Source organism: Pinus tabuliformis, chromosome 5_2 (assembly GCF_031772625.1).
Source record: "Pinus tabuliformis cultivar Carrire ecotype Pingquan chromosome 5_2, CPIR1, whole genome shotgun sequence".
In the NCBI taxonomy this organism is placed as follows: Eukaryota; Viridiplantae; Streptophyta; class Pinopsida; order Pinales; family Pinaceae; genus Pinus; species Pinus tabuliformis.
Genome location: NC_142306.1, coordinates 757,471,409 through 757,615,587, shown reverse-complemented (window position 1 = coordinate 757,615,587; position 144,179 = coordinate 757,471,409). Strand labels below are relative to the sequence as shown.

Genomic DNA, 144,179 nt, shown 5'->3' with positions numbered 1-144,179 from the left:
AACAGGAGAACTGCGTGGGTACGCAGAGCGACGAAGGTTCAAGTGCATACGCACAGTAACTGTATGCAGCGCGATAGTATCTCTGGGCGCGTACCTGTAGCAATAGTACGTGGCGTAATAGTGTCTCTGAGTGCATACATGCAGTAACAGTAAGCAGCGCGGTTGAAGAAACAATGCGTGGACATGGAGTGCGGCAGAAAAGTCTCTGCGGGTATACGCAGGGGAGCAGAAGGTGAAGTGCATACGCACGCAGACCAGAGAAAGAAGAACTGCGTATCTGTCTTAAGACATTTTGTTTGTCTGTATTTTTCTATTGATAAGGTGTTCTAGGTTTGGTTCTTTTATTGTTGGTCTGGTTACTACAGTTGACTGGGTGATTTTCTTATACTTGATGATCATTTGATGCTTATGGATCCAGTTTGAAAATTTATGAAAAGTGGTCCTTGTAAGAAAAGAAGTAGGGGGTTGTAGCTCCCTTCTAGGAGAGACTGAAAATGAGAGAGAGAGTTGTAGCTCTCTGCAGGTTGCAGCCTGTGTACTGGTAAAGGACTGCACCAGTACAAAACCATTGTAAAAGGAGTTTCTAATTTGAAAGAAGATAGAGACATATTGCAGCAGGTGGTTATCACCCACATTGGGTTTCCACCTTACATCTTGTGTTCTTTGGTGTGACTATCTGTTTTCTTTGTTCATGTTCATTATTTTATGGTACTGACATGCAAAAATAATTCAAAGAACAAATAAGGAAGATTTGTTAAAAGAATTAGATAATACTGATTCACCCCCCCTCTCAGTATTATTTCCAACAATTGGTATCAGAGCAGGTCCTTCAGAGAAGCTTGATCGCTTGAAGGTAGATCGTTCATCATGAGCAACTACGAGAGAGAAGCATCAATCAGGCCACCGGTTTTTGATGGGACAAACTTCAATTATTGGAAGGTAAGAGTTACTGCCTATCTTCAATCTCTTGGTATAGAAGTTTGGGACATCGTAGAGACAGGCTACACTTTTCCTTCAGCTACTCCTACAGATGCAGCCGAGAAAAAGAAGTATGAAACAAATGCGAAAGCAGTCAGTACCCTATTAGGATGTATATCCCAATCGGAATTCATGAAGGTAATGCACTATAAATCCGCAAAAGAAATATGGGACAAAATTGTCACAAGCTATGAAGGAGATGAAAGGTAAAGCGTGCTAAACTTCAAACTCTCAGGATTCAGTATGAGACTCTCAAGATGTATAATGATGAAAGTGTGGCTAACTATTTTCTTTGGGTAGATAAGATTGTTAATTGTATGAAAAATTTGGGTGAAGAAATAAAAGAGGCTATTGTGGTTGAAAAGGTTCTAAGATCATTGTCCCCCAAGTTTGAATCTAAAGTATCTGCAATAGAAGAAAAGGAAAATCTACGAATTCTTACTATGTCTCAGCTACATGGAATTCTAACTGCTTATGAAATGAGAAAGGGAGGTCCATCAGACAGAAGAGAAGCTGCTTTCAAGGCATCAGGCAAAGGAGATTATTATGAAGCAAGCCACGTCCCAGAAGAAGAGGAAGAAGAATCAAATTTTGTCAGAAATCTTCAAAGGGGTTCTGGAAGGTTCAGAGGTAAGTTACCTTTTAAATGCTTTGCTTGTGGAAGAGTAGGTCATTATGCTGCAAAATGTCCTTATAAGGATAAAGGAAAGGAACCTGCTAGATGGAACAAGAAACAGAGTGCAAATAAGAAAAGCTACTACACTCATGAAGATAGTGATGGTCTATCAAACAGTGATGAAGATGAACGAGGTAATGAATATAAATTGTTAATGGCATTTGAAGATGATGATTATATGGATGCTATAGATGTGGATAACCTTTATGAAGAAATTACTAGACTCAAGAGATGTATAGAAGAAAAGAATATGATCATTGATACTCTACAATTTCAAATTGATGAAAAGGAAAAACATCTTGAAAAATTAGAAGGTGAAATTGTTGGTCTTAGAAAAGAGATTGAGAAAACAAAAGCTATTAATCTTAAGTTTGTCAAAGGATATGAAACTTTGGATGAGATTATCAATGTACAGCGGTCTCCACTAAACAAAACAGGTCTGGGCTATAATGGAGAAACTTCTCAAGCATCCACCTCAAGAAGTTATCTTGATGCAGCAAGAAGAAATGAGCAAAAGCACAATGAAGACCATCAGGTAAAGCAGGGACGAATTGCAAACAGAAACTATCAGGGGCAATCCATCTTAAGGGTGAACAAAAGCTACAACCAGCCACAGGTAAAATCTTCTCAATTTGGTTCAAGAATAGATGACAATAGAAATTACAATCAATTGGTTGGTAGATTCGATAACCGCAGAAGTTTCTTCAATGGACAATGCTTTTCTTGCCATAACTTTGGTCACAAAGCAGCTCAATGTGTTGCATATAAAACGATCATGACTAGGGAAGCTCAAAAACAAAGAAGTATGACCGGGATTACAAAAAGGACCTATAACAACTTTTCGGTTCTTGAAAATGAAGTTGAATGTTCTATTTGCAATAACTTTGGTCATGAAGACTCTGAATGCAGGAGCAGGTTTCAGCAGAAAAAGGAACAAGCCTCAAGCACCAAAACATGGAGAATAAAGGAACCACAAACAGAAAGATGTGGGATAGCATTTTATGCAGAGGGACAGGAAAATCTATGGTACATTGACAGTGGATGTTCGAAGCATATGACAGGTGATAAAGAAAAACTTGAGTCATATTCTGCTCTAGAAAAAGGAAAGAAAGTTTCTTTTGGAAATGATACTCCTGCAACTATAAAAGGAAAAGGCATTGCTCAGTTAAAAGAAAAGGTCAAGGCTGGAAATGTTTTGTATGTTGATGGATTGAAGCATAATCTTCTAAGTGTCAGCTAGATGTGTGATCAAAGAACCGAGGTTATATTCAGATCAAATGGATGTCTTGTTCGTGATCTTGATACAGGTAAAACAGTGATCAAAGGCAAAAGAACTCCAAATAATCTGTACATATTTGAAGAAGGACAACAACAATGCTATCTGAGCAAGGATGATGAGCACTGGTTATGGCATCGGAGGTTGGGACATCTAAACTTTTCACAAATAAGGAAAGCATGCAAATATCAGGCAGTTTGCGATCTTCCAGATATCAAAATTCCTGACAACACCATATGCAAATCATGTCAGTTTGGAAAACAAACCAGAACTAACTTTCCAGAGAAAGAAGGATCAGCTAGCATGCCTCTTGAGCTAGTACATACAGATACATGCGGTCCTTTCAAGAAAAGAACACCTCGAGGAGAAGAATACTTGATATTATTCATTGACGATTTCTCCAGGTTTGTCTGGTTAGGACTTATGAAGCACAAAGATGAAGCATTCGAAAAATTTAAATCCTTCAAAGCCTTGGTTGAAAATGAATCAGGTCACAAAATTAAGTGCCTCAGATCTGACAGAGGTGGGGAATTTACCTCAAATGAATTTTTCGATTTCTGTGAAGAACATGGGATAAGAAGAGAATTCTCTACAGCTAGAACTCCTCAGCAAAATGGAGTTGTGGAAAGAATGAACAGAACAGTCCAACAAATGGCTCGTGCTATGCTTGATGAGTCAGGAACTCCCGCAACTTTCTGGGGTGAAGCTGCACATGCTGCGGTTGTTATTCTCAACAAAACAAATGTCCGGGTGAACAGCACTCAAACTCCTCATGAGCTCTGGAGTGGTAGGACTCCTTCAGTAAAGCACTTCAAAATATTTGGGAGCAAATGCTATATCAAGAATACTGATGAGCAGCTTGGCAAACTTGAACCTAGAGCAGATGAAGGCATTCTTCTTGGTTACTCTCCACATAGAAAAGCATACAAATGCTACAATAAAAGACTTGGCAGAATTGTTGACAACATTGATGTAGTGGTTGATGAGAAGGGATACATTCCTAGGCAAGTACATCATGAAGACATCGAAGAAGATGAAGGCTACCCTCAACGACAGAATGATGAAGAAGAAGAACCTCAAGAAGAACCAGAGGAGCAAACAAGAATAGAAGAAAAGACTCCATCCAGATATGTTCAGAAGAATCATCCAGAATCTCAGATTATGGGGCAGAAAGAAGCAGGTGTACAAAAAGAAGAACAGTTGCAGAAGCTTCAAGCTATTTGGCATTACTCTCCTCTACTGAACCACAAAATGTGAAAGAGGCATGCAAAGATGAATGTTGGGTGAAAGCAATGGATGAAGAACTTGAGCAGATCGAAAAGAACAACACTTGGGAGCTGGTTCCTAGACCAAAGGATAAGAATGTTATCGGAACAAAATGGGTCTTCAAAAATAAATTGAATGAAAATGGAGAAGTAATTAGAAACAAAGCCAGACTTGTTTGTAAAGGGTATGCGCAGCAAGAAGGAATAGACTTTGAAGAAACCTTTGCTCCTGTTGCAAGACTTGAGGCCATCCGAATGTTCCTTGCTCTCTCAAGTTTTCAAAACTTCAAAGTATTTCAAATGGACGTGAAATCAGCCTTTCTGAATGGAGACTTGGAAGAAGAAGTATACATTGAACAGCCAGATGGGTTCATTTTTGGAAATGATCCAAATCTTGTATGCAGATTGAAAAAGGCTCTCTATGGTCTCAAACAAGCTCCAAGGGCTTGGTACTACCGTTTGGACAAATATCTTCATCAACAAGGCTTTTCAAAAGGATCAGCAGATAGCAATCTTTATATAAAAGTTGAAAATGACAAATTTCTAATACTTGTTGTGTATGTAGATGACATTATTTTTGGCAGCAATGAAGAAGCTATGAGTCAAAGCTTTGCCTTGGTCATGCAGAAAGAATTTGAAATGTCCTTGCTAGGAGAACTAACATATTTCCTTGGTTTGCAAATCCAACAAAAAGAAGGAGGAATCTTTTTATCTCAAACCAAGTATCTCAAACAGATTTTGAAGAAATATGGCATGGAAGATGCAAAACCAGTATGTACACCCATGGTCACAGGATGTAGCCTCAGTGCAAATGATGAATCTGCAGCAGTACATCAACCAACCTACAGATCTATGATTGGAAGTTTACTTTATTTGACAGGTACCCAACCGGACATCATGCATGTAGTTGGAATAGTTGGAAGATTTCAGGCAAATCCGAAGGAGACTCATCTTCAGGCAGTGAAGAGAATTTTCAAATATCTTCAAGGGACTCAAAATTATGGCTTATGGTATCCTAGAGATACAGATCTTACACTTCATGCTTATACAGATGCAGATTGGGCCGGAAGCGTGGATGACAGGAAAAGCACAAGTGGTGGTGCGTTCTTTATGGGTTCCAGACTGGTATCTTGGTTCAGCAAGAAACAGAGTTCGATTGCCTTGTCTACAGCTGAAGCGGAATATGTTGCTGCTGCATCTTGTTGCACCCAACTCCTTTGGATGATGCAGACTTTGCAGGATTTTCAAATCACTTGTACACCACCTATCCCCATCTTATGTGATAACACAAGTGCAATCAGCATCTCAAAGAATCCTGTTATGCATTCAAAAGCCAAGCACATACCAATCAAGTATCATTTTCTCCGGGAACAAGTGCTTGAACAGAAGGTCAAGTTGGAGTATGTTCCTTCTAAGGAACAAGTTGCTGATATACTCACCAAACCATTGCCCAGGGACACTTTTGAATACCTCAGGCAAAAGCTGGGGGTTGTTGATGCATCATCTTATTGTTGAACCTCTTCTGATTGATGGTACAGGTTCAGGGGGAGCATATAATGCATTGTTGGCATTATGGAGGATGTGCAGAAGGAGATCTTGGAAGTAGCTACAATATGTCTCTATCTCTTTCATGATGGATTATGGTTCTTCGCTGCAGATCTGGTTCATATTCAGGGGGAGCATAACCCTTTGCCCTTGATGTCAAATGGGGAGAATGAAGCTGAAATTTGTGAGGTTGCCATCAAGTCCAAAGGGGGAGATTGTTGGCATTATGTTTCTGGTATGGCTATATGTTACAGATGTTGTACTTGATGGCAACTCCCGTGGCAAGGCTCTCAATATGTTGAAAAATTAAGAAGTACGCAGGAGATCAGTTCAGAAGGTGCGTACACGCAGGTACACCGTGAAGGGACCGCGGCCAGACTCGCAGGTCAGCCGTTCAGGAGGTGCGTACCCCCAGTGCACTCATTTCAAGGCAGAGAAAACCACACGTGGGGTTTCTTATGTTTAACCCTTGGTATTTAACCGACGGTATTTGTGTTATTATGGTTTTGGCTCGTGGTATTGATCCATGATTTTAGGAGGAGCTTGCCTATATAAATCAAAGGAGATCTCTTGGCTAAGTATCTCTTGCAATTGAATATCTTAAGATCTGAAATATTGGGTTATGGTCTTAAAAGCTTGATCTATATGAAGTTAAAAGTGAATCTGTGAAGGGTGATCTCTCGAGCGCATGATCAGATCCGGGCATCTGAGCATCTGTGCCACTCTGGTGGACTGCCTATTTGGCCCTAATCAGAAGTACGCAGGTGTTTAACAGGAGAGCAACGTGGGTACGCAGAGCAAAAACAGAAGATCTACGTGGGTACGCAGAGAAGAAACAGGAGATCTGCGTGGGTACACAGAGCAGAAACAGGAGAACTGCGTGGGTATGCAAAGCGACGAAGGTTCAGGTGCGTACGCACAGTAACTGTACGTGGCGCGATAGTATCTATGGGCGCGTACCTGCAGCAATAGTACGCGGCGTAATAGTGTCTCTGAGTGCGTACCTGCAGCAACAGTAAGCAGCGCGGTTGAAGAAACAGTGTGTGGACACGCAGTGCGGGAGAAAAGTCTCTGCGGGTATACGCAGGGGAGCAGAAGGTGAAGTGCATACGCACGCAGACCAGAGAAAGAAGAACTGTGTATCTGTCTTAAGACATTTTGTTTGGCTGTATTTTTCTGTTGATAAGGTGTTCTGGGTTTGGTTCTATTATTGTTGATTTGGTTACTACAGTTGACTGGGTGATTTTCTTATACTTGATGATCATTTGATGCTTATGGATCCAGTTTGAAAATTTATGAAAAGTGGTCCTTGTAAGAAAAGAAGTAGGGGGTTGTAGCTCCCTTCCAGGAGAGACTGAAAACGAGAGAGAGAGTTGTAGCTCTCTGCAGGTTGCAGCCTGCGTACTGGTAAAGGACTGCACCAGTACAAAACCATTGTAAAAGGAGTTTCTAATTTGAAAGAAGATAGAGACATATTGCAGCAGGTGGTTTTCACCCACATTGGGTTTCCACCTTACATCTTGTTTTCTTTGGTGTGACTATCTGTTTTCTTTGTTCATGTTCATTATTTTATGGTACTAACATGCAAAAATAATTCAAAGAACAAATAAGGAAGATTTATTAAAAGAATTAGATAATACTGATTCACCCCCCCTCTCAATATTATTTCAAACACTATCATCCCTCCCTACTTCCAAAAATTTCTCCAAGAATTTAGAAGCCCCTTATCCCCTTCATTTCGCTTCATTTCCACAAAATTCCTTGTTTCACACATCGGGATAAGTTTCACTCAAAAGATGTTTCAGAGCAATCAAAGATGAATTTTGGAAAACTGAGAGAGGTTATTGTCCACAACATGCCAAAGAAGAAAAATATCCCTCACTTTTTACACAGGTGTCATGGTTTTAGAGAAATATCAAAAATACAATCGCCTTGGGAGAATTGATGCACCTCTGAAGTGACCTTGGGAAAATCAGGTTTTCTCCTAGCTTGGTTGGCCAAATAAATTTCTTGGTGAGTCAAAGGATAACAAGATAAAAATAGATTTCTAATGAGCTATCATGAGCTCAATTTGGAGTTGAGGAAGGCATTCAAAAGTTGACTGCAAGAGCACTCAGCCTTGAGGCAGCCTCATTTGGCACATTTTGACCAGTCTTGGACGATTTGATTTTTGACAAGAAAAATGAACTCCAAATTGAAAAATTCTGTTTGGGTTGGAAAGTAGACTCAAAGACCTTTCCAACGAGCTATCCTGCGCCTGATTTTGACACCGGGAAGTTCTCCAAAAGCCTCCTGCAAAATGCACTATGTAGCTGGGTGCGCACGACGCATTGGGTAAGGCGCGCGGCGCATGAGGCACAAAAACACAGTGAAAGATTACACGCGCGCAGCGCATTAGAGGCGCGCGGTGCGTTGGGTGAGGCGTGCGGCGCACTGGGTATTAAGCGCAAAATTTGCTTGGAAAGGCATCAAATCGCCTCCTCTCCGTACAAATTTGCAGGTAGGCTCACATCCACCAATTGTGCTTGGCTTTTGAAAGATAAATGTAATGGGTTCATGAAAAGTTTGCCGTGGATATCCAAGTTTGAAGCACTCCTTTTGTCAATATAAAAAGTGTTGTGGGGTTTGAAAACAGTGTGTTACCAAGGTTGTATTCTTCCTCATTTCCCTTTGGCATATTTGGCACTTGAAGACAAAGACATCAAACCTTCATTCCTCATTTTCAACAAATCTAACATACACTTGGCATAGACTTTCAATACCATGGAGGCGGGCACCAATACATCATATGACCAAGACAGCGACTCTACAACAGAATTGCATGCACCGGGAGGGCACTAAAATGTCGAAAAGGGAGGATAGACTCCGAATCCTGGCCGAAGCCTCTTTGGCTGAGCATGTCACTTGATGATGCACCTTCAGCCCAAATTTCAAAGAATTTGGAGAAAATTTTGTTATTTTGAAATTTTTGGCTTGCAAAACAGGTTTTTTGGCTCAATGCGTAGCGCGCCGCGCGCGACCCATAAGATTGGGAGGTCCAAATCACAAATGGTTTGCATTTTTGGATTTGTCATGATGAAATATACATGCTCAGTTATTGCAAAGGCATTTCATCAAGGTTTGGTCCCAAAAAGGTCAAAAAACATGCAAAAAATGACCTCACTGCCCCTTTTTGGACACATAGGAAGCAGTCTTGGGAGAATGCACTTTTTGAGGGGAAAATGGACACCAAATTGGAAAATTCCACTTTGGTTGGAAAGTAGACATCCAGGGCTTTCCAACAAGCCAACCTGAGCTCAATTTGGATGCCGGGAAGTGCCCCAAACGCAGGTGGAAAGGCGCGCTATGCATCAGGAGTTTTTGCAAAGTTTTCATCTTCAGCTCAGGAAACGAAGCCAGTTTGACCAGTTTTGACTTGTGATGGGATTTTTCACCCTCCATGATGTAATTAATGGAAATTTATGTTGACTTGACATTTATTTACTGATTCTAGATGATTCGTTCATAAAATAGCAAAAATTTAATGAATGAATTGGTTTCCTAGCTTATAGAGGCAAGTTGTTTTGACTGCCTAGATTGTAGTGCTTTGTTTAGAATTGGTTGAAACAGCTCTTAGGATGATGAGCTCGACTGCTAGAGGCAAGGGAATGTGTTAGCTTGCCTATATTATGTATTTTCTTAGTCATTTTCAGGGTTGGACTCTTGGGAATAGCTTGATACACTATTGTACATATTTTATCTGCAATTTTGGCAAAGGATAGACCAGGGTTTTGCAGCACTATTTGGGATTCATGTGGCCTTATATGTTGATGGTGTGTTTCTCTCAGTACTTGTAAGTTGTGTATGTGTACCACTTTCCTTATTTAATCTTCTGCAATTAAATAAATGAAGTGTTAAGGTAGAATCCATAAATTTGCTATGCTCTGCCTTTAAGTTTGTTTAATTTTCCATGTTTTCTTCAGTTTAAGGAGAATCCTTGAGACTTCCTTGCTCTCCTTAGCTCCTCACCTGTCAGGTCTATTCATTCAATCACTTTAAAGGCATCAGAACAATCGCCTATCTTGCCCCAAGTAGACCTCTGCAAAAGCTGTGCCTCATCCCCGCACCCAAAATTGCCTTTCCCTTGAATTCAACAAAACTTCAAAAAATAAGTTCCATAGTCCTTGTACTTCATACCTAGCCTAAAATTAGTCATCAATTCAGTCATCTCGAGTCTCTTTGATTACCTTTTGCCAAGATTGACCGGAGAGAGCCCTCTCCTGTCCTCGTAGGGATAGCTACGAGGCTATGCTTGGTTTGATGTTGCTTCGAGTTTTGCCTTCATCAGCCTGAGGCAAATTCGAACGCTAACACTCTTAACGTTTACATTTACGTATGACAAATATACCTTTAGTTCTATTATTAAAACATTGTTTAAGGACAAATGTTTAGGGATATTAGTTTTATGGATTTATTATAAGTAGACATGATACTTTATTTTCATTTTTTTTGGTTTCTTCTTGTATTTTTACATATTTCTTCTTGTCTTTATGTTATCCTTTTCTGTGACATTGTCATCTTCTTTTTCCTTATCTCATTCTCTATGATGTCCTTTTATTACTTTAAATATTATTTCCCATTATTTTTTCTTTCTTGCCTTTCTCATTTTCTTTTTTTGCATATTGTTATAGAAGTCATTCTACTTCAACTTTCGCCATTCTTTGGAATCTTTGTTCAACTAAACCCTATATGTTTTTTCTCAATCTCCCACATTTTCCTATGAGTCTTAATGTATGCACCACCTTCCTTAAGAAAGTATATCCTACCTTGCTAGATACCTCACCTAGGTTGTCTCTTCCTTTGACCTAGGTCATTGGTATTCATGACCCTTATTTTCCTTGGACCTTCTCTATGACCTATTTGTTAGTTCCTCTTCATTTTTCTATTTTTAATAGCTTCAGGGCTTCCTCTTTCCACTATTTCCTCTTCTCTTAGTCTTCTTATTTCTAGCCCTTTTATGTCATTTTATTTTTTCATGGCGTTATTTTTATCTTCTGATGCAGGAGCATCCAATGGCGAGGCGACAGTTGGACATGCTGTCTAAAGCACCTTTCAAAAAATTTCACTTTGATTTATTTTACTGTTAACTTTTTCCAAGAAGGTTGTTATAGCCATTGCAATTTTTTTTTTTGAGTTATGAATGTGAGTTTAAAATTAGTTTAACAACCATAACAGGAAATGTAACTGTGCAATGTAACCGCAGGTAGTTCCTCAACCGAATGAGGCTACCTGAACTATTAAAAGACATTTCATAGAAGGCACGAGGGTTGCTGCCTAGATAAAGAAAATAGAAATACTCTGAGATTGTAAAAATTTGCTGACAAGCATAGATAAGAGAAATAAAGAGTGATATTTTTCAAGTAACTAGAAAGCCTATTTCATGAATTATTTTTTGTAATGTGCATGAGTGAAAGTTATGAATGAAGAACGAGCATGAAGACTGTGCAAGCATAAAAATTTAAGAACGAAGGACAAACACCGGCGTTGTGCACATACCAAGAAAACGACGTTCACCGAATATAGTCAAGGTACTCGCAGACTGAACATTTTACCATTCATCAATAGAATCTTTTCTTCTCTAAATGTGCATACATGTATTGAAATTGTTACATAAATAACTCTCAAAGAAAATTAGCATTCTGAGCATCATACTATTCCATATTTACATTCCATACATAAATCCATAGTTCCAGTATTCCACGAGTCCCATCTCTTCTACGGAAGAGAGGACCAGAAACCCTCGGCCAAAATAACCAGACATGAACGAAAAAAAAAGCCAGACCATAGAGCCAAAATGTAAAGCAAGACCAACTACAGAGTCACGGTTGTGAAGACTTGTAAAATCAAAATCCCTACATAACCTACGGAGAGACAATTACATATTGTTTCGACAGACAGAGCCTCAAACAGGCACCAGAACAAGCTTAAGGGAACGGTCCTACCCGTTTCAAACAAAGGCTGAGACAGAGGATTGGAGACATGGCGAGCCACCAAGTCCAAGCCCTCGACACTGGTACATGAGCCACCTGCACAGCACAATGGAGATGTTAGTTAGGGTAGCATAACCTGTATGAATAGTAAACAAAAAGAGAAGAAGGAAACAACGGCAACAAAAGCTTAAAGGTTACCTGAGTGACGAGAGGGTTTGAACAAACCCCGAACCAGCAGCAACGCCAAGAGGGAAATGGGAATCGTGAGTCCCAAAAAAACTAGAGAAGCTCGAGCCATGGCCACAGAGCCATACAAATCCCCAACTGCTCACAAGGAGCAGGATTGTCAGCGAAAGATATAGTAGCACGAAGAAGTGAAATCGGAGAAGGAAGATTACCTATGGAGGAAACTGGATAGTCGCCAGAGAAAATGAATCGAGAACCTGTTAGTGGAACCAAAACAGTTTATCAATATCTGAGCCATATAAGCAAATATATCAAGCCAACAGACAACAAATCAAACAAGGTTTCTCAGTCTCAGACCGCCTTCAGGGTGTACCCACAATAGGGAAAACGTTGACGGAGCCAACGAACGGAGGAGGGCCGAGTGCCATAGCCATAACTAGGAACAAAACCCCATAGCGAACGGAGCAGCTGGGTTACCAACAGAGCAAGTGAATGACCAAGAAAGGGTTTCCCACAAAGCCATAGAGCCAACACAAAACTCCAAAACCTCGTGGACTGTGGAGGCATTAAAATCCTCATTAAAACTCTCCAAAATCCTTGAGTCATTGCACAGGAAGATCACGTGGTTCAGCTACCACGCAGCATCCACATTAGTGGTCGGGTGTGTCATCATTTTTGGTATCAGAGCAGTTCTTTCCTTAGGGAAGAAAGTTTAATTATGGAGGTAGGAAGAAGAGGAAGAGGAAGAGGTGTTCAGAGAGCAGCCGAAGATGGACTGCATGAAGAAATCAGGGTCCTAAGTGCCAGGCTAGCAGTAGTGGAAGTAGGAAGGTGTAGGGATCTAGAGGATGGCGACGACAGGGATACAGAGACTATAGCTACAACATATGGGTCCGAAGAGGAAGGACCAGAAATAAGATTGTTGAAATCCGTCCTGTTAGAAAACAACAAACTGAAACCTGAACTGTTAAATTATGATGGCAGCTTATCTACTGAATTGCTTCTAGATTGGATTAGCGAGTTAGATAAATACTTCAAGTGTGAAGAGATCATTGATGAAAAGAGGATCAGTTTTGCAGTTACAAAGTTGAAGGGGCATGCAACACTATGGTGGGATAGTGTGCAAGTAGAGCGAAAAAGATCTAACAAACCACTGATTAAGAAGTGGGACAGGATGGTGGCCAAGTTGAAGGGTAAATTTTTACCTAAAGACTATCGGATTGCACTGCATAGACGGGTACAAAATATGAAGCAGAGGTCAATGACTGTAAAAGAGTACACAGAGGAGTTTTATAGAGTGAATTTGTGAGCAGGTTATGTCGAGGACAACCCAGAAAAGATTGCAAGGTTTGTGAATGGGTTGCGGATGGAGATACTGGACAAGATCAGTATTCTCTCTCCCAGATCTATCGAAGAATCATATCAAAGTGCTTTAAAAGTGGAAGAAAAAATTAACAGAAGGCAGAATGCGAGGAGAGGACGTGGTTTCGGACGAGGAAGGGGATAGTCCTATGGTAGAGGCAGAACTGCCAGCAGCAATGATGAAGGCAGCAGTTTGAAAGTTGCAGGGTCAAAAGAAAAAGAGGGTAACAATAGGGGAGGAAGGCCTTACCAGCAAGGTAGAGGTAATGGCAGAGGCAGAGGAGCCACCTACCAGTGTTACAAGTGCCACAAATGGGGGAACAGATCGTTTGAATTTCCTGAAAGTGATCAGGCAGGACAAAGAGGGGCATATGTTGCTCAGCCTGAGGAGACCGAGGCCCCACCTCAAGAAGTGGAGAACATGCCTGAAACAGGCGAAGCCTTGGTACTAAATAAAGTTTTATTGAAGCCAACTAAAGAATCAGCTGATCTGACACAACGGAAAGCTCTATTCTGGACTGTGTGTAAGTCACAGGGGAAGTGTTGTAAATTGATTATCGATAGTGGAAGCATGGAAAATTTAGTAGCCACGGAGATGGTGGAAAAGCTGGGCCTAAAGTGATTGAAACACCCAACTCCATACCGGGTGTCTTGGCTGCAGAAAGGACACCAACTGCTTGTTGATGAGCAGTGTGAGGTGGAATTTCATATTGGCAGATATAAGGATAAAGTGACATGTGACATTATGCCGATGGATGTATGCCATATACTGCTGGGAAGACCTTGGCAGTATGACAGGAAGGTGGTACACGATGGAAAAACAAATTGCTATAAGTTCGTGAAGGATGGGGTCAAACACACACTAGTACCCATGAAGGAAGAAGCTACAACAGAAAGTAGTGGATCGAAAGCCTTGTTGCTAGGGGGAAAAGAGTTCCTACAGTAGTTGGGAGATGACGAGATTAAATTTGCAGTCGTACGGAGGCCGAGGCCAGTGTTAGTTCATACTGAAATTAAGGATTTACCGGAAGAAATCCAAGATATGTTGCATGAATTCAACAATATAGTAGCGGACGAATTGCCAGATAAGTTACCTCCAAAACGGAGTATCAGCCACCATATCGACTTTATACCAGGAGCCAGCTTGCCCAACAAAGCCGCTTATCGTATGAGCCCAAAAGACAATGAGGAGATTAGAAAACAGGTACAAGAATTGTTGGACAAGGGACTGATTTGGGAAATCCTAAGTCCGTGTGCAGTACCAACAGTTTTGGCTCCCAAGAAAGGAGGGGAGTGGCAAATGTGTACCGACTCCCGAGCGATCAATAAGATTACTATTAGGTATAGGTTTCCTTTACCACACATGGACGATATGATGGACTGCTTAAGTGGAGCAGCATACTTTTCCAAGATTGATTTGAAAAGCGGTTATCATCAGATACGGATTCGGGAAGGCGATGAGTGGAAGACTGCTTTTAAGACCAATGAGGGCCTGTATGAGTGGCTGGTCATGCCATTCGGATTGAGTAATGCACCTAGCACGTTCATGCACTTGATGAATGAGATGTTGAAAGAATACATCGGGAAGTTCGTTATTGTGTACTTGGACGATATTCTTATTTTCAGTAAGACCAGGGAGGAACATTTCAGACACATCAGGTGTGTCTTGGAAAAATTACAGCAAAATAAATTGCTGTTAAATTTGAAGAAATGCACGTTTTTCAAGAAGGAATTGATTTACTTGGGGTTCGTGATCTCAGAAAATGAGTTGAAGATGGATTCGGAAAAGGTTGCAGCCATAGTTAGTTGGCCGTCTCCAAAAAGTTTATTTGAAGTACGAAGTTTTCATGGGCTAGCAAGCTTTTACAGGAAGTTTATAAGGGATTTTAGTGGTATCTGCGCACCCATGGTGGAAACTGTCAAGAAGGCCAATCAGCCATTTCATTGGACTGATTCAGCTGAAAGGAGTTTTCAGCTGCTGAAAAAGAAGATTACTGAATGACCTGTTTTACAGTTGCCAGATTTTAACAAACTTTTTCAAGTTCGTTGCAATGCCAGTGGGACAGCCATTGGAGCAGTGCTGAGTCAAGAGGATAAACCGGTGGCCTATTTCAGTGAAAAATTGAATGAGAGTAGATAGAAATATTTGTCCTATGATAAGGAATTCTATGCAGTAGTACAAGCACTGAAACACTAGAGACACTATTTGTTGGGAAATGAATTCATCCTGTTTTCGGACAATTCTGCTCTGCAATATATTATGCAACAACACAAATTAAACCACAAACATGCGAAGTGGGTGGAATATCTCCAAATTTTCACTTTTGTGTTAAAGCACATCAGTAGACAAGCCAATAAGGTGGCAGACGCATTAAGTCGGATGAGTTTGATCATGCAGGAGAGTAGAATACAGGTGAAAGCTAAGTTGCAGAACAACAGTCAAAAGTATAAACAAAAGGCAGATTTGAAGCGACGGGAAGTGCAGTTTGAGATAGGAGATTTGGTACTAGCGCATCTATGAAAGGAAAGGTTCCCCAAAGGAGAGTACAACAAGTTGAAATTCAAAAAGATAGGGCCTTGCCGAATTTTACGAAAATTCTTTGCAAATGCCTATGAACTGCAATTGCCCCCGGGTATTGGGATCTCACCCATTTTCAATGTCGCAGACCTATACCCCTATGTTTCTGCGGACACAGAGGAAGATTCAACCGGTCACACACGGGACACCCAGGGAGATGAAGAGAGAGGGACATGGATCAAGCTACTGCCCACAACCAAGCCTTTAGAGATTGACTAAATACTGGACACTCAGGTAGCTCAGTGGACATGCCGGAAGGAGTACTTGTAGTACTTGGTTAAGTGGAAGGACCATCCGATAGAGGACAATACCTGGATGGATTCCGGATAGATTCAGCGCACCAAATATTCGATTGAAAAGCTCATGGACAGGAGCCATGAGTTTCATTCACCCCGGGAGCCTGATGCAGGAGCATCCAATGGCGAGGTGATAGTTGGACATGTTGTCTAAAGCACCTTTCCAAAAATTTCACTTTGATTTATTTTACTGTTAACTTTTTCCAAGAAGGTTGTTACAGCCATTGCAATTTTTTTTTTTAATTTCTGTTTCTTTTTAGTTATGAATGTGAGTTTAAAATTAGTTTAACAACCATAACAGGAAATGTAACTGTGCAATGTAACCGCAGGTAGTTCCTCAACCGAATGAGGCTACCTGAACTATTAAAAGACATTTCATAGAAGGCACGAGGGTTGTTGCCCAGATAAAGAAAATAGAAATACTCTGAGATTGTAAAATTTGCAAGCATAGACAAGAAGAATAAACAGTGATATTTTCAGGTAACCAGAAATCCTATTTCATGAATTATTTTCTGTAATGTGCATGAGTGAAAATTATGAATGAAGAATGAGCATGAAGACTGTGCAAGCATAAACATTTAAGAACGAAGGATGAACACAAGAACTGTGCATATACCAAGAAAACGACATTCACCGAATATAGTCAAGGTACTCACAAACTGAACATTTTACCATTCATCAATAGAATCTTTTCTTCTCTAAATGCGCATACATGTATTGAAATTGTTACATAAATAACTGTCAAAGAAAATTAGCATTCCGAGCATCATACTGTTCCATATTTACATTCCATACACAAATCCATAGTTCCAGTATTCCACGAGTCCCATCTCTTCTACGGAAGAGAGGACCAGAAACCCTCGGCCAACATAACCAGACAGGAACGAAAACAAAAGCCAGACCACAGAGCCGAAATGTAAAGTAACTGTGGCCACGACGAAACGACAGAAATAGCAAGACCAACTACAGAGTCACAGTCGTGAAGACCTGTAAAATCAAAATCCCTACATAACCTACGGAGAGACAATCACATATTGTTTCGACAGACAGAGCCTCAAACAGGCACCAGAACAAGCTTAAGGGAACAGTCCTACCCGTTTCAAACAAAGGCTGAGACAGAGGATTGGAGACACAGCGAGCCACCAAGTCCGAGCCCTCGACACTGGTACATGAGCCACTTGCACAACACAATGGAGATGTTAGTTAGGGCAGCATAACCTGTATGAACAGTAAACAAAAAGAGCAGAAAGAAACAACGACAACAAAAGCCTAAAGGTTACTTGAGTGACGAGAGGGTTTGAACAAACCCCGAACCAGCAGCAAACCAAGAGGGAAACGGGAATCGTGAGTCCCAACAAAATCAGATCTCATTACCCTGATGATGGACTCACCTTGCTAGTCCGAAACGTCGGTTTCAAAATCGCTCACAGGTCTTTCCATTAATTAAAAAAAAAACCAGAGAAGCTCGAGCCATCGCCACAGAGCCATACAAATCCCCAACTGCTCACAAGGAGCGAGATTGTCAGCGAAAGATACAGTAGCACGAAGAAGTGAAACCGGAGAAGGAAGATTACCTGTGGAGGAAACTGGATAGTCACCAGAGAAAACGAACCGAGAACCTGTCAGTGGAACCAACACGGTTTATCAACAGCTGAGCCATATAAGCAAACAGATCAAGCCAACAGAAAGCAAATCAAACAAGGTTTCTTAGTCTCAGACCGCCTTTAGGGTGTACAGATAGCAAGGAAAAAATTGCGAGCCAACGAACGGAGGAGGGTCGAGTGCCATAGCCATAACCAGGAACAAAACCCCATAGCGAACGGAGCAGCTGGGTTACCAACAGAGCAAGTGAATGACCGAGAAAGGGTTTCCCACAAAGCCATAGAGCCAGCACGAAACTCCAAAACCTCGTGGACTGTGGAGGCATTAAAAGCCTCATTAAACCTCTCCAAAACCCTTGAGTCACTACGCGGGAAGATCACGTGGTTCAGCTGCCACGCAGCGTCCACATCAGTGGTCAGGTGTGTCATCATCTTCTCTCCTTACTAGTCTACTTTATGTTTTCATCTTCTTTCATAGTTATTCATTTGAATATTCTACTATAATACCAAAATAAAAATTATTTTCATGTAAGATGGACGTTTTCATCCAACAAGATACTTATAATCATGTTCATTCATTTGCAATTACATGCTTAAAAAATTTCTTGTTGTGTTGTGAAAAAACTAACAAGACCACTATGAGTTTGCCATAAATTTTGAATTTTCATGTCTTCACAATGTATGGTACTTAATGGTTACTGAAAATTAAAAACTTATGTAATGTCAAAATGTCTAGACCCAACACAAACTCAATTTTGTGCCTACAACTACTCTCAGTTTTCCACCTAGACTTGTAGTGATGACATTTTTCCGACTTACTCTACTTGGATTTATCTCCTTAGCTCATGGGTTTGACCATTTGAATGCTGTTAAATTTTTACCATAAAATTAATCTTGAGTGTTAGGTAGCACCAATCATGCACCATTCTCACTTTTCAAAAATATTTTTTTTTCATCACCATAAATCTTAACTAACTCTAGTTTGTTTTCTTCTTGAAAAAAAAAATGTAGTTTTATTATCAGATGCAATAAAATTACATTATTCTTACACATGTCGATCACATATTCGGTTTATTTATGGATCTACATATATTTTTCGCATAGTGTGGCGGAATTTTCATTGTACAAAAAAGTGTTTGTTGTATATTAAGTGTTGTCATAAAGAACTTGTATCTCTACCTACAAATGATAAACAATAAAAAAACTATGGAAAAAATATGTTGTTAGTTATATGATAATGAGAATAATGAGCAGAGAAAAAAAGATTAATCTATGCTGTGACCGCGATGAAAGGTCGATGGTAGTACTCATAGGATTGTCCATTTAGTGATTCTGTGATCATCCATGTCCCACAAGTCATCAGAATACCCTCTTTAGAGAGGGTGTCTGCAATGGTGTTATGATTGTAGATATAGGAGTCAATACTGAGGGAAAGTGGGAAATTTTTGATCCTGGATAGAGCTTCTTAGTCTCAACTCTAGGTGCCTGAGATGAAACCTATGTGAAAGTTCCTTGTAGAGGAGTTGAGGCCATATCCATTGATCCTTTTCCATTTTCCTTTTCATTTAATAAGGTATTCCCCCCATTTTCTTTAGCCATGCAATCATGTTTGCTTTTCAAGGAAGTAAGAGGCATAAATTCTCTTTTTCTACCCTGAAAGTAAGCCGACATTAGAGGGAATTTTTTTTGTGTCTGTGACATCGTATACATTTGAATGGAATTCCTTCATAATCCATTGTTTGAATGTGAGAGTCTCCTTTTTGAATAATCTCCTTTTTTCTCCATAGACCTTTGTGGATTTCTAGAAGGAATAAAACCGTTGAAACCTTTAGTTCCCTGGATTCAAGGAAGGTCATGTTAACATCCAATAATTTTCCCAAGTGTTTTCCAATTGCAGTGAGGGCACCTCGCATCCAAAACCTCAATGGGAGCCTTAATAGACATACCCATATGGGAATTTTATCTGTTATCTCTTTGTTTGGGTGAAAGAGACAGTTCTAATGCTTGAGGAGGAGTGGGTTAGATTAATCTATATGCCATATTTGTTGGAGGAGCCATGATGCCTCCACTTTGTTTAGAAAACTCAACATGAACCAACTCCTAACTAGTGAGTGAGTGACCAATTCGTTTTTAATATGGTTCTTTCATTTCTTGTTGACCCATTCGCCACTGTTTTTTGCATGAATTGTCATCGTCTCGCGCAACCCACAAAAAAATGGTCTTCCATGTGCTCCACTTGATGGATTTCTATGTCATCCCCCAAAACCATGGATGATTTTCCTTTTAGTTCATTCAGGCATTGGTTCAACTTTCTCTTTAGTCCTACTTTAGGCTGATGATTACGCATTTTTCAAGTGGGGGATGTAAGGTGGGGCATAATACCATTTTTGGCCCCTTGAACCTCTTCTAATGGAGCATTTCCTTGGGCTCGAGACTTCACAAATATTACATTAAGGCGAAATGGAGAATTTGTAAAAGACACCTATGAGCATAAGGGAGCAGAGAGATCTATAAATATATGAGAGTTGTTGGCCAAGTGTTCTATTGTGGAATGAAAAAAGTTTGTGTCAAACCATATACAAACCAGTGTGCCTTGTGTGTCAATTTTTGACCTCCTCAAACTATGCCTAGTTTGATGATAAATCTTGAATGTTGAATAGGGCCTCTTCGATTCTCTAGAGAATAGGGAGATTTTGAGAGACTACATAAAAGAATTTTTCGAGCATACCTGATTTTCCATCCAGGGAAAGTGTGGAGGTGGCCAAAAACTGACCTGTTGAGGATCCCAACTATAAGCCTTCATCAGGGTTGGTGTTTGACTAGGTGCTTCCTTTGTTTCCACCCAGGCCATCTAAAGGGGACACCACACCATCCAAGCCTAGAAGCATCCAATAAGGGCCTTTTGTTGTAGATCATGTCTTGAGGAGGTGTTTTTCTTGTGGTTCCATACCTCCATTATCGATGTGTATCCCCTTCGTTAACTCGAATTTCATTTAATCATGAATTAACTTATTTCATTACATAACCAATGTTTTAGATATAACTTCAAACCACATGCATATAACTTTTAATTATATTTCAATTATTTTTTTAAGTCCATTCTAACTTGACTGAATTAACTTCAATATTTTTAACATGTATCTCAACTTCTTTGGATTTATCTTGATTCAACCATACGTTAGGAATTGATTCAATAACTTCTATCATGTCAAATGTATTACATAACTTTGACACATTACATAAATTTGTACAACAATATCATATTTACTCAATTTGATAAAGACCTCACAATATCACCACCTTATGACACCAATAAAATAATGTGTTCACATATTGAGGAGAGGAATTTTGAACTTTGACTTCCCATTCGTCAATAAAGCAACGAATCAACACCATTACAAGAATGACACACAATTCTTTGAACTCCTTTGACACTTAATTTCTTATCTCCACATATAATAAAATGGAATTTTGAATGGAATAACAAATAATACCCATATCTTATGATGATGATTTCCATTTTTCACAGAGCCCTTTTTAAATCCCAAAAAATCCATAATTTGGGAGAAGCATCAGATACAATTAGAATCATATTCTTGACAACTCCTCAACTTGTTCAATGTAGTGATGGACCAATGATTTTGGGGTCATTTCTTCTCCTCCATGATATCTATCGAGGAATTCGTCTATATCTTCATTATGTTTCCATGCTCCTGTTGAAAATGTAACTAGCGTCGTTATTCATAATGTAATAAAATGTAATTTTTATCACTTATTATATTCATTATTATTATTTTATTTTGTTAAAAAAAAATCTTCATACTTATAGAGTCATAAGAGTCAAATGAAAGTTTAAAATGAGTCAAAAGATATGTACTTGAGTCAAATCCCATTTGGATTTTTGAAAGAAAAAGAAAAATAATTTTGTTTTTGAATCAAAGTGTCATCACAAGTTCAAGGCAACCCTCCTTGGGAAAGTAGGCCTAAAAGGTATCTTTTCGATCCTCCTAGAAAGCTATTGGTATAGGTAAACTTGACCACTTGGAAGCTCATCCATTCAATCAACACATCACATCATCTTTGTGCCTAATCAAGGGGAAAGTCAACCAAAGTCAAGGAAGAGAAAAGGACGTCAAAAGAGAGAGAGAGAGAGAGGATGGTTTTTATGCCCTAGATTTTCTCATAGGTGATTTTTTTTTTTTAGGCACTAGACACCCAAACTTTCAAGAATTGATCATATTTTAGAAGTTTGACTATTGTCGCCTTTTTTTGACTTTGACTTGTTGGAGAAGAGTTGGAGGAGGGCTGACTTGGGATCTTTATGTCATTCTTGTTCTTGGTCTTGGTTCTTATATTTCGCATTTTTAGTTTATTCTATAAGAGAAGGATTTTGGGTTTTCACCCTTGGGGGTTTTTTCCCTAGCTTGGAGCCTATTTTCTCATGGATTTTGTCTCTTGTGTATTATGTTATATATTTTTCTAATTTTTAATTGCTTGATGACATAAAAAAACAAGAAAAAAATAAGAAAAGAATGCATATCAGTCGCAAGTAATTACCACAATAAGAAATTCTATAATTTATCATATTTTCAACATGGTATCAAAGTTATGGTTAAGAAAAGAGAATTGTTAAGGAAACCCTAATAGGACTAAACCTGGAAAAAGTTAGAGAAAAAGAGTCTAACATGTAAAGAATTCAAAAATCATAAAAGTATTGAGACCAAGGAATACTCCAAAGGAATAATAATTTAAGAAGGTTTACAAGGTATGTTTCAGGTTTGTAAGGCATATGCATTTTATCTCTCGAAATATCTGTAATATTGCAAGGTGATCCAAGACTTTCAAGGAGAACCAAAAAGCTTATGTTATATTTGCTATAAATTGAGGAGAAGTTACACTAAAGTTTTGATGGTTGTTAGTTTTGAAAGCACATTCTTTGAGATCATAATTACATTATCTTTACAACGTCCAAAAATAACATCTCTGTGAAGAATCATAATTTTTCTATGTCATCTCAATTTATTTGAACAATGACATCTAAAGTACAAAAACATGGCATTCTGTGACCTAACTTATTGATATATTTAAGTAATTTTTTATGACAACAAGAAACAACAATACATGTCCACGATTTGAGCTATCTAAGACATCTGAAGTTCCTGAAGTTTAAAGTAGATATGGAACCTCAAATTCTAGTATAATGAAGCATTAAAAGATCATGAGAAGAGTTTTATATATATGGCCTACATCAAGAATTCTCAAGTGTTTATAATGGCAAAGATAAAGAGTATATATGAAAAATATGAACTTGTGACAAATCCAAACTTGTAGCGAAATCCGAACCTCTTGTGACATTGTGACATAATATTTGTGGCATAAAAACTTTAGTGACATGTGATTTGCTTCTAAGGATCTAATTTTTTCGGTGGAATTATACTTTTGAGGCACCTTCTCTCTCCATGACGTGTGAGTCTCCTATGTAATTTTCTTCTATTATATTACATCTTTGTGATCTAATCCTTCTATAATACTACACTTTTGTGGATACGAGCTTCAGAAAGAACATCATCTTTATGTAATACAAGCTATAGAAATACTATCATCTTTGTGTAATGAAGGCATACCACCAACTCTATGGAAAAAATCATTCTATTTCAGTAAACATGGCATTTAGGGATAAAATTATGGAACTTATGTTACTGGTTGTTATGCAAGAAAATAACAGCCTACCTCCATAACAATTATCTGAGTACTATTTGATAAAGAATCAAGGAAGAGGTTAAGATAAAGTATGAAGTATGAAAATAATTTAAATTCTAGGGGAGTGTTGTTGTCAATTTGTCCCTCAATATCAAATATCTTACAAATATTTACACCACTTACTTATATGGAAGAATGTAACCTTGGATCACACAATGGATTATGATGCTTACGTAAAGGACTATGACAATCATGCTACTCTATATGAATAAGAAACACTTATAAACAAGTTCACTTAATACTTCTAAGAAAATATGAAAAAAAAACATATATAAATGTTTAATGCCCATTAAAGATAGACATGTGACGTCTTGAAGGCCAATAGTGAAAGAACTATGAGTATATAACTGAGAATTTATGAAGTGACCATAACTTCCTTCTTGTACATGTAAGAAGGACTAATCACATCAATGAAGTCGAACTGTATATCAAGTTTGAAAGAAACAAAAAAAATCAAGAAACCCAAAGAAACCATATGGTTCATATCGTAGTATAATGATTGAAGGATTTAGGCACCTTTTTTGGAGTAAATGGTACATGGAAACTAAAGAAAAATCAAAGGATCAGATCTCTTCAAGGATAAGGTAAGATTGAAAAAGGTACATCTGATTTTTTTTTCATTTGCAATCAATGTAAATTAAAGTGCATGCAATTCTAAGATAATAGTCTCTTTTTAGACAACAATGCACCGTAAAAAGGCACTTTTAGAGATCATTGACATGTTAGCATTCGTACTATCACCTTGAATAGGTAGACTAGGTTTTATGATTAAGGAATAAAATATCATGTATAGAAAGTGTGTCTAGGTTTTTGTAACTAACTATATAACATGCTTTTAGAATTTTATTTCCTAAAATGGAATATCATGAATGGTTTGAAGACTATAGGGTTTGTAAAACCTATATAATCTTTGAGTTATAAAACCATAGGAAGAAAAACCCTAACTAATCATTTATGTTGTAAAAAGAAAATCCTAGCTCTTGAGAATGAACATAGTGACATGATGTTGTTTAAAACAAAGTTGGAGCCAAGATTAAGACAATTCTAACCTTCTTCAAAATATAAGCACCCTATGTCTCCTTGATTACTACTATTTCTATCATCTTTGTACTTTTCCTTTTGTCCTTTCATAGTCTTCTAATAAAAGTTGCAAGTCAAGAAAAAAACTATGTAAGCTTGATTAACAATTGGAAGAATGAAAACTATGAATATTAACAAGGGGGAAGAAGAATCCAACTAGACGGTGGCACAAAACAAGAAGTTCACATACCTCAGAAAGAAAGAGGGAGCTATGATTGGTTCAATTCAGGAATATGATAATTCGGTTGATAATACAGATGATGATAGAGATATTATCGATGATTGAAATCTGATATGGGGAAGAACATGAATCTTAACTTTGTTTTATTGTGAAGGAAGAAAATGTGAAGGCTTATAAAGAAGTTTGGCTCCATAAGGAGTTCAACAAAGTATTTGATTACATGTTGGATTCAATATCAAGTTTGTCATAAAACTAGGAAGGTCGAAGTACTCTATGATTTGTGACATGATGATATCATGAAGTAGCCAATATGTCTGCATTATGAATAAGGTAGTTGATGTATTGATGATGTTCCTTTCTATGAAAAGGAATGGGACAATCTTAGGTGTGTGGATGTCTCCTCCCTGGTTGAGAGGGAGTGAGGGTGGACACTGTATTCTCCATGGGTCATGTACTAGACCGAGACTAACAACTAGAAGCCTTAGTAAAGGAACAAATGAGGAGAATGGTGGATTGGATGACAATCTTGGACAATTATTATTTGAGGATCTATACTTTGTACATTAATCCAATATAATAATAGTCACGAGGACCAATATTTCTTGGTATGGAAATAGTCTTGTGAGGACATGCCTAGTGAACATTTGGATGGCGTATGTGCCTAGGGAGGCATTGGTGTCCAAATTTATGCCTCCCAATATTGTTGTATGATCTACTAGAGAAATAAATATTGTTATTCAAGGCCTTGCTATTTTGAAAATGGTTCTTATATTGATGCTTATCGATTTGGATCCTTTCTTATATAAATATTTGAACTTCATTAGGGGAATTTTGAGTCTAAAATGGGCCTTCTAAGGAAATTATAAAATAATAGTGGAAATAATAAAATGACATTAGATTACATCATCATATTTTAGAGGGAAGAAAGAAAAAAACTAATTTTCAACTCATATTTTCAACTTATCTCCTTATGGGTTTACTCAAATATTGAGCGGAAACACTCATTGGATGAAAAATTTGATTCCTAATCCAAGGAGTGCCCATGTTGCATACTTTCGATGGACCCTGCTACATGAGAAATGAGAAATGCATGAAAAACGTGATTGCAATCACATTTTTTCATGTATTTCTCATTTTTCTATGTAGCAAGGTGTATCGAAAGTATGCAACATAGGTACTGCTTGGATGAGAAATTAAATTTTGCATCCAACAAGTACAACTAGTCTAAATTTGATTAAAACCTTAGGGAGAAAAGTTTAAAATACGAGTTGAAAAATTAGTTTTATTATTTTATTATTTTTTATTATTTTTACTTTTTTACTCCAAAAATGATGAAACATCCCCCATGGTTGACATCATCATCTTTAATCCTATTTTCTCTTACAAAGTTTATTTTGGTTTTCTTAGGAGGCCCATTTTAGACTTCAAAATTCCCCTAATGGAGAGTATCTTGTTGTGTCATTGTGAATACCTCCCTTGTTAAGAGGGAGTGTTAAAAAATGTAAATATTGTCAGTATTCATAATGTAATAAAATGTAAATTTTATAATTTATTATATTCATTATGCTTATATGGAGGATTTGACGAATGCGATCAAAGCTAAGATAAATAGTTTTATATGTGCCATGAAGCTAATATTGATGGTAGGGAAGCAGATTTGAAGAAAGGCATGGAGGATTTGAAGAAATACATGGAAGGTTTGAAGGAAGGTGGGACAAAGCTGCTACAAGAAAGGCCTCCTAACGACGAAAAGGTAGTAGAGGAAACTCATGATGAGAAAAAAATAAATTTTAATCATGAGTTCATAGAATCTAACACTGGATTGAAAACCCACCCTATTCCAAAGATCAATATGAGGAAGTTTGATGGCAAGGATCCCATAACATGGATACTACAGATGGAGAAATATTTTGATCTACATGATGTGAAACTATTACAAAAGGTATGTATTGCATCTTTATATTTAGAACCGAATCAATTTCTATGGTATAAAGGGCTTTTTTCTCGTAAACCACTTGTCACCTAGTTAAATTTCATGGAGGAAATGATAACACATTATGAGGATACATAGAGCAACACCTTCTTTAGCCAACTGATAAATCTCAAACAAAAGGGTTCAATGGTAGAGCACATTGAGGACTTCCAAGAATTGAATATAAGGTTAAATGATATTCTAGAGAAGCAAAGGATTGATGTCTTCATAGGGACTTTAAAGGATAACATTCAACATGAGGTTCACCTTTGGGAACTTGATTCATTGGAGAAGGCTTACAGGTTGGCAAGAAAAATTGAAAGCAAAATTATTGCAACAAGCAAGCCTACCACTCATAACTATAAAGATAGAAGTGTTGTTGCTCCTAGCCTTTCACCACCTACCAGGCTAAGACCACAACAATTGGAAGAAAAAGGAGCAAAAGGGTTTTGTTACAATTGTGATAGAAAATACACTAAAGGTCATAAGTGTGCTGAGAAGAAATTATTTTACATAGATTGTGAAGAGGAGGAAGAAAAGGATCAAGAAACGTCAAAAGAAGATGATATACACCAGGAACAAACCCTAGAGAAAGAACAAATGAATCCGACCATATCTTGTAAAGCATTGGCAAGAATTACCACTCCTCAAACTCTCAAGGTAGAAGGACATATCAAGAAGAAAATGGTTCAAGAACTGAAAGATCACATCGAGCATCAAGAAGTGAATCGGACCATATATTGTAATACATTGGAAAGAATTACTACTCCTCAAACTCTCAAGATAGAAGGACATATCAAGAAGAAAAAGGTTCAAGCAGTGAAAGATCACATCAAGCATCAACAACAATTTCTCCAACTTTTAAAGGATAACCCCACTTTGGTGCAGAATCGAATGAAATAACAAGAATATCAACATCAGAATGAAAGAAGTTTTAACGTAGGCGATTGGGTACTTTTATGAATACAACCATACAAAAAATTTCCCTCAAGCAAGCTAAGAAGGATAATAAATTATCACCAAAGTACTATGGTCCTTACAAGGTGCTGCAAAAGATTGGTACTATGGCATACACATTTGAGCTTCCTACATCTTCCCGACTACCCCTAGTTTTCCATGTTTCATGCTTAAAGAAGGTTATAGGTGACCAGGTCCCAGTTCAAACAATATTGTTGGAACTTGACAAGGAAGGAAAAATAATATTTGAACTTGAAGTAGTCACGGAAATAAGAGCTTGCCAACTACGAAATCGATTAATTTCAGAGTATCTCATCAAGTGTAAGAACTTACCCACTAAATATTCCACATGGGAGGACGAGAATTTTATACAGGAGCATCCAGAACTACTCAAGCCTTGAGGACACCACTTTTTGAAGGAGAGGGCATGTTAGGTCCCTATACTACTAGTGTAGCCCCTTATTGTTATTAGTGCAACCCCCTTATGGTATTGTTGTTCCCATGTGGCCCCCATGTTGTTATTATTGTCAAACAACCACTTGGGTGCAAACAGATACACAGACTTTGATAGGCAACAAATAGTAATACACTACCACATAGAAGGGACAGTGACATAAATGTTCACATTTATAGGAAGAGTACGAATAAAACAATGAATTGCAGAGAAGTTGTAGTGGAGCGGTGGTAATAAAATGACCAAGGCGTTACAGTGAGGAATCATAAGGAGAATTTAATTTGTCACCGTGCAAATGGTATTACCAAGGGAGGTAATGGCAGAGGGAAAGGTTAGTGGAAAAAGGATTTCTAAAATGGGACCTACGCATTTCAGGGTCAGGCATATGGAAAAGAAACAATCATAAATAAAAGGATTTACACCAAATCTGACAACTTTAGAATAACATAGGTATTTTGAACCATTATGGCTCTGATACCATGTTAAAGAACACACATGGAATAGAGAGAATGTGAAAGATAAATGTGAATTGTCTTGTCTATTAACATTAATGTACATTTATAATACATTCTTGTGACTGTTGGATTCATCTTCCAACGTCTCTTGGACTCCCTTTGACTATCCAACTTTGACACCTTAACCCTTAGCAGATATGGTGTCCAACATTAACACAACATAAATCACATTTAGTTTTAGTTAGCTTTAGTGCTTGCATGCAGTTAAGCTTAACTTAGTTGCTTTATATATTGACTTTTTCATCACTAGTGAATATATAGAATCCATTCTATCTTCCAATGTTTCTCAATTCTTGTAATTTTATGAAATTATTTTCCAGATAGGTCCTTACTTTTGCAGGCTCTAGTAACTTGAAATGATATCGGAGCGACAAGTGGCTTGGAGAAGGTACGTGAATTTTTTTTTCCAGGTTTGAAAATCGAAGCATTAGAAATTGCTAGGAGATTATAAGTGTCAAAGTTTTCTGCAAATTGAAAGTGTCAGAAACTACTAGAGAATTGAATTTGTAAAAGAATGGAAGTCTTGGCTTCCATAATTATCACTTCATATAATTATTATGAATGAAAGACGATGGTTTTTATTCATCTTAGGATCAAAGGCTTATACCAAATAGTGATGGGAATTGAGATAGAAACAATGTGAGAGAATAACAAGTTGAATTGTCTTAACATATTTGACATGGCTTATGGAATATTTTGTCTATTTATGTCTTGTGATATTCTTTCTCAGATCATAAATATTGAATCATCATATCAAAACTGGACTTCATTGAAAGGATTATATGGTGATGAATATGATATATAAGAACACCATTTGGGTATAAAGAGCTCGATCTATCATAGCAATCATGAAACCGGTGAAGCCTTCTTCAACAACATGGACAAATATTCTCAAGATATTGTTACAATTGAAGACTATGCTTCTTCTATTGCCGGTGAAGCTGCTGTTGATGAAAATTTTAACCTGTCTAATAATGAATATGTCACACATGAGAAAATCAAGTTTTTGACATTTTTACACAATGTTAATCAATATTTTGACTCCACATGGTAAAATGTTCATCTTTTGAAGCCTCACATGAAAAAAAAAAAATTATAGAAAAAATACCAAGATGACCTATTTGAAACAACAAAACCCTAGTATCCAAATATCTGATACTAAATTTTATGCAACCAAATCACAAAAATAGAAGAAAATATAGATAAGTGGTTTGAAAATAAGCCTCTTTGAGGGGGCAAAATCCTTTTACATCACATAAATGAACAATTATATGATGATTCAAATGACATGACCTCCTTGGTATATATAAAAGTTTAAGGGGTCAAAATATAATTAGGCCTACATAAAAATAATGTAAGGGAACAATAATAACAATATGGGGGCTACACTAGTATTATAGGGAGATAACACAATCTCATCAAAGTTTAATTTGAGGCGCGGGCGGTGGAAGAGGCAAGGGGAGTTCCGTGTTAAATTGTTTGACAAAAATTTCTAATATAAAAGATCAATAGTTGAGATCAAATGAAGACAACCACCCCCTGCCCCTGTTTGGCATTTTCAAAACCACTACAACAAAGTCTCATGTAGTTGTTTCTAGTTTCTGTAAACCACATTTGGTTTTTATCACTGTTGAGCATGCATGCCCTCCACCTATTTTCAAGCATGGTTATATATTTATATATTTCTAAAATGTTTCAAGAGCCCAAAATAACATATATTGTACTGTTTTGAAATGGGGGATTTCATATTTCATATTTATTTATTTAATGATTGTTATCCTATTTTATTATATTTAAATGAAATACAATTTTAATTAAATAAAAAAATAAAATCGAAGAAAAATATAAAATATGTATAATTTTATTACTTTGAATTTTAGATTTCAATAATTAGTTTAAAATGAGTTATTTTATTTCTCTTTTTAATTTTATTTTTAATTTTAATACGCTCAAAATACCAACCCTTCATAACTGATATATACTATCACATAATATTATTTTGAGAAAAGATTAATAAATATATACATATCTATTTAACAACATTTAGAATATTTAAACTTGGTAGATTTAAGAATGTTAAATCTTGAAATATCAAATACTATGAAGGATTAAATTTATTCCTTTTACCATTTCAAAAGCGAGTTCGCTTAACTATTTTCCTTAATTAAAAGAAAATGTGTCTCACTTTTTTAATTAATTTTTTGAATTAAGAAAATAATTTCAAAATTAAATATATAACTGTATGCTGATTACGATTTATTTTTCTTCCAGGAAATCATACTATTTTTTAATCCGAAAACCAAAGTGACGATCAATACAATAATATTATGAGGAAAAAATAAAACTAAATAAAATATAATAACCCTTAAGCCCAACCATCATAGATATGCCCATCCCCATTTGACATGTTGATCTCACACATATATCCCTTTAATTTCAATATCATTATAAAAAAAAACTATATCATCTTTTTCCATATTAGAAAACTCACTCTAATGAAATCATTTTACTTTTAAAAATAAAAAATGATATTAAATTATTTTAATCCATATAGATGTTAGAACTTTTAAAAATAAAAAAAATGATATTAAATTATTTTAATCAATAACTTTTAAAAATAAAAAAAATGATATTAAATTATTTTAATCAATATATGTGTTATAAAAAAAATGATATTAAATTATTTTAATCAATATATGTGTTAGAAATATTTTAATAGTAAAATAATTATATAAAAAAAATTCTTACCATTTTCTTAGCGGAAAGATTTTGAGAGTGTCGATATCATTTTTTGGGATTCAACTTCATTAAGTAAGTCATTCATCTATGACCATTTCCATGAGAGGTAGTCATAACTGACTAATTTCTCATGATATTTTAATAGTCCACTTAGCACTCATTTTTCATGTTTTTTGAATAGTCCACTTAGCACTCAGTGTTTTCCTTTATCAAGTATTACAACAAATTTTGGATTTTAGATATCATTTTTTGGGATTCAACTGTGTTAATTAAGTCATTCATCTATGACCATTTCCATGAGAGGTAGTCGTAATTGACTAATTTCTCATGATTTTTTAATAGTCCACTTAGCACTCATTGCATCGAGTGATGCTCACAGGGGTGAAGAAGTGTGTTAAGTAAGTCATTCATCTATGACCATTTCCATGCGAGGTAGTCGTAGTTGACTAATTCCTCATGTTTTTTGAATAGTCCACTTAGAACTCATTGCATCGGGTGATGCTCGCAGGGATGAAGAAGTGGGATTGAAACTAGAGAAATGAATCACATAGCATTATTCATCACTTCCAGGGCTTGCACCTAGTAACCAGGATTTCCCGGGAGGTCACCCATCCAAGATCGCCTCTGGCTCAAGCGCACTTAACTATGGAGTTTTCCCCACAATCAAGCCCACTTAGCCCTCCATGGAAGTCCTCGTTACTGGGTGCAAGCCCCGAAAGTGATGATTGACGCTATGTGATTCATTTCACTAGCTTTAATCCCAATTCTTCACCCCTCTAAGCATCACCCGATGCAATGAGTGCTAAGTGGACTATTCAAAAATCATGAGAAATTAGTTAGTTACAACTACCTCTCATGGAAATGGCCATAGATGAATGACTTACTTGACGCAGTTGAATCCCCAAAAATGATATCTAATTAGTGCATTGCGAAAACCCCTCAATACTTAAATTCTTGATTTTATTGGTGTACTTGTTATTTTGATCACCAAGTATATGTTTCTTTTCATGGGTATATATTTAGTGTTGCACTATGTGAGCAACGCGTATGATGTTTTGCAATAAAGTTGTGATATAAGTTTATTTATGGGATATATTTAGGTTAATTTTAATTTTATATAAGAGAGAGAGAGAGAGAGAGATTTGATATTTGTTTATAATTGAATTGTAAGATTATTTATTAGATTAGAATTCAAATAGGTTTTTTATTTTACTTAGATTTGTTTCTATGTTTTTTTATTAATCTTTAATTAGATAAGTTAATTAAATTTAATTAGTGTGGTAAGTTAAATTTAATTGGTAATGGCACTAATAATGTGATAATGTTGTTGAAAAAAAAATTAAAATGAATTGCCAAATCAAAACATGTCACTAATTTAATATAATCATGTCACTAATATTAATACAAATATTTAAAGTTAAAAACTACGACTTTTTTGAAAGACAATCACTACTATTAAAACTAAAGCATTCACTACTGTTATAACTAAAGCATTGAAATTGACCTTAAAATTGACTCCCAACTTTAAATGTGATTGGTGCAATAGTAGCTCCATAATTTTCTATGGATAATTTTTTTTTGAAATAATGGAATTCACAACTAACACCTTTTAAATAAAAAATAATAAATAACACCTTTTAAATAAAAAATTTAAATAATACCTTTTAAATCAAAATATTAAAAACAACAATAGAATCAAATAAAAGTACTATCATTAATACTCCCTTTTAAAATTAAACATCAAAACATTTTAAGCTATAACTTATACATCCAACATGATCTTAAAAATTGTACATAAATCAATAAACCAAAAAATCAAAAAAAAAAAAAAAATCCAAATAAATAATAATAATAAAAGAATCGTGATGGGGTGTTTGGTGAGACAAACAGGCTAGGGAGATGATTTTCCACCCCATAACAGGCTAGGGAAGTCATTCTTCCACCCCATAACAACGAATACATTAATTATTGGGGTGGGATGATTTCCCCCATGTAGTTTAATGCATGCCAAGATTGAGGACATTCTTCTTATGAGGCAGAGGTTCACGAGAAGCACCACTCAATCTATATTTCCTTGTTTGACAAATTTTTGTTCTTGGCAGATATACCCACCTTGGTGTGGGCATTCCCAAGCATTAGAGCCTACATATAATAAAATTACAAAGTAGATTAGTGGGGTTGACTCTCTTGTCTTAGCTAAGATGGATCCTTATGTAGCATGGTGCAAGCTCATAAATTTTCCAGAGAATGTGGATTGACAATGTGAAGCAAAAATTGAAAATTGTTTGCTTCAAGTAGAGAAGTTACAAAAATACACATGTAGAGTTTTTTTTTTTGTTTTAATTTTTTTCATATATCAAACATTTTGTTAGATAATTATGAAATTTATGTATCACACAAATCATTCTCCTCTATCGTACATTGACATACAATAATGTGGAAATCAACAAATTATGTGCAAGTAGAATGTAAAAGACTGCAAACTTGTGATGAATGAGACAACTCAATATTGAAAAATGGTTAGAAACGATTATGAGAGGAGAAAGAAATATGCACCAAATCGGTATGGAAGGAAACAATTTCAACATCAAATGTACAATTCACAATGTTTTTCCACATTTTGGGAGTAGAGCCTGAGGCATAAAAATCCTTTTCTGTTTATTTATAGGCTCGTACCTGGGAAAATACATAGCCAAAATATCATGGTGAATAAAGGAAAGCTCGTGACTACTACCATAAGAGTTCACCATGGTACCTCTGAATATTGAATTAAAGTTGCTATGTCAGCTAAAACAATTATTTAATCAATTCTCTACAAAAGATCTACTTCTCTCCTATCAAACAATGTAATGTTATATAGCGATTAGCTTTATTGATATATCTAGCTATCCTTTAAACTAGTTAATCCAATGGTAAATTTTGAATTTGTCATTTTCAGAAAAAGTAGGACAAATGCGCTAAAGAAGTTCAACAAGGACAAGCAAAGGCTAATCCAATCAGCTTAAGAGGATGTGGTAAAAGATTGTAAGCATTTGGTCAAATGAGACACTTCAATATCGAAAAAGGGCATATTTTTTTATCAAATATTTTCTATTGGAACTTGAAAGAACATCTTTGAAGATTGAGATTCAATCTATCTGGAAAGGGTTATAGAATCTGTAAATTTTGCATAATGTAAGTGATTCCTCTTTATCCTTTAATTCTAAATGACATGTAAATTTGGCATAATGTAAGTGATTCCTCTTCATCCATTTACTCTAAATGACATTTTGTTTACTGATTTTTATATTCATTCATCTTGTATATGTCACATAAAATTTATACTTTATAGCATTCCTTTTACAACATCTACTGGCATTGCAATTATATATAAAAAATAAAAAATAAAAACACCATGTATATTATTTTGAAATTAAATGTAACGGTCAGCCATTAAATAATGTTAATAGATGTGTTTTCAACTAACAAAAGGTGTAACAATCAGTCGCTAAATAGTAATGGTAAAAATTTTAAAAACGTTTTTAAGCTTTGATTAAATTAAATAAAGGAAATGTCCGTCACTAAATAGAAGACGCACACCGAACAGTACTTACATGCGTCTTCGCATCATTTCCCCGCTCAGAAGTTAGGGGTCCTTAGCACGCTTGCCACACGTGCTGTGAGAATTTCGGATGAGGAAAGCCTGGCAGCGGAGAAGGCTCATCTCCTTGATGTCTTTGAGAAGAATGGTTATAATAGGCTCCTAGGTCAAAAAGCCTTCCGCAGGGCCAAGAAGGAGCCTTCAATCCGAAAGGTTCCCAAAGACCATATCTTGGGTGTGAACCTTCCGTACATCCAAGGGACCACAGATAGGATTGCGAGGGTTCTGAGGAGGTATGATGTGCCCGCTACTTTTAGACCTCTCCGCACTATCCGTAGCTCCCTCAGGTCTGTGAAAGACCCTATCGACCCTAAGGACATGAAGGGCGTCTATGTCATTCCCTGTTCCTGTGGAACCCCTTATATTGGTGAGACTGGTCGCTCTATCAATCAGCGGATTAGCGAGCATTCTGCTGACCTAAGGCATGGTAGGACCAAGTCCTCAGCCCTCGCTGAGCATGCAAGAAAGACTATGCATCATGTCTGTATAGAAGATGCTCAAGTCATTGCCAAAGTTGCGCAGTTTCACCATCGCAAATTTAGAGAGGCCCTAGAGATTGAGAAAAGGCCGAACAATCTTAATAGGGATGATGGCTGGAAGATCAGCAGTTGCTGGGTCCCAGCCTTGTCTTCCTAGCCTCCTCCTTCCCCCTGTGTTAAGTCTTAGGGTTTCTGTCTTCCCTCTCCTCAAGTTCTGATTTTGGCCTGTTTGTCAGGTTATTATGAGGTGCTTGGGGTATTAATATGTTATTAAGTAATTTCGGGCTAATTATTGTATTAACCTATTCCAGGGGATATTTTAGAATTAGAATAGATTTTTTCAGTGATTTTTACCTTTATCTGATTTTCGTATATCGCAAAAGGCCCCCCTTTTTAATCTTTATAAGTAATAAGATTATTAACTAATAACCTAGTTAGTTTTAATAATTAATTATTGATTAATTAATGAATACAAATTATTAAATTAATGACAAGAAATTATTAGTAATATATGACATTGAGTTAATGGGTATACTATGATTAATAAACATAATTATGGCATTTACCCTAGGTAACTATATTCTAGGAATATTAATGATTTAACTAAAATACCATTTATTTGTTGTTTTTAATAATATTAGAACTATAAATTAGTAAGAAGGAAAAAAACAAAAAAAAAAAAAAATATATATATATATATATATATATATATATATATATATAGATTATTGTATAGTACTTACTAATTTATTTTCGAATGGGCCTTTACATTTAATATTAAATTAAAATGATTTATTGGGTTTAAACTTTTACCTATTGTAACTAAAATTTATTTTATATTTCTTTGGTCTAAGAACAATAATAATTTAATACTATTTATTTATAATAATAAATATAAGACCTTTATAATTTGTTTACCATTATTAATTTACCACAATGACCATTATAATATAAACATTACCATTGTAACTAAATTCTTAGATTAATAGTAATATTAACACTATTTATTTGTAATTAAATAATTTAAGAATAATAAAAAATATAAGTTTTTATTAATTATATAGATATAATGACCCTTATATTTTAAATTTATTATATTATCCAATTAACTAGTATTATTATATTAATAATAGAATTATTAGTTTGACTTTGATCATCAGGTCAAAATTAGCCGTTGCAATATAGCCGTTGGAGTCTCTGCACACTCTATTTAATCAAGCTAAGCCAGATCAGTTCTTCAACTTGTCCTGACGATGAACCACACTGGTTGGTTCGAAACGCGTCGACAAAAGATTGATTATGTGATTTTGCCGAAGATTACTAAACAATGTTATGGATCACAGAAGTCTAAATTCCTTAGTATATTGTTTCTCAACGCACAAAAGGTGTAACAATTAGTCGCTAAATAGTAATGCCTCTTTCATCTACAATCATATACTCAAAAAATTTAAAAGAGTTTTCAAGATTACTAAAATTTATATCAAAATCGGGAAGCTTTCGAGTGAAATGAAATTAATTAATAGGTAGCTGTACTCGAACTTGTGACCAGAGATATATTTTTTAAGGAGGACCATCATTTAGTTTACCATTTTTGTGACTATTTTCTAGCTTACAATTTGATGAATTGGATTTAAATAGGATTTTATAAATAATAATATGAGATTGAAGCAACTTTTATTAAGAATTTGGCATGATTTTAGTATTTAAAGCACTAATCATTGTAAATCCGTTTTAAATATGGATCTAACATGAGCAGAGATGGATTTTATTTCTTCACATGATTTTTTTTTATGAGCCAATATTATTTAAATGTTTTGTATAATTTTTTTTTTTTTAGATTTTTAGATTTTTTATTTTATTTTGGCTCACATGAGCAAAATTTCACTTTGATGAGTAGAATGAGCCTCTCGACTCAATAATATGTAGACATGGATTTTGAAGAAATTGATAATCTTATGAGGACGCTAACACCTAAAAGACACAAACCCACACAAACCGAGTGGTGTTTTAAGTGTGAATGTATTAACATCATAGCCTTAGTAATCATACATTTGAGATTTTCATTTCCAATCACAAAATATATTTTTTTTCTAATCAAGCTAGCAAATAGACCCATTTTATAAAAGTTGAGATCTATCACCAATGTGCCTACACTAAAGAAAGTACGTAAAACTGTCAAAATCAAACAAAAATGTAATGTTTCAAGTACATAAACATGAAAGTAAATTAGTGTTTTATGTAGAATACCAATGGCCCACGGATGTAGACATGTCATGTGAGTGTCAACCTTTAAACGTTAGACATCAATTTTCATGCTCTATACATAAATGTGTAGAATGTAAGATCACAGGGTGTGGCCTAAAACCCAACCAGGACAACCATGCTCTATACATAAATGTGTAGAATGTAAGATCACAGGGTGTGGCTAAAAACCCAACCAGGACAACCATGATATCAGATGAAATGAAGCCCAATGAGAACGAGAAAATAGATGAAATAGTTTGCGTGACGGGGGCAGGGGGTTTCATTGCTTTATGGCTTATCAAGTTTCTCCGCACCAAAGGCTATATTGTCAGAGGAGCAGTTCGCACCAAGCCAGCTGGTATATCCGCTAATTGCCAGGCCTCTTACCACATCACACCTAAATTAATTATATTATTTGTTTTTGCATGGAATATGTATATTGCTATATACTCTCACATGATATCTAGACGTGGAATTTCTGAAGAGATCTGACTTGAGTGTAGATGATGGGTGGAATTATGAGCATTTGAGAGAGTTGGAAGGAGCAAAGGAGAGGCTTGAGCTTGTCAAAGCTGATATTCGTGATTACCAGAGCTTGCTTACAGTTAGTCGAGGTTGCCATGTGTGTTTCACATGGCCGCCGTTCTCGACAACGACCCTGTAATTACTTCGTCACTTCTTTCAATTCTCGTCATAATTCCAATTCCATGCAGTTGGTTTTAGCTGAAACGATTCTGACACCATTAGATCTTGCTAATCATTGTTTTATAATTAATGAAAGCAAGAGAAAGTGATAGAGCCGGCAATGGAAGGGACGAGGAATGGGATGGAGGCTTGCCCAGAAACAGGGTCAAGCGCGTTGTCTTTACGTCTTGTATCGGTGCAGTTTACATGGATCCTCATAGAGAACCACTTGCTATAGTCAATGATGACTGCTGGAGCGATATGGACTACTGTATATAGACCAAGGTATTAAGGTATTAATAATTAACATCAGTGTTTTTATTTATCTTTTATCTATTATTACAAAGTTTTTGTGTTTTCAAAAGCACAGTGAGTTAGGAAGGCTTCTCTCCAAGTTTTTTGAGCATAAGAATAAAATTTTAAACCAAACTAAATAATTTGTTTCTTTAGGTTCTGTAGACTAATGTTTGGTCTCACTGAACTTTAATCACCACCATCATCATCTATATTTAGAAAAAAATATAATTTTAATTAAATAAAAAAATAAAAATATATAATATATATATATGTATATATATATAATTTTATTTATGCATTTGTAAATTTTAATAATTTGAATTTTAAATTTTAATAATTAATTTAAAATGAGTTTTTTTTCTCTAATTTAATTTACTATATTTGAAATAATGGCATTTGATAAGTGATAAATATTATCACATAATATTATTTACACAAGAAAAATAATAAATATATACAAATCTATTTAATAGAATTTTAAATATTTAAATTAATTAAATTTAAAAATGTTAAATCTTGAAATATCAAATACTTGGAGAGATTAAATTTCTTCATTTATAACTTTTTCGTATTGTTTCACAAAGGAAATTACTTAAATATTTTTTTAATTAAAAAAAATAGTCTCGAAATCATATAAGTCATGGTTTTTAAATATAAAAACAAATCATTTAAAAATTAAATATCTAATTTATTAAGTTTATGTTGATTACAATTTTTTTAAGAAATCATTCCTTCTTTATCCAAAAGCTAGGATGAAAATCAATACAATAATATTATAAAGTAAAATTAAAACAAAAATTTAAATCTATATAGCATATAACAACCATTCTACATATCCCCATTTAACATATTCATCTCTCACACATATATATCCTTTCAATGTCATTATCATTCTAAAAAAATTATATTATTTTTCCGTATTAGAAAACACCCTCTAATAAAAAAATAAAAATGATATTAAATTATTTTAGTCAATATACATGTTAGAAAGAAATATTTTAATAGCAAAATTATATATATATATATATATATATATATCTTAGATTCTCCCTGCGGAAAGATTGTGACATTGTCAAGACAGTGTATGTAATGCCTTGCAGTTGATAGACAACCGGGCGCGTGCTCCACCCGCACCGCGAAATGACTAAGTCATGAAATAACCACAAGGAGCAACCAAGGGCATGATACATTAGTGTATGGATGAGTTGGGCATTTCGAGTTTATAAGGGCGAGTGGAGGAGCTTGCCTTGCAAGCCGACCGAGGTAGCGATGGCAAATGGAGGATGGGTTGAGGGGCGGTCCCGCACCATGGGCGGGCCGACCTCCAAAAGACATGGTACGATTGCTTGGATGCGGGGTTGGTGGAGCGAATGGAGGGGCGGCCGAGGGCGTGACCTCCACACTCATTGGCGTATAAACTATGCGACGAAGGATGCATTTGAGGCATCGAACTTGGCTTCGTCCGAACAAGGAAAAGGTGCAGAGAGAAGGGTATAGCCGCAACAAGGCGCAACGCTAATGTGCCCGCCCGTCGGGCAGGATACACAGAGATTTGCGCAGATTTGAGGTTCGATCGAGTGTGGGTGGAAGGCGTGTTGGGTTTCCAGCCCACCAAGTCTTGGAACGAGGGTTGATGTAAGGCCCTCGAGTCCTGGGCAGACACGAGGTGGGCGAACATCCCTTTACCCGGCGGTTGGACCGTGGGCACGACCCAAGCGGGCGCCCTTGCACGGTGGGCGGGCGGCCCGATGAGTTGATGTGTGACGGGCACGACGAGCCGAGGCGCAGGTGCGGTCACCCGGCGAGCCGCCTAACCGGCGGATGGACACGGCGAGCCGAGGTGCGGTCACCTGACCCGGCGGACGAGCTGACGAGTTGAGGTTCGGGCGCAGACACCCGACGAGCTGCGGACGAGCTGCGGCGAGTTGATACGCGGGTGCGGTCACCCGACCCGGCGGACGAGCTGACGAGTTGAGGTTCGGGCGCAGACACCCGACGAGCTGCGGACGAGCTGCGGCGAGTTGATATGCGGGTGCGGCCACCCGACCCGGCGAACAGGCATGGCGGTTGAGGTTCGGGCGCGACGAACCGACGAGCCGATGCGTTAGGCGGAAGGGCGACCCGTGGGCGACCCGCGCACGATGGGCGGGCGACCCGTGGGCGACCCGCGCCCGATGGGCGAACGACCGAGTGACAGACATATGCGATGGCCGGTTATGTGGTGAACGCTGGTATGGTTCGACGAAGGCGCGATACAACATAGGCGGCACGGTTCGAGCAGCGGACGGCGAGTGCGGAGGAAGGGCGACCTGGGCGGGCGCCCCTTCACACGACGGGCGGACAATGCGACAGCAACCGGACAGCGTGCGACAAAGGGCGGACAGCAGTGCGACGTAAGGGCGAGCTGGATGCGACGTTAAGGGCGCACATATGACACTTAAGAAAATTATGCGATGGATTTTTGCAGACTTTATAGGGGCGTAGGGAGGCCTTGCACTTGGGCAAAGGCCGACCTACTAAAATGTAAAGTAGGGGCTCCTAAGCATGAGTTATGGGGTCGGCCCAAGAGCTGACACCCCTTCACCAAATGGTTAGTAAGCCTATATATGGATGGCGCAGAGACTCCATTTGGACATCAAGCAAGTTCGATCATCTTCTACAACTTAGAGCGAAGGGTAAAAGGAAGTGCGCAGTTCTGAGCTGCGCATAGCTCATGCGCTAAGGCACAAGGGCGCAGATTTTACCGGGAATTGGCAGAGGTTGTACGAAGGTCATTCTAAAGGCAGTTTTGGTGCAGAACTGAATTGGAGGAGTTCTGGTGGCTCGGGTGAGCACGCTCCTACCAAGTGAGGTTGGCATGCATATGTAAAGGCTGTCTTGCCGTGATTGTAATATTTTCTAAGTGTTGGCCTTGGACTTTGCCAGGCACACTTGTATGATGTATTATTGAAATCTTTCATAATATATTATTATTGGGCGGACTCGTTCGGGAGTTGCCCCTCCCTCTATAATTGTGTGCAATTGTTATGTTCTCGGTTTAATTGCATATTGGTTATGAACATGTATGAAGATTAATGCATTTTACTTAATTGAGAAAGATGAATTAAGTATGTTAATGTGGAAAGGCGTAGTCCATGTGTGCAAGTATTATTAAAAAGAAAGTACACGGTGGTGCCGCACCTCGCCAGACACGGTTGGAAGACTACCGTAGGCTTGGGGGCGTGACAGGTGGTATCAGAGCAGCAGATCCGGTATTGAAGCTGCTACACACCTTTACCGAAGTAAAGGTGGTATCAGAGCAGGGTTGCTCGTGAAGACTTAGACAAGGTTGTCTTGGTTGAAATTGAAGGTGAATCTGCTCGATCTAGAGCTGGTAAGCAGGTTGTTCTATTTGTAGGTGACTTGGTAAAGATGTCCATCTTACGGAAATTAGGTTATGCTACCTTTGAAGAATTTGAAGGAGACTTACTTGAAGAGTCAAAGGAAATAAAACAAGGATTTGCAGATCATGGAAAAAGGTTGTTTGAAATAAGGGATGCTCTTCGTACCATGGTGAAAGAAGGAATTTCTGATCATAATAGAGGAGGAGCCCTTCAACTCACCGAAGAAGCAGACTTGGTTGAAGCAAAACTCAAGGAGCTTGAAGTAAGACAAAAATGGAATCAACGGAAGTGGGATTGCCTAGCTCATGAGGTAAGATATCTCTTAGCCTTGAAGAGGAAGGGTAAGAATGAAAAACAAAAAGAAGAAAGTGGGGAAGGGACCTCACGAGCACAAGAACACTTAGTAATAGAAATCTCTTCTACCGATGATCTTCACGATGAAGATGCAAGTGAGGAAGGCCCGAGTGCTACTTCCAAAGCAGTGATTGATGTGGATTGTGAGAGGAGGGATCCAGAAAGGAACAGGTTGGAGTATGTTCAGATGAAGGTCGGAGGTGCTGATGTACTCACTATGGTGGATAGTGGTGCTTCACACAACTTCATGGGTGAAGATACTGCGAGAAGAATTGAGCTGAAATTTGTACCGGTGAAGGCACAAATGAAGACAGTGAATTCTCCTCCTATGAACGTTCTTGGTATAGCTGAAAAGGTGGACACTACTCTTGGCGAATGGACCGGGAAAGTAGACTTCACTATAGTAAGGATTGATGACTATGAGGTCGTATTGGGGATGGAGTTCATGAAACAATATGAGGCTATGGTCGTACCACATTTGAGGAAACTCTTCATTTATGATGGAAGGGAAGATGTGCCCATTGGTGTTCCAACCATTGGTGTAACAAAACCTGATCATAAGTTAGGAGGAATGCAGATGGAAGATAAGGAGAAGATGAACAAGCGGTTGTCTACCGTTGAGACAAAGCTTGTGGAGCAGTCATTGGTCATCCGATCACTTTCAGATAGCATCTTGGACTTGTCAAGAAGGCTAGAGCTGGTGGAGGACGATGATGATGATGTTGATGAGGTATATGTGAGGCCGAACATCCAGAAGGAAGATCGGGAGGCATATCTACAAAGGATGGAGGTTGAGGATCCTGATAGATGGATTGAGCTGATTAGTGAGAGAGAGCCTCCAGGCTCTTCTCCCTCCACATCTTCTTAGATGACATAGAAGATGGGGCTCATTGTTGGCTGCTCAAGGCAGTGAGCCCTTAACATGTCTGAGCAGGTATGGTGATCATGACATGCTGCAGAAAGATGGGGTTCCCATGGACCTGAGCATGGGATCGTAGAGATGAGTGTTGACACATGACTGAGATGTGTAGCACCTATACATGGGCAGTTTGCACATGGGATGACTTGATGAAGACAAGGCTTTATATATGTTGCAGTGATGTTGCCTTATATGGAGGAGTCTACATCATGGTCGATGCAGTCTTGGTGGAGAGCTACTGAGATGGTGTGTTGTCGAGGACGACAACGATTTCGGGTGGAGGAGGATGTAAGGCCCTCGAGTCCTGGGCAGACACGAGGTGGGCGAACATCCCTTTACCCGGCGGTTGGACCGTGGGCACGACCCAGGCGGGCGCCCTTGCACGGTGGGCGGGTGGCCCGACGAGTTGATGTGCGACGGGCACGACGAGCCGAGGCGCAGGTGCGGTCACCCGGCGAGCCGCCGAACCGGCGGATGGACACGGCGAGCCGAGGTGCGGTCACCCGACTCGGCGGACGAGCTGACGAGTTGAGGTTCGGGCACAGACACCCAACGAGCTACGGACGAGCTGCGGCGAGTTGATACGCGGGTGCGGTCACCCAACCCGGCGGACGAGCTGACGAGTTGAGGTTCGGGCGCAGACACCCGACGAGCTGCGGACAAGCTGCGGCGAGTTGATATGCGGGTGCGGCCACCCGACCCGGCGAACAGGCATGACGGTTGAGGTTCGGGCGCGACAAACCGACGAACCGATGCGTTAGGCGAAAGAGCGACCCGTGCACGATGGACGGGCGACCCGCACCCGATGGGCGCATGACCGAGCGACAGACATATGCGATGGCCGGTTATGTGGTGAACGCGGGTATGGTTCGACGAAGGCGCGATACAACATGGGCGGCACGGTTCGAGCAGCGGATGGCGAGTGCGGAGGAAGGGCGACCCGGGCGGGTGCCCCTTCACACGACGGGCGGACAATGTGACAGCAACCGGACAGCGTGCGACAAAGGGCGGACAGCAGTGCGACGTAAGGGCGAGCTGGATGCGACGTTAAGGGCGCACATATGACACTTAAGAAAATTATGCGATGGAGTTTTGTAGACTTTATAGGGGCGTAGGGAGGCCTTGCACTTGGGCAAAGGCCAACCTACTAAAATGTAAAGTAGGGGCTCCTAAGCATGAGTATGGGGTTGGCCCAAGAGCTGACACCCCTTCACCAAATGGTTAGTAAGCCTATATATGGATGGCGCAGAGACTCCATTTGGACATCAAGCAAGTTCGATCATCTTCTACAACTTAGAGCGAAGGGTAAAAGGAAGTGCGCAGTTCTGAGCTGCGCATAGCTCATGCGCTAAGGCACAAGGGCGCAAATTTTACCGGGACTTGGCAGAGGTTGTACGAAGGTCATTCTAAAGGCAGTTTTGGTGCAGAACTGAATTGGGGGAGTTCTGGTGGCTCGGGTGAGCACGCTCCTACCAAGTGAGGTTGGCATGCATATGTAAAGGCTGTCTTGTCGTGATTGTAATATTTTCTAAGTGTTGGCCTTGGACTTTGCCAGGCACACTTGTATGATGTATTATTGAAATCTTTCATAATATATTATTATTGGGCGAACTCGTTCGGGAGTTGACCCTCCCTCTATAATTGTGTGCAATTGTTATGTTCTCGATTTAATTGCATATTGGTTATGAACATGTAAGAAGATTAATGCATTTTACTTAATTGAGAAAGATGAATTAAGTATGATAATGTGGAAAGGCGTAGTCCATGTGTGCAAGTATTATTAAAAAGAAAGTACACGGTGGTTCCGCACCTCGCCAGACACGGTTGGAAGACTACCGTAGGCTTGGGGGCGTGACAGTTGAGGTTGTAAGTTGGGCGCGGGTCGTGCACGGGTGCGCCCACCCGACTTGACAATAAGGCCCAATTGTATTGTATTCTTGGTTAAGCCATGGTGAGACCACCGTGCGCTCTTGCACGGGTGGGCGCCCGACTTGGGTAAAAACGCCGGTGGAGCCAAGCTCCTGGTCATTGTAAAAAAAACTCTCTCATATGTAATAAAAGAATTCTCTTGCATATGATTGTGTTCATGTTGTTGTTCTATGGTGTCTTTATATTAATGGTTTTCGCACATTAATATGTTATTCATGGTTTAGTGATGAATGTTAAGGCATAGTTCGTAAAGTAAGCTAACAATGGAAGATGTTAACTACTTAGGTGGTGCCACACCCGGCCAATTTAAGAAAAAAAGAATTGGGGGCGTGATAGGTGGTATCAGAGAAGATTCAGGGTTGAAGAGGCTTGACGAGAAGCCGATACACACCTTGACAGGTGATATCAGAGCAGGTTCACAGGGAGTGAAGCCATTGCTTGATGAATGCAGAGAACAGACATGTATGCAGGGAAAAGTTATGGAGAAATCGTGCATTAACAGTCTGGGTTTCGTGGACTTGATGGTTCATGGTAAGACCATTCAAGCTCTGGTGGACACGGGGGCCACTCATAACTTCATGACGGCACGGTTGGCAAAAGAGGTTGGACTGATGATCTTCCCCTTGAATTTGGAAGTCAAGGCAGTGAAATCTAGAGCTAAAGTGGCGGGTTTGGCACACGAAGTGCCTGTGCAGATGAAACACTAGAAGGGTTAGTTGGACTTCACTGTGATGGAGATGAACAACTTCGATATGATACTCAGACAAGATTTATTGAAGGGAAACAGGGCTATTGTTGTCCCTTTTGTGATGAGGTGGTGTTGGTTGGACAGTCACAAACTTGGACTTTGCCCACTCATAGGCAAAGGAGGGAAGTCAAGGTGCAGCATGTTTCGGCACTGAGTTTGGAGAAGGCTATGAAGGAATTAGATATGGAGACATATGCGGTGATGTTCAAGGGAGTCGAAGGTGATGGAGTGGGGACACCTGTTCCAGCCGAGATTTCTGAGGTATTGACCAAATATGTGGATTTGATGCCTGATGAGCTACCAAAGAAGCTTCCACCAAGGCGTGCAGTGGACCATAGCATTGAGCTTGACCCAGGAAATCAACCCCCGGCTAAAGCACCTTATCGATTGTCAGGGCCTGAGTTGGAGGAATTGAAACGACAGTTAAAGGAGTTAGCTGATGCAGGTTTCATCAGACCTTTAAGGTCCCCTTATGGAGCTCTGGTATTGTTCCAGCAAAAGAAGGATTCGAATAAGCTACGGATGTGCTGTGATAACCGTGCATTGAACAAGCAGACGGTAAGGAACAGGTATCCTTTGCCATTGGCTGCTGATTGCTTTGACAAGCTTGCGAAAGCCCGAGTGCTTTCTAAGCTGGACTTGAGGCATGGGTATTATCAAGTGTGGATAGTTGAAGGAGACGAGTAGAAGACCGTGATAGTAACAAGGTATGGTAGCTTTGAGTTCCTTGTTATGCCATTCGGGTTGTGTAATGCTCCTGCTACGTTTTACACTTTGATGAATGATGTCCTACGACCATACTTGGATTCGTTCGTAGTAGTGTACTTGGATGATATAGTGGTGTTGAGTGACAACATGGAGGATCATAAGAAGCACTTGGCGATGGTGTTCGAGGTACTGAGGGAAAATCAGTTGTTCTTGAAGAATTCTAAGTGTGTGTTCGCTCAGACCGAGATTCCGTTCCTTGGGCATATAGTTGGTCAAGGGTACATACAGATGGAGTCGAGCAGAGTGAAGGCGATTGAGGACTGGGTTGAACCAAAGAATGTCCATGAGATGAGGGTGTTTTTGGGCATGACCAACTACCAACAGAAGTTTGTAGAGGGGTACTCCAAGGTAACATCATCACTGACAGACCTATTGAAGAAAGAAAAGAGGTGGAGTTGGACGGATAAATGTCAGGTGGCATTTGATGACTTGAAGGAGAGGATGGTTACAGCACCGATACTGAAGTTGCTGGACCTCAAGCGACTGTTTGAGGTACACACAGATGCTTCAGATTTTGCCATAGGAGGGGTTCTTATGCAAGATGGGCATCCAGTGGTGTACGAGAGTTGGAAGTTGCAGGATAGAGAGCAGAGGTATCCAGTCCATGAGAAGGAGATGACTGTAATCATTCACTGTCTTCATGTGTGGAGGCATTACATGATTGGGAAGCCATTTGTTGTCAAGACTGACAATGTTGCAGTGAGTTATTTTGCATCACAGCCAAATATTTTTGCGAAGCAAGCTCGTTGGCAGGACTTCTTAGCAGAGTTCGACATGACTATCAAGTATAGATCTGGAAGACACATTGCGGTAGCAGATGCCCTTAGCAGGAAGGGACAACTTGCAGCATTGGAAGGAGAAGACCGAGCAGCTAGGAGTAGGAGTCGAGTTCAGATGTCAGAAGAGATGGAGAATAAGCTCAAGGAAAGTGTAGAAACCGATACTTTGGCGCAGAATATAGTGAAGCTGATAAAGGAGGGGAAGACACGAAAGCTCTTTCTACGGGATGGGTTCTTGTTCTTTGGAAACTGACTCTATGTTCCAAAGTCATCTGGGCTCAGGAGGCACATTTTGAAGGAGTGCCACGACTCGCCATGGGCTGGCCACCTAGGGATGCGTCGTTCTTTGGCATTGTTGGAGAGAGGATTCTTTTGGGAGAAGATGCGAGAGGATGTAGAGGAGTATGTACATACGTGCATCATTTGTTAGCAGGACAAATTGGATACTCAAAGACAAGAAGGACTGTTGCAGCCTTTACCGATTCCTGAGAGACCATGGATGAGTGTCTCGATGGACTTCATCCCTCAATTGCCACAAGTTCAGGGGTATAATGGGATCATGGTCGTGGTTGATTGATTTTCCAAGTATGCTGTCTTTGTTCCCACAAAGATACCATGTGGAGCAGAGCAGACTGCAGAGTTGTTCTTTAAGAACATAGTGAAGTATTGGGGGTTGCCATTAAGCATCGTATCGGACTGAGATCCGCATTTTACAGGCAGATTTTGGACCACATTTTTCAAGTTAGTCGAGACAGAGTTGTTGATGAGTTCAAGTTACCATCCACAAATAGATGGGCAGACCGAGAGGATCATCACATTGCTGGAGGACTACTTGAGACAGTATGTGACGACTAATCAGAAGAATTGGCCTGAACTCTTGGATATTGCTTAGTTCAGCTACGATATTCAAAAGAGTTCTGCAACGGGGTATAGTCCATTTGAGTTGGTAAAAGGGGAGATGCCGGTTGCACCGCATACCATAGTGACAGGAGGTTTCTTGAGGAGTCCTCATGCGAAGAAGTTCATGAAGGCTTGGGATGAGACCTTGGAGTTGGCATGGTTGCGCTTGCACGAAGCTGCAAGGAGAATGAAGAAATGGGCTGATCGAGGAAGACGGGATGCACACTTCAGTGTGGGAGACATGGTGTTTCTCAAGATTACCGGGGAATAGTTTCAGCCAGCGAAGGGGATTGCGTTCAAACTGAAATGGAAGTATGAGGGACCATTCCGAGTGAAGAAGAGAGTGGGGGAAGTTGCTTATGAGTTGGAGCTTCCGCACCATATGCACACGAAGCATCCAGTTTTTCACATGAGTCAGATGAAGAGATGCAGACTTGATGTTGATCATCCAGAGAGGGCTGAACCGCTGAGAGGACCAGCCGGGATTGTGGACAAGCTAGGATTGGAGTTGGATAAGATTTTGAGCTACAAAACTATAGGGATTGGTTGCCACATGAAACAGGAGTATCTTGTCAGATGGAAGAATGCACCGGAGGATGAAAGTTGGGAATCGGAGGACTCGCTTTGGAGATGGAAGAAGAAGATTGCGAAGTATGAACGGAAGATACTGAGGTAGTCGGGATTGTCAAGGGCAACAATGATTTTGAGTGGGGGAGGATGTAACGCCCTGTGGTTGATAGGCAACTGGGCGTGCGCTCCACTCGCTCCGTGAAATGACTAAGTCATGAAATAACCACAAGGAGCGACCAAGGGAGTGATACATTAGTGTATGGACGAGTTGGGCATTCTGAGTTTATAAGGGCAAGTGGAGGAGCTCGCTTTGCAAGCCGACCGAGGTAGCGATGGCAAACAGAGGATGGGTTGAGGGGCAGTCTCACACCATGGGCGGGCCGATCTCCAAAAGACATGGAATGATTGCTTGGATGCGCGGTTGGTGGAGCGAACGGACGGTCAGCCGAGGGCACGACCTCCACACTCATTATCGTATAAACTATGCGACGAAGGATGCATTTGAGGCATCGAACTTGGCTTTGTTCGAATAAGGAAAAGGCGCAGAGATAAGGGTATAGTCGCAGCAAGGTGCAGCGCTAATGCGCCCGCCCCCCAGGCAGGATACACGGAGATTTACGCAGATTTGAAGTTCGGTCGAGTGTGGGTGGAAGGCGTGTTGGGTCGCTCGCCCGCCAAGTCTTGGAACGACGGTTGAGGTTGTAAGTTGGGCGCGGGCCGTGCATGGGTGCGCCTACCCAACTTGACAATAAGGCCCGATTGTATTGTATTCTTGGTTAAGCCATGGTGAGACCACCGTGCACTCTTGCACGGGTGGGCGCCCGACTTGGGTAAAGCGCCGGTGGAGCCAAGCTCCTGGTCATTGTAAAAAAAACTCTCTCATATATAATAAAAGAATTCTCTTGCATATGATTGTGTTCATGCTGTTGTTCTATGGTGTCTTTATATTAATGGTTTCCGCACATTAATATGTTATTCATGGTTTAAGGATGAATGTTAAGGCATAGTTCGTAAAGTAAGCTAACAATGGAAGATGTTAACTACTTAGGCGGTGCCACACCCGGCCAATTTAAGAAAAAAAGAATTGGGTGCGTGACAGTGTATGTCTTTATCGCATATTATAAAAGTGGATTTGTTGGTCTTATTTTGATTACCCAAGTAATTTTTCTTTTCATGGGTATATTATTCTTGTGTTGCACTATGTGAGAAACGTGTAACATATTTTTTCAATAAAGTTATGATATAATTTTATTTATGGGTTAGAAAAAATCATATTTTTTATTTAGATATTTTAATAAATTTAGGTTAATTTTAATTTTGTATCAAGAGGGAAGTGTTTTGTTTTTTTTTGGTCTTATCTTAAGATTATTAATAAAAGTAATTGTACATTTCTTTCGTATTAATCAGTTCATTCTTATAATATTTTAATATAATTTTTTTTACATATATATTAAAATTTGATATTAAATTGTTTTACTTAATTTAAATATTAAAATATTTAATTTATGATGTATATTATAATAATATTTTTATTTATGATTTTATTTTCAAATACTATATATTCTATTTATGATCAATATTAAAAGATAAAAATAAAAACAACTATTATTACTTTTTCAATGCTATTTATTAACTCATGTTGAGTATGAAAATAATTACACAAATTTCTTATTCTGAATTATAAAATGTTTCTTTGAGACCAATTAAAAACTCATGCAAAAATTAGAATATTCGTTGATTAACTTTATAAATATTGCAATATCAATGATGTTTATAGAAGAAAAGTTGTGTTATTGATTAATTATTAATATATAATTAATATGAAGGTTTAATATTTCATGTTTTGTAATTATATAATAATAATTTAAAGTTCACTATGTATTGTATTTGGTTACCTAATTAATGGATAATTAGGAGTTCGTATATGTTAAATAAAAATATTGTTTCTAGTAGTTAGAAGAAACAATTATCATTTTCTTGGAAACAGATATATAGATGGGGAAAGAATCAAGTGAGAGATCCTAGAGCTAGGTGTAATAAACTAGTGGGAAAACACTCAAGGACAATCTGAAAGGATATAGGACTTGAGGCTAGACAGTGAAGTCTTAAGGCTCAAGGTACCGATTGTAGCTGAATATATTTACTGACTGTAAAGAAACGAAAGTGCTCGGGGGATACAGGACTTGAGGCTAGACAGTTAAGTCCTAAGGCCCAAGGTACCCGATTGTAGCTGGATATATTTACTAACTATAAAGAAAAGAAAGTGCTCAAAGGAGAGTCTCGACATAATTGCTAGACTCTCGGTTGGGAGGAGAGACATTCCAGACACAATTGGAGTTATATGTTTACAAGCAGTAAGCAAATAAGTAACATAGAATTCTTTCATAAATGATAGTGAATTATAGGAATTATTCATTAAAGTATTGGAACTAACTTAGGGAGAAACTTCTTGAAAGTATATTAGAACAGAAAATAGAGTTGTAGATACTAATTCGGAATAAACAGTAAACATTACAATAATGCCTAAAAGATAAACAATATGCAAGCATTGCATGAATAATGTTTCCCTATATTAAATAGTTACAGTTGTAATCTTAAACTGTAGAGAAATCCCTTCCGTTAAACTGTGTGAACAATTCCTTAGATAAATTATAAAAGAGAAAAGAATGATCTTGGTAAAAACAGTTGCGGAATTTCTGAACTGATAGCGTAAGAAACCATGCATAACATTTATCAAATCCCTATCTATCTATCTTCTAAGTTGTTGCTCGAAGGAGGAAAGAAACGAGAATACACATTGCTATCATTTCAAAGAACAGACAACAAAATAGAAAAATGTATATATATATATATATATATATATATATATATATATATATATATATATTCCATTCCTTTAAAAGTATAAGAATGTACACAATGGTAGAAACCCACATAACGTAAGTACTCTGCAAAAAACGACTCAGCAACCTGAATGTGCCAATATTAAATCAAAAAGAAAACTATTGAATTCATAACCCTATCGAGATATTTATCAGTAGAGAAACCTTGTTCAACATCGGTTCTCAAAAATAAAAAGGCAACCATGTCAACCAGTATCTGGGACTCATATACAATCAAAACCTCGTGCATATTGAGTAAACCAAATTTAACTTTTATACACAAAATCTAAATAAAATAGAGATTTGACAAGTTCAAGCATGAGCCTATGTCGACAATCAAATCATCTGCTTAGTATTTCACATCACAATCATACATGGAACTAGTGGAGATGTTTCCCAACTTGAAAGAAACCCGAAGCAGACAAGCCTTAAGAACTTCAGCATACACTATCGTAACAACAAACAAAGTCGGGTGTTGGTGGTAGCTTACCTGCAAACCAATACCATCGATCATCGAGTGGTTAGGAGTGCAAAACTTGCTAAGAAATCCAGAAAAATTAATGGCCAAAGGGCAGTAGTATTACCTGAACTTGGATGGCTTTCATCAATGGTGATCCACCTTCCTTACAGCAAAAGTTATTAATGAGTTAGAGCTAAAATCTAGACTATAAAGCACTATAAAAGATGACCAGAGGAAACAAAAAAAAATGTATGCTTACATTCATTAAACCAACATCGGTCCCTGGTCACCTTCTGTAGAGCCAGAGCATCCTCGAACCACTCTTGAATGGTGAAATTCATCATTTTGCCACCAAACGAGTTGAAAGATGGAAGAAGAAACTAAGATCAAGCCGCATGGGAAACCTAAACAATGAGAAGTTAGGTGGTTAGGGATACCTTGCGGTGACAAGTTAATTGATGTTTTCATAAGTCGCAGTAGCAAAGGTTGTGAGCTAACCTTAAACCTGTAGGCCAAACCAGTTGTTGAGTGGAAAAAACCTTGAACATAAAACAACAAATGACCTCCCATCCAGCCCGGCGCAGTGAAGCGGGTAGTTGAGTAAACCCTAAACCCTTCTCACCGTCAGATCGCCTCCCGCAAATCAATGGACGAGAGTTAAGTCAATTGCCATAGACAGTCTTGTCTCGTTGACAAATGCATGTAGTAGGACAGGCCTTGGTTATGCCGCATGTGTCGGTGTACAGTGGATATTTAATCGTAAGCTGTGTTACGGGTTAAACATTTGGAGCTCCATGTGACCTTTTAATGTTAAGTATGCCCATATTTAGCAATTGTGTAACATGTTAAGTGTTTTAATTAGAAATGAAATCTTTAAACCCTGTATCTACCACCCTGTGTATATTTAATATATTTTGGGTTTTCCTTTATTACTTCAATGACTTCTTATTTTCCGTTTAATAGGTGTACAATAGGTGTGTAGGTTGTTACAAATGATATCAGAGCTCAGGTTCATACACTGAGACTCTTTGGGAATTATGTGTACATGAAATGAATGTGATTTCTTAAAATTAATGTAGAGGAGCCCGAGACCATCAAACCCACCAGAAACAACTTATGTAAATGTTAACTCTAATATTCAGATAAAGTTGGGAGAAGAATTGAGTCAAGCTAATGTTGTTTTACTCGAAACCGTTCAGCAGCTACGTGCTGAAATGACTAATTTAAGAAGAGACAATGAACAACTACGACTAGAACAAGAGATAATTCTCAGAAGTTTATGCAATTGACAGAACCAACGAGATCTAGACCCTAGTGCTAAAGATAGAGAGAAGACCGCAAGAGCTCAACCTGGAGAAAAAAATGTTGAGTCAACTGAAAAACACGGGGAAGACGAAGAAGGGTGCTCATAAAATGTTTCCAACTAGTGTAAGACAAAATGAAAGAAATCTAAATTGCAAGGAGAATTTAAAAAATTAAACCATCACTCTTTGAGGGGGAATCCGAAGAAGCAAATGAAGCTTGGATAATTGATATGAGCAAATATTTCTAGATTTATGATTATGCTGACAAACTAAAAGCACGTTTGGTTGTTTATCAGTGAAGGGGGAAGGCTACCCTTTGGTGGGAAGAAATCAAAACAGTAACAAAAACTGATGAAGAACGGGTTACTTGGAAAGAGTTTCAAAAGCATTTCAAGGATAAGTATCTGACCGAACGTTATTATGACAAAAAAGCAAAGGAATTTCATGAGTTAAGATCAAGAACATTAACCATGGATGAATATGTAAAATGATTCACCTCCCTACTATGCTATGTGCCTTATATGCAAGAGGAGAAGGCCAAAATTTAGTGTTTCATCAGTAGCCTACCCAATTTTATGAAGGAGAACCTTGAGTTCGATTACCCAAGGACAATGGATGATGTAGTGTGGAGAGCCCGCATTTGCTACATTTAAATGAAAAAGAAAAATGGCTGAAATGTACAACAAAAACCTCTCTGTAATTTCCCAGTAAGGAACCAGACCAAAGTTGCATATTCTGAAAATAGATAATCACAAGGAGATAATAAATAAGTTAATGACCAATAGTTAAATCCACCGTTGCAATGCTGGGGATGTGGAGAACCCCACTATTACAAAAATTGTCCACATAAAGCAAGAAAGGAACAACTACCAAATATGCAGGAAGCATCCACTTTCATAGAAGTTGCGAGGAGCATGCCTAGAATTAATGCTGCATTGGATTATCATCAAGCAAAATACCAACCCACCATGATCGAATATGAAGGTACAATCACTAGTACCCTATCTATGTTTTGTTTGATCCTAGTGCTAGCCTAAGCCATGCTATTTCTAAGGTGGCATGAAAATGTCAACTATAGAGGAGTAAGATTCCGGAACCTTGGTTAGTACAGTTAGCCACCGGGACAAAAAAAGGGTAGTTGAAAAAATAGAACATTGTCCTATAGCAACATCAGGACAAGCCATCCACGTTGATATTAATATAATTCCTTTGGGTTCATACGACATTTTAATCGGGATGGATTGGTTGGAAAAATGTTGGTCCCTAGTTAATTGCAAGCAGAAAACCACCAGTTTATCACTGAATCAGGACAAAGGAAGGAACTTCAATGAATCAAGAAAAATACCAAATTGCGTCCTATTAATGCTAGTTAGCTAGGAAGATGTATTAGGAAGGGTTTTCAAATATATGTTGTCTAGGTGGGATTTACGAACACCAAAAACAAAATGACCTCCTTGGAAATCATTCAAGTCATTCAGGGGTTTGCTGATGTATTTCCTGAATCCATTCCTGGATTACCACCCAAGCGTGATATCGATTTCACCATTGAACTAATTCTGGGTGTAGCCCTTGTATCCAGGGCCCCTTATCACATGAGCATACCTGAGTTTACAGAACTCAAAATGCAGCTCCAAGAGCTTTTCAATAAAAAGTATATCCGCCCTAGTGTGTCCGCTTGGGGAGCCCCCATACTATTTGTACGGAAGAAAGATGGAACCTTGAGGTTATGCGTCGATTATCGACAATTAAACAAGCTAACCATTAAGAATAAATACCCCTTGCCACATATTGATGATCTTTTTTATCAAGTACAAGGAGCCAAATTATTCTCAAAGATTGATTTAAGGTCTGGCTACCACCAAATAAGGAAAAAGGAGGAGGACATCTACAAGACAGCATTCAGAACTCGTTATGGTCATTACGAGTTCGTGGTGTTGCCTTTTGGTCTCACAAACGCCCCAGCTACTTTTATGAGTTTCATGCACGGTATTTTTCAGCCTTATATCGATAAATTCGTATTGATTTTTATCGATGACATCTGAACATACTCCAAGAATCAAGAGGAGCACAAAGAGAATCTAAGGATAATGTTGCAAACTCTACGAGAAAATCAGTTATATGCTAAATATAGAAAGTGTGACTTTTTCAAAGACCAGATTCAGTACTTGGGTCACGTTATATCAATAGATGGAATAGCAGTAGACCCAGAAAAGATCAAAACCATTATGGCATGCACCACTCCAAAGAATGTTGCTGATATCAGGTCATTCCTAGGTTTGGCCGGGTACTACCGTCGGTCATCGAAGGATTTTCAAAAATCACTTTTCCAATGACCTCTTTATAGAAAAGGGACTTTCTTTCTAATGGATAGTCGAAAGTCAGTAAGGCTTTAAAAAATTAAAACACCTACTTACCACTACACCCGTGTTAAAGGTAGCAGTTCCAAAAAAATATTTCGTGGTTTTCTCAGATGCTAGTAAAGAGGGTGTTAACGGAGTGTTAACATAAGAAGGGAAAGTTATTTCTTAAGAATAATGGAAATTGAAGGAATATCACTAGCGATCTTCAAATTACGATTTTGAATTAACAGCAGTAGTGCATGCACTTAAAATGTGGCGACACTACCTGTTGGGGAAGAAATTTATGCTATTAACGGATCATAGTAGCCTTACCAATTTCTTCAACCTGTCTAACTTAAATGCTCGACAGGCCAGATGGAAAACATTTTTAAGTGAATTCAATTTCTAAATGAAACATCTCAAAGGGAAGGAAAATCGAGTGGCCAATGGATTGAGCAGGAAAGTGCATTGTATTTATGACATCCAAATCAGCTAGGTACACTCAAACATCCGTATAATCTTAAAGGAAGCCTCCTTCGAAGATCCAGAATACACTTTCCTTTTGTAGCAAACAAAGGAAGATCTGTTAAAAGGGGAAATATCAGATTTTTACGTAAGCTCTAACAACCTCCTTACCTTCAAGAAAAAAGTATATGTTCCTAACCAAAACGTGGTTAAACAAATGATATTTCATGAGTTTCACAAAAAACCATTTGCTAGTCACCCATGTTACCAAAACTTGTTTTCAGCCATCAAGACAGGGTATTTTTGGCTCGGGTTAAGGAAGGATGTCACTGAGTGCTTGTCCAAATGTTTGGAATGTCAGTTGGTGAAGGTAGAACATTAGAACCCTATTATTTTGTTGCAACCATTGCTCATTTTGGAATGGAAATGGGAGACCATATCTCTAGACTTCATCACTAGCTTACCTTACACCAAGAAGCAACACGACTCAATTATGGTGGTGGTAGACAAATTGAGCAAAACAAATTCCTTCATACCTTTTAAATCCACTTAAAAAACGGTGGAAATTGCAAACATATTTATGAAGGAAGTATTCCACCTGCACGGAATCCCAGGGTGGTAATTTATGTTAGGGATGTAAAATTTACATCCACATTCTGCAAGACCCTCTTTCTAGGATTGGGTACCCAGATTTAATTTAGTACATCTTACCATCCTCAAATGAATGGACAAACTGAACGGGTAAATCATGTGCTATAGGACATGTTATTTATGTTTTTGATGCAACAACCACGTAAGTGGGAAGACTACCTCCACTTAATGGAATTTGCTTATAATAACAGACATCATGAATCACTGGGCATAAGCCCCTTTGAGGTGTTGTATGGGAGAAGGTGCAGAGTGGCCATAGATTGGAATAACTCAGTTAATAAGTTAGCCTTGGGTCCTGATATGCTAGAAAAAATGGAGGAGATGGTTAAGATCTTCGACAGAATCTAGCCCAAGTTAGGCAGAAAATGTACGCAGATAAAAAGTGAACCTACAGAGAATTTCATCGAGGAGACCACGCTTATCTAAGAGTAAAGCCCCAGAAAAGTTCCTTACAATGGAGGGGTTGTGCTAAGTTAGCAACCCAGTATTGTGGACCCTTTCAAGTTTTGGAACTGATTGGACTGGTAGCCTATAAGTTTGCGTTACCAATCCATATCTGTGTCCACAACATTTTCCATGTCTTTTTGCTAAAAAAATATGTGTACAACCCACAACATATAATTAGCTGGGAAAATATTCAGGTAATCAGTTAAGAAGAATACGTAACTTTTGGATAAATTAATTTGAAGAAATTATGACTGTGAATTGTGTATGTGCAGATCGAACCAGAAGGAGAGTTTCTAGCAAAACCTCTTCATATTCTCGATCGGAGAGAAACCACCTTGCAGAAGCGGGCCATCACCCAGGTTAATGTGTAGTGGAAGCACTTTGGCTTGGATGAGGCCACCTATGAAGAAGAGAGATTTATGCGAGAATCTTACCCAATTTTATGTTGCTAAATCAGAAGAACACCAAGGACATTATTCCTCATATGGGGGGGAGATGTAACACCCCAAGAAATGTGAAAATTAGTGTTGTTACTAAGTTTTAATTTTTATGTTTTACTACATTAAATTCTTAATTTGTGTCGTTAAAATAAAAATGACTGAGGCTGGAAGGCCAATATACATTTGGTTACCTAATTAAGGGATAATTAGGAGTTCAGATATGTCAATAAAAATAAAATTGTTTCCAGTAGTTAAAAGAAGCAGTTATAAAGAAACAATTACCATCTACTGTGGAAAGGGAAATATAGACGGGGAAATAATCCAGTGAGAGATCCTAGTGGCTTAGCACCATGAATGTAATTTCAATAGGCAGAGTAGAGGACAAATGAGTTGATGATGAAGGAGAAGCCTGTGTCAAAGGAGAAGTATATGAGGAAGGGTCGTGTGACGTTGAAGAGCCCCATTGGTATCTAGACAGTTGTACAATTTGAAGAAGGGTTGGGTCCCCAATCAAAGGTGCATGACGTTCAAGAACTTCGAGTTCAATAACCTGGAGAGTCTTGAAAATAAGGAAAGAAAGAGAAAATAAACTCGACATTATTCAAAGTGACAATGGCATAAAGAGGGAAGGAACATAAAAACATGATGGGTATGGTGAAGAGTGAACATACACATAGTTTTGAAAAAACACGCAAGTGACTTATTTGAGAATGACAACCGACCCCAACTCAAGGGCACCAGAGATGATATGGTCATTGTAAGCATACGGAAGTAAAGTTCTATGCTGAGAGGTATCGTCGGAGAGGGAAATTCGGTAGTGTTGGGACGTTGTCTTTGTTGAAGCAAGAAGGGCAAGTTCAACTATTTGGAGAAATGGTTGGACCCTTGTAGAGCCAACAAGAAAAAAAGTGATGACATTTGTTGTCCAGGTAACTTCCATAATGAGCAACAAAGGAGGTGTCTAGAAAGGTGAAGTTCCATGAAATGTTGTCAACATTGGAAAAGAAACGGAAATAAAGCAGCGGGCAGAAACGAAAGAAGAATGATTCACAATCTAGATTGCTGCCAATAGTGAAGGGTAATGGAGAAGCAAGTTTGAAATGTCTAAGCATAGAAAGTTGGCTCTCTATATATGACATTTCATAAACTCTATAGGCGGGTGTTTTCCATGCTGTGAAAATGCAGATATTATTTTAAGCTACATATGAAGTATGAAAACATTGATACTTGCCATTTGAGTGTACAAGGCGATACGGTTAGTAGGTTTTTGATTCTCACCTACTTGTGAATGAAATTATGGGACAATTATTCTATTGAAGGAAGTACCACGACATGTAATAGAAAGTGCAAGAGAAATAACAAGAGACCAATAATAGCATAACAACAACAACAAAAGCTACAACTTGAAAAAGAAGTTGAATAGTGCGAGGTGAAGAGGCTAAATAGAGCACACGCCCATCTACCAACTAAGAAGAGGGAGCAATAAATGAGAGTCAGGACATGTCATAGAGATCGTGGGGCTACCAATGACAGAGACAATGAGAGAGATGCTCGTCCGAGCGAAAGTAAAGTGAGAATAAATGCACATAGTAGGGTCATTAATTAGAGTATTGAATAAAAGAAGCCTCGACACCAAGATGTGTGTATAGGCTTGAAATATTAACAAAAGGAAAATGTGACATATTGATTAAGTATATACAGGAGTTTACGGGCTTTGAAACTTTGACACGAGAAGAATCCTTTTGGAAATATTGGAAGCAGAAAGTCCAATCCACATATCAATGTGGTTCATTTCAATAAACACATTATAAAGTGGCCAGGGCATAATACATATCAATTTCGTGCGAGCAAGAACAAAGTGAAAATAAATGGAGATAGTTGGTCCATTAATTAGATTGATGAATGGAATAGCCATTGAGACCAAGATGCATGTATAGGTTTTAAGTTGGAATTGTTAAACAATGTGGCATGTTGATTAAACATATATTGTATTTTTCGTGTATTGAAACCTCGACATGAGATAAATATTTTGGAAATCTCTAAAAGCAAAAGTTTAATTCATCCTACTAATGTGGTTGTGCACAAGGGCATAAAACATATGAGCTTCATAAGAGGGAGAATAAAATTACATTAAATGCACATAGTCAGTTAATCAGGCTTAATTAACGAATAAAATATATAGTGAAAGCAAGATACGTGCATAGACAGTGGATCTTATCGAAGCTCGTATTCCAAAAGTTGTGATAAGGGGTAGATCCGATTTGACATTCAAGTTTGATACTATAAAACAATCGGGTATACATATTGGTGGTTCGAGGTCCATAGCACAGTTTAGAGTTTCAAAGTTTAGATATTTGGTTATTATTTTATAGGACCAATGTTATATGTATCAGAAATTTCTAAAATAATTGTTGTGATGTTATAAATCTGATATAACTCTAGCGGAGTCGCTATTCCATTAAATTATTTTTGATTACTATATCGAGTTCTGAACCAATTCAACAATCAGAAGATTAATCCATATCGACGATTTAACATATGTTGTATGTCAAAAATTTCTATATGATATTGGATGCGATATTCCGATTGCCTTGCGTGTAGTAAGAGGTCCATATTGAATATCGGAAATTGGCAAACTAGAGGGGTGACAACTTTCAAATTTTGCGATATTGCGAAGTTGCAATATAAAAGGACCGAGAATGTTAAACCGCTAGGAAAATGGTGAAACAAAATAACGAAGGATTTTCATTGCGAAATCAGATATGGACGTGACTTTTCTCTCTCTTCCAAATGAACGTGTGGCACAATATGATTTGTTTTGATAAGGGAAGCATGGTGGACAGAGATTGGTTCCGATAAAGCCACATGGAATATGAAGTTAGCATGGTGTGGCAGGATGATGCACAGGTGGGAGAGAATTTCAACATTTTCAAGGCCCCAAGGGGGGGAACAGGGTGACACATGTCACCAATTACAAGGTGCCACGTGGCAGTGAATGATGTAATAGACCGGATGTCGGTGTTCGAAGGTTGAGGCATGTTGGTTCATGAAATTAAAGTGTTGGAGTGAAATCCTCTGATTAAGGGGCTCCGATATGGGGGCTATCCCATGCTCACAAACAAGAAAAGACACGAGGCTTAGAACCAAGGTCAATTGCAATCACCGATCACATATCGGTTCTTTGCAACATGTTCCATTTCAAAAGTTCTAATAGAGGGGCTACGATATTGGGTTGTGGCAAAATTATTAAGACCTAAAGAACCTTGGGCTTAAAGCATTTAATAAAGGAAAGTAGTGCCTATTGCGATATGCGATATTGTCAAAGAATATTGGTGGTTGGAGGTCCATAGCACAGTTTGGAGTTTCAAAGTTTAGATATTTGGTTATTATTATATAGGACCAATGTTATATGTATCAGAAATTTCTAAAAGAATTCTTGCGATGTTATAACTCCGATATAAATCTAGCAGATTCGTTATTCCATTAGATTATTTCTTATTACTATATCGGGTCTGAAACCAAATTGGCAATAAGAGAATTAAGCCATATCGACGATTTAACATATGTGGCATTTCAAAATTTTCGATATGACAGTGGATGCGATATTCCGATTTCCCTGCGTGTAGTTGTAGTCCATATCGCATATTCAAAATCGACGAATCAGAGGGGTGATAACTTCCAAATTTTGTGATATTGCAAATTTGCAATATAAATGTACTGAAAATGTTAAACCGCCAGGAAAACAGTGAAACAAAATAACGAAAGATTTTCATTGAAAAATCAAACATGGATGTGCCTTTTCTCTCTCTTCAAAATGGACGTGTGGTGCAATACGATTGGTTCTGATAAGGGATGTGCGGTGGACCTAGTTTGGTTCTGATAAAGCACATGGCATATCACGTCAGCATGGCATGGCGGGACAGTGGACACGTGGAAAGCAGTTTATGCATTTTCAGGGCCCCAAAGGGGGGGAAAACAGGGTGACACATATCACCATTTACAAGGTGCCACATGGAAGTGAATGATGTAATAGATTGGAGATCATCGTTTAGAGGTTGAGGAATGTTGTTGCATGAAAGTAAAATCTTGGATTGAAATCCTCCGATTAAGGGGATCCAATATGGGGGTTGGCCCATGGTCACAAAGAAGGAAAGATGCGAGGTTCAGAACCAAGGGAAATGGCCATCGTTGATTGCATATCGACGTTTTGCGAAATCTACCATTTCAAAAGTTCCAATAAAGTGGCTATGATATTAAGCTGACATGCGGTTATTAAGACTCAAAGAACCTTGGGCTTAAAGCATTTAAAAAAGGAAAATAACGTCCATTGCGATATGTGATATTGTCAAAGATACTAGTGTTAAAGTGGCGGGGAGGGCCAATTACAGGTTACCAAAGAAATTCTCAGCAAAACCAGCAAAGGACGAGGTCTTTTCTCTCTCCTTAGAGGGATACATGGCGGATAAAGGTTAGTTCCAATAAAGGATACATGTTTAAAATCGATAAGCTACATGACATAGGGTGAACTTCCTGCAAAACAATTAAAAGAAGGTTTAATTATTATAACAACAACCCCATATGGAAGTGACAAGTGGCATGTTTGTTAGATATCATAGGTCTTGTTTAGCCATATGTTTTTTTTACCAAATTTGAACATATACTTCTATTTGTGTTCAATATTCTCAATTTTTATTTCGTTATAATTTTCGTAATTTTTTCTTAGATTTATTATTAGAAAATTATTTTTAAAGCATTTTTTTAGTTGAATTTTATAGCTGGAGGATTTGCCTGGATGGTCAAAAGTGGTCTGACAAAAAAATTTCAACAAATATTGTAGAATCAATGTTTAGATCATGTTTTTTAATGGTGGAAATGGGTTGAGCACCATCAAAAACCTCTTGGTACCAAAAATCTTGAAATTTGACAACTATAACCTAGATGTACAAAAACTCTGCTATAATTTATCAAAATATTGTCATAATTCTATGATTTTCATAGCAAAAAAAACAGTCTAATACTGCATATATATATATATATATATATATATATATATATATATATATATATATATATATATATATATATATATATATACATATACATACATATATATATATACATACTCAATTTTTCTTTCATTATAAGCTTCTTGTTGTCACAATTATGGTTAGAAAATTATGTTATTTTAACCTTTTTTCTAAAAAAAATAAAAGAGTTTCCTTAAATAAAATTATATATGTATCTTATTTGTAAAAAAATATATTTCATTTGTATAATGATACAAGCAATGAAATTTGGGATCAAATTTTATGAGCACCAACTTTTTAGTGTGACTTTGTTTCTTTCTTTCAAAAATGTATGTCTTTTTTATGAGTGTGACTGTGTTTCCGTCTTTTAAAAATGTAGGTATTTGTATGGAATATGTACAATTATAATTGCAATTAATTTTTATGTCACTAAATTTTGAATTATAATTTGTTTCTTTATTTAAAAAAAATCTTAATTTTTTTAACGTGAAAAAATATAATAAATATTATTAAACAAGATAATCTTATCTTACTATATATCAATATAAATCATATTTACAATAAAATTAATATTGTTAATGATAATTTCTTTTTAAAACTAATAATATTTATAATTAGAATCGTCAACTAATAATAAATGTAATAATCTCTCACTCAATAATAACAACTACATCCTTTAGCATCATCTATATAACTTTTAAAATTAATAGTATTCTAGATCAATATTTGAAAAAATCACAATATATCTCCTTTGATAACTTGTATATTATTTTGAAATTAATATTATTGAAAATAAATCTTTTGAAAAACACAAAATCTATCTATAAATGAATAGTTAACTAAAAATAAGTGTAATAGTCGACTAAATAATAATTGTTCTGCAGGGTATAAATTTGACGTAATTTGTTTTATAATGAGTTTATTTTTAATATTGTTTTCCAAATTTGTTTTTTTATTTTTATGTATCTTTAAAATATTATGTATAATGTGTTTTTTTAATCTTTTATTGTGAATGTAAAAAATAAAAATAAAAAATTATTAGTATAGTTTTTATGTTTTTAGTTCTCGCTTGACCATAAAATAAGTTTCAAACCAGTAATATCATAGATGTATATGTTTTATATTACTTTAAAAGGATCAAACAAATTCAACCATGTTCATTCCTAATGTCAAACTAGTCAAATATTTGGTATGACTATGTATCGTTCAGATGTTGTATAGAATATGCTAAACCATTCTCTAAAAAAAATTAATTAACTTGGTCAAACCCATTAAATATAATTTGTTTTGAAGAGGAAATAAATCTTAGCTTACAATTTGATGAGTTGGATTCAAGGAGGACCTTATAAATAATAACACAATATTGAAGCCACTTTTAACTAAGAATTTGGGAGGATTCTAGTAATTAAAGAACCAACCAACATAGATCTATTTTAAATATAGATCTAACATGAGCCAAGAGGGATCCAATTTCTTCACATGCAATTTTTTTATGAGCGAAAATTATTTAAATGTTTTATATAGTTATTTAATTTTTTTAATTTTTAGATTTTTTAAAATTTTTATTTTGGCCGATATGAACAAAATTTCAACTTAGATGACGGACAGACATCCTTACATATCATACTAGGTTGTAGAATGAGCCTCTTGACTCAATAATATGTAGACATGGATTTTGAAGAAATTCATAATCTTCTGAGGATGCTAACACCTAAAAGGCACACATCCAGTTGTGTTTAGATGTAAGTTTGAATGCATTAACATCATAGCCTTAGTAACCACACAATTGATATTTCCATATCCAACGACAAAATATATTTGTTTTCTAATCAAACTAACAAATAGACCCATTTTATAAAAACTGAGATCTATTGTAAAATCCCTAAGAAAACTCAATGTAGAATCAAACATTTATGAAATAGTAATTTTAAAAGTTACGAATTAGTTACAAAAACTAATTCTTGATATTCGTGAAAACTGAGTGAGGACTCTGCGCATCAAAAAAAATGGGAGAACACTTCCCAAAACAGTTTTGTAGGGTGGATAAGGCTCGCCTTCACTTGAGAAAAATAAAAGTTATCATAGAGTAGGCTTCAAAAAGCTGGCCACCATTCAATGCACTCAGTGTCCTTCAGAACGGGTGTACCTGTTCTTTCGTAACTGACTAACAACTTTGCGGAATTGCATGGAAGACAAGTGGTGCCCTCGTGGTTTCCAGGAATTCCCCACTTCCCAAATTGCAATGACCATTTTTACACCAAGTGTTTGATGCTTCGAAGTCATTCTGAAGATAAGCATTTGGTTATATCAGGACAGTCAGGAAAGCGCAGAGTAAGACAATAAGCATTTGGTTATTTCAGGATAGCCAGGAAAGCGCAGAGTAAGACAATAAGCATTTGGTTATTTCAGGACAGCCAGGAAATCACAAAAAATACACTAGGAGGAAAATCTAGATTATGGTTCATTATGAAGAGTTTTTTCTATATATATATTCAGACGATTGAGAATCTTGCTTTTGGTTCCCTCCGCAAATTCCTACATGATACCAGGTCTTCTTCATAGTGTTTCGTTCACAATGCCTTTGGATTGCTTGTTGGTCTATCCGCATTTTGGATAGCTGGTTGGTGGTACAACTGAAAAAGATAAGTTAATCTCTTGCATAGAAAGATATGGCCATTAATGTTCATGTTCTTTAAAGTAAATTCCTTATTTCTGTGCACAAAGTAATGCGAGGTATTGCAAAGTTCTTATGCATTAAAATATTATAGAGATATAAGTCCTCCTGAAAATATTTTTTGCTTAGTTTATGCACAGTAAAAGCTAAGTAGTTTTGTGGGTTTCTTGAGAGTGTTAAAAGCTAAGTAGCTTTATGATTTTTTGGGGGATAAATTAGAGAAGATTCTTGCTAAGTACCCAAGATATTCTCTTGAGAAGAGATGTAGGAGACATCTAAAGTTCTTGAGGAGATTGTTGTTATATATTTTCTTGGCAAAGAAAATATATTAGTACATGTAGATAAGAATTATATATTCCACTTGTAAAAAAAAACGTATTACTGCATGTAGATGCTATTGATTATTATATATATATTTTCTTGGTAGAGAAAATATATTACAACATGTAGCTAAAGATTGTTATATATAGGAAAAGATGGTTATTATATATATTTGCAACATTTAAAGATAAGTAATATTTATTGTCTTTAATAGCATGCATATGTGTTTATGTAAGAAAAGATAAGAAAAGATAGGATGAATTCTCTTTTCTTAAAAAGGGATTTGGTAGTCATTTTCCTGGAAGACAATATAGATTAAAAAGGGTAACTTGTGAAATATTCTCATGGGTAGAGAGTTCTCTTGAAAAACAATACTTGGTTATGAGAAAATATAATAACCTGTGCATAGATAAAATGCACAGAGATAAGTCATAGGAACCTTCTTTGGAAAGAATATATCTTCTTATGCATGAAAGATAAGTTAATGGTGTTAAATTCTTTGCAAGAGAGTTTGCAAAAGTTACATGTTTGGGTGAGTAAAAAGGTAAAGGATTTTTGTGTTTCTTATTGGATAGCTTGATTTAATTGCATGCTTTATTGCATAAAGGGTTACCATTATTGTTATCTTAGTTCTTATGCCCAAAAGAAAGGTTGAATATGATACTTTCTTGTAAACAAATGCACAAGAACTTGTTTATGATACTTTCATGGAAACAAATGCATACTAACTTTGTACATAATGATAGAGAAACTATGTTGGGTTCTTGGAAAATAACTATGTGAAAAGAACACATATGCAAAAGCATACAAACAATAGTGTATTACATTTATGAACATATAACTATTGTGTTATATATTTTAAAGAGAAACATGGATTTGAGAATGATTGGGTTAGATCCTTTAAAGAGAAATATGAATTAGTGTGAGTAAGTAATGTGGAAAGTAAAACAAGTATTTACTTGAATAAATGTACTAGTTAATTATTATGACATGCTTGATAATTATTTATGCGCAACGTTGTTAGAAGAAGTGTGTTTTGATATTCTATTTACAACTCATGCACATGAGTAGATGTTAAAATATCACCTTTAGAGATTGATTATTGATTGATTAATATTGTAACTAATCTTGTTGCCAAAGCTTGTTGATGACAACAATGACAGGAAACGATGGTGGTTTGTGCCAAAGAAAAATGATGTTTAACATTGTGGTAGGTAAAGAACTAACAGTCTATGCCCATGAGTATGAGTTGCAGGATCGTACATTGATAGAACAATCATGCCACAAGGATGTAGAGAGTGGTGATATCTAGGTAGAGGGTTTCATGGAAAATGTAATAGCTTTTAGCTAGTAATGTGACATTTTAATGATATTTCATTGTAATATTTTATAGCAATGGATAAGGGATGGAATTCCTTATAAGCCATTGAGTGAGGGGTGAAAATCCTCACGAGTGTTTAATAATAAAATTAAACGTTTGTTGGTTTTCACCCTACGGGGTTTCTAGGGTACATCGGTGTTCAATGATGTGATTGCTTATTGTGTCAGATTGATGGTTGAATCATTGATGATGTTCATTCCTTATTTGATTTGAAAACATAATGTCAAGTATGTAATTAATTAATATGGTTAAGGGAAGCATGAAATGGATGCAAGGTTCATGAGACAATTTATGTTAATATACTACAATAGAGGTTGTCAATGGTTATGCAAATTACTGTTCTCTATCACAATTTACTTTATGTACTAATGAACATTATATCTAATGGTTAATGAGGAATGTGGAGTAGTGATTTTGGATAATTACTTGTGGGTAATTTGTGAAAAAAATTCTAACCCCCTGCTTTTACATGTGAGGTTACTCGGGTATGTTGCATCTATTACCAATGTGCCAACACTAAAGAAACTACATAAAACTATCAAAATCAAACAAAAAAGTAATGTTTCAAGTACATAAAGAAGGAAAGTCGATTAGTGTTTTATATAGAATACCAATGGCCCATGGATGTCGACATGTCATGTGAGTGTCATCCTTTAAGCCTTATGTCTTATAGACATTTTTGGGCACTACAACCCCAAGCATGAAATTTCCATAAACCAAGGGCTCCTAAGTCCCTAAAAGTGTTGTTCTAACCCCTAAAGGAACAAGGTCAACTGATTACAGCTTCTCCCAGAAGTTCTCCATGAAAAATTGCTCAGAACTGGTCAAAACAGGATCATTTCAGCTGCTCCATAGGCAAAGTGCGTTGCATCTCACCTAAATACACTGTGTGGGTGCGTTGCATTTCAAAAATCCCTTCTATGGGGTGCGATGGGCGAGAAGTGACAAATGGCAGTGTCATTCCGCGAGGTGGAGAGGCATCGAATCTTCTAGAAACTTCTCCTGTGACACTTGCCTCTCTGAATTCGACCAAGGATGAGTAAGAGATCATCAATCTCCAAGTGGAAGCAGGAAATAGCAGAGGGAAGACACTAATCAAATCACAAGATGACTCATCTCCCTTACAGTTATCTATATATGGATCCCTCATCCCAGAGATCCAGAGGCTGGAATTTTGCATATTGTAAGGAATTGTTGTTGGTTTCTTAAGACAACATCATATTTTTGGGTGATCTAAGCTTTGTATGAGGTGAAGAGGGGCTTCCTTGCTGAGAGGATGATGTTGGGTCAGAAAAACTGGTTGTAACTCCCTTGGCTCTTTCTTGTTTATCAATAAAAGCTATTCAAGTTTTCCTCCATACTCTTGTGTCATTTATGTTTTTATGCATTTGTATGGTCAATTTACATCTGATCCTAGATTGTTTATGATTATAGATCCATGTTCTTGTATAGTGCTATGCTACTGTGACCTTACAGGTACTCTCTGAAGCTGGGCGTACATGGGAGCAAGTGGCGAAAGACTATCGAGAGAGAGAGGAATCGAACTAGGAGATTAGCGCAAGACAGAGGTTCGTCTTCTTTCTTCTTCTCTCATCTATATTTCATAAAGGAAAAATGAAAGTACCTTTCCTTTTTCTGTTTCTAAGGTAGCTACCACACCTTAGTGGGATAAGCAGTTCTGTGTAGACACTTTTCCCTGTAACAAAATGGCGACTCCATTGGGGACGAATTACTTTGTTTGTTTATCTTCCTCGTTGTCTATTTCATAAAGTTACAGACGGAGCCTGAAGTTAAGCCAGGTAGCTTTCAAACTGCATTTGTTATGCAAATGCAAATTAGATAAATGCCGCTTCAGTCAATCTCCAGGATTTGTTTATGACTTAAACAACTGATTCACAAACTCTCTGATTGCCCCTTGTGGTAGCTCTTAGAACCTCCTTAGATCTACCCCTGATTTTTGCATTATTGATTACCATTTTCTCGGCCAAAACCCATGAACTGAACTGCAAACTGTGACCTGAAACCCAAGAAAAGTCTCGTCTCTGGCCCAGCGCAGGTTCTGTTCTGTGAATCTGAAATTAAGCGCACTTCCCGTGTGTAGTAGGTGCGCTGCATTACAAATTCACTGTGTTACAGGTGCGCTGATCAGACTAGGCATTGTTCATTTTTGGTTTCTGTGATTCATTCTTTTCAGTTCTATTCATGAATTTTGCTGCCTGTAATCAGTATATCTCTGTTTGAAACCCCTTTTCCTTTGCTATTATTCCACCTCCAATGTGCAAAGAACTGTAAATGTTTTTGTGTATTTGTTGAGTTATTTTCAGTTCTCCTTTGCAAAAAAGTAACGTAATTGTACTGTCAATTCTCGATTTGAAAGTGTCGTAAGTGTCGTTTTCAGTCGTAGAAGAGAGTCTGATTACTCTTGATAGTCGATTACCCTGTTACTATTGTATTTGGTCTGCATTTATAATTTTTCTAGTGTCGAAAGCAAGCATTCATTTCCGAATCATAAAGTGTTGTGATTGTCTTCATTTTTTATTTTGAAAAAGAAACTTGTTAGTAGTTGTCGCTTGAAAAGTAATTCAAATTTGCGCATTAGCTTTCTTTTTATCATTCACATACTAAGAAAGCCAAAAAAAAATACATGCATGTGCATTTGCATTTAGACTGTTTGATTAGTTTGATTTAGGACAGTGCATTTAGTGTGTGCTCTTTGCTCTTAGTGAAAGAATATTGTCTCTCTTTTCTTAGTAGCTAGGATTTTCATTGCACAAAGAAAATAAAAGACTGTTTATCATCTTAGATTGCATTTTAGGAATTGTACATCTACATCTCGCAGTGAACCTAAAAGGCAAATTTCTTAAGCAAGATCAACTATAAAATAAATTCAATGAATCTAACAACGCTTTGGAACCTAACGCACAACATCTAGAAGTCTAGGCTAGAGACGTATTCCGGCATCGTAAAGCCTGGTAACTGTTGTTCTCACTGATGGTTGGGTGATTCCTCCACTTTGAGACGATAAGTGCCAGTACAGACTTGTGCTCCCATGTACCATCGAGTATATTTTGGGAGACCACAATAGGCTTAATCCTTTATCCATAGGAAGCCGTGTCTGCTGCCCTATCGATCGCAATGCACTGAACACAACATTTGGGAAGATTGACTGCCGTACCGTAAAAAGTAGTATGCAGTTTTGCGATTGGTTTGGTAATCCCTCTGCCTAGATTTCTAGAGCAGTCCCTTTCGTTCCTTTTCAGACTCCTTAACAGAAAAGGTCCATCTGAGCACTTGCCACTTCAGGCTCATTAAAAATCGAGAGTCATCTTTTGTTTTTTTCTCGACTCTTAAAAATTGAAAAAACAAGTTGTGTCAAAGAGTCTAAAATTAATTTAATTCGGAAACATGTTTCCCTTTAATTTTTAGTTGATTGAGTAATCCGCAATCGTGGAAGAAAGTCAATTGAAATCGCTAGAAAATCTTTTGGATAGACTAGATATGTCTGAACAACCGTCGACATCTAGGACTGTGTCATCCGACGCAGCAGCGGCAGAGCCTCCTGCTGCTACTCCAACGATGTTCGTTGGTATACCATCTATCCCAGTAAGTTATCAACAACAAGTCGGAGTCCAATCAGGGACTGTTTCGACGACATGGTTGATTCCTATTTCTTCATCCGAATTATCATCTGCTATTTCTTATGTTGAAACTCAACAAATTGATCCAATGTGTCTTCAAAAGCCAATCTACACTTTAAGTACTGGATTGCCACCATATGGAGGGCAGTATGCCTTTTCATTGTTCCCTCCTAGAGAACAACCATATGGGAGTTTACAACAAAGTTCAGGTCAAAATGGAATTACATCTAGCGGTTGGGTACCAATACTGCCTCAACAACCAAGGGTTGTATATTCAATGCAACCAGTCCACCCTGTGTCAAATATTCCCACTATACCTGCTATGGTGACTACGTCGCAAGTACAAGTGCTACCTGTTGTATGTCAACCCCAAGTTCTCAGGTTGTGATACAACAGCCTCTTGTCTCAACGACTCAATCACAACCTCAGGTTAGTGCCTCCTTATCTAGAGCGACTCAGGCCCAAACAAGTACTATGACTCCTCATCTTGGGCAATCATCCAGTATTGGACAACAGCAAATGGTCCAACAACCAGGGCTAGTTCAATCTCAACAACCACAATTCCAGCAATCATATCAAGGACCTGAGCAACAAGTCTTTATAAGTAATGGGCAACTGCATTTCCAAAGCGGTTATCAACAACCATACTATAAGGGTTATGCCCATCAACCTTATCAAAGTTACCATCATCAAATACTTTATGCTGGTATGCAAAGACCCACTGCTCAGGCGATTCCATCTTATCCTGGGTATGCTTCACCTAACCTGAATCAACAGTTGCCCTTTGTAGCAACTCTAGAATTACCAGATATAAACCGGCTGACGAACGATCCAATTTCTTATGCCCCTTGGTGGCCAGCGATTCCACATAAACTTCCATCCGATATTCCTAAATTTAATGGAAAATCGGGTGAAGACCCGTCGAATCATGTGATGACCTTTCATCTGTGGTGTTCATCTAACACTCTAAATGATGATTCGATTAGGCTTCACCTTTTTCAGCGAACGTTAACTGGTCCAGCAGCAAAATGGTATATCGAATTGCCTAGAGCTTCATTCGATAACTTCAACACCCTAGCCACAACCTTTTTAACCCATTTTCAGTTACCAATAAGGTATGAAACAGGAACAGAGCTTCTTACCAATTTCAAATAGACAACGGCCACTCACATATCTGATCATATTCATGAGTGGCGACGTCATCGTAGAATGGTAAAAACGTACGTTCCTGATCAGCTTTTAGCTGAATGGTTTATTAAGTCATTATTACCTTCCATTACAGAAGATGTGGCAAAGGGAGGAGTTGTCACTGAAGAGCAAGTTATTACTCGTGCGCAATATTTAGACTTGGTTTATACTCAGTCTGGCACACTCTATGATAAAATACCTGACGCTCCTAGACCGGAATTCTCAGTCCCACCTCCTCCTAAATCGAACAATGACTCTCATGCTGGCGATGGCATGATTGGTACTACAAACACGAAATCAACAAAGGCTACATTTAAAAAGGCCCGTAAGATTTCTAGCCAAAGTGCAAATGAGGAACTTCTTGCCTCGGAAGTAAATGTGTGTCGACTGACAAGGGAAAACAACTACAGCAACCAGGGGGCAAGAAGAGAAAGAAAGGGAGGAAAAAGAAGCAGGATGCGTCATCTCCTGGAAAACCTTCTGCAAACCCTTCTGGGCAAAGGAAACCCCCTACGGGGTGTCATATATGCGATGAGGATCATCGAACGAGAGATTGTCCACATAAATCTGAAGTTAAGAAACTCTTTAAGAGTTCAAAAACCTCAGCAGTATTGACTGATCCGTTTCCAAACTCGGGAACCAAATTGGTTGCTAATAAAAATGCTTCCCGATCCCAAGTGCTTATGTTGTCTATCTCAGAGCAGCAAAATGATGCTTTGACAAGGAATAAAGATTACGAGAATCCACAACTGTCGAATAACAAGGCTAATGAACGACCTAGTAGTTTGACAAAAACTTTGACCGAAGTTGTGCCACCCATCATTCCTCAACCAATGATAAAGCCGCCAAAGGGAGTAGTACACAAATCGACATTTAATCCTCGTGCAAAAGTAGCACAGAATTATAATATAGTAGAGGACCTGGCCCAATCGCCGTCCGCTATGTCGACACTTGAGGTACCACAAAATTGCCTCTCCCAAAAGCAGGGTCTATTATCAGTAATAGGTGGGATTGACCCAACGGATTCCAATCTTGTATCCTTTAATCACAAAGGATATGACCCTCAGTTACCAGCTCAACTAGCTTTCCTTATTCAAGTGAAAACCCTCAACAAAACTGTTCATCGAACAATTATTGATGAGGGGGCATCTACATGTATTATGTTGATGAGCTGCTGGAAAAATTTAGGCTCACCACCCTTGTCGCGAACATCAACAATGTTAAAAACATTTGATGGACGATCATACACTCCATACGGGATTTTAAGTAACTTTCAAGTTGAACTGGGGGGCAAAACAATAGAAATTGATGTTGAAGTAATCGACGGAAACCTCGATTACAACATACTACTGGGAAGGCCTTGGATATATGCCATGGCCGCAGTTGTGTCGACCTACTTCAGGAAGATTGCATTTCCCTTCCAAGGAAGAATTACAATCGTCGACCAACAAACATTTCTCCCCAAAAGTTCACAAGTTATGGGAAGCATTCCAATGATCCATGGAAGAAATCATTCACTTCAAAATATTGGAGTAGGCCTCCTAAAAGACCCTGCCTTAATGGGTACTTTTGCCCTACCGCCTCAAAGTAATTTGGCGGAAGTGGCCACAATGGAAACCTGCAATATGAAATCTTCTATATCTAATGGATTCGGAAGATTCCTAAACATTTTTTCAGCATGGATCATCGCCATTTTAGAAATATTGTAGAAATCAATTTTCTTGGCTTGGGGAGCAAACCCAAATCAACGCTCATCGAGTGTTTGGATAGATAGGTCTAAGGAATATGGCACCTCTTCAGATCCTTGGTCGCATGTACAATCTACAGACGAAGGAATCATTCAATCAATGATGAAAGGAGAGGCACCATGGGAAGATTACCACCATCACTCCCATCTTTCGGATTACCATGAAGATTATTCCAGCAACCTTAATCGTCCTTCAGTTTTTTATTCTCTATCAAATACTGTAAATACGGTGAATTCTGAGGATAGTTCTTTTACTGTGTCAACCTCATTAAAAAATGAAACAACTCCCTTTCCAAATCGAGTCATTCAAATATCTCGAAGGTAAACCTTCATTCCAATCACCGAGTTGAATGCAATGAAGCTTGGGGGGCATGCACCTCGATTTGCGTTATTATGCTGGGGGAATGCAAACTTATCACGAGCAGTGTTACCGCATGGTTCAAGCTCGTTAAAAAATAAACCCGCATCGATCAGTTTTAGCACATAGTTCAAACTCGTTAAAAAATAAACATAAGTCATGAGCAAATGTTTCTCCCCGCATTTAAGCTCATTAAAAAATGAACTATTTTCCCGGTAAATAACCATCGTGAATGTAGTACTTCAACCTTTAAAGCCCTGGTCGTGTTATCATCATCACCTCCACTCTGTATTAGCCGATCATTCACCTCCATTTGATTGTTTACCCCTTTTGAGGAACAACTACGAAGAGTGATCTCACTAGCCATCCTTGTAACACTACCGTGATTGGAAAGTTCCAAACCTTACCTGGAACCAGCTGCTACCCAAGTTTATCACTTGTTCCTCAAAAGACGAGTCTCCTTTAAGCTCTTTTCAACTGACTCGTAAAATATGAAAAGATTACCGAGCCATTGGCCTCTCCAGCTCGTTAAAGGGACCGGAAGTGATATCCCTCCTTTAGATTCTAATCTTTTTGGACCCGAGGGATTATTACACAAAAAGATCGAGCACTTGTTTTGTTCGGCTCATTAAGAGGATCTAAAATTCATCCCTTCTGTATTGTTTTATACTTTTTCGGACTTAAGGGATTGGATGACGAAAAAGGAATTTTGGAGTTTCCTTTACGTTCCTTTTCAGACTCTCTAAAATTGAAAAGGACCGAGTTATCTTTGTCGTTAAACTCGTTAAAAATTAATAGCGACAAACTTATCCATAGCAGACAAGAACGAGTTTCACTATTGCTAGGCTCGTTAAAACATAGCAATGGGTTTGCCCGAAGGGAAAATTATAGAACAAGCATATGTTATCCTCCTCAAGCTTGACAAAAATAAAGAGGTACTGGTACCATCCACATTTGGGGTTAATGCTACCAATCCATCACGTCAGTGTTGCCAATATGTTCAAGAGAAGTCAGTCAGAGAATTCACCTGTGTCTCACCCGCTACAATACATTTACACTCCATTCTTTCATGACCACCACCCTGAACCTTATGCCATCAGATCGCTTTCACCTCCATTAAAATAATTTGCTCCGTTCCGTGTCATTGATGTTGGATTCATTAAGGCCCTCTTGTGACAAATCGCTTCTTGTCGACATCAGCTCATTATCCAAGAAGTCGATCTAGGAACATCCTGTTCAGTACTTTGAAGCTTGCATACCTCATTGGCAAGTTTCTCACTTCCGACAACAGGTTTACATCAATGGCCTTTGACTGAAAGATTTTGCGTGGTGTTCGACGCCAAGTCCTTTATTCACACCACGTGAATTGTACTGCAGTACCTTGAGGGTCATTATCATTATAGGTGATTCCTCTCGCGCCTGTTAACAGCTTACATCATTGGCTGGTAATCAGGCGATGTCTTTCCATGTTCGACTCCAGAACATCTCTCACATGGATAGAGTTGTACTTCGAGTGAAGATCGAACGAGATTGAAGACCCCAGATCTAGTTTCATCCATCCAGGCTGCGATATATATTCAGGGAAATAAAGACATCAAATGTACATCATTTCCGCACAGATAATCATCCAATCAAATGGATGATGGCTCTACCAGAATCATCAGTCTAAACTCAGACGATTGTCTGTCTTATGTACATGAAAATGAATTTATAAAGCTGAGCATGGGAATGCCCCCCTCAGCTAGATCATGAAAATATTATGAAGATAATGTATTGTATTGTATCTTATTACAGGTCTCCTCCCAGCTTGAAAGAACTTCAGATCCTCATAATAAAGCATTTCACCCGACATCAAAAGATTAATGACTTCATGCTTTAGGGGGCAACTATTATAGACATTTTTGGGCACTACAACCCCAAGCATGAAATGTCCATAAACTAAGGGCTCCTAAGTCCCTAAAAGTGTTGTTCTAACCCCTAAAGGAACAAGGTCAACTGATTAGAGCTTCTCCCAGAAGTTCTCCATGAAAAACTGCTTAGAACTGGTCAAAACAGGATCATTTCAGCTGCTCCATAGGCAAAATGTGTTGCATCTCACCTAAATACACTGTGTGGGTGCGTTGCATTTCAAAAATCCCTTCTATGGGGTGCGATGGGCGAGAAGTGACAAATGGCAGTGTCATTCCGCAAGCTGGAGAGGCATCGAATCTTCCAGAAACTTCTCCTGTGACACTTGCCTCTCTGAATTCGACCAAGGATGAGTAAGAGATCATCAATCTCCAAGTAGAAGCAAGAACTATCAAAGGGAAGACACTAATCAAATCACAAGCTGACTCATCTCCCTTACAGATATCCATATATGGATCCCTCATCCCAGAGATCCAGAGGCTGGAATTTTGCATATTGTAAGGAATTGTTGTTGGTTTCTTGAGACAACATCAGATTGTTGGGTGATCTACGCTTTGTATGAGGTGAAGAGGGGCTTCCTTGCTGAGAGGATGATGCTGGGTCAGAACAACTAGTTGTAACTCCCTTGTCTCTTTCTTGTTTATCAATAAAAGCTATTCAAGTTTTCCTCCATACTCTTGTGTCATTTATGTTCTTATGCATTTGTATGGTCAATTTACATCGTATCCTAGATTGTTTATGATTATAGATCCATGTTCTTGTATACTGCTATGCTACTGTGACCTTACATGTACTCTGTGAAGCTGGGCGTACAAGGGAGCAAGTGGCGAAAGACTATCGAGAGAGAGAGGAATCGAACTAGGAGATTAGTGCAAGACAGAGGTTGGTCTTCTTTATTCTTCTCTCATCTATATTTCATAAAGGAAAAACTAAAGTAGCTTTACTTTGTTTGTTTCTAAGCTAGCTATCACACCTTAGTGGGATAAGCAGTTCTGTGTAGACACTTTTCCATGTAACATTATGCTTCAATGTTCATGGTCAATGCTTAAGTGTGTACAATGTAGGATCCCATGGTGTGACTAAAGACACAACAAAATTTTTGTAATAAATTCAAAGATCCACTATGAATAAATCTATGTTTATCTTAAAGTCTTAGTATTATGGGTGTTGGATAGTGTAGTGTCTATCTTAGAATCTCAACCAACAAAATCATTAACTTTTTTTTCGACAAATTTATTTAAAATTACTATATATATTAATAATTTTGTCATTAAAGGCCCACGAGGGCTTTGGATTGATGGTGAATGGGTGCACTGTTAAGGCACTCCTTGTGATAGGTCACTAGTTCAAATCCCCAATGGGTGCTTACTTACAAATATATATATATATATATATATATATATCATTAAATATTTTTTTAAAATATAAAAGTTTTTCTTTCATTATAAGCTTCTTGTTGTTAGATTATGGTTAAAAATAATGTTTATTAAACATTTTTTTCCTAAAAAAAAAATCAAAACAACTTGCTTGGATAAAATTATATATGTATCTCATTTGTAAAAAAATATATTTCATTACTATAATGATACAAGCAATGAAATTTGATATCAAAGTTTATGATCCGCAACTTCTTAGTGTCACTGTGCTTCTTTCTTTTAAAAATTTATGTCTTTCTTTGGGATATGTACGATTATAATTGTAATTAATTTTATGTCATTGAATCTTGAATTGAAATTTGTTTCTTCATCCCTGTGAGCATCACTCGATGTAATGAGTGCTAAGTGGACTAATCAAAAATCATGAGAAATTAGTCAGTTACGACTACCTCTCATTGAAATGGTCATAGAAGAATGACAATTAGTCAGTTACGACTACCTCTCATGGAAATGGTCATAGATGAATGACTTACTTAACGCAGTTGAATCCCAAAAAGCGATCTCTAATATAATGCACTGCGAAAACCCCCAATACTTAAATTAAAAAAACAATCTTAATATTTTATTTTAATGTGAAAAAATAATATAAATATTATTCAAAAAATAATCTTTACTATTAATCAACTATATCAATATAAATAACATTTTTAATATTTTTAATAATAATTTGTTTTTAAAAAATAATAAAATTAAAATAATTAACTAATAATAAATATAATAATTTCTCACCCAATACTAACAACTAAATTTAAATATTAGAAATATTTTTAAAAAAAATCACATTAGAAAATTTAAATTGACGAATTTTTGAATCAATCTACATGGTTCATTATTAGAATAATTTTCTAATATGATTTCTTCTAAAAATCACAAGAATTTGAATTCGAATAACAACAAAATCTTTTAGTATCATTTATATCCCTTTTAAAATTAATAATATTCAAAATAAATATTTGAAAAACTCAAAATATATCTCTTTTGATACCTTGTATATTATTTTGAAATTAATATTATTGAAAATAAATCTTTTGAAAAACCAAAAATCTATCATTCAATGAATAGTCAACTTAAAATAAGTGTAACAATTAGTGATTAAATAATAATTTTTTTCTCTTTCAGAACCGTATTAGTGACTAAATAATTAGTGTTCTCTATCAATGAATAGTCAACTAAAAATAAGTGTAACAATTAGTGACTAAATAATAATTGTTCTCTTTCAGAACCGTATTAGTGAATAAATAATAAGTTTTCTCTACTATCAATGAATAGTCAACTAAAAATACGTGTAACAGTTAGTGACTAAATAATAATTGTTCTCTCTTTCAGACCCGTATTAGTGACTAAATAAGAAGTGTTCTCTCTTTCAGAACGTATGTAGGGTATAAATTTGACGCGCAAAACAATTCATTAAGTAATATTTTTTAATGAGTTCTTTTAAAATTGTCTTGCAAATTTGTTTTTTATTTTTACTCATTTTTAAAATATTATAGATAATGCTTTTTTTTTTTATTTTTGTGCTGGAAATTTGTTTTTTATTTTTACTCATTTTTAAAATATTAGGTAATTTTTTTTTATAAATGTAAAAAAAAAAATTTGTTAATATAAATCTTATGTTTTTAGTTTTTACTTGACCATAAAATAAGCTTTAACCAAGTAATATTGTAGATATATATGTTTTATGTTATTTTAAAAAGATTAAACAAATTTATGGATATTTATTTCTAAAAGTGAATTAGTCAAATATTTTGTATGACTATGTATGGTTTAAATGTTGTACAAAATATGCAAAATCATTCTCTAAAAAATTTCAATTAGCTTGCTCAAATGCATTAAATATAATGTATTTTGAAGAGGAAATCAATCTTAGCTTACAATTTAATGAGTTAGATTTAAGGATGACATTATAAATAATAACACAAGGCTGAAGCCACTTTTAAATAAGGATTTGGGAGGATTATAGTTATTAAAGCACTAACGAGCATATATTCATTTTAAATAAGGATCTAACATGAGCTTAGAGGGATTTAATTTTGTCGCACGAAAAAAAAATTTATGAGACAACATGAGCAAAATTTCAACTTTAATGACAGACGAACATCCTTACACATCATATCAGGGTGTAGAATTAGCCTCTCCCCTCAATGAGCCTCTCGACTCAATAATATGTAGACATGGATTTTGAAGAAATTCATAATCATTTGAGGAGGCTAACACCTAAAAGGCACAAACCCATGTTTAGATTTAAGTGTGAATGTATTAACATGATAACCTTAGTAACCACACATTTGATATTTCCATATACAACCACAAAATTTATTTGTTTTCTAATCAAACTAACAAATATACCCATTTTATAAAAAGTGAGATCCATCACCAATGTACCAACGCTAAAGAAACTACATAAAACTCTCAAAATCAAACAAAAATGTAGTGTTTCAAGTACATAAAAAGGAAAGTGGATTAGTGTTTTTTATAGAATACTAATGGCCCATGGGTGTGGACATGTCATGTGAGTGTCAACGTTTAAGCCTTAGGCGTCAATGTTCATGCTCTATGCTTAAGTGTGTAAAATGTAGGATCACATGGTGTGACTAAAGACTCAGCAAGATTTTTTTAATAAATTCTAAGATCCACTATGAATAAGTCTATGTTTATCTTGAAGTTTCATCTCAAATTCTTAGTCTTACGAGTGTTGAACAATGTGGTGCCTATCTTGAAATCTCAACCAACAAAATCATTAACTTCTTTTCTTTTCCACAAATTTATTTGAAATTGTTTATATAAGAATAATTTGTCATTAAATATTTTTTGAAATATAAAAATTAAATAACTCTTTGAAATAAAAAAATGAATTTAGTGTTTGGGAAATTTGGAATTGCACAGACTGTCAAAAGTGGCTGGAATGCGGGCAAAATAAATTCAAAAAATCTTGTAGAGGTAGTGTTCGAATCATGTTTTTGATGGTGGAAATAGATTTAACGCCATAAAAAACTTCTAAGGCACCTAAAATTATGAAGTTTGATAACTTTTACTTAGATTTACAAAAATTCCTACCGGATTTTTTCAAAATATAACTAAATTTTCTAATTGACTAATTTCTCATGATTTTTGAATAGTCCACTTAGCACTCATTGCATCGGGTGATGCTCACAGGGGTGAAGAAGTGTGTTAAGTAAGTCATTCATCTATGACCACTTCCATGAGAGGTAGTCGTAATTGACTAATTTCTCATGATTTTTGAATAGTCCACTTAGAACTCATTGCATCGGGTGATGCTCGCAGGGATGAAGAAGTGTGATTGAAACTAGAGAAATGAATCACATAGCGTCATTCATCACTTCCAGGGCTTGCACCTAGTAACCAGGATTTCCCAGGAGGTCACCCATCCAAGAACGCCTTTGGCTCAACCGCACTTAACTATGGAGTTTTCCCCACAATCAAGCCCACTTAGCCCTCCTTCGAAGTCTTCGTGACTGGGTGCAAGCCCCGAAACGGATGATTGACGCTATGTGATTCATTTCACTAGTTTCAATCCCAATTCTTCACCCCTCTGAGCGTCACCCAATGCAATGAGTGCTAACGGGACTATTCAAAAATCATGAGAAATTAGTTAGTTACAACTACCTCTCATGGAAATGGTCATAGATGAATGACTTACTTAACGCAGTTGAATCCCAAAAAATGATATCTAATTAATGCATTGCGAAAACCCCTCAATACTTAAATTCTGGATTTTATTGGTGTACTTGTTATTTTGATCACCAAGTATATGTTTCTTTTCATGGGTATATATTTAGTGTTGCACTATGTGAGCAACTTGTATGATGTTTTGCAATAAGGTTGTGATATAAGTATATTTATGGGATATAATTTTGCTTTTTTTGTTTTTTGTTTATAATAAATTTAGGTAAATTTTAATTTTATTTATAAGAGAGAGCTATATTTGATATTTGTTTATAATTAAATTGTAAGATTATTTATTTAATTAGAATTTAAATAGATTTTTTATTTTACTTAGATTTGTTTCTGTGTTTTTTTATTAATCTTTAATTAATTAAGTTAATTAAATTTAATTAGTGTGGTAAGTTAAATTTAATTGGTAATGGCACTAATAATGTGATAATATTGTTGAAAAAAAATTAAAATTAATTGCCAAATCAAAACATGTCACTAATTTAATATAATCATGTCACTAATATTAATACAAGTATTTAAAGTTAAAAACTACGACTTTTTTGAAAGACAATCACTACTATTAAAACTAAAACATTCACTATTGTTGTAACTAAAGCATTGAAATTGACCTTAAAATTGACTCCCAACTTTGAAAGTGATTGGTGCAATAGTAGCTCCATAATTTTCTATGGATATATATATTTTTTTTTAAATAATGGCATTCACAGCTAACACCTTTTAAATAAAAAATATTGAATAACACATTTTAAATAAAAAAATTAAATAATATCTTTTAAATCAAAATATTAAAAACAACAATAAAATCAAACAAAAATACTATCATTAATACTCCCTTTTTAAATTAAACATCAAAACATTTTAAAAACTATAACTTATACATCCAACATGATCTTAAAAATTGTACATAAATCAATAAACCAATAAATCAAAAATAAAAAAAGAAAATCCAAATAAATAATAATAAAAAAAAAATCGTGATGGGGCGTTTGGCAAGATAAACAGGCTAGGGAGGTGATTTTCCACCCCATAACACGCTAGGGAAGTGATTCTGCCACCCCATAACAATGAATGCATTAATTATTGGGGTGGCATGATTTCCCCCATGTATTTTAATGCCTGCGAAGATTGAGGACATTCTTCTTATGAGGTAGAGGTTCACGAGAAGCACTGCTAAATCTCTATTTCTTTGTTTGACAAATTTTTGTTCTTGGCAGATATACCCACCTTGGTGTGGGCATTCCCAAGCATTAGAGCCTACATATAATAAAATTAAAAAGTAGATTAGTGGGGTTGACTCTCTTGTCTTAGCTAAGATGGATCCCCGTGTAGCATGGTGCAAGCTCATAAATTTTCCAAAGAATGCGGATTGACAATGTGAAGCAAAAATTAAAAATTATTTGCTTCAAGTAGAGAAGGTACAAAAATACACATGTAGAGTTTTGTTTTTCTTTTATTTTTTTTTCATATATCAAACATTTAGTTAGATAATTATGAAATTTATGTATCACACAAATCCTTCTCCTCTATCGTACCTTGACATACAATAATGCAGAAATCAACAAATTTTGTACAAGTAGAATGTAAAAGATTGCAAACTTGTGATGAGTGACACAATTCAATATTGAAAAATGGTTAGAAACGACTATGAGAGGAGAAAGAAATATGCACCAAATCGGCATGGAAGGAAACAATCTCAACATCAAATGTACACTTCACAATGTTTTTCCACATTTTTGGAGTAGAGTCTAAGGCATAAAAATCCTTTTTTGTTTACTTATAGGCCCGTACCTGGTAAAATACATAGCCAAAATATAATGGTGAATAGAGGAAAGCTCATGACTACTACCATAAGAGTTCACCATGGTACCTCTGAATATTGAATTAAAGTTGTTATGTTAGCTAAAAGAATTATTTAATAAATTCTCAACAAAATATCTACTTCTCTCCTATCAAACAATGTAATGTTATGTAGCGATTAGCTTTATTGATATATCTAGCTTTGCTTTAAACTAGTTCATCCAATGGTAAATTTTGAATTCGTCATTTTCAGAAAAACTAGGCCAAATGCGCAACAAAAGTTCAATAAGGACAAGCAAAGGTTAATCCAATCACCTTAAGAGAATGTGGTAAAAGATTGTAAGCGTTTGGTCAAATGAGACACTTCAATATCGAAAAAGAGCATATTTTTTTATCAAATATTTGTTATTGGAACTTGAAAGAATATCTTTGAAGATTGAGAGACAATCTATCTTGAAAAGGTTATAGAATCTGTAAATTGGCATGATGTAAGTGGTTCCTCTTTATCCTTTAACTCTAAATGAGATGTAAATTTGGTATAATGTAAGTGATTCCTCTTTATCCTTTAATTCTAAATAACATTTTATTTACTGATTTTTATATTCATTGATCTTGTATATGTCACATAAAATTTATACTTTAAATCATTTCTTTTACAACATCTACTGCAATTGCAATTATATAAAAAAAAAACAAAAGACAAAATTTATTTTTAGATACCATGTATATCATTTTGAAATTAAATGTAACCGTCAGCCATTAATTAATAATAATAGATGTTTTTTCAACTAACAAAAGGTGTAACAATCAGTCGCTAAATAGTAATGGTAAAAATTTTAAAAACGTTTTCAAGCTTTGATTAAATTAAATAAAGGAAATGTCCATCACTAAATAGTAGATTGTTTCTCAACGAACAAAAGGTGTAACAATCAGTCGCTAAATAGTAATGACTCTTTAATTTAGAATCATATACTCAAAAAATTTAAAAGCGTTTTCAAGCTTACTAAAATTTATATCAAAATCGTGAAGCTTTCGAGTCAAATGAAATTAATTAATAGATAGCCGTACTCGAACTTGTGACCAAAGATATATTTTTTAAGGAGGACCATCGTTTAGTTTAGCATTTTTGTGACGATTTTCTAGCTTACATTTGATGAGTTGGATTTAAAGAGGATTTTATAAATAATAATACAAGATTAAGCAATTTTAACTAAGAATTTGGGATGATTCTAGTATTTAGAGCACTAATCATTGTCAATTCGTTTTAAATATGGATCTAACATGAGCAGAGAGAGGGATTCAATTTCTTCACATGATTTGTTTTTATGAGCCAATATTATTTAAATGTTTTGTGTACTTCTTTTTTTTTATTTCTAGATTTTTTATTTTTATTTTGGGTCACATGAGAAAAATTTCACTTTGATGAGTACAGACATCCTTATACATCATATTCGGCTGTAGAATGAGCCTCTTGACTCAATAATATGTAGACATGGATTTTGAAGATATTGATAATCTTATGAGGACTCTAACACCTAAAAGACACAAACCCACACAAACCCAGTGGTGTTTTAAGTGTGAATGTATTAACATCATAGCCTTAGTAATCACACATTTGAGATTTTCATTTCCAATCACAAAATATATTTTTTTTCTAATCAAACTAACAAATAGACCCATTTTATAAAAGCTGAGATCTATCACCAATGTGCCTACACTAAAGAAAGTGCATAAAATTGCCAAAATCAAACAAAAATGTAATGTTTCAAGTACATAAAGATGGAAGTAGATTAGTGTTTTATGTAGAACACCAATGGCCCATGGATGTAGACATGTCATGTGAGTGTCAACCTTTAAGCCTTAGGCATCAATTTTCATGCTCTATGCTTAAGTTTGTAGAATGTAGGATCACACTGTGTGGCTAAAAACTCAAGAAGGACAACAATTTTTTTAGTAATTTCAAAGATCCACTACGAATGAGTCTATGTTTATTTTGAAATGTAATCTCAAAGTCTTAGTCTTACCAGAACTTGCTTACAATTATTCGAGGTTGCCAGGTGTGTTTCACATGGTTGTCATTCTCAACAATGAAACAGGGGTCAAGCGCGTTGTCTTTGCGTCTTCTATCGGTGCAGTTTACATGGATCCTCACAGAGAACCACTTTTATAGTCAATGATGATTGCTGGAGTGATTTGGACTATTGCATACATACCAAGGTATTAATAATTAACAATAGTTCATTTATCTATTATTACAGATAATGATAGTGAGCTTTTACGTTTTCAAAATTACAGTGAGCTACGGAAGCTTCTCTCCAAGCTTTTTGAGCATAGGAATAAAATCTTAAATCAAACTAAATAATTTGTTTCTTTAGGTTTTATAGACCAAAGTTTGATCTCAGTGGACTTTAACCACCATCATCATCATCAATATATTTTTAAAATATATAATTTTAATTAAATAAAAAAAATAAATCGAAGAAAGTTATAATATATATATATATATATATAATTTTATTTATACATAATTCGAACTTTAAATTTTAATAATTAATTTAAAATAAGTTTTTTTTCTCTCATTTAATTTATTATATTTAAAATAGTGGCACTTGATAAGTGATAAATATTATCACATAATATTATTTACACAAAAAAAATAATAAATATATACACATCTATTTAACAGCGTTTTAAATATTTAAATTAATTAAATTTAAAAATGTTAAATCTTGAAATATCAAATACTAAGAGAGATTAAAATTTTCCATTTGTAATTTTTTTCTATTGTTTCACAAAGGAAATTACTTAAATATTTTTTTAATTAAAAAAAATCGTCTCAAAATCATATAAATCATGATTTTTAAATATAAAAAAAAATCATTTAAAAATTGAATATCTAATTTATATATATGATTTTTAAATATAAAAAAAATCATTTAAAAATGGAATATCTAATTTATTAAGTTTATGTTGATTATAATTCTTTTTTAAAGAAGTCATTCCTTCTTTATCCAAAAGAGAATGAAACTCAATACAATAATATTATAAAGCAAAATTAAATATAAAAGCAAATCATTTAAAAATTGAATATCTAATTTATTAAGTTTATGTTGATTATAATTCTTTTTTTCAAGAAATCATTCCTTCTTTATCCAAAAGCGAGGATGAAACTCAATACAATAATATTATAAAGCAAAATTAAAACAAAAATGTAAATCTATATAGCATATAACAACCATTCAATGTCATTATCATTCTTAAAAAAAATACATTATTTTCCGTATTAGAAAGCACACTCTAATGAAACCATTTTACTTTTAAAAATAAAAATGATATTAAATTATTTTAATCAATATTTTAATCGCAAAATACTATATATAAAAAAAAAAATCTTAGATTCTCCCTGCGGAAAGATTGGGACAGTGTTTGTCTTTATCGCGTATTACAAAAGTGGATTTGTTGGTCTTCTTTTCATGGGTATATTTTTTTGTGTGTTACACTATGTGAGAAAAGTGTACCATATTTTTTCAATAAAGTTAGGATATAAGTTTATTTATGGGTGAGAAAAAATCATATTTTTTATTTAGATATTTTAATAAAAAGTCATCATCTGCTTTGGAAAGGGATATATAGATGGGGAAAGAATCTAGTGAGAGATCCTAGAGCTAGGTGGAATAAAGATACAGGACTTGAGGCTAGACAGTGAAGTCCTGAGACCCAAGGTACTGATTGTAGCTTAATATATTTACTGACTCTAAAGAAACGAATGTGCTCGGGGGATACAGGACTTGAGGCTAGACAGTGAAGTCCTGAGTTCCAAGGTACCCAACTGTAGCTGGATATATTTACTGACTGTAAAGAAACGAAAGTGCTTAAGGGAGAGTCTCGACGTAATTGCCAGACTCGCAGTTGGGAGGAGAGACTTTCTAGACAGAATTGGAGTTATATGTTTACAACCAGTAAGTAGATAAGTAACATAGAATTCTTTCATAAATGATAGTGAATTATATGAATTATTCATTAAAGTACTAGAACTAATTTAGGGAGAAACTTCTTGAAAGTATATCAGAACAGAAGATAGAGTTGTAGATACTAATCAGGAATAAACAATAAACATTACAATAATTCCTAAAAGATAAACAATATGCAAGCATTGCATGAAGAGTGTTTCCCTATATTAAATAGTTACAGTAAGTAATCTTAGACTGTAGAGAAATCCCTTCCGTTAAACTGTGTGAACAATTCCTTAGATAAATTATAATAGAGAAAAGAACAATCTTGGTAATAGCAGTTACGGAGTTTCAGAACTGATAGCGTAAGAAACCATGCATAACATTTATAAACTCACTATCTATCTATCTTCTAAGTTGTTGCTCGAAATAGGAAAGAAACGAGAATACTCATTGCTATCATTCAAAAGAATAGACAACAAAATAGCAAACTGTATATATATATATATTCCATTCCTTTAAAAGTCTAAGAATGTACATCAGCGGTAGCAACCCACATAACTTAAATACTCCGCAAACAACGACTTAGCAGCCTGAATGTGCCAATATTAAATCAAAAAGAAAACTATTGAATTCATAACCCTATCGAGATATTTATCAGCAGAGAAACCTTGTTCAACATCGGTTCTCAAAAATAAAAAGGCAACCATGTAAACCAGTGTCTTGGACTCATATACAATCAAAACCTCGTGCATATTGAGTAAACCGAATTTAACTTTTATACACAAAATCTAAATAAAACATGGATTTGACAAGTTCAAGCATGAGCCTCTGTCGACAATCAAATCATCTGCTTAATATTTCACATCACAATCATATATGGAACTAGCGGAGATGTTTCCCAACTTGAAAGAAACCCGAAGCGGACAAGCCTTAAGAACTTCAGCATACGCTATCGTAACAACGAACAGAGTTAGGTGTTGGTGGTAGCTTACCTAGAAACCAATACCATTGATCACAAAGTGGTTAGGAGTCCAAAACTTGCTAAGAAATCGAGAAAAATTAATGGCCAAAGGACAGTAGTATTACCTAAACTCGGAGGGCTTCCATCCATGGCGGTCTGCCTTCCTTGCAGCAAAAGTTATCAATGAGACAGAGCTAAAATCTAAACTATAAAGCACTGTAAAAGATGACCAGAGGAAACAAAAAAAAACGTATGCTGACCTTCATTAAACCAACATCAGTCCTGGCCACCCTCTGTAGAGCTAGAGCATCCTCGAACCACTCCTCAATGGTGAAATCCATCAGCTAGCCACCAAATGAGTCGAAAGATGGAAGAAGAAACTAAACTCAAATCGCATGGGAAACCTGAACAATGAGAAGTTAGGTGGTTAGGGATACCTTGTGGTGACAAGTTAACTGATGTTTTCATAGATCACAGTAGCAGAGGTTGTGAGTGAGCCTTATACCCGTAGGCCAAACCAGTTGCAGAGCGGCAAGAACCTCCAACATACAACAAAAAATGACCTCCCATCCGGCCTAGTGCAGTGAAGCGGGTAGTTGAGTAAATCCTAAACCCTTCTCACCGTCGGATCGCCTCCCACAAATCAATGGATGAGAGTTAAGCCAACTGCTGCAGACAGTCTTGTCTCGCTGACAAATGCCTGTAGTAGGACAGGCCTTGGTTATGCTGTGTGTGCCGACTTACAGTGGATATTTAATCATAAGTCGTGTTACGGGTTCAACATTTGGAGCTCCATGTGACCTTTTAATGTTAAGTATGCCAATATTTAAAAATTGTGTAACATATTAAGTGTTTTAACTAGAAATGAAAACTTTAAACCCTGTATCTGCCACCCTGTGTATATTTAATATATTTTTGGTTTTCTTTTATTACTTCAATGATTTCTTATTTTCCATTTAATAGGTGTAAAATAGGTGTGTAGGGTGTTACAAATGATATCAGAGCTCAGGTTCATACACTGAGACTCTTTGGGAATTATATGTACATGAAATGAATGTGATTTCTTAAAATTAATGCAGAGGAGCCCGGGACCACCAAACCCGCCAGAAACAACTTATGTGAATGCTAACTCTAATATTTGGATAAAGCTGGGAGAAGAATCGAGTCAAGCTAATGTTGTTTTACTCGAAACCACTCAACAACTACATGCTGAAATGACTAATTTAAGAAGAGACAATGAACGACTACGACTAGAACAAGACAGAATTCTCAGAAGTTTATCCAATCGACAGAACCAACGAGATCCAGACCCTAGTGCTAAAGATAGACAGAAGACCCCAATGGCTCAACCTGGAGAAAAAAATGCTGAGTCAACTGAAAAACATAGGGAAGACGAAGAAGGGCACTCAGAAAATTTTTCTGACCAGTGCAAGACAAAAAGAAAGAAATCTAAATTGCAAGGAGAATTTAAAAAATTAAACTGACACTCTTTGAGGGGGAATCCGAAGAAGCAAATGAAGCTTGGTTAACTGATATGAGCAAATATTTCTAGATTTATGATTATGCTGATAAACTGAAAGCACGTTTGGTAGTTTATCAGTTAAGGGGTAAGGCTACCCTTTCGTGGGAAGAAATCAAAACAGTAAGGAAAACTGATGAAGAATGGGTTACTTGGAAAGAGTTTCAAAAGCATTTCAAGAATAAGTATCCGACCGAACGTTATTATGATGAAAAAGCAAAGGAATTTCATGAGTTAAGATCAGGAACATTAACCATGGATGAATATGTAAAACGATTCACCTCCCTACTGCGTTATGTGCCTTATATGCAAGAGGAAAAGGCCAAACTTCAGTGTTTCATCAGTATCCTACCCAATTTTATGAAGGAGAACCTTGAGTTCGATTACCCAAGGACAATGGATGATGCAGTGCGGAAAGCCTGCATCTGCTACCATCAAATGAAATAGAAAAATGAGGGACCTAAAGGAGGAGTGAACATAAAGGGAAGGAACTTGATCCCAAATAGGCAAGCAAAAGTTTCTAATGGCTTAAATGTACAAAAAAAACCTCTCAGTAAATTCCCAGTAAGGAACCAGACCAAAGTTGCATATTCTGAAAATAGGCAGTCACAAGGAGCTAATAAATCAGTTAATGACCAGCAGTTAAATCCACCATTGCAATGTTGGGGATGCTGAGAACCCCACTATTACAAAAATTGTCTGCATAAAGAAAGAAAGGAACAACTATCAAATATGCAGGAAGCATCCACAGTCATAGAAGTGGTCAGGAGCATGCCTAGAATTAATGCTGCATTGGATGATCATCAAGCAGAATACCAGCCCACCATGGTCGAATATGAAGGTACGATCGCTAGTAACCTATCTCTATTTTGTTTGATCCTAGTGCTAGCCTAAGCCATGTTATTCCTAAGGTGGTATAAAAATGTCAACTAAAGAGGAATAAGATTCCAAAACCTTGATTAGTACAGTTAGCCACCAGGACAAAAAAAGGGTAGTTTCAAATACAGAACGTTGTTCTATAACAATCTCAGGACAAGCCATTCACATTGATATTAATATAATTCGTTTGGGTTCATACGACATTTTAATCAGGATGGATTGGTTGGAAAAATGTTGGTCCCTAGTTAACGGCAAGCAGAAAACCATGAGTTTTATCACTGAATCAAGACAAAGGAAGGAACTTCAATGAATCAATACAAATACCAAATTGCGTCCTATTACTGCTAGTTAGCTAGGAAAATGTATTAGGAAGGGTTGTCAGATATTTGTTGTCCAGGTGGGATTTACGATCACCAAAAACAAAATGACCTCCTTGGAAAACATTCTGGTCATTCAATAATTTGCTGATGTATTTCCTGAATCCATTCTTGGATTACCACCCAAGCATGATATCGATTTCGCCATTGAACTAATTCCGAGTGTAGCCCTTGTATCCAAGGCCCCTTATCACATGAGCATACCTGAGTTAACACAACTCAAAATTTAGCTCCAAGAGCTTTTGGATAAAAATTATATCCGCCCCAGTGTGTCCACTTACGGAGCCCCCATACTATTTGTACGGAAGAAAGATGGAACCTTGAGGTTATGCATCGATTATCGACAGTTAAACAAGCTAACCATCAAGAATAAATACCCCTTGCCACGTATTGATGATCTTTTTTATCAAGTACAAGGAGCCAAATTATTCTCAAAGATCGATTTAAGGTCTGGCTACCACCAAATAAGGATAAAGGAGAAGGACATCTACAAGACTTCATTCAGAACTCGTTATGGTCATTAAGAGTTCGTGGTGTTGCGTTTTCATCTCACAAATGCCCCAACTACTTTTATGAGTTTGATGCACTGTATTTTCCAACCTTATCTCGATAAATTCGTACTGATTTTTATCGATGACATCTTAATATACTCTAAGAATCAAGAGGAGCATAAAGAGAATCTAAGGATAGTGTTGCAAACTCTACAGGAAAATCAATTATATGCTAAATATAGAAAGTGTGACTTTTTCAAAGACTAGATTCAGTACTTGGGTCACATTATATCAACAGATGGAATAACAGTAGACCTGGAAAAGATCAAAAACATTATGGCATGCACCTCTCCAAATAATGTTGCTCATATTAGGTCATTCCTAGGTTTGGCCGGGTACTACCATCGGTTCATCGAATGATTTTCAAAAATCACTTTTCCAACGACCTCTATACAGAAAAAGGGTCGTGCTTTCGAATGGATAGTCGAATGTCAGCAAAGCTTTAAAAAATTAAAACACCTACTTACCACTGCACCCATGTTAAAGGTAGCAGATCCAGAAAAATATTTTATGGTTTTCACAGATGCTAGTAAAAAGGGTGTTGGCGGAGTGTTAACATAAGAAGGGAAAGTTATTTCTTACAAATAATGGAAATTGAAGGAATATGATCAATAATATTCAGCTTACGATTTTGAATTAGCAACAGTAGTGCATGCGCTTAAAATGTGGCGACACTACCTGTTGGGGAAGAAATTTTTGCCATTAACGGATCATAATAGCCTTATCAATTTCTTCAACTAGTCTAACTTAAATGCTCGACAGGCTAGATGGACAACATTTTTAAGTGAATTCAATTTCTAAATGAAACATCTCAAAGGGAAGGAAAATCGAGTGGCCAACGCATTGAGCAGGAAAGTGCATTGTATTTATGACATCCAAATCAGCTAGGTACGCTCAAACATCTGTAAAATCTTAAAGGAAGCCTCCTTCAAAGATCCAGAATACACTTTCCTTTTGCAACAAACAAAGGCGGATCTGTTAAAAGGGGAAATATCAGATTTTCACATAAGCTCTGACAACCTCCTTACCTTCAAGAACAAAATATATGTTCCTAACCAAAACGTGGTTAAACAAATGATATTTGATGAGTTTCACAGAAAACCATGTGTTGGTCACCCAGGTTACCAAAACTTGTTTTTAGCCATCAAGAAAGGGTATTTTTGGCCCGGGTTAAGGAAGGATGTCACTGAGTACTTGTCCAAATGTTTGGAATGTCAGTTGGTGAAGGTAGAACATCAACACCTTGCTAGTCTTTTGCAACCACTACCCATTCTGGAATGGAAATGGGAGACCGTATCTCTAGACTTCATCACTGGCTTACCTCGCACCAAGAAGCAACACGACTCAATTATGGTGGTTGTAGACAAATTGAGCAAAAAAAATCCCTTAATACCTATGAAATCCACTTACAAAATGGTGGAAATTGCAAACATATTTATGAAGGAAATATTCTGCCTGCACGGAATCCCCAGGGTGGTAATTTCTGATAGGGATGTAAAATTTACATCCACATTCTGGAAGACCCTCTTTTCAGGATTAGGTACCCAAATTCAATTTAGTAGAAATTACCATGCTCAAATGAACGGACAAATTGAACGGGTAAATCAAGTGCTAGAGGACATGTTATGTATGTTTGTGATGCAACAACCACGTAAGTGGGAAGACTACCTCCACTTAATGGAATTTGCTTATAATAATAGACATCATGAATCATTGGGCATAAGCCCCTTTAAGGTGTTGTAGGGAGAAGGTGCAGAGTGCCCATAGATTGGAATAGCTCAGTTAATAAGTTAGCCTTGGGTCCTGACGTGCTAACAGAAATGGAGGAGATGGTTAAGAAGGTTCGACAAAATCTAAGCCCAAGATAGGCAGAAAATGTACGCAGATAAAAAGCAGACCTACAGAGAATTTCAACGAGGAGACCATGCTTATCTAAGAGTAAAGCCCCGAAAAAGTTCCTTACAATGGAGGGGTTGTGCTAAGTTAGCAGCCCAGTATTGTGGACCCTTTCAAGTTTTGGAACTAATTGGACTGGTTACCTATAAGTTTGCATTACCAATCCATATCTGTTTCCACAATATTTTCCATGTCTCTTTGCTAAAAAAATATGTGTACAACCCACAACATATAATTAGCTAGGAAAATATTCAAGTAATTAGTTAAGGAGAATACTTAACTTTTGGATAAACTAATTTGAAGAAATTATGACTATGAATTGTGTATGTGCAGGTCGAACCGGAAGGAGAGTTTATGGCAGAACCTCTTCATATTCTCGATCGGAGATAAACCACCTTGCAGAAGCGGGCCATCACCCAGGTTAAAGTGAAGTGGAAGCTCTTTGGCCTGGACGAGGCCACCTGGGAAGAAGAGCGATTTATGCGGGAATCTTACCGATGTTATTTTCCTAAATCGGAAGAACACCAAGGACATTGTTCCTCATATGGGGGGGGGATGTAACACCCCAGGCAATGTGAAAATTATTGTTGTTATTGAGTTTTAATATTTATGTTTTACTACGTTAAATTCTTAATTTGTGCCGTTAAAATAAAAATGACTGAGGGTGCAAGGCCAATATACATTTGGTTACCTAATTAATGGATAATTAGGAGTTTAGATATGTTAATAAAAATAAAATTGTTTCCAGTAGTTAAAATAAATAGTTATCAAGAAACAGTTACCATCTGCCATGGAAAGGGAAATATAGACGTGGAAATAATCCAGTGAGAGATCCTAGGGGCTTAGCGCCATGAATGGAATTGCAATAGGTAGAGTAGAGGAAAAATGAGTTGACGATGAAGGAGAAGCCTGTGTCGAAGGGAAGTAAACGAGGCAGGGTCGTGTGACGTTGAAGAACCCCACTGGTATGTAGACAGTTGTACAATTTGAAGAAGGGTCGGGTCCCCAATCAAAGGTGCATGACATTCAAGAACTTCGAGTTCAATAACCTAGAGAGTCTTGAAAAGAAGGAAAGAAAGAGAAAATCAACTCGACATTAATCAAAGTGACAATGGCACAAAGAGGGAAGGAACATAAAAACATGATGGGTATGGTGAAGAGTGAACATACACGTAGTTTTGAAAAAACATGCAAGTGACTTCTTTGAGAATGACAACCGACCCCAACTCGAGGGCACCGGAGACGATATGGTCATTATAAGCATACAGAAGCAAAGTTCTGTGCTGAGAGGTATCGTCGGAGAGGGAAATTTGTTAGTGTTGGGACGTTGTCTTTGTGGAAGCAAGAAAGGTGAGTTCAACTATGTGGAGAAATGGTTGGACCCCTGTAGAGCCAACAAGCAAAAAAGTGATGGCATTCATTGTCCAGGTAACTTCCATAATGAGCAACAAAGGAGGTGTCTAGAAAGGTGAAATTCCATGAAATGTTGTCAACATTGGAAAAGAAACAGAAATAAAGCAGCGGGCACAAATGAAAGAAGAACGATTCACAATCTAGATTGCTGCCAATAGTGAAGGGTAACAGAGAAGCAAGTTTGAAATGTCTAAGCATAGAAAGTTGGCTCTCTATATATGACATTTCATAAACTCTACAGGCGGGTGTTTTTCATGTCATGACAATGCAGATATTATTTTAAGCTATATATGAAGTATGAAAACATTGATACTTGCCATTTGATTGTACAAGGCGATACGGTTAGTAGGTTTTCGATTCTCACCTGCTTGTGAATGAAATTATGGGACAATTATTCTATTGAAGGAAGCAGCACGACGTCCAATAGAAAGAGAAAGAGCAATAACAAGAGACCAACAATAGCATAACAACAACAACAAAAGCTGTAACTCGAAAAAGAAGTTGAATAGTGCGAGGTGAAGAGGCTAAATAGAGCACATGCCCATCTACCAACTAAGAAGAGGGAGCAATAAATAATAGTCAAGACACGTCACAGAGATCATGGGGCTACCAATGACAGAGAAAATGAGAGAGATGCTCGTCCGAGCGAAAGTAAAGTGAGAATAAATGCACATAGTAGGGTCATTAATTATAGTATTGAACAAAAGAAGCCTCGGTGCCAAGATGTGTGTATATGTTTGAAAGCTTAACAAAAGGAAAATGTGACATATTGATTAAGTATATATAGGAGTTTATGGACTTTGAAAATTTGACACGAGAAGAATCCTTTTGGAAATATTGGAAGTAGAAAGTCCAATCCACATATCAATGTGGTTCATTTCAATAAACACATATTATAAAGTGGTCAGGGCATAATACATATCAATTTCGTGTGAGCAAGAACAAAGTGAAAATAAATGGATATAGTCGGTCCATTAATTAGATTAATGAATGGAATAGCCACCAAGACCAAGATGCATGTATAGGTTTTAAGTTGGAATCGTTAAACAATGTGGCATATTGATTAAACATATATTGTATTTTTCACCTATTGAAACCTTGACATCAGCATAAATATTTTGGAAATCTCTAAAAGCAAAAGTTTAATTCATCCTATTAATGTGGTTCCGCACAAGGGCATAAAACATACGATCTTCGTACGAGGTAGAATAAAATTACATTAAATTCACATAGTCAGTTAATTAGGCTTAATTAATGAATAAAATATATAGTGAAAGCAAGATGCGTGCATAGACAGTGGATCTTATCGAAGCTCGTATTCCAAAAGTTGTGATAAGGGGTAGATCTGATTTGACATTCAAGTTTGATATGATAAAACAATCGGGTATACATATTGGTGGTTCGAGGTCCATAGCACAGTTCAAAGTTTCAAAGTTTAGATATTTGGTTATTATTATATAGGACCAATGTTATATGTATCGGAAATTTCTAAAATAATTGTTGTGATGTTATAAATTTGATATAACTCTAGCAGATTCGCTATTCCATTAAATTATTTTCGATTACTATATCGAGTCTAGAACCGAATCGACAATCAGAAGATTAATCCATATCGGCGATTTAACATATGTGGTATGTCAAAAATTTATATATGATAGTGGATGCGATATGCCGATTGCCTTGCATGTAGTAAGAGGTCCATATTGCATATCAAAAATTGGCGAACCAAAGGGGTGACAACTTTCAAATTTTGCGATATTGCGAAGTTGCAATATAAAAGTACCGAGAATGTTAAACTGCTGGGAAAACGGTGAAACAAAATAACAAAGGATTTTCATTACGAAATCAGAGATGGACATGCCTTTTCTCTCTCTTCGAAATGAACGTGTGGCACAATATGATTGGTTTTGATAAGGGACGCGTGGTGGACAGAGATTGGTTCCGATAAAGCCACATGAAATATGAAGTTAACATGGTGCGGCAGGACGATGCACACGTGGGAGAGAGTTTCAACATTTTCAAGGCCCCAAGGGCGGGGGCACAGGTTGACACATTGCACCAATTACAAGGTGCCACGTGGTAGTGAATGATGTAATAGACCATATGTCGGCGTTCAAATGTTGAGGCATGTTGTTGCATGAAATTAAAGTCTTGGAGTGAAATCCTCCGATTAAGGGGCTCCAATATGGGGGCTGGCCCATGGTCACAAACAAGAAAAGACATGAGGCTGAGAACCAAGGTCAATTGCAATCACCGATCACATATCGGTGCTTTGCAACATGTTCCATTTCAAAAGTTCTGATAGAGGGGCTACGATATTGGGTTGGGGCGCAGCTATTAAGACCCAAAGAACCTTGGGCTTAACGCATTTAATGAAGGAAAGTAGTGCCTGTTGCAATATGCAATATTGTTAAAGAATATTGGTGCTTGGAGGTCCATAGCAAAATTTGGAGTTTCAAAGTTTAGATATTTGGTTATTATTATATAGGACTAGTGTTATATGTATCAAAAATTTCTAAAAGAATTATTGCGATGTTATAACTACGATATAAATCTAGCCAATTCGTTATTCGACTAAATTATTTCTGATTACTATATCGGGTCTAAAACCAAATTGGAAATAAGAGAATTAAGCCATATCGATGATTTAACATATGTGGCATTTCAAAATTTTTGATATGATAGTGGATGCGATATTCTGATTTCCCTGCGTGTAGTCGTAGGTCCATATCGCATATTGGAAATCGATGAATAAGAGGGGTGATAACTTTCAAATTTTGCGATATTGCAAATTTGTAATATAAATGTACCGAAAATGTTAAACCGCCAAGAAAACAGTGAAACAAAATAACGAAGGAATTTCATTGAAAAACTATACATGGATGTGCCTTTTCTCTCTCTTCCAAATGGACATGTGGTGCAATACGATTGTTTCTGATAAGGGACATGCGGTGGACCTAGTTTGGTTCTGATAAAGAACATGGCATATCACGTCAGCATGGCATGGCGGGACAGTGGACACGTGGAAAGCAGTTTATGCATTTTCAGGGCCCCAAAGGGGGGCGAAACAGGATGACACGTGTCACCATTTACAAGGTACCACTTGGAAGTGAATGACGTAATAGATTGGAGATCATCGTTTAGAGGTTGAGGCATGTTGTTGCATGAAAGTAAAATCTTGGATTGAAATCCTCCGATTAAGGGGATCCGATATGGGGGTTGGCCAATGGTCACACAGAAGGAAAGAGGCAAGGTTCAGAACCAAGGGAAATTGCAATTGTTTGATTGCATATCGACGTTTTGCAAAATCTGCCATTTCAAAAGTTCCAATAAAGCAGCTATGATATTAAGCTGGCACGCAGTTATTAAGACTCAAAGAACCTTGGGCTTAAAGCATTTAACAAAGGAAAATAACGCTCGTTGTGATATGTGATATTGTCAAAGATGCTAGTGTTAAAGTGGCGAGGAGGGCCAATTACAAGTTACCATAGAAATTCTCAGCAAAACCAGTGAAGGACGAGGTCTTTTCTCTCTCCTTAGAGGGATACATGGCGGATAAAGTCTAGTTCCGATAAAGGATACGTGTTTAAAAGCGATAAGCTACATGGCATAGGGTGAACTTCCTGCAAAACCATTAAAAGAAGGTTTCATTATTATAACAACAACCCCATATGGAAGTGACAAGTGGCAAGTGTCATGTCGTATGGAGAGAAATGTGATAGGGCCAAGCATGAAAGAGCTCATCCTATCAGAGATCGACAATCATAACCCGCGAACATCACACCGTCAAAATGGTATATTCCTTGAAGGTCGACGAATCTGCTAAAATGTCATGAGGAAGAACCTCACCATAAAAATCCCATCGTCTTAAATATTGGAATGAGTTGATATATGGGTTGTTTTTGTCACGTGGGATTAGTTTGAAGGATTTGAAATTTTTTGGTGATCTTCTCCACCCGGATTCTATTTTGGTAAAGTGGCATGTTTGGTAGATATCATAGGTCTTGTTTAGCCATATGTTTTTTACAAAATTTGAACATATACTTCTATTTGTGTTCAATATTCTCAATTTTTATTTAGTTATAAGTATCATAATTTTTTCTCAGATTTATTATTAGAAAATTGTTTTTAAAACATTATTTTTAGTTGAATTTTATAGGTGGAGGATTTGCCCGAATGGTCAAAAGTGGTCTGACAAAAAAAAATCAACAAATATCGCAGAATCAATGTTTAAATCATGTTTTTTAATGGTGGAAATGGGTTGAGCACCATCAAAAACCTCTTGGTACCCATAATCTTGAAATTTGACAACTATAACCTAGATTTACAAAAATCTCTGCTAGAATTTATCAAAATATTGTCATAATTCTATGATTTTCATAGCAAAAAAAACAGTCTAATACTGCAATTATATATATATATATATAGAAAAAAGGTTTAAAAAAAACATAATTTTCTAACCATAATTGTGACAACAAGAAGCTTATAATGAAAAAAAATTTATCTATCTATCTATATATATATATATATATATATATATATATATATATATATATATATATATATATATATATATAGATAGATAGATAGATAGATAGATAGATAGATAGATAGATAATTTTTCTTTCATTATAAGCTTCTTTTTGTCACAATTATGGTTAGAAAATTATGTTTTTTTTAACTTTTTTCAAAAAAAAATTCAAAGAGTTTGCTTAAATAAAATTATATATGTATCTCATTTGTAAAGCAATATATTTCATTTGTATAATGATACAAGCAATGAAATTTGGGATCAAATTTTATGAGCACCAACTTCTTAGTGTGACTTTGTTTCTTTCTTTTAAAAATGTTTGTCTTTTTTATTAGTGTGACTGTGTTTCCATGTTTTAAAAATGTAGGTCTTTGTATGGAATATGTACAATTATAATTGCAATTAATTTCTATGTCACTAAATTTTGAATTATAATTTGTTTATTTATTTAAAAAAAAATCTTAACATTTTTTTAATGTGAAAAAATACAATAAATATTATTCGAAAAAAGATAATCTTATCTTATTATATATCAATATAAATCGTATTTGCAATAAAATTAATATTGTTAATAATATTTTTTTAAACTAATAATATTTATAATAAGAATTGTCAAATAATAATAAATATAATAATCTCTCACTCAATAATAACAACTACATCCTCTAGCATCATTTATATCACTTTTAAAATTAATAGTATTCTAGATCAATATTTGAAAAAATCACAATATATCTCCTTTGATAACTTATATATTATTTTGAAATTGATATTATTAAAAATAAATCTTTTGAAAAACACAGAATCTATCTATAAATGAATAGCTAACTAAAAATAAGTGTAAAATAATAATTGTTCTGCAGGGTATAAATTTGACGTAATTTATTTTATAATGAGTTTATTTTTAAAAACAAATTCCAAATTTGTTTTTTTATTTTTTTCCTATCTTTAAAATATGATGTATAATGTGTTTTTTTAATTTTTGTATTGTGAATAATTTTTTTTTTATTATTAGTATAGTTCGTATATTTTTAGTTCTTGCTTCACCATAAAATAAGTTTCAAACAAGTAATATCATAGATGTATTTGTTTTATATTACTTTAAAAGATCAAACAAATTCAACCATGTTCATTCGTAATGTCAAACTAGTCAAATATTTGGTGTGGCTATGTATCGTTCAAATGTTGTACATAATATGCTAAAACATTCTCTAAAAAAATTTAATTAACTTGGTCAAACCCATTAAATATAATGTATTTTGAAGAGGAAATAAATCTTAGCTTACAATTTGATGAGTTAGATTTAAGGAGGACCTTATAAATAATAACACAATATTGAAGTCACTTTTAACTAAGAATTTGGGAGGATTCTAGTAATTAAAGAACTAACCAACATAGATCTATTTTAAATATAGATCTAACATGAGCCAAGAGGGATCCAATTTCTTCACATGGAATTTTTTTTATGAGTGGAAATTATTTAAATGTTTTCTATAGTTATTTAATTTTTTTTATTTTTTAGATTTAAAAAAATATATATATATATATATATATATATTGGCTGACAAGAACAAAATTTCAACTTTGATGACAGACGGACATCCTTACATATCATACTGGGTTGTAGAATGAGCCTCTCGACTCAATAATATGTAGACATGGAATTTGAAGAAATTCATAATCTTCTGAGGATGCTAATACCTAAAAGGCACACATCCAGTTGTGTTTAGATGTAAGTTTGAATGCATTAACATCATAGCATTAGTAAAACACAATTGAGATTTCCATATCCAACCACAAAATATATTTGTTTTCTAAACCAACTAACAAATAGACCCATTTTATAAAAACTGAGATCTATTACCAATGTGCCAACACTAAAGAAACTACATAAAATTGTCAAAATCAAACAAAAAAGAAATGTTTCAAGTACATAAAGAAGGAAAGTTGATTAATGTTTTATATAGAATACCAATGGCCCATGGGTGTCGACATGTCATGTGAGTGTCAATCTTTAAGCCTTATGCTTCATTCTTCATGGTCAATTCTTAAGTGTGTACAATGTAGGATCCTATGGTGTGACTAAAGACACAACAAAAATTTTGTAATAAGTTCAAAGATCCACTATGAATAAATCTATGTTTATCTTAAAGTCTTAGTATTATGGGTGTTGGATAGTGTAGAGTCTATCTTAGAATCTCAACCAACAAAATCATTAACTTTTTTTTTTTGTTTTTGAAAAATTTATTTAAAATTACTATATATATTAATAATTTTGTCATTAAATCCCCCGTGGGTACTTAGGTTAGTCTTAAAAAAAAAAAAAATTGTCATTAAATAATTTTTTAAAATATAAAAGTTTTACTTTCATTATAAGCTTCTTGTTGTTAGATTATGGTTAAAAAATAATGTTTTTTTAAACATTTTTTTCTAAAAAAAATTCAAAACAGTTTGCTTCGATAAAATTATATATGTATCTCATTTCTAAAACAATATATTTCATTAGTATAATTATACAAGCAATGAAATTTCAGATCAAAGTCTATGAGCCACAACATCTTAGTGTCACTGTGCTTCTTTCTTTTAAAAATGTATGTCTTTGTCTCGGATATGTACGATTATAATTGATTGAATCTTGAATTATAATTTGTTTCTTCACCCCTGTGAGCATTTTCTTTTAAAAATGTATGTCTTTGTCTGGGATATGTACGATTATAATTGTAATTAATTTTATGTCATTGAATCTTGAATTATAATTTGTTTCTTCAACCCTGTGAGCATTTACGACTACCTCTCATGGAAATGGTCATAGATGAATGACTTACTTAATGCAGTTGAATCCCAAAAAATGATATCTAATATAATGCAATGTGAAACCCCCAATACTTGAATTAAAAAAACAATCTTAATGTTTTATTTTAATGTGAAAAAATAACATAAATATTATTCAAAAAAATAATCTTTACTATTAATCGACTATATCAATATAAATAATATTTTTAATGATAATTTGTTTTAAAAAACCAATAAAATTAGAATCATTAACTAATAATAAATATAATAATTTCTCACTCAATAATAACAACTAAATTTAGATATTAGAAATATTTTCAGAAAAACTCACATTAGAAAATTTAGATGGACGAGTTTTCGAATCAATTTACATAGTTCATTATCATAATATTTTTTCAATACGATTTCTTCCAAAAATCACAAAAATTTGAATTCGAATAACAACTAAATCTTTTAGTATCATTTATATCACTTTTAAAATTAATAATATTCAAAATAAATATTTGAAAAAACTCAAAATATATCTCTTTTGATACCTTGTATATTATTTTGAAATTAATATTATTGAAAATAAATCTTCCGAAAAACCAAAAATCTATCTATCAATCAATAGTCAACTAAATGTAACAATTAGTGATTAAATAATAATTTTTTTCTCTTTCAGAACCGTATTAGTGACTAGATAATAAGTGTGGTCTCTATCAATGAATAGTCAACTAAAAATAAGTGTAACAATTAGTCACTAAATAATAATTGTTTTCTCTTTCAGAACCGTATTAGTGACTAAATAATAAGTGTTCTCCACTATCAATGAATAGTCAACTAAAAATAAGTGTAACAGTTAGTGACTAAATAATAATTGTTCTCTCTTTCCGAACCGTATTAGTGACTAAATAATCAGTGTTCTCTCTATCAATGAATAGCCGACTAAAAATAAGTGTAACAATTAGTGACTAAATAAGAAGTGTAGCCGACTAAAAAGAAGTGTAACAATTAGTGACTAAATAAGAAGTGTTCTCTCTTTCAGAACGTATGTAGGGTAAAAATTTGACGCGCAAAACAATTCATTAAGTAATATTTTTATAATGAGTTTTTTTTTTTTTTTTTTTTTTAAATTGTCTTCCAAATTTGTTTTTTTATTTTTACTCATTTTTATAATGCGTTTTTTTTCATTTTTGTTGTAAAGGTGAAAAATTGTTTTTTATTTTTAGTTATTTTTAAAGTATTATGTATAATGCGGTTTTTTTTTTATTTTTGTCGTAAATGTAAAAATATTTTCTGTTAATATAAATTTTATGTTTTTAGTTTTTACTTGATCATAAAATAAGCTTCAACCAAGTAATATTGTAGATGTATATGTTTTATATTATTTTAAAAAGATTAAACAAATTCAATGATGTTTATTTATAAAAGTAAATTAGTCAAATATTTTGTATGACTATGTATCGTTTAAATGTTGTATAAAATATGCTAAATCATTCTCTAAAAAACTTCAATTAGCTTGTTCAAACGCATTAAATATAATGTGTTTTGGAGAGGAAATCAATCTTAGCTTACAATTTAATGAGTTGGATTTAAGGATGACATTATAAATAATAACACAAGGCTGAAGCCACTTTTAAATAAGAATTTGGGAGGATTATAATTATTAAAGCACTAACGAAAATATATTCATTTTAAATAAGGATCTAACATGAGCTTAGAGGGATCTAATTTTGTCAAGTACAAAAAATTTTATGAGACGACATGAGCAAAATTTCAACTTTGATGACAGACGAACATCCTTGCACATCATATTAGGGTGTAGAATGAGCCTCTCCCCTCAATGATCCTCTCGACTCAATAATATGTAGACATGGATTTTGACGAAACTTATAATCATCTGAGGAGGCTAACACCTAAAAGGCACAAACCCGTGTTTACATTTAAGTGTGAATGTATTAACATGATAGCCTTAATAACCACACATTTGATATTTCCATATCCAACCACAAAATTTATTTGTTTTCTAATCAAACTAACAAATAGACCCATTTTATAAAAACTGAGATCTATCACCAATGTACCAACCCTAAAGAAACTACATAAAACTCTCAAAATCAAACAAAAATGTAATGTTTCAAGTACATAAAAAGGAAAGTGGATTAGTGTTTTTATAGAATACCAATGGCTCATGGGTGTGGACATGTCATGTGAGTGTCAACCTTTAAGCCGTAGGTGTCAATGTTCATGCTCTATGCTTAGGTGTGTAGAATGTAGGATCACATGGTGTGACTAAAGACTCAGCAAGATTTTTTTAATAAGTTCAAAGATCCACTATGAATAAGTCTATGTTTATCTTGAAGTGTCATCTCAAAGTCTTAGTCTTACGAGTGTTGAACAATGCGGTGCCTATCTTGAAATCTCAACCAACAAAATCATTAACTTCTTTTGTTTTCTACAAATTTATTTGAAATTGTTTATATAAGAATAATTTTGTCATTAAATATTTTTTTGAAATATAAAAAATTAAATAATTCTTTGAAATAAGAAAATAAATTTAGTGTTTGGGAAATTTGGAATTGCGCGGACTGTCAAAAGTGGTGGAATGCGGGCAAAATAAATTCAAAAAATCTTGTAGAGGTAGTGTTCGAATCATGTTTTTGATTGTGGAAATAGATTTAACGGCATAAAAAACTTCTAAAACACCTAAAATTATGAAGTTTGATAACCTTTACTTGTATTTTTTGAATATAAATTAATTAATATTTGTTATGAGATAGAATGACCATCTTAAATAAATATAGATTAATACTTGTATTAATATATATTATGAAATATAATGACCATCAGAATTAAAATATGTATTCTCTTGATAATTGGATAATAACAATAATATAACTATTTAATTTAAATTACCATAAGAATTCCTTTATTGACCTTTTTAGTTTTTTCGTGAAATATTAACTAATTTAGTGGTTTGACCAAGATCATTCGGTCAAAATTAGCCATTAGCATTATAGCTGTTGGAGTCTCTGCACACGCTATTTAATCACGCTAAGCCGGATTGGTTCTTCAACTTGTCCTGACGATGAACCACACTGGTTGGTTCCAAACACGTCGACAAAAGATTGGTTATGTGATTATGCCGAAGATTATCTAACATTATTATAGATCACAGAAGTCTAAATTCCTTAACTTTTACTTAGATTTACAAAAATTCTTACCGGATTTTTTCAAAATATAACTAAATTTTCTATAATTTACCAGAAAAAAACATAACAGATAAATTAAAGCTAATTTTTCTAACTTTCTTATCCAATTTCCAACTAAATCAACGCAAAAAAATCTTAAGAACCCTGGCGATTCACGAGTCACGTCATTAGAGTACTGCCTGACAAATGCTCTCACGAATTTGCGAAGTATATTCGCGTCTTTTCTAGCGTTTGGGCGCGTCACAATTTGCTTACGCATGTATTCGAGGCAACCCACAATTTACGAACCAATGGATAAAGATTACTCCAATGAAGTCGGTGACGATTACTCCAACGAAAATTTCTCTCCTCCGCCCTTCCACGGACGGCTGAAATTTCATGGGTATTCCTGCGTAGATGTGGCCTCCGAAATTTTCTCTCGCCTACCCCTCCAGTAAGCGTTAAAAAGGGTACATCTCCATTTCCTTTTCACGATTCATCAATCAATTCATTATTAAAATATTTTAATATAAACTCTATATATATATATATATATTAAAATTTGATATTAAATTGTTTTACTTAATTTAAATATTAAAATATTTAATTTAGGAAGTATATTAAAATAATGTTTTTATTATGATTTTATTTTCAGAGATTATATATTAATTTTATATTAAACATATTTATATTGGAAACTTTCTCTCATATATATAGGTTTAATATGAATTTACTTTAATTAAAGTAGAAATTGAAATATTTTATTTATGATCAATATTAAAAGATAAAAAAATAAAAAATTATTATTATTTTTAATGCTATGTATTAACTCATGTTGAGCATGAAAAGAATTACATAAATTTTTTATTCTAAATTATAAAATGTTTCTTTGAGACCAATTAAGAACTCGTGCAAAAAATAGAATATTTGTTAATTAACTTTATAAATACCGCTTCCTGAAAAACTTTATAAATACTGCAATATCAATGATGTTTGTACAAGAAAAGTTGTGTTCTTGATTAATAATTAATATATGATTTATCTAAAGGTTTAATATTTTATGTTTTGTAATTATATAATAATAATTTAAAGTTCACTATGTCTGGTATCTCATTGTATGATGATCACATATGATTTAGAGCGTGGTCATGTGACACATCATAAAATTATAGATGAAAATAATAGTTTTTCAAAATGGAGTGTTCTAACACCCCAGGCTAAGTGAAAATTACTGTAGTTACTGAGTTTTAATTTTTATGTTTTACTGCCTTAAATTCTTAATTTGTGTTGTTAAAATAACAATGACTCGGGTTGGAAGGCCAATATACATTTGGTTACCTAATTAATGGATAATTAGGAGTTCAGATAAATTTTTATGTATTACTGCCTTAAATTCTTAATTTGTGTTGTTAAAATAACAATGACTCTGGTTGGAAGGCCAATATACATTTGGTTACCTAATAATTTTTATGTTTTAATGCCTCGTGTTGTGACTCGGGTTGGAAGGCCAATATACATTTGGTTACCTAATTAATGGATAATTAGGAGTTCAGATAAATTTTTATGTATTACTGCCTTAAATTCTTAATTTGTGTTGTTAAAATAACAATGACTCTGGTTGGAAGGCCAATATACATTTGGTTACCTAATTAATGGATAATTAGGAGTTCAGATATGTTAATAAAAATAAAATTGTTTCCAGTAGTTAAAAGAAACAATTATCATCTGCATTGGAAAGGGAAATATAGATGGGGAAAGAATCCAATGAGAGATCCTAGAGCAGGGTGGAATAAACCAGTGGGAAAGCACTCAAGGACAGTCTCAAAAGGTATAAACTTGAGGCTAGACAGTGAAGTTCCGAAGTACCCGACTATACCTGGATACATTTACTCACTGTAAAGAAATGAATTACTGTAAAGAAACGAAAGTGCTCAGGGGAGAGTCTCGACGTAATTGCCACACTCGCCCCTGGGAGGAGCCACACTCCTGGCCGGGAGGAGAGACTTTCCAGAAAAAATTGGAGTTCTATGTTTACAAGTAGTAAGAAGATAAGTAACATAGAATTATTTCATAAATAATAGTGAATTATAGGAATTATTCATTAAAGTACTGGAACAAATTAAGGGAGAAATTTCTCGAAAGTATATCACAACAGAAAACATAGTTGAAGATACTAATGAGGAATAAATAGTAATGCCTAAAAGATAACCAATATACAAGCATTGCATGAAGAGTGTTTCCCTATATTATATAGTTACAATACATAATCTTAGACTGTAGAGAAATCCCTTCCGTTAAAATGTGTGAACAATTCCTTAGATAAATTATAACAGAGAAAAGAACGATCTTGATAATACCAGCTCCGGAGTTTATGAACTGATAGCATAAGAAACCATGCATAACATTTATAAACTAACTATTTATCTATCTTCTAAGTTGTGCTCGAAATAGGAAAGAAATGGGAATAAACATTGCAGTCATTTGAAAGAATGGACAGAAAAATAGAAAACTATATATAAACTTTCCATTCCTTTAAAAGTATAAGCATGTAATTTGGTGGTAACAACCCGCATAACATAAGTACTCTGTAAACAACAACTCAATAACCCGAATCTGCCAATATTGAATAAAAAAGCAAACTATCAAATTCATAACCCTATTGGGATATTTATCAACAAAGAAACCTTGTTCAACATCTATTCTCAAAAATAAAAAGGTAGCCATGTAAACCAGTGTCTGGGACTCATATACCATCAAACCCTCGTGCATGCCGAGTAAACCAAATTTAAATTTTATACAAAAGACCTAAATAAAACAAAGATTCGACAAGTTGAGGCATGAGCCTATGTCGACAATGAAATCATCTGCTTAGTATTTCATAGCACAATCATATATGGAACCAGAGGAGATGTTTCCCAACTTGAAAGCAACCACGAAGCAGACAAACCTTAAGAACTTTAGCATATGTTGTCATAACCATGAACAAAGCCGGGTGTTGGTGGTATCTTACCTGCAAACTAATACCATCGTTCACCGAGTGGTTAGGAGTGCAAAACTTGCTAAGAAAGCTAGACAAATTAATGACCAAAGGGTGGTAGTATTTCTTGAGCTTGGAGTGCTTCCGTCGATGGCGGTCCACCTTCCTTGTAGCAAAATTTATTAATCAGCTAGGGCTAGAATCTAGACTGTAAAGAACCATAAAAGATGACGAGAGGAAATAGAAAAAACGTATGCTTACCTTCATTAAACCAACATCGGTCTTCATCACCTTTTGTAGAGCTAGAGCATCCTCGAACCACTCCTGAATGGTGAAAGACCTCAATTAGCCGCCAAACTAGTCGAAAGATGGAAGAAGAAACTAAACTCAAGTCGCATGGGAAACTTGAACAGTGCGAAGGTAGGTGGTTAGGGATACCTTGTGGTGACAAGTTAACTGATGTTGACATAGCTTGCAGTAGCAGAGGTTGTGAGCCAGCCTGGAACCCTCAAGCCAAACCAGTTGTAGAGTGGCAAGAACCTCCAACATACAACACCAAATGACCTCACATCCAGCCCGACGAGGTGAAGTGGGTAGTTGGGTAAATGCTAAACCTTTCTCACCGTCAAATCGCCTCCCGCAGATCAACGGATGAGAGTTAAGCCAACTGTCGCAGACACTCTTGTCTCGCAGACAAATGCATGTAGTAAGACATACCTTGGTTATGCCGCGTGTCCCGATGTACAATGGATATTTAATTGTAACTCATGTTACGGGTTGAACATTCAGAGCTCCATGTGACCTTCTAATGTTAAGCATGCCCATATTTACAAGCTATGTAACATATTAAGTGTTTTAATTAGAAATGAAAACTTTACACCCTGTATCCACCACCCTATGTATATTTAATATATTCTAGGTTTTCTTTTATTACTGCAATGATTTCTTATTTTCCGTTTAATAGGTGTACAATAGGTGTGTAGGGTGTTACAAGTGTATTTTTTTAACAATGTCTGTTGTTACATATATTTGAGGGGTTGAGATTTATTGTAAGTTCTTTTTTGTTAGAGAGAGAAAGAGAGAGATGCAACTATTTACTTCAAACTACACCTTACAATATGCAGACTTACAAAAGAAAGGGAACACCAAGATCTACATTTACAACCCACTGAAGAGAAAAACTATTATTAAATAGTTAATTCTTTATATATCCTGACTATTATACAAATTATCTGGCATAAGATATATCTTATATTTGGAAATTTGGAAATTATCTCCACCATATCTCCTTTACTATCTCCTCAAATATTTCCATGAATTTCTCAATGTTCATCATCTTTAATTTCTGGCATATCTTCTCATCTCTCATTCCTAGGTAGACTTCTACAGTTAGTCTCCTCATTACAATATTCATCATATTAGTAATTAAACATTAGGAATAGGAAGTATTCCTCCTTAATGAGAAATCTTCATTAAACTAGTCCATTTCATACCCTTTAGTTCTTTATGTCTTTCTTCATTTTATATCTTCCATGAAATTTGATCTTCTTGATTCTCAATCTTCTTTACTTCCATACTATAGATGCAACCATAAACATAAGTTGAATTTCATATAAAAAAGTCACCATCCACCAAAACACATAGATCGTCGACCACTATATTTGTTGGGTCACTAGGAAACTCTTTCTAATACATGGTTCATCAATCATTCTTCTATCACATCTCTTCATACATGTACTTATTATTCCTCCTATCTCATCCTTAGTCATTATCTTCACCCATGTTTTTTATGTTTTTGCATCAAACTTCTATGGAACAAAATTTATTCATTCACTCTTATCGATGTGTTGCCTCTCTCTCACAAACTTTGTATTACATAGTTTGCATGACTCCATCACATTTTGAATGGTCATTTTTCTCCTACACAAATATATTTTGCATGGCTTGAAATTTTCCCAACTATCTTTTTCACTAAAATTGATAATTCTACTAGATATAGACTACCACAAATTGGTGGTTCTCCCCATTGCTAAGCTTCTCTAGGACCCTATATCCTCAAAAGTTTTTTATTACCATATATTTATATATGATGACAAGCAATTTCTCGTTGACCGCAAACAAAAGTATTTTTTAGGGACAAAATTTACGTGAGTACACATTTACACATTATGCTACATTATCATTTACTCATATACCTATGATTTCATTTTTCATTTTCTGGTAATCTTAACCTTTACATTAACCTATGACAAAGATCATTTTAGTTTAGTATTAAAACATTATTTAAGGACGACCCTTTTTTTTCAAAAAAAAAAAGCACTATTATATTGAGGCAATATATACAATATGTTCTGATGGATCCTAATGGATCTAAGGACTGAACCTTATGCATATTAGTTTCATGGATTTATTACAATAAAAACATTATACTTTATTTTGCCTTGCTTTTTTTTCTCATTGTACTTGTGTTCTCTTTGTGACATTGGCATCTTCTCTTTCCTTGTATCATTCTTTATGATGTCCTTTTCTTACTTTAAATATTCTTTCCCATCACACGGGCATCTTCTCTTTCCTTGTCCCATTCTTAATTTAAATATTCTTTCCCATCACACGGGCATCTTCTCTTTCCTTGTCCCATTCTCTATGATGTCCTTTTCTTTAAATATTCTTTCCCATTATTTCTTCTTTCTTGCCTGTGCCATTTTCTTTTTTGTTTTTGCATATTGTACATCTTCAGAACCCTGGCGATTCACGAGTCACGTCATTAGAGTACTGGCTGACAAATGCTCTGATGAATTTGCGAAGTATATTCTAGTATTTTCTAGCGTTTGGGCGCGCCAAAATCGGTTGTATGGCAGCGAAGAAATCAGAGTAAAGATTTGAAATTTTACAAAACCTGCCAATGGCAATGAAGTGAGTGACGATTACTCCTACGAAATTTTCTCTTCTCTGCCCTTCCACGGACGGCTGAAATTTCATGGCTATTCCTATGACGGTAGATGTGGCTTACTGAAATTTTCTCTCGCCTACCCCTCCAGGAAGCGTTAAAAAGGGTACATCTCCATTTCATTTCCACGATTCATTTTGCTACTTATCTGATTCATCTCTGAGTTTCGGACTTCAGCTTCTGACACAAACCATGATATCAGATGAAATGAAGCCGAATGAGAATGAGAAAAGAGATGAAATAGTTTGCGTGACGGGGGCAGGGGGTTTCATTGCTTCATGGCTTATGAAGCTTCTCCTCACCAAAGGCTATATTGTCAGAGGAGCAGTTCGCACCAACCTAGCTGGTATATCCGCTAATTGCCAGTTTTCTTACCACATCACCTAAATTAATTATATTATTTGTTTTTGCATGGAACATGTATGTCGATATATGCCCTTATATCATATGTGGAAGTAGAGTTTCTGAACAGATTTGACATGACTGTAGATGATGGGTGGAAATATGAGCATTTGAGAGAGTTGGAAGGAACAAAGGAGAGGCTTGAGCTTGTCAAAGCTGATATTCTTGATTACCAGAGCTTGCTTACAGTTATTCGAGGTTGCCATAGTGTATTTCACATGGCTGCCGTTCTCAACAACGACCCTGTAATTACTTCGTCGCTTCTTTCAATTCTCATCATAATTCCAATTCCATGCAGTTGGTTTCAGCTGAAACGATTCTGATACCATTAGATATTTTTGATCATTGTTTTATAATTAATGAAAGCAGTTATAGACCCGGCGATGGAAGGGACGAGGAATGTGATGGAGGCTTGCGCAGAAACAGGGGTCAAGCGCGTTGTCTTTACCTTTTCTATGGGTGCAGTTTACATGGATCCTCACATAGAACCACTTGCCATAGTCAATGATGACTGCTGGAATAATTTGGACTACTGTATACAGACCAAGGTATTAATTAACAACAGTTCTTTTTATCAATTATTACAGATAGAGGTTGAACGGCTTATGCAAACCATGGAATGATAACTTCTTGCACTCTCTCATGCATTACAGAATTGGTATTGCTATGCAGAAACTTTGGCAGAGAAATCCGCATGGGAGATTGCCGAGAGAAGGAATTTAGAACTGGTGGTGATTAATCCAGGCCTGGTTTTAGGTCCCTTTTGCAGAGCGCCATGAACGCCAGCACTGGTCATATTATGAAATACTTGACAGGCGGGTAATGTTTATAATTTAGGTATATGTTATAGTCATTTCGTGAGTAATTTGCATAGATGGCTGTTAATGATTTAATTATTATTCATAAATCTCGTTTGACTTATAAACTTAGAAAGTAAATTATTGTCTACCATGTTTTAATAATATTAATTTAATTGTCTCAAATCATAATCAATTATCTTTAAAATCAATTATGATTAATTATCTTTAAAATTCAATCATATTTATTTAGAGATTTATGATATTTTTTAAGGTTTATATACTTTGGATTTATAATATTAATATCTAAAATTTAATATTTTTTTTTTTTAATTTTTAGTATTTTTTTTTTTTCTCGGTAAAAAGGCTAATCTATTAAATATGTACAAAGTTCAAAATTACATCAGGTGAAACCAGTAAGCTCTTGCCCTCAAAGGGCACTAGACAGAGACAAAAACTAAGACTGACAGAAACCAAGACATAGTCCCCCATAGCAAGCCCTCGCAGGGGTAGTAAACTGAAATTCCAAGTCTGCCCATAGACGGTGGCCCGCGCAGGGGCCTTAGACAAAAAGGAGCTAACCAAGTCTTCCCGCGCAGGGGATACAGTAACTGCTCTCGTCATTAACACAAAAAAACTCAACAGCTATAACATCCCAAAAAACATTGACTGAACAGACAACAAACCAGAAAACGGTGGCTGGACCTGGAGCGACCTGGTGAAGTATGAGCGCAGGCGCGGTTATTCATTCGGCTCATCCGGTTGCTCTTCCACAATTGGGCACCACCCGTAGTAATCCGACTCAGCTTCAGTAGGAGAGGTCACTTCCTCTTCCCCAATAACCGCGTTTGGAGCATTCTGGGAATGCCTGGATTTTTCCTCGACGGTAACCCGGCCCTTTTCTTCCTGCTCCAACTCAGTTGTCGGAGCCTGCTCTGCTTCCCCAGGGTAGTCCTGCATCCCTTGCTCCCGAGCTTCAGTGGGGTCATCCGCCTCAGGAGGATTCTCAATGAACAGAATGGAAACATGCGCACTGATTCTTGGGTTTATCGTTGAGCTGGTGAAATTGAAGATGGCGGAGCCAAAAGCTGGCAAGGTGGCCGAGCTAGAAGCCCCGGCATCCATGTGTTGGCCTGAGTGTAGGGGAATGGCTCCAATGGAGCTTGCTAGATTACAGTGGCAGCAATGCCCAGCATCATCCCTTACAGGTCTGCGCGAACCCCCTCCTCTGGATGAGCCTCGACGGCTCAGCATCCTCTGTCGGGGTCTCACCATAGTGGAATGAGACTTCCAGCAAACTGCCAAGTGAACCAGACTATCAATTGCAAGAACCAGCCTCGTAATGGACCCGTCCGTCTGAGAAGGGACCTCTTCGACGACAGAGAGACCAGTCGAATGCAAAATGTCCCACATTCCCTGCTCCAATCCAGTTTTATTCTCCTCATCCTCACCTACCTTGCTCAGGATCCCATCCGCCATTACTGCTGCGTTGCTCTGGATCGAGTGCACTCTCCAGGCATTAACTGTCCCAGGTCCCTTTGTCTTAAACCTGGTATGTCCTATCCATCTGCACGCATGGGGTGCCACGTGATGCCTGAGGGACGGCATGTGGCCAGCTCCCAACTCCCATCCCATCGCCTTAATCACCCGCATCCGGGGGAGTTTCCTCCTTTTGGACCAGTCGAGAGCATTCTTGGGCTTCCTCATGCGGTAATATAGTATTCAGTTGTCCTGTGATTAGAGAGTGATTACCTCCCACTCCAACATTGGCCATGAAGTCCGCTATCTTATTACCCTCCCTCTTTGTATGAGTAAAGGTGATAGCTCTGTTGCTGTGAAGCTTCTGTTCTATTGCCTCCAGACGAGCCTCTAACCTCCAACTGGTTGCTATTTTTTTGGCTTGCGATCCATTTAGGATTTTTTTGGCCATATTGATGAGGATTTGGGAGTCTCCTTCAACCTCCAGAGGGTAGAGGTTGAGCTCCCCAGCAAGCTGGAGACCCTGCCATAACCCTTCCAATTCAGCTGAGTTGTTGGTGTCCCAACCAATGCTTCCATAGTAGAGTGTCATGGGAGTCCCTTCATGATTCCTGATTATTCCCCCAAAGCCTGCTAACCCAGGATTCCCCTTTGAGGCTCCATCAAAGTTGAGTTTGAAAGTGTGCTTTGGCGGAGGCTTCCATTCGACTTGTTTATCATTGCTGGCTGCAGGGGGGTTCTGCTGGTGCGTGCTGTTGGTGCATCTGATCTGCCAATTGTCCATGATAGCTTTCTCATTGGCTAGGGAAGGCCAATCCTCCTCCTTCCAGGGTCTTAGCATCATAGTTTCTTGGATGTTTTTGCAAAGCATGTGCCAGATATTGTCCATCGAAGAGCGTTGGTTTTTGAAAATGCGTTTGTTTCGCTCCTTCCATATACTCCATAGGATTAGCCCAAGAATCAATCGCCAAAGATGATTGAGGATGTTTCTCTTATACGGGTCCTTTTGCCACTGTCGTATGGAATTCGTAATTTCATCTTCGAGTCTGCATCTCTTTTGGCATCGAAAGCTTGCTTTCTCCCATAGCTGGTTGGCGAGAGGACAAGAGTCCAACAAATGTTGGAGCGTTTCCTCATGGGCACAGCAGTTGAAGCAGATGGAGGGTCCGTGGAAATTTCTTCTTCGGAGCTTGTCCCAAGTAAGGATTCTCTGATGCCCTACCAACCAGAGAAAGTGGCAGATCTTGGGCCAAGAGCCTGAGTTCCATATTTGGCCCCAGATCGGGTCCTGAGGTGCCGAGTCATTGCAAATTATTTTATATGCTTCAGACGTGGTGAACGCTCCTTTTGGTAGATAGCCCCATCTTAGGATATCTTCCCTTTCGTCACACCTGATTTTTCTTTTGCTGAGCTCCATTTCCAAAGCTGTGGATGTCTGGCGGTTATCATTTGTGAGGATTTGGTTGCCTGGTTTCCAGGTTCGGTATCCTTTCTCCACTTGCTGGGTCCAAAATTGCCTGATTTTGACCTGCTGTGTTTCCTCCTCCATATTATGTAGAGGTTGGTTCAGAGCATTGCTGAGGGTGGGCATTTGATTCCATGCGTCCGTCCAGAATCTAGCATTATTGCCATTTCTTACCTCCCAGAAACTGTGCTGCTGGATCATCTTATAATGTTCCTTGGCAGCATTCCATATTAACGAACCTTTGTCACTGGGTTCCAATCTAATAAGCTCTTCTTGGGGTCGCTGGTTAGCATATTTTGCTGTCCATAAAGTGACCCACGGCTTGCCTGCATTGGTGAGCCATTGCCACCAGATCTTGGCTCCCATGATGGCATTGCTGTGCTCCGGATCCCTTAGTCCAATTCCTCCCTTTCCCTTTGGCTTGCATACTGTGCTCCATTTTACCAGAGCCCACTTGCGATTGGTTGCATTGCTCCCCCAAAGGAAATCTCTCTGAATTTTCCTTAGTCTTTTTAGGACCCATTTTGGCGCTGCCAGGATGGAGAAAAGGTACAGCGGCATAGCTTGAAGAATGGCTTTAATAAGAATCGCCCGGCTGACAAGGTTCAAGGTTCTGTGAGTCCATTGATTGAGACGAGATTCAAGTTTTTCAATTAAATTGCGCCAAGAGGAGTGAGTGATGGCTGAGGTAGTGAGGGGAGCTCCAAGATACTTAGAGGGGAGGGTGGCCATGGGGAATCCCAGGATGCGGACTATGGCCGACTTGACTACCGGGGGAGTGTTGAAGAAGAAAATCTGCGATTTGGAGCAGTTGATGCTGGTCCCTGAGGCTTCTGAAAAATCAGTGAGCACTGCTTTGAAAATAGAGGCTTCTTGAACAGATGGGTACCCAAACAGCATCGTGTCATCAACAAATTGCTGATGGGAGGTAGCTGGCAGGTGGTGAATGGAGATACCCTTAAGATGGTGCTTGTGGAGGGCATTCTTAATGTGACGTCCCAGGCCCTCAGCCATCAAAACAAAGAGGAAGGGGGAGAGTGGGTCACCTTGCCTGATACCTCGGGAGGGGGAGAAAGGGCAAGAGGGGATCCCATTTACTAGGATGGAGAAGCTAGTAGAGGAGATAAGGCTCATAACCCAGCGAACCCAAGTGGGGCTGAATCCAAAAGCAGATAACATTTGCTGAATATAATTCCAACTAAGTTTGTCGAAAGCCTTGGAAAGATCCAGTTTAAGGAGCATACCTGCCTGCTTTGAATGCTTGAGAGTGTGGGTAATTTCATGCGTGTGGATGATTCCGTCTAAAATCTGTCTTCCTTCCACATAACTTGATTGTTCCAGCGAGATGAGCATGGGCAAGAGGGGCTTTAGCCTGTTTGCGATGACTTTAGAGATGACCTTGTATATAACATTGCATAGTGCTATTGGCCGGAATTTGTCCGGTTTGAGCGCATCCTCTTCTTTTGGAATCAGGGCTATGAAGGTGGTGTTGAGCAAGGGAAGCAGCCAATGCGCAACTCTCGACTCCTCCACCACCTCCCAGACTTCCAGCTTTATCAAGTCCCAGAACCTGTGAAAGAAAGTAGTGGTAAAACCATCCGGGCCGGGAGCTTTTCCATCTTTAAGCTGAGTCATTGCATTGTCCACTTCTTGCATTTGAATTGGGCTAAGGAGGAGTTCATTATGCTCCTCTGTGATTAATTTTGGTATATTGCAGGTAATTCTTTCAATTCCCGGATGTCTGTTGATGTCAGGTTCTTGGTGGACCTGCTTAAAGTGTTCGAGGAGTGTCTTCTCAATTTCCTCATGTTGCTCCACCTTTTCTCCTCCTGGTTTTTGAATGTAAGGGATATTATTACCCATTCTGCGTTGCACTGTTGTTCTGTGGAAAAATTTGGTATTTCTTTCTCCCTCTTTGAGCCATCTGATTCTTGATTTTTGTTTCCAGTATATCTCCTCCTGCTTTCTTCTTTCTTCAAGCTGATTGTGGATGCTCTGTTCCTGTTCGAGGGTTCTCTCGGTATGCCCGCATGTACTTATTTCTCTTTGCAGATCCTCCAGGGCTTTTTGAAGATCATTTTGCGCCTTGAATATGTTTCCAAAGGTCTCTCTGTTCCATCTCTTGAGACAGAGCTTTAGATGTTTGAGTTTCTGTTGAAACTGAAACATTTTGGATCCTTCTTGAGGGCGGAAGGAGGTCCATGTGGAGTTGACGAAGTCTCTGAGAGAGGGATGAGTGAACCAAAACTCCTCAAAGCGGAAGGGTCTTCGCGTTTTGTTGCCTGGACGTTGCCATTGAAGGGCAACCGACCAATGATCAGAGCCAGAGTGAGGTAGAATGGCCACCGAGAAATCCCCCCTAAGTGGATCGAGTTATCTGATATGAGGAAGCGATCCAGCTTGGAGGCTATTTGATGAGGGCTTGCTCTGCGATTACTCCACGTAAAAGTACCATTGCAAAACTATAAGTCTATCAAGGATGCATTCTGAATAAAGTTTTTGAAGTAGGTGTTTTCCTGCTCCAGCTTGTTTCTGCCGCCAATCTTCTCCTCTAATTTTGTGATCATGTTAAAGTCCCCTCCCGCAATCCACAGAGGGTGCCTTCGATTGGCGTTAAGGACTTCTAAGGTGTGGAGGAGAGCAATCTTTTCCTTTGCTTCCTGAGGGAAGTAAACATTCGAGAGATTCCCATGAATATTTGTGCCGACTATGTGGAAGGTAGCCTGTATGAGATTGTGTGAAGCATGGAAGTCCGACAGAGTGAGTGCTTGAGAGTTCCATGCAATGGCTAATCCCCCTGAAGCGCCCGATGCATCTACAACAACTGATTGACATCCTGGCCATGCTTTGGAGAAGATTCTTTCTAAAGTTGTGCTATTACATTTTGTTTCTTGGAAAAAACAAATTTGTGGCTTTTCCATTTTTATCATATTTTTAAGCATTCTGAGTTTTCCTGGGCCGTTGAGCCCCCTGAGGTTCCATGAAATGAGCTTCATGATTCACTATTGGGGGAGGGCTTGTAGTACTTCGTAAGCTTAGCATACTTACCGGAGTCTACCAGAATCTTCCCGAGCGCTATTGTTCTTTGGAGGTCTGTTCTTCTTCCCCTTTTTTTGGAATCTTTTGGGGTTTGGCTAAGATCCCAGTGACTTCCTGGCTGGATGCCAAGCTGATTTTGATAATAGGCCCTGGAAATGACCATTTCCAGTTTGTCCAGCTGTAGTTCTGGGATGCTTTCATATGCTTTTCTCTTGCATGCTGCTTCTAGTTCGAGAATGTCTAAACCATATAGATCTATACTTTCCGGCTCTTCCTCCATTTGTTGCACCTGATTGTCTTCTTCCGTGGGAATATCTGGATCCTGGGCGGGGCCAGAGGATCCATCAACCTCCATTTCGTTATCTTTGTCCTGTTGCTTCTCTTTGCTCTCCAAGTTGAGGGCTGGGGGATCTTTAGAGGGAGGGGTTTTGGATGGATGGGCCTCGGGAGGTGGCTGTGAAGAGGAAGAGGGGTGGTCAGAACTTGGAGGAGGGGAGGTAATATGCTCGTCCGAGATATTAGCCAGGATTCCAAAGCTGTTCCTGACTGCATGATCCGGGGCTGTATTCGATTTGGGTTTCTTCCCTGTGGGTGGTTTTTTATGCGCTCTCTTGCGAGTTGGGGCTTTGGTGAAGCCATCATTGGGCTGCGAATCAGAGGGTGAGGGGGCTTTATCTTGAACATTCAGGGGGCAATCTCTAAATAGATGCCCTATGGCATGGCATTTACGGCAGCGAAACGGAACATGTTCATAGTCTAAAGGCTGGATCCACTCATAATCACGGTGAGAGAGACTTACCGATTCCGGCAGGGCTTTGTCTAGGCGCATGAAGACGCATAAGCGGGCGTAGGATGTGAATCTTCGTAGTTTTGTTTCTTCAGCAGTCCTTATATATTCCCCTAAGCCATTTCCTATGTTTTTCAGAATGTTCTCATCCCAGTATTCATCTGGTAATCCATAAAGTCTTATCCAGACTGGTGCCCATGTAAGATCCTCCTGATCTGGGTTGAATCTGGGACCCCAATCCCACAGGTATAGGCCCGCTGAGTTGAAGAAATAAGGACCCTCAACCAGGATTCTGTATTTGTCTTCCAGGCAGAAAAAGATTGCTGTGAAGAATCCTTTTGGGCCTAACTGCAGAGTCACATCTCCCTTAGGTTTCCACTTCGCTGCAATCCAACTGTAGAGGGCCTTCTCCGTCGGCCAAAACCCTATGAACTTCCCAATGAGTGCATGGTCCGTCATGTATTGGATTCGTGCTTCTATTATTTCCCCCGGTAGTTCGATTCTGGGTCGATCTGTAGCTATTGGTTTGCATGTGGTTGAAGAGACCCTCTGAGTACCCTCTGTTGGGGTTGGCTTCACATTCTCTCCATTTACCTTATCTTTCAGATGCTCTTTTCCTTTGCGCTCATTCTGGCGCAAGATTTCTGGATTGATGTCGTTCTCATGGATTGATCCAAACCGGATTGATCTCTCATTGTGGTGCTGTACTTCGTGTACGCTGGGGGAGGTTGCAGAAGCCCCCCCCTGGGGGTCGCCCATGTGTCCTGCACCCTTTTCCTCCTTTGTTTTGAAAAGCCTGCGCAGGAAGTCAGGTCCTTGTTGGTTGTTTGCACCGAGCAGTCTGTGCCGTCTGAGCACAGAGCAGAACCCTAACCGTAATCTCCAGAGCTCCCGCCGTCCTGGATAGCCCTCCGAAATGTTTTCTTTTAATTTTTAGTATTAATCTCTTGCGTTAATATTATTAATTTTAGTTCATAATACCAATAGATTAATACTATAAATCCAAGAGAATATAAACCCTAAGGTTTGTAGTAATAATCTTTTTGGAATAATATTATTCCTTATGTTTATAATCTTTTGAGGTTTTAGTATTAAAATCTTGGATTTATTATTCTTTTGGGTTTACAATATCAATCTATTGGATTAATAGTATTCCCTCATGTTTATAATCTTTTAGGGTTTTAGTGTTAACCTAATAGATTTATTATTCTTTTGGATTCATAATATCAATCTCTAAAGTTTAGATTAATTTAAAAATTCATATTTTTACGGTTCATATTTATATTACATAATTCCAAATTAAATAATTATAAATAACATTTAATATTAAATAAAAATTATTAATTATAATGATAATAATAATATTTTGTTGTAATAATGTTTTTTATAGATAGAAATGATATATTTATCAATAATAAATATAAATAAAACTATCTAATTATATCATACCACATAAATATTTTTAATATGTAAATTATCTAACTGAAGGATCTGGGCTTTTCATTTACGCCTATGAACCAGTGCATAGCAGACGCAGTGAGTAGCTTACACAACAGGGGCTTTCTTGAGCATCACCTTGGAGGATAGGTTGATAGCGTGGACAGCCTTCGGTCACTCGCTGGATGTCAGAATCGTTGGAGTCATCGTCTTATTTCATCTTTGACAGTAGTAGCCTTATTAAATTCAAACTTTTACAGTATCTTTTTTATATATATAAAGATTTGGGCTGGCCGTTAATTCACGATGATTAATTTAAATTGCAATTTTTTGTTTTATATATAAATATGAGGGTTTTCCTTGGTTCACCAAGATAAAGTTAAATTGTATCCTTCTTATTGACAAGTAAGTGATTCTCTTATTAAATTCAAATTTTATATTGTTTTATATATATAAATAATAGGTGTGGTTGTTCATTAATTATGAAATGGTATATTTTTTTTTATATGATAATTATGATAATGATTAATGTTTTTTAAGACCAATATTGTTTATAGGACTTCATGAAAAAGAAAAAGAAAAAGAATTAGAATTTAATTGAGATTATTCAAAATCTTGTTTTTATGATAAAAAGAAGGGAAAAAAGAACTCCAAAATAGCTATAGTTGGACTAACTTAATAAGTCAGTGAGACTAAGTTAATAAGTCAGGAAGTTAATAAGTCAAGAAGATTGGAAGTGTGGCAGATGTTAGGGAATTGAAAATGAATGTGAATAAGAGCAGGGCAACCTAAAAAGAAGTGTTTTTCATTTTCCACCCTCTTAAAATCTAACAGATTCTATGGGAATCCGTGGAGTAGACCATCGCTCAATTTCACTTCAAAGCTCATGAGAATTAGTTCTTATCCTAGCGATGTTCTTTTTTTTCTTAGTGCTGGTCAACACAGAGAGATAATTCTCATTATCGAGTGTGGGGTTGATCACCTCCTTATAGTATCTTAACTTCCTTTTACCCTCCAGCTCCTTATCATTCCACAACTTGTCCTTAAAATTGGAGGTAATAACATCTTTAACACTATCATTGCTTCCCATGATGATCTCCTCCTTAATCCCCCAATGGTTGAGCCAAGATTGGGCATCCTTTTGCTACCGGCTCTTGAGGCAAAGGTGAGGGTTTTGACTAAAGTTAGAAGCAATCTCTGGGAGCCTCTTAGATTCCATGTTGTAAAGCTTCTTCTTATACATCACATATCTAAACATAGTCATACTTTCAATGGGAGATAGGCCGACTTCAAAAAGATAGAATAGAGAGTATTTTCCTTGATCTTGAAGAAGTAGATTATTACTGTAGATTAACCATAATAAAATGAAAATATGTCTTTTGAAAATCTAATTAATTTTTTTAATTTATTATAAATTTTTTTTCATTTCACCTTTCTTAATAATGGTTGCTTTCTACTTTAATTCTATTTTTTGATAATTGAAATACAACAATAAAAAAATTTCACTACAAAATTTAAAAATATATATATATATAATTTATCAATAATCTTTTTAAACTGAAAAAATATTACAAACCCTATATCTTTAAATTATATTATTTAAATATAATTATATTTCTTTTTATATAATTACTATATTTTATTAAAAGGGGTAAAATTTGATAATAACATAACTTAGTTGTGTACAATGAAAAACAATTATTGTTTCTTCATCAAATTTTGAGTAATTGTTTTATTTGAATAATGTCAATGTAAATAAGATTTTAACTTAAATAAAAACATTTTTGAAATAAAATAATGGCAGAAGTGTCCTCAGAAACGTAATTTTATTAATGAAAAAAACAATTACATATAGATTTTGTAAGACTTTACACCCGAACAACAAAACACTTTTGCAATGAGCTATTTATAAGCTCAAATCTCCTAACTACATCTAATTATGGATCACTTATTAAATAACAAGTGTCCACTTACAATAAATGCTAGTCAAACAACTAGCTAACAAATCTCCTAAAATAGAGCCTAAGATACGACACATTTGTAGAGTCATATCTTGTTACAACAATATACTAATTCTAAATGTCTCCATTAAATAATTAAATATTCTAGAATAATAATTATTAATTTAATATCTTAAATTTATAATTAGTTTATTACAACTTTATAACCTATGATAATATTTTATTTTTGGATCATCTTGCATTCCCCCCTATGATCCAAAGATACATTACAACAGACACCAAGTTCATCCCCGAACTTAGCAAATTTTATTCTGCTAAGCGGTTTTGTGAAAATGTCGAAGATCCGATCTTCGGAAGGACAATAAACTGGCTTGAGGACATATTTGGCAATAAGAGATCTGATATGATGATACTTGGTGTTCACATGCTTTGTCTTTGAATGAAAAATTGGGTTCTTGGAAAGTTTGATGGCTGACTGGCTGTTAATGAATAATGATGTAGCGTTTGCTTGAGAAATGCCCAACTCTTGCAAAATTCTGCACAACCAAATAATTTCACATGCTGCTTCCCATGTTGAAATGTACTCTGCTTCTGCTAAAGAAGTGGCCATTGTAGCTTGTTTCTTAGAACTCCAAGATACTACTGCTAACCCCATGTTCATTAAATAACTTGGTGTTGATGCTCAATCATCAATACTTCCACTAAAGTCGGCATTTGAATATCGACCAAGTACAAAGTTTTTAGTCTTTGGGTAAAGAAGAACAAGATCTTTTGTTTCTTGGATATATCGAAGAAATCTTTTGGCTGCATTCCAGTGACTGCCGAGTGGTTCCTGCATAAAACGTGAAAGAATACTGACTGCATAAGATAGATCAAGGCGAGAATTTTTCAAATAAATCAAGCTACCAATCAACTGTCTTTAAGTAGTACTGTCCACCTTTTCCCCCCTTGAAATTTTGAAAGTTTCAAGTTTTGCTCCATGGGGGTAAGAACGAGCTTGTAATCTTGCATTCCAAATCGTTGAAGAACCTCTGCTACATACTTACTCTGAGAAATGAAAATATGATGGGGACGTTGGAAGACTTCAACTCCAAGATAGTAGTGAAGTAATCCCAATTCTATCATCTTAAATCCTGCATGTAACTCCTTTTTCACCTGTGCAATATGATCATGATTGTTTCCGGTAATGATCAAATCATCTACATACATAACAAGAATCACCAGATATTTGCCCTATTGTCGCACATACAAAGTATCATCAGATTCACATCGTTGAAAAACCAACTTTCCAAAGGTATTCATCCATATTTGCATACCAAGCTCGGGGAGCTTGTTTTAACCCATATAAAGCCTTGATCAATTTGCAGACATTATGTTCTTGCGCTTCAATTTCGAAACCTGGTGGTTGTGTCATATACACATATTCCTGTAAATCCCCGTTCAAAAAAGAACTTTTCACATCCATTTGATGAACTTTCCATCCTTTCTAAGCAGCCAATGCAAGTGTTAATCAAATGGTGTTCCATTTAGCTATAGGAGCAAAAGTTTTCTCTTAATCAATGCCTTCCTGTTGCACAAAACCTTTAGTGAAAATTATTGCTTTATACTTTTCAATTTCACCCTTTTGGTTGTACTTAATTCTGTAAACCATTTTCATCCTATGGGTTTAACATTTTGAGGGCAATCAATAATTTTCCAAGTGTTGCTACCAATTACTGCTCGATATTATTCAATCATAGCCTATTGTCATTCTTTATGTTTTACTGCTTCTTTGTATGTGGAAGGTTCAGTAAAATCATTTACTATCAAGGCAAAATTGCCTTCACTTCTGTGTGACTTCCTTTTTCCTGTTTTATTCTACTCATGAGGCTTTACATCTTTCAAAAGTTGAACTACCCATTTTGGTAGTTGATGCTCACTTGTTTGAGATTCTGAAAAGTCATTATCATTGTAAAGAGGATTAATATAAACTGATGTTCGTTGATCAGTTGGAGATTCTAGAGGTGGAGAATCATTGTTAGAAGAACTGCTATTGCTTGGAGGTGCAGATGAACTACTAGAAGATCCAGATGGTGTTGTTGAAGTAGATGGACTGGATGAATCATCTTCAAATGAAGGAAAATCAAGTTCATACCAATTTGGTAAATTTGGTTGACTTTGTGTATTTCCTTTTCTTCGACTGCCTTTAGTTTCGAACTTTTGAAGAAGACTTTCGATTTCTTCAGCACTTTTACTCTCTATTTCATCAAAAATTACATCCTCGCCATAAAAAAATTTCGATTGGTCAAAAGACAATACCCTTTCTTCTCATCAAAATAGCTAATCATTGTGCATTTCAAACTTCTTGAGTCAAGCTTAATTCGTTTTTTTCAGAAATAAGGCATAACACACTGATCCAAAAACTCTAAGATGTGTAACTCAAGGTTTGAAACCAAACCAAGCTTCATAAGGTGTGATTTTGTCTAAAGAAGCAGTTAGAGATCTGTTTCTTAAGTAGACAACTTTATGAATTGCTTCTACCCAATATGTTGGACTTAACCTTTTGAAAGTTAACATAGATCTCGCCATTCCTAACAAGGTGCGATTCATTCTTTCTACTATTCCATTTTGCTGTGGAGTGTAAACATTGGTAAGATGTCTTCTTATGCCATTATCACTGCAATAAGATTTGAATTCATTTGAAGTGAATTCTCCCCCATTATCTGTCCTGAGAGTACATATCTTTTCTTTGACTTCATTTTCAACAAGTTGGCGAAAAATTTTAAACTTTCAAATGCTTCTGACTTTTTCTTTAAGAAATAAACCCAAGTCATTCTACTGAAATCATCAATGAATAGTAAGAAATATTTGTAGCCACCGAATGAAGTATGTAATGGTCCACCAATATCACTGTGAACTAGTTGTAGCCGCCTCTTTGCATGCCATGAACTTGTTGGAAAGCTTTCTCGACTTTGTTTTCCATAAATGCAAGCTTCACATTTTGCATTTTCCTTTTTGAATGTGGGAAGTCCTTTAACCATCCCTTGTTTTTGCAATTGAGAGACTATCAAAATTTAAATGTCCATATCTTACATGCCATAATCTTATAGGTGAAATTCCTGTAGTCACTGCCCCTGCAAAATCAGAATGCCTTGGAATAACTGTCCCTTTCATCCTTAACAGTTTTCCATCTTCATAACCTGTCATCACAGTTTTCAAGCTTTGTTTGACTGAATTAATCTTAACTAGGCCATCTTCCATAATTCCCTGATGTCCTGCTTGTCGAATCATGACTAAAGATAACAAATTCTTCTTAAAGGTTGGTACATACCATACATTTGAAATCATTTTTTCTCTAATGCCAAGGAGAAAAACTTTAACTGTTCCTTTCCATAAGGAGTATGTTTTGTATCATCTGCAAGAAAAATGGAATTAAGTTGGTAATCTTGAAGATTCCAAAAAAAATCACGTGGACAAGTCATGTGTTGAGTTGCCCTTGAATCCAAGATCCAGGCATCTTCATAATCACTTCTAAGATGGGATGAAAGTTGTAGTGCCAGCGAGGAAGTTAAAACATATTCTTAATTATCATCATCTTGATCATTTACAAATTTTGCTGAGTGCTGATGAAACTTTGGAATCTTATTAAGAGAAGTTCAAAAATCTTCAGCATAATGTCCAACCTTATTACATCTTCGACACACAATTTGACTTAAGTCTCTTCCTCTTCCTGAAGATTGTCCTCTGCCTCTGCTTTGACTTCTATTTTGAGGTTGTCCTCTACCTTGATTATTATTTCCTTGTCCTTGAAAATAGCCTCTTCCTTGATTGTTTCCTTTGCTTTGACAATTACTCCCGCCTGAACTGTTGCCTCTATTAAAGTTGTTTCCTCTGCTTTGGCTTTGACCTTGACTTTGTACATTATGTGCTGCTTGATTCTGATTGAAATTCCCTCTGCCTCTACTTCGAGAACTATCAGTTGATGATTTACTAGTGCTGGCCTCCATGAAGAAGACGTCTTCACCAACTTTCTTTTTCTTCCCAAAGGTTTTATCATGTTGGGTCAACATTTCACAGATCTCATCGACATTTAGTTTCTCTAACTTTCCAGTTAATTGTAGAGTCTCCAAAAAATGTGTGTAGGAAGAAGAAAGTCTAGCAATTGAAATTGTGACCATAAAACTATCATCTACTGCAGGAAACCCAGCATTAATGATTTCCTGCCTAAAATTCTTAAGTCTTGAGATATATTCAAGAACATCACCTCCTTCAGTCAATTTTTGTTGCAACAATTTTAATTGTAGATCAACTTTCTTTGATTCAAGCTGAGTATCAAAGAAGTCTTTAAAAGTTCTCAAAACAAACCATGCATCTATAGCATTTTCTATATGGACATACATTTCATCATTGACAAAAGATTTAATGAGAGCTAATGCTTTGGCATTCTTAACTTCCCATTTTGCTAGTGCAGTTGCATCTGTGGGTTTATTTGGCTTAATATCACCATCACATATACACTGCAACAATTCATTATAAATGAGAGTGCTTTCGATGAGGTGTTGCCATGTTTTATAAGATTTTGTACCGTCAAGTTTGTTGGAATCAAAAAAAAATTAATCAACTTTGACATTGTAGTGTTGAAGCTGCAAGAATCATGCTTAGAAAAAAATATCAAGATGGGCAACACAACACACAACACACTACACAAAAAAACGATCTATCGGGGCTTGGCCTTAACCCTCGTATAGTTGTTGAAACAGGAGAAAAATGACTGAGCTTTGCACTTGGCTCTAGACAATTTCTCAAATATTTACAAGGTAACTTTCAAAATTTGACTTTTACAATGATGCTCTTTCAAAACCTAGTAAAAAAAAATTACTCCCCCTCAAAGTAAAATTGCTTTGAGTTACAATGCCACACTTATCTCTCCAAAAACAAATTGCAAATAAAATCTCCTTATTACTCAAAAAAAGAGTAAAAAATTACAAATGACCTTATTACTCCAGAAATATTACAAAATCCTTATTACTCCAATAAAACATTACATAAAAATATATACCTTCCAAATTACAAATCAAATATGGCAAATAACTAGTGGTTAATACAAATTTAGAGTCAATATTTCCTTCACTCAATATAGCGTGTTTGCACTTCCACCGATAGCATACGTTTTTCCCAGTTTCAGCAGAAGACTCTAAATCTGTTTTATCTGAGAAGATTCCTAATCTCTGCCCTCTTGGCGGTTCTGTCCCGTTGCCATTTGCGCACGATCGCCTGGCTATTTCCAATTAGGATTATTAACATTAAATTTGTTGGCCTTCTGCTTCAGTTTTCCTCTGGCTGTGGTTGCCTTGTCGGAGTAATTCTGTATGGGTGTGTTAAGATTTTCACTACTGGTACTCTTCGACTTAGGCTGCTTCAACAGAGATAAATTAAAAAACGCTGCCAAATTCCCTACACATAGGCATTTAATTTTCTTAGTGTTTCTCCTCCTCCTAAATTTGAAGAACGCAACCCCTCTTCTTTTGAGTGACCTGTGTATGGTTGTAGGATAACTGGATCTCTGTTGGGAATATGATGTTTCAATATGGGATTACAGTATACCATCGCAAAAAAATCCAAGATGAGGTAATGGGTTTTGCGCAGATCTCCTGAGAAATATGGGGGTATGAGCAGACCCGTATTAATGGGGTACCTGAAATTAAAGAGCCCTACCTCCTCAAGGACAAGTACTCTCTAGGAGCATTAAGTGGGCCTCACGAGAGATTAAGACTACGAGAATTTCACAAGATTTGTCTTCAGAGTCTCTATCTCAGCAAATACTCATATGGAGAAACCCTCAGAGGAACCCTTCCTCCTCGATTTGGTGGTCTTTGCTCGAATTGTTTATTGGTTATTGCTCAGCTTGCATTCATAAAAAATGAGTATAGCAGCCGTGAGGGATCTCCAGCGCTTTCGTGCCAAGGCAATCATGGCCAACATCATATTGAAGCGGAGTAGATAACAAAAGTTCCAGAAACAGAGGAAATTTTTTTGATAATACTAAAAAATTATTTTCAAATTTTAAAAATCTAAAATCAATGATGAAATTTATTTTCTTTTTTTAAACAAAAACTGGTTAATTTCCATACCAATCTTTTGCTGGTCAATTGAATAGATTTTTCTAGGACTTTGTTGAGCTTGAATCTCCTCCTCACATCCACTGCAGTATTACTGGAGCTCTGATACCACAATAATGGCAGTAGTGTCCTTAGACACGTAATTTTATTAATAAAAATAAATAAATAAATAAATAAAATAAATAATAATAATAATAAATAAATAAATAAAAATTTACATATTGATTTTGCAAGAGTTTACAAATGAACAACAAAAAACTCTTGCAATGAGCTATTTATAAGCTCAAATCTCATAACTACCTCTAATTATGGATCACTTATTAAATAACAAGTGTCCACTTACAATAAATGCTATTCAAACAACTAGCTAACAAATCTCCTAAAATAGAGCCTAAGATACGACACATTTGTAGAGTCATATCTTGTTACAACAATATACTAATTCTAAATGTCTCCATTAAATAATTAAATATTCTAAAATAATAATTATTAATTTAATATCTTAAATTAATAATTAGTTTATTCCAACTTTATAACCTATAATAATATTTCATTTTTGGATCATTTAACATAAAATTTAATTTTTACAATTATATATAATTTTTATATGTAAATTTTATCAATTAATTTCAAATTTAAATCAAGATGAGTAATTTATCTTATTTTATATATTAAAGTGAGTTATTTATATTTTTAATTGTGAATTTATTACATTGAAAGTAAGGAAATGTTTTATGTTTTGATAGAGAAGGATTTATCAAAAATTTAGAATGATCAAACCACATGAAAGAGCAAATTTCCTAATCTATAATTTTTAATTATTAAAAAAAAATATTTTTTAATATATATATATATATATATATATATATATATATATATATATATATATTTATCTTTGTTATTAAAAATATTTTATTTTTTTTATATTAAAAAATATAATATTGTTCATAAGGTTTAGGATAAGCAGTGATTAGGTTCAATTTCCACTCATATGGGTGATATATTAGACATAAAGAAGATATAGTCCTCCTGCCAAATTTATAGATAAAAAAAATTAAAAAAAATATAAAGAATAAAAAAATTATAATACATCATTTCAATTTCAATAATTTTTATTTTTATTTATATATATTTTAGTTTTTTTTTTTTAATGCTAATACATTTTAGTTATATTACTTAACCTCAAAGTTAAAATATTTTAATTACTAAATTTCATGTTTCTTATATTAAGGAGATTTTATTATAAATTTATTTAAATAATTAATAATTACATAATCAAATTACCAAATTCAAAAATAAATATCATAAATATATTTAATAATAAAATATAATTTGTTATAAAATAAATTATAAATAATATTATAATCCACATCAAAATTAAAATATAAATACAACTTTTAGTACTAAAAGTGGAAAATATAATACGAATTATAGTTAATTCAATTATATATTATTCATTAAGATCCATTCTCTATGCTGGTTAGAATTATGCAAACTTCAAATTACCAAATGTGTATGTTTTAAAGTCGTGAATTCTTTAACAAAAATCCACACGTTTTTCAAGGGGCAAAGTGTCTCTCACATTCTACAGTATATGATTATACGAGTATTGTATAGGTAATAAATATATTTGAATGATGGACTATAGTTAAAAATTTAAAACAAATGAGGTATGATCTGACAGATTACCTATTTGCTTTGGATGATGGACTACTCTTCTTTAACTTAATATCTATCAATTTTCACACCAATTTGTCATTACTATCAGAAATAATCAATGATAATAAATGAAGATAAACATTTATTTTATTAAAAAAAAATACTCAACTTACCACATCAATTTTTTTCATATAAAATATTAATTCAATTATTTTGTTACCATCTATTAGTTCTCACATCAATTTCTCATTACCACTGGACGTCATCAATAATGGAAAATCTAAACGTACCTTTATTATATTAAATATTTTAATTACAAAATAACAATATAAAAAATTATAAAAATTGCGAACATTAATTTTTTCCATATAAAAAATAAATTCAATTATTTTGTTAACATCTATCTATTACCACATCAATTTCTCATTACCACGAGACATCATCAATAATGGAAAATCTAAACGTAACTTTATTTTATTAAATATTTTAATTACAAAATAACAATATAAAAAATTATAAAAATTGAAAAGATAAATCATGGGATGAATGACTTGTCGCTCACATTTTCTAAACGAGAAGTTTGTGAGAGTGTATGTCATTAACGCATTTCTGATTTTGTTGATGTAACTTACTGTTTTCATCGTCGAGTGCTTATTGAGTAACAAAGCATATAACATGTTTTTGGGAGCATACCCAGTTCGTTTAGCGCAAAACGAGTAGCACTGATGTGCGAAGTATTCCAAATAACAACGATAATAATTTTATTTTATTGTTATCATTTTTCACTATTGGATAAGTTTATGGGGTACCTCGAGATAGTCGTGAATTTAATTACCATTAATTTTACTTAATTATATAGGTTTATTTTAATTTTATATCTCCCATAAGTTGAGAGAAAAGTGTTTTTTAATATTTTTTAGATGTAAAATAATATTTTATTTTAAAGTTTTAAAAAAAAAATTCTTAGAAAATATTTTTTATTTTATTTTTATCACTAAAAATAAAACACATTTAGGAAATTGTCAAACAGCTTTAAAAAACAGAGCATAAGGCGCTAATATTAGTCCCCCATAAATTAACCTTGGAGTTTCATAAAAATAATCTTACCCGAGGTCGAATTCTCCATAAAATATGAAATAGTGTAAAATCTTGCATAAATTCAACCCCAAAGGGAGCAAAGTTAAAGAGGGTAAAACCCAGAAAGGCTGAATCTAAACAAAAATCGTAATGGGCCCACAATCCCTACCTGCTCGCGGTAGATCCCAAGCCATTGCACCATGTGAAGCCACACAAAAAAAAAAACGAGGTTGGACAAGGGAACCACAACCGAGGCATCTGTTAAAGACCCAAACCATGAATCATGGAGCACTAAAGCAACCTACGACAGGAGACGTAGCAAAAATCCATGCCAAAAGCAATGTAACTAGGCAAGAGTCGCATTAGGAACACTGGCTAGAGGCAAACACAAACCAGGGTAAAGGTGGAACCAACAACATGAAAACAGAGTCTACAACGACAAGGTAACTAACCTTTGAAGATCACCCCCCCAAATGCCAAAAACTCCTTTATTGCCCATCGACAACAACAAAATATCCACCAGAAAAGCAGTCGAAAGCAGCACCACAAACCAGTGTGAAAAGGAATCGCTCGAAAGCTGCACCACAAACCAGTGTGAAAAGGAAGAGTAGCATGATGATGAAGGATGTGCAAGCTAGGGTTCAAGAACCCTAGCTTTCGAGCCCTTACCCCCTCAATGCGCCCAAAATCATCAACAACAACACATTTTTAGTTTTTTTCATATTTCTTTGGTATTAACCAATACACCAAAAAATATTTTAATATGAAAACTCATTTCACTCATTCATATATATATATAATAACTTGATACTAAAATATTTTAATTAATATGAATATTAAAATATTTTTATTTATAATTTATATTCAAATATTATTTTTGTTATTATTATTTTCTAAATATTTTATATTAATTTCATATTAAAAATTAAAGAAGTTATATATCTCTTTGGATATTGGAAAGTAGAAAGCCCTTCTTTCACTATATATACTTGAAATAAAATGATTTACTTAAAGTGAATATTGAAACTATTTTATTTATGGTTAACATTAAAACAAAAAGAACTAAAAATTAATATTAATAAAATGCTATGTATCGATTGATGTATGTTGTGGATGAAATTAATTACACATATCCTTCATATTTGACTCTAAGAATCATCTTTCAAATCGATTAGGAGTTTATATATATAAAAGATGTCTTTGTATTGGAATAGAAAATATTTACATTAGCTTAACAAAATTACTATTTATGGCTTACCACCTTGGTAAGCAGACTAAAGGTAGTAAACTAGAGAGTTAAGAACTTACAAAATTTGAGGAGATACCATGAAAAATAGACTAAAACCTGTTTTCATCCTTAGGGGGAGACCAACAACAAGAGACAAGGAGAGCAACCTTGTTGAGCTACAAAGTTTGTGTTAATAGGAAAATTCAACTGAGCATTGAGGTAAAAGAAGACATAACTATATCCCAACTCCATTTATTTCATTCCTTGCCACCCACATAGGATTATTGATATCTTGAGCTATTATTTCCTAGCATTCATGTTTTAATGTGAAAGAGGGGAAGGAATACCAAGAAGAGTGGATGAACATATATTGTAGTACACATAATGATATACAATGATAACTTTGCTAAGAGGTGTGTTACTGTTCGATTTATTTTCTTTTGATTATTATTGCATTATACAACTCTACATTTTTTTGCTACATTTTCTATTGTACGTTGTCATATTAAACATTGTATGGAATAAGGAATACAAAGATATATGCATATACGAAACATTACACAACAATGTTTTTGTTCCCTAGCCCACACAATCGTTCCTTTACACAAAAGAGACACTTCGCTTAATATTGTATAAGACTGTGAATAAAATCACCACCGTTCTACTCTTCATAGGAAATATCAAATGTAAAGTTTTCAATAGTCTTGTGTCAATATCTCTTGAATAGCTCTCCATGAGTACTTCCTCTTTGGAAAGACTTGCCACTCCACAATTTGCTTCGTCTCCTTTGAATCTTCTATTAGTATTAATTAATTATGTATATGGATACTAATTAATTAGTTATGTTCTTGCCCAATATCCTTTACTCGATACAATCCTTTTTCCCACACTTCCCACACATTTTTTCTCTGTACAATGAAATAATAATAGTTACCAATTTTGGAATCTTTGGACTCTTTAAGCACTCTAAATAGTGTATCAATGTTACTTATTTCACAACTCTACACAATAATATAAGAAAATTAATATAAGTCATCATATGATCTTAATTTAAAACGTGATATTATCCTAGCACTTCCTCTTGCTAGGTAAATTTCTCCTACAATGTTAAATTAACCTTATGCAGAATTCAAAGGAAAAAATCTTGACTCGATATAGTCCTTTCTGCCGCACTTCATGTACACCCTTTCTCCCACACTTCCCATACACCCTTTTTTGACACAACAAAATAATAATAGTTAGCCCCCCCCCCCCCCCTCTTTAGTCTTATGCGGAGTGTGGAAAAAAAAAAACTTGACTCAATATATTCCTTGTTCCTGCACTTCTAGTATGCCATTTCTCTCGCACTTGTTGGACATCCTTTCTCTCACACTTGACGCATGCCCATTCTCTCACACTTGAACTAGAAACTTGGATAAGTGGATAAATGGACGAATCTATGAAAAAATGGCATTCATTTTGCTCAAAGTGGATAAGCATTCATTAAGTGGAAATAGATCAATAAACCTTTCATTGTATGCAAAAGAGCTTCACTGCGGAACTGATATGTAATATTGGTCAGTATTTGCTTCATATCAATTTCGACACTCCACACAATGTATCAATGTGCACAAGGAATATTCTAATTTTTTGGGCTTAGCATTCCTCAGTAAATGCATAATATGAATTTTTGAATTCTGGAAAATGCACGAAATTGCACTTTTAAATCCATTCCCCTATGCACTAATAAACTCATATATAATATTCATTAGTATTCAATTTCCAAAATCCACACAATGGATGAATTTTCACTTCCACATATATTCCCCTCCACACAAATAATCTGATATATAATATGGCTCAGTAATTCCTCAGTATGGTTTTCGTTGTACGAAGTACAAAGATGAAAACATGAAAATAACAACAGATTATGAAAATACATACACAAAAAAGTGCAAATCATGCAAAAAGAAGCATGTCCTCAATCTGCAAATCTGCACTTGAAACAGTTTATCAAACGCTCTAAGACATTTTTTTTCACGGGTCACATGTGTGGAATGTAGAAGTGCGAACAAAACTACACAAATTAATCTTCCATTGCGTACAATGCATAATTTTGAATGCGAACGTGACAATAGAAATTGATATGTAATATTGCTCAGTATTTCCTCCATATGAATCTCGACACTCCGCACAATTTATCAAATCTGCATAACAAATTTTACGAGCTTAGTATTCCTCAATATATACTTAATATAAATTTTAGAACTCCACATAATCAACAAAATTTCACTTCCTCATACATTCCCCTCTGCACAACTAAACTGACATATAATATTTCTCACCAAAGCAACTTATTATAGAGCCCCTCACCAACAAATTTCTCTACACCTTTGTCTAAAATGCACCCGATAAACTCTTTTATAAAGTGTACATTACTCACTTCCTAATGCAAATATCATATTTTAATATAAATTAATTCGTTGTTGTAAAGCTTCACATAAATAGAGAAGATTATGCTGAGCTCCGTATCAATGAATTTTCTCCGCACTTTTGCATAAAATGCATTGGCTAAACTCTTTTATAAAGTGTACATTTCTCACCGCCCAATGAGAATATCATGTTTTAATATAAATGAACTTCTATAGAGTCTTAATTCTATTTTACATTAACTTCTTAAATGCAAGTTGTAATTTTGCATGTCTACCTAGGATTTTATTTATACTACTACTAAGCTTCTATTCTTCACTAGCATTGTAACACGCCACCCCACATTTACCCACTTTTACAAGCCCAGTTGGGTAAATATGAATTGACTTGCCACTATGACATGACCTAACCTTCTAGTTATCGTTAAGGAAGTGGGGCCTACAACTAAGACTTAATATGCTTCCTTAGGAATTGTAAATCACTCATACGTTGAAAAACCACACCAGGTTACCAATCTCGAAGCTAGAACCATTTTTCTTTGACCTAGACCTATAACCGCACCCTTGACACTATTTACATACAATTGTAAGCCTCTAACCATACTCACAAGGCTTTCTCCATGTAATTATGACCTCAAATCCTTAGTTTTGTGCCTGTGGTCTTGAGATCTGAGCCAGTTTTCTAGGCTAGTCTCAAGACCACTTCCCAAAACATTCTGTAACTTTCCATAGTCATATTTCTCATAATGAAAATCCTAATAATTCAAACTTGAAGTCATAACATGACATAGACTCACTAGAACATACTAGGAATTTCGCTAAACATATGGTAAACATGTGAGTTACAGTTCATGAATGCATATATGAGTGTAATTCTATGTTCTTTAGCTGAAAATCACCGAGAAGGTATAATGCCCTCTCAAGTAACTGTAAAAACACTTGCTAACCCATGCATTCAACAACCATTCATTAAATTATCAAATCATAATAAGACCCATAGCTAGAGAACATCTTCAATCAAGCTTATAACTAATATATAAGTAGAATATTAACCATGAGAAAATAACCATCAAAGAAACATAATAATAGGCACAAATTCTCATAGAGTACAATAGAAAAAATCTATTATCAAATTCATGTACAAGACAACCAAGTTAGGGATTTCTATGTACGATGTGAACATAGGTTGAGTTGAACCAAATATTTCAATCATCCAATCACCTTGGTGCCATATTCCAAGCATGAATGTGTGATCTCGTGGGATAAACCAAGATATAAAAAACTAAGGGTATCCAAAGGTTAAACCACCTCCAAGCTCAAACTACATTGATCTCACCAAAACCGGTCAAGATATCACAAAACCAAAACAAGCTTAAATGCCTCATAATTTCTTCACCATACCTTGATGAATTTTCCAATCTCCACCCACCTATTAACGGTTTCCTAGAGAAAACCATCTCCACCCCCAACCCTTGGGAATTTTATTGAGCCCAACTCACCCACTTCCAAAACTTTCCGACAATCCAAAGTTCAACCAAGAATGAATCCCATCACACCATGGTTATATAGCAAATGGAAAGGAAATAGGAACCACTATCAAACCCAGAAAAAACCATGCCAATGACAACAAATGAACCAAGTAAAAAAATTCATGTACCATGCATTCACACATCAACTAGGAAATCGCAAATGCAACCTGTTACCTGCAAAATGTTCATGCTGAAGTTGTTGATCCAACCATCTCCTTGCATTCCTTGCTTGTCCTTTTATTTCCTTTTCCCTTCCTTTGCTTTCTTTCCTGCTTTGTCCTCTTGGTTCTCTCTCTCTCTCTCAACTAATTCCAAAACCTAACTGACAAAAGTTAAACCAACAAAAGTTGTGAACTAGTTCTCTGAATCCTTTTTATTATTGATGTCTCTATTTTTCTTCATTTTCCTTAACTTTCCTCATAATTTTCTTAGCATGCAAATATGTATCGCTTCACCCTCCTTTTCACTTATTTTCCTTTATTTCTCATAAATAAATGCCAAATTAATGCCTATTTTCCTTTTCCATTCTCTTTAACAATTTCTATAGCCATTAATAAACTGAAACTGATGCCAACTATAATGCTTTCCCCAACATTCATCTTGGAATATGTGTTCCATGTCCTTATTCTTATTTTTCCTTTATTAACCTTTATTAGATGAACTTTTAACTTGGGGATGTTACAAAACCCTCCCCCTTGGGGGAACATCGCCTCAGTTTTCTATGACACCTATGGCCAACAAAAAGCTGAAATAAAGTATACTTCATCTGGAGATTTATAACATATCTCCATACAATATATACAATGACAAGTACTACAAATCATGACCAACATGAAAAATATGACAATAATACAGCTTAATGGAGCTTTATAACATAACTCATTTGGGTATCTACAACCATACCCATATATACATACATATACCCAAACTCATTTTCTTGACCAAGGAAATAATGAAGCATGCAAAGCCCACACTTGATCATCCATCTCCGATGTAGCTTCATCAGGCCCAAAGTGCTTCCACTACACTTTAACTTTCTCTATTCATTGGTTTCGGAGCATGAGATGTTTCCAATGCAATATGCATTACAGTTCTAATTGGAATTCTCCCTTTCATTCCACCTGCAATATAGATGAGTCAATTGCATGATCATCATCTTGCACATATCTCTTAAGCAATGAAACATGGAATACATCATGGAATTTCACTGTCAGAGGTAGTGCATGTCGGTAGGCTACTTGTCCAATCCTCTCAAGGATCTCGAAAGGTCTATAATATTGAGCTTCCATCTTGGCCCATGTCCCAATCCTCAAGGAGCTCCTCTTGGGATTGATGAGAAAGTACACATGCTCCCCAACCTAAAACTCCTTAAATTCCCTGTGTTGATCTGCATAACTCTTCTGCCTATCCTGTGCTAGCTTAAAATTCCTCTTAATAGCTTGCATTTCCTACTCCATCTTTGCCAAAATATTTAGTCCAATCAATAACTTATTTCGTGGATCACTCCAACTGATGAGAGTATTACAACTTTGCCTCTAAATAACCTAGAAAAGACTCATCTTCAAGGATTCTTGAAACCCATTATTGTATGTAAACTCTAGCAGTGGAATATACTCTTCCCACTATTGTTGTTGATGCATGACATACGTCCTCAACATGTCCTCAAGAATCATGTTGACCCTCTATGTCTGTCCACATGTATGCGGATGATAGGTTGTACAGAAAGTTGACTTTATCCCCAAACTTGCAAACAACGTTTTTGAAAATATGGAAGTGAAATTGGCATATTTGTATGATATGATCTCCTTCGGAACACCATGTAATCTCACTATCTCTGTGATGAAAGCCTGAGCTACCTCACTGGCTGAGTTAGTAGACTTGACTCCAATGAAGTGAGACACCTTACTTAACCTGTCAATCACAACCATGATGGAATCATGCTACTTCGATGTCCTTGGAAAAAATATAATGAAGTCCATGTAAATGACCTCCCATTTCCACTTTGGAATCATAATTGGCTATAATAAATCACCTGGATGCTTACACTCTCAATTTACCTCCTAAAAATCCAAAAATATAGCAACAAACTTAACCACCTCTTTCTTCAAGTTAAGCCAATGGTATAAATTCTTAACTACTGTCAATTTCTTCTAATATCTTAGGTGACCTAAATAGGACTTGACATGAAACTCCCTCAAGATAAGCTTCTTGAGCTCAGTGTCATCTGACACATAAATCTTGTTCCTAAATTAGACTAGGCCATTTGCTGTGAGATGATATTCCTCATCCCTATCACCTTTACTCTGCTGCTGCAACATGTACTTTAGTTGTTGATACATGTCATCATGTTGTCATTTCTGCAAGATCAACTCTTGTAAATCTATCTCATAAAAATTCACCAATGTGATGTGATTCGAGGATATTTGTAATAGGATTATTGCATATCTCTAAATACTTGGAAGTGATTAATTCAAATATTGGCAGCTAGTTTATTTTCATTGTTATAAGCCTATGGGTTGTTTGAGTTCGTGGAGGATAATTATAGTTTTATATTACAAAATTCATCGAGTTTTAGGAATTTTTCAGAGTATTCATACATATTATAGGAAATCAAGTCATTAATACTACGTATCAATGACTCGCAAGTTTGAAGGAGATACAATTTATCATTGGGAGGGACTCATATTTTGTCGGAGATAAAATGTTAGGTCCCTATACTACTAGTGTAACCCCTTATTGTTATTACTGCAACCCCCTTATGGTATTGTTGTGCCCATATAGTCCCCATGTTGTTATTATTGTGTCCCATAGAAGCCCACTATTGTTATTGTTGTGCCCCTACAATATTATTGTTATGTAGACTCTGATTATATTGGGACCACTTAGACTCCTGTATATAGAAAGGAGGTATTGTCATCTGTATCATACAAGAATTATTCATTTGAATAATTTAAACTAGGTTTCCCTCTCAAAGAGGCTAATTTCTAAGTCGTTGATCTATCTTTTCTATCTTTTTGTGAGTTGGTTTCATAACATTTGGTATGAGAGCTTTTGATTCTAGTGTTTCACTGCTCCAAACAGGTCATTGTGGAATTTTCATTATAACTTTTTTTCTACAAAGTCTAAAAAGCTAAAACAAAAACCCATTTGAACTGAAATCATTATGAACCTAGGTTCTGAATTTTAGATAATGTCTCACTATATTTTCAAAGATATGATATGAGAAAGTTAGGGTTTTTGTTAGCTCCAGAATTCCATCTCAAACAGTCCATCGTAAAATTTTCGCTATAATTATTTTTATAAGAAAGTTTAGACTCTAAAATTAAAACCCATTTGATTAGAAATCGTGGTGAAGCTTGGGCTCGGATGACAGATCTTGTTTTTCTATATTTTCGGAGATATAGTCCAAGACATTTAGGGTTTCTGCAGGCTCCCGAATTACATCCAAAACAAGTGATCTGGGGAACATCGTCATAAATTTCTCTCTAATCATCAGACTGAAATTTTCCTAAGAAGCTACAGAAAGAGGAAAAATTATGCTTTTTAGTGTGTTGTTTTCAGGTCGGAAGGTTGAAACATTAACACGTGGCACTTTGTACAAGTTCTCTCTACTGAAAAAGTATATAAGCAAGTCATCTTGGGAGATTGGGCATAACACTTTATTGGAGAATCCAATTTCAATCATATTGGTGGACTTGGAAAGAGGATGAAAAGGGATACCGCAGGTCATAATTTCATACCATGGAGATCAGAAATTTAAGAGATGCAACAGATTCAAGATCGAGCTGCTAAATGCAAGAAAAATAATGACTTGCATCAAGAAAGTAGGAACACCTAGTAAGAAAAATTGGATGAAGGATTTGATGAATGCGATCGAAGCTAAGATAAATAGTTCTATATGTGCCATCGAAGCTAATATTGATGGTAGGGAAGTAGATTTGAAGAAAGGCATGGAGGATTTGAAGAAATACATGGAAGGTTTGAAGGAAGGTGGGACAAAGCTGCTACAAGAAGGGCCTCCTAATGAAAAAAAGGTTAGCAGAGGAAACTCATGATGAGAAAAAAATAAATGTTAATCATGATTTCATAGAATCTAACATTGGATTGAAGACCCACCCTATTCCAAAGATCAATATGAGGAAGTTTGATGGCAAGGATCCCATACCATGGGCTACAGATGGAGAAATATTTTGATCGACATGACGTGAAACTGTTACAAAAGGTGCGTATTACATCTTTATATTTAGAACCGAATCAATTTTTATGGTATAAAGGGATTTGTTCTCGTAAACCGCTTGTCACCTTGTTAAATTTCACAGAGGAAATGATAGCAAATTATGAGGATACATAGAGCAACACCTTCTTTAGCCAACTGATAAATATCAAACAAAAGGGTTCAATGGCAGAGCACATTGAGGACTTCTAAAAATTAAATATAAGGTTAAATGATATTCCAGAGAAGCAGAGGATTGGTGTCTTCATAGGGACATTAAAGGATAACATTCAACATGAGGTTCACCTTTGGGAACTTGATTCATTGGAAAAGGCTTACAGGTTGGCAAGAAAAATTGAAAGCAAAATTATTGCAACAAGAAAGCCTACCACTCATAAATATAATGATATAAGTGTTGTTGCTCCTAGCCTTTCACCACATACCAGGCTGAGACCACAACAATTGGAAGAAAAAAGAGCAAAAGGGCTTTGTTACAATTGTGATAGAAAATACACTAAAGGTCATAAGCGTGCTGAGAAGAAATTATTTTACATAGATTGCTAAGAGGAGGAAGAAAAGGATCAAGAAACGTCAAAAGAAGATGATATACACCAAGAACCAACCCTAAAGAAAGAAGAAAAGAATCCGACAATATCTTGTAAAGCATTCGCAAGAATTACCACTCCTCAAACTCTCAAGATAGAAGGACATATCAAGAACAAAAAGGTTCAAGAGCTAAAAGATCACATCGAGCATCAAGAAGTGAATTCGACCATATATTGTAATGCATTGGAAATAATTACTACTCCTCAAACTCTCAAGATAGAATGAAATATCAAGAAGAAAAAGGTTCAAGCAGTGATAGATCACATCAAGCATCAACAACAATTTCTCCAACTTTTAAAGGATAACCCCACTTTGGTGCAAAATCGAATGAAACAACAAGAATATCAACATCAGAATGAAAGAAGTTTTGATGTAGGTGATTGGGTACTTTTATGAATACAACCATACAAAAAATGTCCCTCAAGAAAGCTAAGAAGGATAATAAGTTATCACCAAAGTACTATGGTCCTTACAAGGTGCTGCAAAAGATTGGTACTATGGCATACAAATTGGAGCTTCCTGCATCTTCCCCACTACCCCCAGTTTGCCATGTTTCATGCTTAAAGAAGGTTATAGGTGACAAGGTCTTAGTTCAAACAATATTGTGGAACTTGACAAGGAAGGAAAAATAATATTTGAACTTGAAGTAGTCACGGAAACAAGAACTCGCCAGCTACGAAATCGATCAATTTCAGAGTATCTCATCAAGTGTAAGAGCTTACCCACTGAAGATTCCACATGGGAGGACGAGAATTTTATACAGGAGCATCCACAACTACTCAAGCCTTGAGGGCACCACTTTTTGAAGGAGAGGGGCATGTTACGTCCCTATACTACTAGTGTAGCCCCTTATTGTTATTAGTTCAACCCCCTTATGGTATTGTTGTTCCCATGTAGTCCCCATGTTGTTATTATTGTCAAACAACTGCTTGGGTGTAGACAAATACACAGACTTTTATAGACAACAAATAGTAATACACTACCACATAGAAGGGAAAGCGACATAAATGTTCACATTGACAGGAAGAGTATGAATAAAACAATGAATTGTAGAGAATTTGTAGTGGACCAGTGGTAAGAAAATGACAGAGGCTTTACAGTGAGGATTCATAAGGAGAATTTAATTTGTCACCGTGCAAATGGTATTACCAAGGGAGGTAATGGCAGAGGGAAATGTGAGTGGAAAAAGGATTTCTAAAATGGGACCTGGGCATTTTATGGTCAGGCATATGGAAAATAAACAATCATAAATAAAAGGATTTACACCAAATCTGACAAGTTTAGAATAACATAGGTATTTTGAACCATTCTGGCTCTGATACCATGTTAAAAAACACACATGGAATAGAGAGAATGTGAAAGATAAATGTGAATTGTCTTTTCTATGAACATTAATGTATACATTCTTGTGACTGTTGGATTCATCTTCCAACGTCTATTGGACTCCTTTTGACTATCCAACTTCGACACCTTAACCCTTAGCAGATTAGGTGTACAACATTAACACAACATAAATCACATTTAGTTTTACTTAGCTTTAGTGCTTGCATGCAGTTAAGCTTAACTTAGTTGCTTTATATATTGACTTTTTCATCACAAGTGAATATATAGAATCCATTCTCTCTTCCAATGTTTCTCAATTCTTGTAATTTTATGAAATTATTTTTCAAATAGGTCCTTACTTCTGCAGGCTCTAGTAACTTGAAATGGTATCGGAGCGACAAGTGGCTTGGAGAAGGTACATGTTTTTTTTTTATTATTATTTCAGGTTTGAAAATCAAAGCATTAGCAATTGCTAGGAGATTGAAAGTGTCAAAGCTTTCCGCAAATTGAAAGTGTCAAAATCTACTAGAGAATTGAATTGGTAAAAGAATGGAATTCCCAGCTTCCATAATTATCACTTCGTATAATTATTATGAATGAAAGACGATGGTTTTTATTCATCTTAGGATCAAAGGCTTATACCAAATAGTGATGGGAATTGAGATAGAAACAATGTGAGAGAATAACAAGTTGAATTGTCTTAACATATTTGACATGGCTTATGGAATATTCTGTCTATCTATGTCTTGTGATATTCTTTCTGAGATCATAAATATTGAATCATCGTATGAATACTGGACTTCATTGAAAGGATTATATGGTGATGAATATGATATAAGAACATCATTTGGATATAAAGAGCTCGATCTATCATAGCACTCATGAAACCAATGAAGCCTTCTTCAACAACATGGACAAATATTCTCAAGATATTGTTACACTTGAAGACTATGCTTCTTCTATTGCCGGTGAAGCTGTTCTCGATGAAAATTTCAACCTATCTAATAATGAATATGTCACACATGAGAAAATCAAGTTTTGACATTTTTACACAAAGTTAATAAATATTTTGACTCCACATGGTAAAATGTTCATCTTTTGAATACTCACACGAAAAAAAAAAAAGAAATTATAGAAAAAATACCAAGATGACCTATTTGAAACAACAAAACCCTAGGATCCAAATATTTGATACTAAATTTTATGCAACGAAATCACAAAAACATAAGAAAATATAGATAACTGGTTTGAAAATAAGCCTCTTTGAGGGGGCAAAATCCTTTTACATCACATAAATGAACAATTATATGATGATTCAAATGACATGACCTCCTTGGTATATATAAAAGTTTAAGGGGTCAAAATATAATTATGCCTACATAAAAATAATGTAAGGGAACGATAATAACAATATGGGGGCTACACTAGTATTATAAAGAGATAACACAATCTCATCAA

General features: G+C 35.9%; 2 pseudogenes; both read left to right on the top strand.

The window, feature by feature from the left end:
* The first annotated feature begins 37,957 nt into the window (after positions 1-37,957).
* LOC149161484 (cinnamoyl-CoA reductase 1 pseudogene) lies at positions 37,958-38,716 on the top strand (annotated as a pseudogene).
* A 6,866-nt stretch (positions 38,717-45,582) lies between these two features.
* On the top strand, positions 45,583-112,438 carry LOC149161483 (cinnamoyl-CoA reductase 1-like; annotated as a pseudogene).
* The last annotated feature ends 31,741 nt before the right edge of the window (positions 112,439-144,179 follow it).